Source organism: Passer montanus, unplaced genomic scaffold (genome assembly GCF_014805655.1).
Source record: "Passer montanus isolate IOZ18808 unplaced genomic scaffold, ASM1480565v1 scaffold85, whole genome shotgun sequence".
Taxonomy (NCBI): Eukaryota; Metazoa; Chordata; class Aves; order Passeriformes; family Passeridae; genus Passer; species Passer montanus.
The window spans coordinates 2,750,924-2,895,102 of record NW_024373812.1 but is presented as its reverse complement, the minus strand read 5'-3'; the positions used below and the strand labels follow the sequence as shown (position 1 = coordinate 2,895,102).

At 37.2% G+C, this 144,179-nt stretch overlaps 5 protein-coding genes across 13 annotated transcripts in view; 3 read left to right on the top strand and 2 right to left on the bottom strand.

The window, feature by feature from the left end:
* The window catches only part of TEK (TEK receptor tyrosine kinase), a 40,102-nt gene extending 17,580 nt beyond the window's left edge, over positions 1-22,522 (bottom strand). For both annotated transcript variants that reach the window (XM_039733258.1, XM_039733259.1), the window contains exons 1-5: positions 22,148-22,522; positions 10,090-10,401; positions 4,787-4,897; positions 1,446-1,598; positions 427-558 (exon numbers count right to left, since the gene is read on the bottom strand). In XM_039733258.1, the coding sequence (XP_039589192.1) occupies positions 427-558; positions 1,446-1,598; positions 4,787-4,897; positions 10,090-10,401; positions 22,148-22,199 (760 nt within the window). In that variant the 5' untranslated portion in view covers positions 22,200-22,522. The remainder of the gene's footprint in view (positions 1-426; positions 559-1,445; positions 1,599-4,786; positions 4,898-10,089; positions 10,402-22,147) is intronic.
* A 7,868-nt stretch (positions 22,523-30,390) lies between these two features.
* Positions 30,391-66,632, bottom strand: IFT74 (intraflagellar transport 74). 5 transcript variants are annotated; one of them, XM_039733239.1, is made up of 22 exons: positions 66,490-66,624; positions 66,177-66,300; positions 65,886-66,032; positions 65,297-65,432; positions 64,736-64,784; positions 63,846-63,944; positions 63,619-63,679; positions 63,170-63,229; positions 62,150-62,211; positions 51,325-51,463; positions 50,177-50,239; positions 49,430-49,573; positions 48,288-48,328; positions 47,127-47,206; positions 46,018-46,020; positions 43,979-44,032; positions 41,575-41,672; positions 40,514-40,640; positions 36,511-36,674; positions 35,791-35,916; positions 33,362-33,422; positions 30,391-31,716 (listed from the first exon to the last, which is right to left on the bottom strand). In XM_039733239.1, the coding sequence occupies exons 3-22, from the start codon at positions 66,006-66,008 to the stop codon at positions 31,601-31,603; spliced, it is 1,806 nt and encodes a 601-aa protein (XP_039589173.1). In that variant the 5' UTR covers positions 66,009-66,032; positions 66,177-66,300; positions 66,490-66,624; the 3' UTR covers positions 30,391-31,600. The 5 variants fall into 5 exon arrangements, with proteins under 5 accessions (XP_039589173.1, XP_039589172.1, XP_039589174.1 ...); XM_039733238.1 differs by lacking the exon at positions 66,490-66,624 and having other exon boundaries at positions 66,177-66,465; XM_039733240.1 differs by lacking the exons at positions 46,018-46,020; positions 66,177-66,300 and having other exon boundaries at positions 66,490-66,632.
* On the top strand, positions 54,641-61,119 carry LRRC19 (leucine rich repeat containing 19). The gene is made up of 5 exons (XM_039733243.1): positions 54,641-54,957; positions 57,402-57,494; positions 58,387-58,897; positions 59,076-59,279; positions 60,534-61,119. Exons 1-5 carry the CDS (start codon positions 54,931-54,933, stop codon positions 60,857-60,859), a joined length of 1,161 nt encoding a protein of 386 aa, XP_039589177.1. The 5' UTR covers positions 54,641-54,930; the 3' UTR covers positions 60,860-61,119.
* A 58-nt stretch (positions 66,633-66,690) lies between the features above and the next one.
* On the top strand, positions 66,691-84,722 carry PLAA (phospholipase A2 activating protein). Of its 3 annotated transcripts, XM_039733235.1 has the most exons (14): positions 66,692-66,913; positions 68,968-69,152; positions 70,097-70,197; positions 70,282-70,402; positions 70,724-70,891; positions 71,896-72,031; positions 72,528-72,697; positions 74,157-74,314; positions 75,420-75,639; positions 77,460-77,528; positions 79,129-79,200; positions 80,024-80,125; positions 80,725-80,889; positions 82,331-84,722. In XM_039733235.1, exons 1-14 carry the CDS (start codon positions 66,762-66,764, stop codon positions 82,894-82,896), a joined length of 2,385 nt encoding a protein of 794 aa, XP_039589169.1. In that variant the 5' UTR covers positions 66,692-66,761; the 3' UTR covers positions 82,897-84,722. The 3 variants fall into 3 exon arrangements, with proteins under 3 accessions (XP_039589170.1, XP_039589171.1, XP_039589169.1); XM_039733236.1 differs by lacking the exon at positions 80,024-80,125 and having other exon boundaries at positions 66,691-66,913; XM_039733237.1 differs by lacking the exons at positions 79,129-79,200; positions 80,024-80,125 and having other exon boundaries at positions 66,691-66,913.
* A 3,117-nt stretch (positions 84,723-87,839) lies between these two features.
* Positions 87,840-104,877, top strand: CAAP1 (caspase activity and apoptosis inhibitor 1). 2 transcript variants are annotated; one of them, XM_039733268.1, is made up of 6 exons: positions 87,840-88,160; positions 89,079-89,279; positions 90,735-90,819; positions 91,437-91,512; positions 99,171-99,244; positions 103,151-104,877. In XM_039733268.1, the coding sequence occupies exons 1-6, from the start codon at positions 87,855-87,857 to the stop codon at positions 103,492-103,494; spliced, it is 1,086 nt and encodes a 361-aa protein (XP_039589202.1). In that variant the 5' UTR covers positions 87,840-87,854; the 3' UTR covers positions 103,495-104,877. The 2 variants fall into 2 exon arrangements, with proteins under 2 accessions (XP_039589202.1, XP_039589203.1); XM_039733269.1 differs by lacking the exon at positions 87,840-88,160 and adding an exon at positions 88,173-88,453.
* The last annotated feature ends 39,302 nt before the right edge of the window (positions 104,878-144,179 follow it).

The window sequence follows — 144,179 nt, the reverse complement described above, 5'->3', positions numbered from 1 at the left end:
CATTTAACTTAGTCAGCAGCACTGAGCATACTCATTTCAAGGAAGTCATAAAACAGCTCAGATTGGAAGTGACCTCAAAAGATCATCTGGTCCTGCCTTTTGTGAGAAAAGGAGCCTTGGAGGTATTAGGTAGCATACTGTCCAAGTGCATATTGGTCATGAAGTGTTGGAAACATTCAACATCCCTAGCAAAATAATCTCTACTAGGAGAAGAGAGAGAGAAATTAAATACAGCTGCAACAACAGCCAGAGCAGAATTCAGGATTCATCTCACCCAACTCTGTCCTGTCTCTATCACTAGCTGTAAATGCTGCAGCTTTCAAGAGTAAAACCAGGAACTACATGTGATGTTTCCCTCAATAATACAACAATTTCTGTTACTGAGAACAAATTAATAAGCAATTGCTGAAAATGCTATTTACTTACCTTTCTCACATGTTTTTCCCATAAAACCTGGAGGACAGATGCATTCTCCAGTATCTTCATGACAAATGCCATTGTTTGTGCAGGAAGGGCAGTGGAAGCTACAGGAAGGGCCCCATTTCTCAGCTTCACATCCTTTTGTGGAAAAATATAATGACATATTTGTTGTCTTCTTATTTACTAACCCTTCAAGTTGTAATATTCTTTTTAGAGCAAACAGTAAAAGACATAGAAGTACAACCTATATGGAACCCCACACACCAGTCAACGGGACCACTGGTTGTTAGTAAGGTAGCAGTAAGTTCAAAATCCAAATTTGGGGCATTAGATTTATTTATTCACTACTCCTGGAACTATTGTGTTGATATTCATTAATGAAATAAGTGTTACCGTCATAAATATTTTCTGTACAATGTGAGATATTTGAACAGCTATCTATTTTTTCACATCAATTTTATATTTTTGTCCAAGTTAATAGAATAGAATTTTCCTTACATCTGATTGACATAGCAGCATGAGCAGAAAAGTATATAAAATGCATATAGCAAAATATCCCAACTCATTACGTCATCCAGTAGGAAGAGAACCTTAAGAGCTAACTAGAACTAAGGTAGTTTGTGAAGTTATCATATTGTATGCTAAAGATTATGAACCTTAGGATAAGAGTGGTTTGGATATAACTCACCATAGAGGACAGGGAGACCCAGTGAAGCATTACCTCCTTTATTCATTTGTGGTGTTTGAAAAAGCTGAGATGCTGACAAAAGAGCTAGCTGTCCTGGCAATAGCTAAGATGAGCTCAACTTAAATCTGATGGGGTGGTTTTTTCTCTCTCAACTGTTGGCATCAGTATCAGCTTGATGTTTTACCCAAAGGCCCTTGGGTAAAACTATCTTCTGACATAATCTGATAGCAGCAAGTGTCAAGAAAGATTTTGGTCCTTATTTGGGCACAATATGTTTCATTTCAGGTTAATTTTGACTTGTAACTATTAATCATCACCACACGTTAATGGAACTTACGTCTTACAATAAGCCTCGTGTAAGCAGAAGTAAAACGGTCTCCTCCTATATATCTGGCAGAGTAAACCCCTGCATCCTGTGGTTGCACTTGAGTATAGGAGACTTCCAGCTCTCCTGGCACTTCATGCCTGGGCACGGAATGGATGAAGGAGCCTGAGGAAGGAGCACACAGATACCACAGACAGACGTCATTCACCCTCTAAATAAAGAAATGATCTTGCATTGGTTACTGAAGGACAGTTGGGGCAAGCTAAGCAGCAGAATCTTTTTCTTTATTAATTATGAATTTTCTGACAACTCTAGATACATTGGTTTTCCATAACTGGAGAAGTGGAAGTAAAAAGCAAGAGAAATCTTGAGGAGAATTAGTAGATCTTGAGGAGAATTAATAGACAAACAGGACAAACTACTTCACATTCAGCTCTGATAAGAGCTTAGGGGTTAAAAGCGTTCCTTTTATTTCTTGGTCTTTTCTGAAGTAAGGGATAACAATCCACAAGGATTCTAGGGTGGCTGGAGCTGAAGAGCAAATGCTGACCAGGTCCAATTCAGTCTGACTAGCACAAAGATTTTCTTAGAAGATGAAAGCAGGAAGAGCTCAGCATAGCTTTATCTTTCTTCCCAGATTTAACACATTTTTGTTTCTTCCAGTTTTTTTTCTCTACAGACCATTTTTATTTTATTCTAAGTTTGTTGTGCTTGGTCATACATGTTTGCTAAATAAGGCAATAGTATTTGGTCTTCTTCCCTCCCTCTGGATCACCAAGTAATAACATTTGAACACTGGTTTCTGTCAAAGAGAAGCTACATCCATTGAACTTCAGGACCCCCAAGAGTCTTTTCACTCCCATCTGTTAGAGCAAGGCTGCTGCAGTAGGTTGATGCCAGGTCCAGCTAGATCTCACTAAAATATTTGTGCACATGTTCATCCACACTGTACAAACAAAGTCATTCACCAATATAACCTACATAGCACAGCTGTGATTTTATGACTGCTGCATGTCTGTATGACACTCACTAAAATAGCTTGGGTTGGAAGGAGCCTGAAAGATCATCCAGTTTTGAACCCCTGCCATGGGGAGGGACACCTTGCACTACATGAGGCTGCTCATCCAGCCTGGCCTTGAACATTTCCAGGGATGGAGTAACCAACATCTCCATGGACAGCCTGTTCCAGCAATTTACTACATTCACATATGAAAGTGTCGTTCTTGTACTTGATCTAAACACACCCTTTTTTTCAGATTAAAGCCATTCCCCATTGTCCTGTCACTGTCAGAAGTCCCCCTCTAGGTTTCCTTCAGCTCCCATTAGTACTGGAAGGCTGCTATAGAGGTCTCCCTCTGGACTTCTCTTCTCCTGGCTGCAAATCCCAACTTGCTCACATTAACAACCCAGACAGTCTGATCCTGTTCTGATTCACAAGCTCAAATGGCTGAAAGACTATTAGCAATGGTACTCTCATGCCTCATCTTCTATATTCTTTTACAGTCACACTGAAAATGCAACAACTTTTTTCCCTTTTTTCACTTTTCTTAAATTATTTAGAAGGTTAACAGAATCAGGCAGGACCTCTGCTGTCTCTGACTAGACATATACTATCAATTTGACTGTTGTCAAATTTCAGGCAGCCTAGAAATGTAAAACTTTGCTAAGGATCATAACCAAAGCAGCAGAAAGACTGTGACAGTGGGTCACTTTAGTCCATGACAGAACATGACAAACATTCTCCATGAAAACAGGACCAAATTAAAAGAACAAATAATTATAGGGATTTGTTTTGAAACTGTGGGGCATTGTCTAGTATCTTTTGAGTTACAAGCTGCATAACAAACTTGACAACAAAGCATTAAGAAAGCCTTATGCTTATGGTCTGTTAAGCAAGTCTCGAGTCTTATGACTTGTTTTACATCTGTCTTATGACATCTTGTTTTACAAGATGTCATGCCAATGTCTTAAAGCAACCCTGTTTAGCAGAACCATTTCACTGTCTAGACAGCCATTGTGAGATGCTGTGAGGGGGAAGCGTACTTGAAACAACTAAAAGTGAAAGACTGCAACAGCTAAAGAGAAGTCTTTTCTCTTCATTTCCAGCTGCTGTATGAGGACTTCTCAGAAATGTTTTTCAACATCAACCTCAACTGAAAAACTTGACCGACTGTCCAGAGGCAATCTGAGATTTTTTTGCTGAATTTCCAGATCGAATCACAGCTACAGGAGTACCATGATGCAAGCAGTTCTGTCCAACATCTCATCTGGTTCTTTTCTGAGAAACTGGTGATAGGAGATCACAAAATTTTCCTAGGGATCCTGTAATGACAACTGATGGCAAACTTATCTGCTGTGCCCTGCCATAGCTGAGTCTCTGAAGTGCAAAGAAACAGGTATTTGTGAAAGGCTACTTTGCCTCTTTAAAAGACATCTTTTATCTATTTAACTCTTTCAGCCTCTTGAAGTGCTCCAGGTAATCAACTGGGGTTGAGGCTGACTGCTACATGAGTTCTTTGGCAGTGTGTTGACATTCTTTACGTCATCCTGCTCTATTTACTCCCTGTTTCCTGGTGGCTCACTGTAAGCTAGACTGTCAAAGATGGAGCAGAACATTATACGTGCTTCCCACAATCATAATTTGTTGTGGTTTTATAATTTGATTATGAAGACACTGTGAGTTATAGTGCCCTCTATTTTTGGTATTTTTCTACAGAAGGTAGATAGCAACCTGTACATATTTCTAAGCATCAAGCAGGAGCAACACACAGCAGAACAGTGATTACCTGTCATTTAGGTGCCATGCTAGGTAGAAGAGTTGGTATTACAAAACTACAAAATTTACAACTCTTGTAGTTGAATGAAATAAGGACTAGATTTTGTTTAAAATTTTTTCTTTCTAATAGCAGAGTACTGGTGATTAATTTCTTAGCTTGAAGGGCATCATGGAAGGTAAATGTCCTCAAAAAGCCTTCTGAAGAATGCAAAGTATCACTTGAAAAATAGCAGAAATGCAATGAAAGATACTCTAACTGTGCTTTCACAGTGGCCCAGAAAGATAAACAACCTGAAAACAACCAGGCAAATACATAAAGGGATGTAGAAGGAAATCAAAAATTAAAACAAAAAACAAAGCAGAGATATAAACAAAGGATTGGTAACTTTGGTGGAAGAGAAACAGGTTAGATCAACATATTGAAAATCACCCCTTTAGGAAACACTAAATGTATGAGGAATGATGCCTGCTACAGCTGCATAGCATGGGCATTAGCAGCCATAACTTTAAAATACTTACTTGGCCCTCAGCTAAAATAATTACAGCATAAAGAGAAAAGACAAGAAAGATTGAATACCATTCTTGTAGATCACTGCATCTTCCTCTTTTGATGCCATTCTGATGAAGGAGATGTTCACATGCTCTCCCTTATTTGCTGTAACAGTCAAGGCCACTGGGTGGAAGGAAGCTGAAAACAGAAATATGTGATAAATAGCAGTTGCTGTCTCTGTCTGGCCTCTGGCCTGATAGCTGAGAATGGCTTGCAGCATGAGCCTCACTCAGAGTTTGACTCCTCAATTTCTTTAGAGCATAAAGTGATTCTTTACCATCAGCAGCCTCAGCCTATGTTTTGGCCAAGACAGAGGACTTGCCTATACCCCGAAACAACAGAATGGCACTAGAACCTGAGGCATGAAAAAAATAATTGGCTTCTGGCTGACTGGAAACAGTTTCTAAACTAGGAACCCCAACTGGCTGTGAAACACTTTCCAAAGTTTCTTCATCTCTTGAGACATTTTTAAAGCAGACTGGAAAAATTACTGGAAATTGTATTGTAGGGAACAAGCTGTCACTGGCAAATAAATACCTAAGGTGATTTAAGTTCTCTTCTACTTAAGCTTTATAGTGCAGAACTGCGGATAGTTCAGAAGACCACAACCATTCAGGGCTGGGAGGAGGTGAAGTAGGATGTAGTAGGTCTATGTTTGTGTTAGTTCACCAAATTCTGGAAATATAGAGAGTGTTGGGTTGCACTAAGAACCAAAAGAAAAAATCATATTCACTGGCTGTGGTACTTTTACCAAAATAGTCTCACCTGAAAATATGGCTTAGTGAAAATAAAAAAATTCTATGTGAGAGACTGGTGTAGATCAGCCAGTTTTCCAGCAGGGAAATTGAAATTCATTTTCCTGCTTAAACAGAAAGGACCCTTGTATACATTTGTTTGTAGATTTTAATTTAAACAACAAAGAAAGCAGTAGATAAAAGGATTTTCCCAACATTTCTGTCTATTTCTTATCAGTACATCAGAAGATAACAAGGGAAGGGACAGAAAAAACTCAAGAAATAGCTCTTTTTTGGAATGGCAGTTTAAATGAAACTAGTGAAATGGTAATTTTAATTACCACATTACATTGAAACAAGTTAGAAGTTAAGGATGCTTCTTTTCATTTATTTGGAAAATTCAAAGGGAAAGTTGTGACATGTTTTGAGGACAAATTCAGGTTTTCAGGCCATTTTTAGCTCTGAGGGTTTATGCCATACTATTGTTTATATGTTCTATGGAAAAAAAAAAAAACCTCTTCCAGAATTAGCCAAATTGACTTCCTAACTATCAAGCTCCTTACCTGACAGAGAATTTGATACCTTTGTACTTTCCTTTTTAGAGCACTCAGGGGAACGATGTATTGATTTAAACCAATCCCTTTGCTCTTTCTAGATTTGAAGTTTTTTAGCTTTAAGGGTTCCTCCTATGCAAGTTCCTCCATGTAAGTCCATCTATCTTTGTTTTTCCTTCTGTTGCCACCTGCCTCCCCAGCCAGGTCAGTGGGACTTTTCTGACATAAGACCCACTGAGTTTCAGCTGAAAGGAATCCTTGAAGACCCATTCATGCTCCTAGGAGCTCTGCATTTTCAGAGGTTCCATTTCACAGCAAATGTGTATTTCACAGCAAATATTTTTTTAAAGGAACATATATACAAGTTAATATAAGCTCTAGACAACTTATGTTTTAAGTTTCTAAAATTGGCCTTTATCTAGATGCCTCCTTTCTTGGTTCGTTTTTACAAAACTGTCGATAAAATATCCTTTGGTTCATACCAACAGTTGGAGAAAGAATTTGGAGCTCATGGCTGGCTAAAATTTGGTGGGAAAGAAATACACAAAGATAGGATCAGAAAGCAGAGAAAAAAATTATGAAGTAACTTTCTGTCATATTTTATATGTAACAGAGCTGCAAAAAAATGAGCAGACAGATGCTATATCAAAGTTTTTATGAGGCAGATATTCTGTCAGTACCTCCACAACACTATTTTGCAAAATCTGAGGGAGTAAAAAGGATTATATTCTTGCAATAAAAGAAAGAACACTTTGATATTTTCATTACAAAATAGAAGTTGAATTAAAAATCAAAATGTTTGTATCACATGATGCAAAATTAAAGAAAATCTGAGCAAGAATGAAGACATTTTTATCAATCCAAGACAATTTCTCTCCTAGGATATTATTTCCTTGAAATTTTTGATATTTTAATGTTTTATTTACTGTTGGAAACAAGAAAACTATTGAAAACACACAATTCCTTGTAGAATGGAATTTCCACCCCCTGCACAGTTCTAGTGGTTATGCTCTGAGACTTTGCCACAGGTTTTCATTCCTTTGTAAGTTATATACAATTGATTTCAGCAGGAGTCTTCCTGCTTCACACTAAGTTAGTTACATGCATTTTACCTAAACACTGGTATCTACACTAACATCTTAGAAAAACAGAAAATAAAGAAAAATGAACTAAGTTTTCATTAGAAACAGGCAGCAAAAATGGAAAGCAATTCCAACTTACTGTCAGCTCCCAAGTCAGAAGTTATTTATTAGTAACAAATGCATAGTGAAAAATCATTATCTATTGAAGAAAAAAAATAATTCAACAGCTTTTGCAAAAAATTAATTGTTAACTACAAATGATCCTAAGGGGTTTAGTTGCAGTCCTTTCTGCACCAAATTTAGTGAGAGAATGCTAATTGTTTTAACAAGATATTGACCTTCTTTATTCCCATCTACTTTTCCTTGCATGTTAGGCTAAACCACAAGACTTTTCTACAGGGTATTGTTGCAATGGAAAGGAATGCACACTCCCTGTTGGGCTCAGTTCCAGTATATTTTTAGATTGTGACTTGTATTACATGATTTCACATCTCAAGTGTGCCAATTCCTTATAGAGACATAATGAACTGAGCTGCAGGACAAGTGCCATATTGCTCCACTGCTAGCATTTCCATTATTGTCCCTTTGACAGCTCTATGGTTGAGTTTCTTTGGGGAAAACTCAATCACATATATGAAAATAAACATTTATTGTGTATAGAAATTGAATAAATTGTATTTGACTAGAAGGAGAATACTCTGGTGTTTTATTGTAGAGATGTGTACTTATACAGAATAAGAAGATAAAGCATAAACTGTTCCCTCACATTGCATGTATGAATATTACATATCTAACTATAATGTTTCAGTATAAAGAATTCAGGAGAATGGGCTTGTTACTTTCAGAATAGCAGATGGTAAAATAAATCAGGAAAATGAACCTGTTTCTATACTACACAGAAAAATTCTTCACTGTATGTTCATATTTGATAACAAGTATATAATCAGGGAGATGGGAGTTCCCATTAAGTCAGTAGGGCTACCAAAATGATTAATGCTTAGTGAGTGTTTCACCAGCTTGTTTCCAGGAGGATGCAAAAGAGTGGCTGGGTTTCCAGAAGTGCTGCTTCTTCCTTTGACTTTGGTGTTCCAATGGGAAACTGCACATTTCAACTCAATTTTTGCTGTTGAAAAACATATTCTGCCTTTAAAAATTATGAAGACAACAACAGTTAAGCAGAGAAGATCTGTTTTCCACACATACATGCTTTGCTAAACCCCACAATCTTTCCTTAACCTCTTTCTCCACTTTCTGTGCACTTTAATAGCTATGAGAATTTCTGATGTACCCCTCTCTCACCTATCTAATCTGATTAGGTTTAGATTATATATATATACATATATATATATATACAGATTAGATTATATGCTTTCACTGAGGAGTTGCTAGTTTGAATTTCGTTAGTCAAAACTTTTGCAGAGAAAATCTGAGAAAGGTATTCAAGCCTAGAAATTAATCCAGAAAGCCTACCAACTACTGGTATGAATGATACTTCTGTTTAGAGCAACATCTGTCACATAAGAAGACTTCAGAATTTGGTTAAATTCTCTGTTCCTAAGCCCCCCAGTTAGCAAATGGAAAGAACTGATGGATTCAGACGACATTCTTCCCCCCATGCATGTTGCTCTACCACAGTTAGGAATGTGCTCAGCTTGCTGGCAGACTGCCACAGGCAGGGTCACATTGATGTTCCATGACTATTATCTTATCTCCTCCTCACTGCACCCTCCTTTGAAACAACGGAGTTGTCAGTCTGCATCTGCAGACCTTGGTAGCCAATCCAGCCCTTCAAAAACTACATTTGGTCAGAGAAAACACAAGCCAAAGAAAAATGTATATGTCCTACTTAGCTTGCTCCAACCTACTCATGTTCAAAGAAATAATAATTGGCAGTAGCTTCATCTCTTACAAATGAAAGAATCTCCTTTTATAAATTTGTTATGTAATTTCAGGACATACCTACAAGAAAAATTGCTCTTACTAAAATCTTATAAAGGAAGATTAAAATTGTCAAGCATTCTTGCAAACCAGTTGCCATGGCACAAAACATTAGCAGTATAGTAAAATCTATTTTAAATTATCTTCAGTTTTGAAAATGTGATTTGCTGCAGAAAATTGCTCAAAATTTCTTGTGCCTTTCTGTAGTTGATGGTGATCTCTGATTTGGAAATTGTCCCAGAAGTCTAATGATGTCCAGAAACAAGAGAAATTTTGAACATATGGAAATGCAATTTAATGGACCTTAGAAATCTCACCTTCTTGTCCCACTATATCTCCGTGCATTTGCTTTTACTATTGTGCATAGCCTAAAACCAAAATAAATAGTGAAATCTGTTGTGGATTTTTGTGAACAACCTTCTCAGATTTTGGAAAACCTCTCTGGACTTCCTTTCCAGTGCTGAGGGATGCCTTTTTTTTTCCCCCACACTGACACAGACTATGCAGATCTAGTGTTGCTGATCTGTAGTTTTACTAAACCTTAGGCAAGGCAATTATTTCTGGGCTCAGGTTGCCCATAAATAATCTTTATTTAAGATAGATAGAAAAGTGATGCTTAGCTATCTACATCTCAGACCTGTCAAACTTTTAAAATGGAAGCTTGTTTGAAATCAAGCATCTGGGATGCAAGAACCCAGTGCAGGAGTTGCCACGTGTGTTATTCCATGGGGTCAGTGAGGCCACTTTAATTGCTGACATTGTGTTCCTGGCAGTAGCCAGATGCAGGCAGAATACTTACAGATGTCTGACTAACTTCCACAAGGAAATGACTAGCACTTAGTACCAACCAGTTTCTCTGCACTGTAGAAAAAAAAAAAGGCCTTTAACCAAGTCCATTTTATTGACTCAGGACTGCCTTGCCTGGCCTGGGACCATGTTTGTGCCCACTTGTGTCAACCAGGAGTAGCTGCCAGTCTGCAAGCAGTGCCATGGCAAATTCAGCTCTGACCACTACACCATACCTCCCAGTGGCATCTTCATGGTAAGTATCCTTGTCACCTCATCCTTGAGTTTCCCTTCACAGTAATATGCTCCAATAGTTTCACTGGCCTGTTCCCTCTTCCACACCACTGTTTTGGCTGCTGGTCTCTTGGAATCTTCATTAACTTCCAGTGGTTTTCGGTGCTGGTTTGCCACATCCTCCTGGTCCCAGCCTATCGTGATAGATTCACGGGAACGCCATTTGGAAGTGACACATATAAGTGATGTCTCGGTGTTGCCCACCAGAGGGAAGGAATTGATCAGTATAAGGTCCAGTGCTGCTTCTACTTTACCTAAAAAAAAAAATAAATCAAAAATCAAATTAAAAAAAAATTACTGCAGAATTTGATGTGGCCAACCAAACCACCAGGTCAGCTGTGTCACCCAGTGCTCAGGGTTTCTCTGGCTGGTGCCGTGCACAGCGTTCATGCAAAATTGGATGAACACAGACTAACAATGGCTTGAGGATTTATTTTTTATGACACAAACAGATGGAATTTGCTCTTAGAAAAGGCTGTAAGTCTTGCAAATGTATTGAATTTCTTTTAAGAGCTGTTGTAGGAGCCCAAGGAAAAACAAAGGTTGCCAAAGCAGACAGATCCATGTACAGTTAGACATGCACATAAATGGCTCAATCATGGTGCTTTTCTGGTATCAGAATTGGTAGATGATCAGGTTGTCAATTTAACAGTGTTTCCTCAATCTCCTTTACATGGATTTAGTACATATGAAGTGGTGTAAAGCAGTTATGACTTCAGTTATAGGAGATGGTAGTACTTTGAATACTCGGGGTATTTTTTTGCATCTGTTTTATGAATTTGGACTAATGATTTTATAGTCAATCACATTAATTAATTATTTGAAGTCCTAACAGACACTGGCAAGACCCAGGGCACAAAGCAAGTTATGCAAAAACAAAGAGCAAGTTGGCGGCACTAGTTAAGTGAGGTCAGGTTTAAATCACGCAGAAATTGCTCCTTTTGATCAATAGGACTGCCAGAAGCACATAGAGGTGAAAGTTTCTTGGAAAATGAGTGATACAAGCCTAATTAAAATATCCTCTAGCAGAGCGCCACAGTTTTAGCTGTTCTAATGTGCATAGTTGGAGGGAAATTCAGCCCTCCTATAATGAACAATTGGCAAATAATAGGCGTTTCCCTTTATTTTTTAAGTTCAGGGTAAGGAGAAGGGAAACACTAACATTTTTTCCAGCTGAAACAGGAAGAATAATTTATTTCTTTTATTCATCACATCTATTTTCCTGATTTGGATACAAATATATTTTGTATTTACATAGAGAGACCTAATATTTAGTGCCGGTCAGCTTCCAAATGTTGTCTGATGGGAAGGAAGGGGTATAGTCTTAGATAAGGAAGGTCAAAAGGTCGTAGTGCCGACTGCAGTCTTTGCGTGTGTCTCTGCAGTGCTCTGGGCCAAGGGAGGAGGTCCTCCTCCGCTTTCAATGCAAGCAACCACTCTGGGGACTGAAGTATCTTGACAGCACATTGACACTCACCACACCCAGCCAGTCTTCCACAGCCACCACCCTTTCATGTGCCAGCCCAGATAATTTGCAGTTACATAATGGACAAATGAAACCTTCTGCAAATGTTGAAAGGAACATTAAACATTGCATAAACATGCAGGTCAGTAAAGTCAGTTCATCCTGCTGCACATTGTAAAAGTTCATCCTTTGAACAAAGTTAAAGAGGTATGTGATAGAAATGAGGCCAAATTCATTTTATGGGACATTTGTCTCAAGGCTCTTAGTTTTATATGAGGAACATTTGTGCTTTTACTATGGATGTGATGCATCAGCCAGAGGCCAATATAGCTCAACAATTATCAGCACTGAGAGCAGCTTCAGTTTAGATCAGCAAGGATTACATGTCAGGTAAAGATAGTCTTAACATCACAAACTGCAAGATCCTGGTTTCTGCAAATTTTGTGAAACTCAGAATCAAATCTGGATTCAAGTTCTGTGACTTGACATGACTTTCTGCAATGAGGTCAGGCCCAGTGTTACAGACTAGAAGGGAAATTTTTTTTTTCTGTCTGGCACCCACAGGGCACAGATCTACACAATGGAGCTACAGCTGCCTTTCCAATACAAAGGTGTGGGCCCAAGGGCTGGTGTCCTTCAGAGGGACAGCTGGTCATCCAGGGCTCCAGTTCCATTTGCCCTAGCATTTGTCCTTTCTTTTGACTTCCACCACAGACTGAAAGGTGAAAATAACACCTCTTTTCTCCCCTGCATCTCAACCTTTTAATACTCTGAGAAAAAACAGTAGGAGAAGCCCGAATTTTGAGGACCAGCTTTCATGCTGCCTTTGATCCATATACAAAGCAACATTCTACCAAATTCAGAGTATTTGCTGCATATTTATTTCCTTGTAGTAAATTCATGCAATAAAGATGTAGAACAAGTAGACATATTGCTTTTTTAAACTTGAGAATATTCTGGGTAAATCAAAATCTAGCCACCAGTGAATGGATAGTGTTCTGATTCACTGTCTAAAGATAGGTGGCTTTTTGTCATATTAAACACTGAAGAGTAGCCCAGACACCTCAATGAGGCAGATGGAACACAGATGGAGTTTCTTCCCAGAGAAACATAAAATAATTTTCTGCCTCTAAAAGGAATTTATATCTATGTGTAAGTATGGAATTATATGTCAAACATCACTTGCATGACTTTGCAGCAAAGGTTTCATAGCTGGAATATATTGCAAGCAGAAATTAAAATATTTTAAGTTTTGCACCAATAAAAGCTATGCTTCAGATATAATTTGAAAAAGAAAAAAAGGCATTTTACAAATATAAGGCCTTGGAGGTGATAGCAATATTTTCTTTGACTCTACTGGGTGGGGATTCATACAGCATCTGTTTATGATAAAGCAATTTCAAATAAACCAACTGTTCTTGCTAGAAAGGAACTAGTCTAGTCTGGCAAAATTTAGGTAAAACATGTCCTGGATGTTAATGCAGGTTTTGAGTATGTAAGAACCAAATAAGGCAACAGAATTTAGCTCTGAGAAAAGCACAGAAAATAGAGACAGGAAGCAGCCTATATCAGCAGCAGGGACAATCCTCTCTGCTGCTTTGAAAAAGTCCTTTCACTCCTGCCCTGGCCCTCGAAGAACAGACCTTATCAGGAAGGCAATTTGCTGTTTGTGCAAATAGATTTTGAGAAGAGAAAGCACTTGCAGAAGGCTAATGCTGTAAATGGGAAATACCATGCAAAGAAGACCCATTGCCAAGTATTTATGACACATCACTCACTGTGATTGAGTGCTTTGAGTCTTTTCAGCACAGTGAAAATATTATCCTCTATAGAAGTTTAAATAACAGCACACTGACTATAGCCCAGACAGTGAAATAAATGGAGGGAAAGGCTTACAGTTCCTCTTGACACACTCCAAATTACAGGATTGTCCTCCTCCTTGCTGGGTGACACTCAGCTGTTTATTTCACAGCTTTTCTAGTACAGATTTCTGCTGCCCAGAGGGCTAATTGTATCCTGTGCTGCATCCAAAGCAATGCAGCCAGCAGGGCAAGGGAGGGGATTCTGCCCCTCTGGTCTGGTGAGAAGGGAACGCTGCCTCCAGCTCTGGGGTCCCAGCACAGGAAGGACATGGACCTGTAGAAACAGGTCTACAAGAGGCTGTGTAGATGGTGGAGTGCTGGAGCACCTCTCCTATGAGAAAAGGCTGTGAGAGTTGGGATTATTCGGCATGGGGAAGAGATGACTCCAGGGAGACCTTATAGCACCTTCCAGTTCCTAAAAGGGCTACAAGAAAGTTGGAGAGGGACTTTTGTCAAGGGCATGCAGCGATAGAATAAGGGGTAATGCCTTGAAATAACAGGAGGGTCAATTTAGATTAGATATAAAGAAGGAATTTTTCACAATGAGGGAGGTGAACTGCTAGAACAGGTTACCCAGAGAAGTTGTAGATGTCTCATCCCTGGAAGTGTTCGAGGCCAGGCTGGATCGAGCAGCCTGGTCTAAATGAAGGTGTCCCCGTCCATAAGAGTGAGAACTAGATGACCTTAAAAAGGTCCCTTCCAACTCAAATTATTTTATGATTCTATGATATTCAACTGCAGAATTTGTGCTAGACAGAGAATAAATTTGTCATGCTGTGTCTGTGTGTTCTTATTCCCTACCAAAATGCCATTCATACAGGAACAGTCATCATATTTTCTGTGCTGCATTGCACCAGCAAAACTCGGCTAGGATCAGCCGAAAGAAACAGTTCTCAGAAATTCCCTAGAACACATCCCAGACATAGTTCTACTCAAAGAGCAAGTGAGTCTGTGATAAAGATTAAAATAACATTGCTCTAGGTCATTATTGGTGCAAGATACTAGGGCTCATGAGTAAATGTGGCAATCTTGAGTTGAGCTAGTTTAATGCCATAGATGAGTACACAAAGCAACTCTTAGTTCAACAAAATCAACAAATTAACAAAAATCTTGATTTGTCCTTTCCTCTGACAGTCCATATACTTCTAGATTTCCACTGTTAACCCTTGTCTTCTCTCCAGGAAAACATGGGAAAATTCTAGGCACTTTCTATCTAGTGTGAGGCCTTTGCAAAGTTATTTGGAAAAAATGTTCAACACAATGGCTTATGCTCCTGTTCCACAACAAGCAGCCAGAGTTGTCAGCTCCATCACAGGATAACCACACCTCATTGTCCTTCACAGCACATGTAATATGGATACAGGTCATATTTGCAAGGGGTATTGAGAATTCAGACTTCTGAGGAAGGCTTTAGGTGTTAATAATGATTGGTAGCAGAAGCAAAGAAACTGTTTAGACATTACACACCTAAAGATATATTTATTTCCTTATATTTGTAGAGCTTTATTAATGATTGCTTGAAATTAATATAAGGAGGAAGTCTTCCTCCTGGTATTTGAGAGTAACAGATCACGGTGAAGATCTGTTCTAGAGGTAAGCAGAAAGGTTGATATTTTTAAAGTACTAATTATTTAAGAGAAGATGAAAGGGCAGAAAATTCCAGCAAATTCCACTCCATTTTTCACCATGTGAAGCAGAGAATAGATGTAATAGGTAATGTTTATGTAGTTCTTTTATTTTTTTTTTTTTTTTTACTGCTATTGCTTGGAACACAAATTATTCCTGCTATTAGGCATCTGGAAACAGGAATATAAAACATATAGATACTATATCCGTGGGGAAAAAGTAGAATCTGTTCTTAGTTTTGGTATTATGCTGAAAGTGAACTAGTCAGTTGCATATGACACTCACTGCAGGATTTAAAAAAAAATTAGAGACTGGTGAAAACATATGTCCCAAACTTTTAAGTCATCAGTCCTTCTTCCTGCAAGTTTCTTAAAATATAACAATGAGTACTCCCTCTGCTTGAAATAATAAGGTTTTGATTTAGAACAATCCCAACTTGCTAAATAGCCTAAACCTCAGTATTTCTCACTGTGTCCTGTTTTGTAGTTATAGCTTCAGCTGTACCCTTTCCAGTCTATTTTTGATATAAAACCATGTATCAGATTAAAAGAATTAAATTAATCTATTTAGAAATATAAATGGCAGCCACATAAGCAATTTTGCTGAGGAAGTACAGCATTTGATTAAATCTTGGGGAAGTACTGAATAAACAATTATTTTTAAAAAATCAATTAACTAGACAATGTATAAGATAATCAGACTGGAAACAATGCAAATTAAATATGAAGAAATAAATAAAATAGAGATCAAATCAACATGTCTCCTGTTCCAAAAAGCAAAAAAAATTAAGTACTCGTTACTTAATAGTAAGACAGTCAGAAACTAACCCAAAACATTAACTGTTTGGGCATATTTTTCATAGGAATGGTAGAACCAGAATCTGGCACCAAACCACAATCTGGCAATTTTGGATGGTTTTTCTTGGGCTTTCAACACTTATACTATTTTTGGTTCATCCTCAAGAAAGGAAATAATCTGGGGGGCTTTGAAACCATGTATTCATTTTATGGGCTCAGTGATCTTTATATGTCCTGGAAATGTTATCTGGAATGCAAAGATAGCAGCATCTCAGGTAATTTCTCCCAGTGAGTCAGATTCTCTTCTGACAGCTCACTCCTCCACAGGAAAACAAGGCTGAAGTTATTAGTGTCCAAAGAGAGTAAGATTCTCTACCCTAGAACTGGAACAACAGGGGTGAAAGAAAAGACAGAAATGCTCCTGGAAAACATCTGATAAATGAGCTAACAACCCGGTTTCCCAATAAAACCTTTTTTGCTGTTTATGTAAAGAATCTTTTTGTTTTGTTTTACATGATGCTACTGTGCAGCTGTGTGATGCTTCACCGTTCCAATACCAAGACCACTTGCCCTTAGAAATAGGGCACTATTTGTGGGGGGAAGGTATTGTGAAACTAATGAAAAATTACTGACAGGCTATCACTATGGTACTTAGCAGTAGTGGGAAGACCAGAGCACATGTCTGAAAAACAAAATAGTTTCAAAGCTATAAGGGCCTGCCTATCTTGGTATCTGCTCATCTGCCTTTGGGTACGTCTGGTGCAGCTGAAGGAAATACCACTGCCTTCTTGTTTTTTCTGCTTGTCTGTTGTTTCACAACCTGTCAAAACAACCTTTTAAGATGAAAAAGCCGGAAGAGAAACAGTGCTGCAGCTTTGTTGGGGTTTCCAGGGGAGAAGCCGTGCTGAAATATGTTTCTCTGTGTGTGTGTGTGTGAGTAACCAAAATACAAGAAAGAAACCAAAACATGGTTTGTCATGATTTCTCCTTAGGCCTGGTTGACTACAAGGGAGTAAAATGGGAAACAACACAGCAGCACCAATGGCTATTTGAATAACAAGCTGATAGTATACCAGGTAATGCTGAAAATGTTGAAAGAGGCTGACAAATATGGGAAAGCTCCAGTAGGACAGGCTTGTAGTCCAGGTGCATCTGGTTGGATTTGCAGCCAGCAAAATATGGGTATCATATCATCAAGAGTGTATGTGCACATGAAAATAAATACGTTCACAACAAGGCTGGCCCTTGTCAGTTGCATTATGAAGGTTGTATTTGTACTGCAAATGTGCCAAGCTGAAGTAGGTAAAATAACACAGGTAAACAATTAGTCAATAAAATAAGCACAAGATTGGCTGTCTGTGAGCACTGCTGCTGGGAGAACATATTCTAATATGCTCTTGCCTGTACAGAAGGGCATCCTCACTTTGCCACTTAATGATTTTTCTGACTAAAGTAGCTGGGAAGTGTTTCTGGTGCTAAGCACATTTTGTGACTAAGGAGGCCAATGCCCCTGACCAGTTGCTTGTCTGTGATGAACAGGAAATAACACAAGGGAAAATCATCAGCACAATCAGAAGTGCAGTTGGAATTGCATTGTCAAGGAAGGTTTGTTATACTCCAAAGGAGAAATTAACTAACCACTTAATTAGTCACACTGACAGCGCAAAAAAAAATAATAGCAGTCAAGAAAAAAAAATACCAGCCTTGAAGTAAAATTTTGCATTTCTGAAAGGAGAAATGTCATTTTTTAATGTATCTTTTAAAAATCCTTTCAGAACATAGCAAACACCTAACTAATATCTTTACATCATAAAGAGATTAATGGTTCCAAGTGATGAATTACAAGATGTATTTTGATAGCTTTTTAACTTCTTTAAGATATGACTCTTGTTTAACAGTTAGAGAACAGCTATCAAACCTGTAATGTAAATATTCACCATTTTAAATTTCTTATAGGAAATTCTCTCTTTTAGACATGGGTTATTCTTTGCTGTGTGCCTCCACTGAAAGCACAGTGGAACAGCATCCCAAATACAACCTACCCAGTACAGGATAGAGACTGTCTTTTGAGTTCTCTGCTGCAGATTCTCTAAGATTTTCATCCTTCCACTCCCAGATAGATCTTACAGAGGGACCTGGTCATAGAACTAAATCAGTTTCACACAGGTAGTGGGTGCATCCATTTTGGTTCATTGCTCCTGTGCCTACCCTTCATACCACCATGACTTCTTGGTCTTCCAAGAGAGCTGAACAGGGTTTTTTATTTGTTTAAGAGATGGGTCTAGGCCAAGCATGCTTGTGCATGTGACTGATAGAGAGTTAGTTTCCAGCCCAGGTAATTCTCATTGTGAGCACATGAAGGCCCAACTGCATCTCCCCTGCCCTAGAGACAGCTGTTCAGTGACAGTCAGTATCTATGACTTCTATTCTCCCTCTTGTACAATAAAGTCTTCCAGATAAAAATCTTGCGGGTATCAGACAATCTGTGCAAAATATTGCAGCTTTAGTTTTCCCTTAAATGAAAATTCAGCAAAAAGGTCATCTACTCGTCTCAATTATGACTAAGTATAAAAACCCATCTTAATTATGACTTAGTATAAAAACCATACAGTACATGTATGTTCAGGTATCTATATATGAAAATTGCATCTAAAACAATAGCATATGTTAACATTTATAAATGTAGTGTGACTTCATTTCACCCCTTCAGAGCTGATTCCTTTGGTCCTGATGTAATGCCTTTTCACTCCTGGCCACTCCCAGCTGTCGAAATTACTTTTGGGAACACAAGCTTCCTGAGAGCTACTCTGCATCTCAGTAGGTGTGAACCAGGAACAGGATGGAAGGCAGATGCAATGTCAGTGTCTCACAAATCAAATACACTTCAGGAACAAAATATGAATTTATTTAAAATTCCTCTAATTCACATTACTAGTTGGATAATTTAAGTGTCAGAAAGGTTGTGCGTCAGTGTAATGTCTGGTCATGTGACAAATACCTGATATTAAAACCTCACAGTTATAGTTATGAAATACTTGACATTGAAAGGTCAGAAGTGGTTTTCCTCCATTTCTTTGTGGAAGGTTCAAAACTCCAGCACTCAGCCACATGACACACTGAAGTACAGCTGCCACTTTGATCTGACAACAGCTTATTTGAAGATGCTCACAGAGGCCTAGTCCCTTTAACTGTGGGAAGAATAACATTCTTCTTCATAGGCATGGATTAGCCTATGAATCCTTAATACAGGTTTTCTTTTGGTTAAGTTAAACTTGAAAAGAGAAATAAAAATATTGAAGCAGAATTGTTAGAACTTTCCAATCCAACTAAAAATTTTGACTTGTCATTTTGAAAAGCCTACAGCATTATAAAGGTGCTTGTGTGTCTGGTAATGTATGTTAAAAGCTGTTTAACTTTCCAAAGATGAAAATGACTCACATAATACAGATAATTTAGATTTTTTTTCATAACACATACTGATCCCAAAGAAAATGCATAGAAGCCATCAGCATATATGGTAGAGAGCAATTGAGTGCTACTGAACTGGTTTGCTCCCCTGTTACCTTTTTCTAAAAAGGCTATTATAATCTTTTAAGTCTTTTACCATATATGGGTCCAACAGCTAAATCAGAAAAAAAAATCCCATATTTTTAGAAAGCCACTGGGTCTAAGATTATTGGAAGAGCAAAATTGCAGCACAGAAAATTCTGTCTTGAAGAAAGGAGACATTTGATTACGTATTTGTTTACTGATAGGAATAGTCAAAGAAATGTTCTTGAAGCTAATTACAATTGTTGCTGGTTTTCACCGATCCTTTACTGATAAATGATAAATAAAATAAAGCTCATACTTGAACATTTCTGAGAGTTAGATCAGTGTGAGAAACTGTAAGCATATTCCTAGACCATCTGAGGACACCTGAGGATACCAGAGGCATTTCTGAGGCAAAATGCAAGTTGTGACACTCATTCCTTGCCTATAGAGGAATGAGTAAATCTGGAGCTCTTCTTTGGTCAGAACTCAACAGGCTGAACCTAGCCACAAGCTTGGCATTTGAACCCATATTTCAGGATAGATGTCAGCATAATTTTGCTAGTTTAAAATGTCAGGGACATAAACAACCAAAAGAAAAAACATGTGGTGATACTCAATCTAGTTTGAAGAATCCCAGCAGGATTACATTCAACTCCTTATCAGTTTAATTGAACATTTGCTCTGGAATGTAGAGAGTGTAAAAGTGAGCATTTCTGTATACTTTGAATGCCACCTTCCAAACTGGATCATTAGCTCTAGCTGCTAATGGAGTACTGCTATTAAAAATAAAAAGACATTAAATCAAAGGCCATTTCTTCTTATGGGAACCAAGTCAGTGGTTTTCACCTTGAAAAAGGGTGGAGTGAATTTTGTGCCTACACAGCAACTCACCCAGAAAAGCCTGCAATCATCCGGGACAAGGTTAAGCCAGTTCAGTGTCTGTGCTCAGTGCAGACCCTCCCCTGCTCAGGGAATGTCATTCCTGCTTTCCTGAACTCCGCCTGCAGTATCTAGAGGAAAGCAGGCTCACATTGTCTTCCACTGCTCGCCCCAGGAAACATGATATCATTCTCAAACAAAAGCGGGAAAGCTGACAGATCTATTGAGATGGGTGTGACTACAGCACACACCTCGCTGGTCAGCCCCTGTGGAAAATTCAGTGACTGGCAGCTCATGGGTGATCGGCTCTCTGTGTCTCCATATTTTTATAGCTAATCTCTGCAAATGACTTGTTTCTCCTGTATTTGTGACTTAATGAATGTCACTGCTGTCTGTGTCAAATACATATATGACACCATGCAGAGAAACAGGAGGGACAAGGAAAAAAATTGGAATAACTGCACTTACTTTTCTTCTCCATCAATAATGCTTAGAGCACCAGATATTACCAAAAAGTGTAAAGCTGGAAGTAATCTGAGGACTAAATAGGTTAAATCCATGTGCAGCTAAACAACCAAGAAACTGAAGCCACAGAAGAGGAATTGGTAATAACAATATGTAGCCTATTACAGCAATTACTAGATAAGAATATTTCCAAAGATGATTTCAACAGATTAAAAACTTTTTTTTTGGTCTGCATTAGTCTCTAGCCTTTTATCGATGCCAAAAGCAACATCTCAAATTCGCAATTTTATTGTTAACAGCTGTTAGCATGCTGCTAATCAGGAAGATCTGTGCAAAGCAATTGTGAAGAAAGTTGCACAGAAATGAGGACTTCTGCCTTTTCTTGCTACTTTCTGGTTTTCATTGCAGAACAATTTGCAGTTCTACAGCACATTACATTTTTACTGTGAGATGGACTCAAACAACATGCATATATCTTAATACAATGGTCAAGGGTGAGTTAAGAATCTAAGGTTATCATGTGACTTCATGTCAGTTGACTTTACAGATTTTTACATAAGAAACTGACTAGAAAATCAAAATGAGGATTGTAAAAGTGATACTCAAATGTGGAGTAACTGAATCTGATGGCAGGAGGACAGTCTTCCTCAGGGCTTTGCATGTGATAGATTCAGCAAGATATCTCAAACATTCATGCTGAAATTACTGTAAACTAAATTTGAATCGCTATAATATTTCTGTACACCTTTCTACAGATATCTCTTATGATAATTTCTGACTTGCTGAACTAATAACATTTGCTGATAATACTATATAACCATATTTGGAGTGTTTTTAATTGATCTTGTATTTTCCCCCTTTTTTGTTCACTGACTTTCATCTAAATCCCACTTGTGGAATCTCGTCTAAAATCAGATACTGGAATAGCTACACACATCAAGTGTACACCTAGTTCATAAAGTCAGTAACAGAAGAACTTGACATTTAATCTGTATTTGGAACAGATTTCTTAGGAAATGACACCAACAGTTTTAAAGTTATCAGCTGTGTGAAAAAAAAATTGTACCATTAGAAAGAAAAAAAACCAAAACCCTGCTGCAGCATGTGTCAACAAATAACTTCAACAGTTAAAAGCTGCAGCAGTGGATCCTACATGTAGTTAAATCACCCCCAGTTGCCTGGCCCCAGTCCTGCCCTCACTCACTGTAAGAGCTCTGCAGAGATGTGGACTCACTGAAACAAACATGAGTACTTAAATCAGTAGAGGTAAACACTGGAGTGAAGGGTAGACAGTGAAAGAGTAGATGCATACTGTATGAAAAACAAAGAAAGGCATGACAGGTCCACTACAGCTATTAAAGACAAAGTTTACCTGAAATCATCAGGCTGAATCCATAGAGAACTAGGTGTGCTAGAGGGTCCATGCTTTCCAAAGTATATCCATCCAGTTCTTACAGTCGCTCATGGAGTATCCTTTCCCTGGGGTAGACCTTTAGCAGTTACTCTTGTCCTGCATGGCACGCTGTTTACAAGTCACAGGCAAGAAATCAGAGCACTGGCGCAGACTGGAACAGTCTCATTGCTGTCTGAGTACAGGGAGTTTAAGTTCCTTTTTCCTGTTTCCTTTGTAGATTAGGATGGGAAAGGCAGGATCTTAAAGGCATTTTTGTATCAGCAGGATTGCAGGGCAGTGCAAATCCCGTCCATCCAGCAATACATCAAAACAATTATCTGGAGCTGCTGGAGAAGCAGGGGACTGCTGTTGTTCATAGTCAGCAGAATAGGAACAATGATGGCATCCTCCAGTAGGCGGGAGAGTGCAAGTAAAACATCCTCCACCTAGGTACAGTAGGTGGAAAGTGTTATTATCTCCTTCTTCGAGACCAGGTCTGCTAACTTCTCAGGGTGCTATTGTGTTTTCCCTTATTTATTTAATACACATGTAAGCTGCTGGCTGCAATGCATTTCTGCACACAATAATGAAAATATGAAGTAAACAGTAACAAAGCAGCCAGCTGAATCCAGTATAGACCAAAGCCATCCACAATCTAGAGAACTACTCCCTTAGTTTGTGTGTTTTATTGGAAACAATTTTTCTTTACATTTGACAATTGGAAACAGACTGAAAACTTGTTGCAATAATAAATCTCACACTGAGTTATTATGACTTCAGCGGGATTAAAATGCCCGTATCACTCAGGGAGGTCTTGGAAGAAAAACAAAATCCAAAGAAAAAATACAAAGAAAAGCAGAAAAAAAAATTAAATAAATGGAAAGGCGGCACTCAAATATATAAACTGAATTGAAAATAAAGAGCAGTCTTATTTACCACTTGACCAAATATGATTAATGGCAATAAAATATTTGGAAGTTCTGTAGTCTTGCCAAGATGCCAACAGCCAGAATTACTTTTATGGAAGTACAGAAAAAGACATGTTCAGCATAATTTTGCAAAGGGGGTATGAGTTATTCTACTTTGTTTTAATTTCCTTTTAGCTTTTGCTAGTAGTGTAGATTTCACAGAGGAAGTCCTTCATACCCAAGGTCTATTGCCATGTGGAGAAAAGGGTCAAAACCACAGCAAATAGGAAGGCAGCAGCCCAGAGGTCCTTACTCACTGTGTGTGCTTCCTGGCCCTCCATAGAACTGAAAGCCAAACCAAGTAGAAATTTATACTGAAAACACCCTTTGGGTGCAAAAACACAGTATGAGGTACAAATACCACTAAAATTCCTTTTTGACACTTAAAGGAGGCAGAATGTAAGATATTTATGTGGTTTGATTTCAGACTAAAAAAAATCCATATATTTTTTATCCATTTCAGATTCTGGAGAACATCTACTCTTTTTCTACGCCTAAACATGAAGTAGCAGTGATTATCCCTTTCCAATTGCACCTTAGCTTTTACAAGTCTGAAAGCAGCAATCCCTCCAATACCAGAATACTTACTGTATTAGCAGACACTAAATATTATCATACTTCCTATCTAGTGGATAACTGTTTTGTCATTCATTTAACCTGTTTACAAGTTGGCCAACCCTCGACTATTTTTAATGTCTTTTGATTTGTTGAAGGATGGGGAGCAGGGGGGAAGGAGAGGGGAGTTAAGCAACTGCAGTCAAGACTGTGGTTCTTCAGACTGCTTTTCTAAATTTAGAGGAGTTTTTAAAGTTTTCACTTAAATCTCACTTTCCTGCTGTAAAGAGGTCCTCCTGCTGAGGAGAAATGCATCATGTCTCCATTTGAAATACACCTAAATACAAAGCACCACTCCTGATACTGATTTTGCAGTATGAAAAATGGGCCAGGTGAGCTGTTAATTCTTTTTTGAAGAACCAACTTGTGTTACTGATCATTTCATCTGCCATGATGACAAGGTAGTTATTTATCTCCAGGACAGAGTGGACAGCCTGAATATGCATCATTCCACAAATTCGGGAAGGTTGCAAAGGCCTGCTGAAGCCAGAAGAGAGGAGATACGTACAAACCCAAGTCAGAATTTGTTTAGGGTACTAGCATCAGCAGGACTGTGTATTTGATATCTGTTTCTTTACAAAATTTCATTTTTGAAGAAATAGAGAATAGCATCTATAATTCAGCTAACAATAATGTACTCCACTTAGGTCTGTTTCTATTTGGAAAGCTTTTAAGTGCCACAGTTTAAATACTCCCACTGAAGTCAAAATGAATCACATGATAAACTTCTGCTGCAGAATTTAAAGGATTTCAATATTCTGACTTACCCTCACTCAATCTTAAGTGTCTGCTAGGTCTATCTTTCATATTTTCATCCTTATATTTAATGAGAATGAAATTAATTCATGCGAATAGAATGTATTTTTTAAGGTAGGTCATACCAATTTTGTGTCCCATGAACTAAAACCTGTATGATCTGATCACCCTCTGATTGGTGATTGTCTGTCCCTACCACCAAAGAGACAGTCCTTACGTAATGGGGATACTGAGTCTCAGCCTGCACTCACTGTTAATGAATTGAAGATTTCCAAATAGCCTTTGGCAAAACCAGAAGGCCAGTAAAAGGAACTGGGCTAAAAGCAAGGATGGCACAAGGAATAAAATATGCTACTGACTTAGTCTAACTTTTATTCCATCTGGGGCTGTTGACTACCAGGCTGTCTAATGAGCATCCTTGCTACACCCTCAGGCAGGTATGTAACTGCATTTTGGCCCCTTAGGCCACATTATCATATTTTCTAAAGTTACTAGGAAAGACTCCAAAAGTTTCAAAAGAGTTCCCCTCTAAAACAGCCGTTTTTTTGGTTGTTAACTGCTGATTCAAATATATTCACATCTTAACCCCTGACACAATGGCATGCACAAATTCAAATTAGTTGCAGCAGGGAAACAAATTGTCTTCCAACATGTAAATATAACCCTAGCATTAAACATGGCTTTTCATAACTCTCTTTGCTGAAGGCTAATTTTATCATATGCCAAGTGCCCTGAACTCCTGACACCAGGCTTTCCTCCTTAGATAAGCAGCAAATTGTCTCAAGGACAACCCATTCATACATGCTGTACCACATGGAAATATGTGAAGAGGAAAAAGAAACAATACCACTATACTTCTTTAGTCAGGTAGATGTGTTAGCAGAAATCACATATCCTCTTGCAGTGTCTGGTTGTATTCTATTTTTTGGAACCAAGCCATTACTTTGGCCTTGACGTGATGTTAATATGTGTTATTAGGAGGCAGTAAAAGAACTTTAGGAATTATTACTCATCACAGTCAGCTAATATGAAACAAAGATACATAAATTATGGGCTTTAAGCTTAATTTCTCAAACAGATCATGTTCTCCTCTGCAACACAGCCTATGCCACTGAGGCCATCTGTAGCCCCCAAGCCATCTATCTGGGACCACCTGGAAGTTAGAGGTAGCAGCCAGGAGGCCAGGGAGATGACATGTGCAGCTGCTGGTGCAAGCACTCAAGATGAGCACTGCCCTACCACTGCAGTGGCAGAGGTAGATGGACGGAGGGTAAAGGTTTCTGGGGTACATGTCATGCAAACATAGGCAGAACAATATGGAGGAATAGTGCTATTGAAATGGGTGGTTCTGAGAAACTTAAAGGTGAAGTAGAAAAGGTAACAGTGTTTTTTGCTGCACCTCATTCTGAGGAGGTGCAGTTTCTTTATGCTTTTTAATGCTTCTCCTGCATAGGCACATTTAGAAGGCAATTCAGGGTTGTAAACATAGCTATGATCCACTTTTTTTTTCTCAGCATTTTTGTTTTGTTTTCTAAAAAGTTTATCTTGGAGAACATAGCCTGGAAAATGGCTGAGTACTGAGCAGTACACAGAATAGCCTTAGCCAAAGGGAGCATTTTTCCCTGTTTTCGTGATGCTGAAATGAAAGGGAATCTACTAAATGGAATTAAACACAGCACCTGATGGGAATTTCAGGCTTCTTTCAAAGGGAAAGCTCAGCTGATGAAAAACCACAGGAATACTTTAGAACTTCTGTATCAGTAAAGTCACTTTGAAGAACATTAGGCCATTTGTCTAACATCTGTGCTCTGAAAATTTCGACTTTGCAAGTCACTTGTATTCCTCTGAAAAATGCTTAATGTATGTTTTAGAATGGCCTGGCTGTTGTCACCAGAAGGACAAAAACATTTTGCTTCTCTGGTCTACTACTTTCATTGTAACTTTTTACAACACATTTTGAAGTACAAATGAGTCTGTGTATCTATGTTTAATGGCAACAATTGTATATCCAAATATCTTTAAGATACTGATATTAAATCTCCCCAAATGATGCGCAGTAATAATACTGTTACTGCTTAAAGTAAAAGAGCATGAACAAGGCAAATTTAATATTTTTTCCATCTGGAGGAATAAAGATTAATTTCATAAGCCTCTTAATGCATGTGAGCATTGAAGATCGGACTATTGTTTCCAAGGACCAGGAAATGGGTCATGGCAACTCAGGGGTAGTGCACTCAGCCATTAGGGTTACAAAAATTCATCCTTAATATCCTGTTTGCAGGACCTACTGACCTTCCACTGACTTACTATCACACTGTTAGTATGATTCAATGGTGCTTTTTAATGGTGATTTTAAACAAGTACAAATTAGTGATAAATTTGCTGTCCACCTGCCTCTTCTTCCAAATTTGGGATTGGCAATCTTGCAGAAATCTTGGAAATCTGGAAGCTTCATTTAGAATTTTGTCTCTCATGAATAACTGTTAAAGTCACTGATGCAAGTTATATTTCTACTATAGTCACTATTGTATTTTTATTCTTAATTGTAAGAAGTGCGGAGTCCCCCTTACATCACAAGTACTTATGGGCAAACTTGAGTTGTATGTTGGAGACAGAGGTCTTGCACCTTACTCATCCTTTGCTGCACAGCAGAAATCTTGAGCCTGATACAAAGATACCAGTGCTCAGTGAATCAAGTTCAGCCACTTTAAATTAATGTTACTTTCAAGGAATTAGCTATACAAGAGGAAACAAGAGTGGATAATTTTACATTTCTGGCTCTTTCTCTCTTTTTTTTTTTTTTTCTTTTTTTTTTTTTTAATGTGGAACATTGACTCCCATCTCACACATTTGGCATATTGTCCAGTTAGTCCTCCTTCCTTAAAGGAGGACCTCTGAGTGTTGAGAACAAGTCAGGGCAAAACATTTCTTCCACTGCTCCAAGATTCTGTCAATCACAACAAATGATTGATCAAAGCTGGGATTTGAATTCAGATTATCTCTGTTGCAGTGAGTGCTTAAAGGCTTCCTTCCTCTTTATTCAAAAAGAAAAAGATGACAACTATTTTGTTTGGGAGGAATGCAGCTCCCTTCTGAATCATTGACCTGCATTTTAGAGCCTTGCTCTGCACATACAAGACGTGTATCATTTGGTGCTCAGCTACTATTCACACCATGCAGGTGTTCAAGTGAGCTCCAATTTTGGGACCACTTTCAAAATCTGAACGGTTTTCACTCCAATTGCTACATCTGCCACACCCATTATCACCATGAGAGACATTTCAAAGGAGCTCACTCAAAGCAGATACTTTAAGAACAGTTACAAAGTAAGCCTTAATCCCTTTCTCCTCAAACTAAGACATTCTGATGGCTTGCACCTCTTCATAAGGCCTGCATTATGCTTTGTATTTTTGTTTTATGCTTGCAGCAGGAAAACAGAAGTGTACAGAAGGAATTTACAAACACTTCATCTTAGAAACATGTCCCTACAATTGTGAAACAGCACATACTAGCACTAAGAGCCATTAACTAAAGTTGTCAGGCAAAAAGAACTCTCAGTGTTCTGCCTGTCTGGAATTGCTCGCAGGAATATTGCACTGTTGTCTTCTAAGCTAAGAAAAATTTAAAAATAAACTTATTTTTAAAATCACCATGAAAAATAATGAAGGCAAGACGAAGCAGAAGACCAGCAAGAGAATTAACTTTTGCTTGCAGCAAAAATACAATTTGCTTGGAGATATGATGATATCCCTGTATATATGGGAATGAGGTTGGTGTACTGTCATGCCATCATGAGCTGGGAACAACAGCAGTAATTCCTGTGCTTGTCCTCAAGCACAAATAGCATGGCAGCAACAGATACTTTGATTGAAAGCTTTGAAATTGAAGTGCTTCTTTTCATACAGCGTGCCATTGAAGTGGGATGTGGAAGTGACAGTAATTGTCAAACCTGGTATCCTAATGCCTCAGTGGCATCTTACTGAAGGGGGACTAGGTAAGGGAACTTTTAACAAACTGCATATACATAATTACATGGAGCTTGTTGAGATGCACCCACATGTGTAGAGAGGTAGCTGACTTAAGGCATTGCAAGGTCATTCCTGAGTACCTTTTTTATTTTATGATGGTAAGGGAGAGGCTTCTGACTATTGAAGGCTAGAATGTGTCGTTCCTACCTTCAGGAGAGCAAGAAGAGTGATCTGTCCAATTACAGACTGGTCAGCCTCATCTCAATCTCTGAGAAAGTTGTGAAGCAACTAAGGCTGGATATGATTTCCAGACACATAAAGGATGGGAAGTTGATCATGAGCAGAGAGCACAGACATATGAAGCAGAAATTATGCTTGCCCAACCTGATAAGCAGGCTTGGGGCTCACTGTGTGGTAAGTGGCCTGAAGTCCAGTTGGAGGCCAGCCAGTAGTGGAACACCACAGCCATGGATATGAGGGCAATGTAGTTTAACCTTTTCACTTTTAACCTGGATGATGGGTCAGAGATCACCCTCAGGAAGCTTGCAGACGACACAAAGCTGGGACGAGTGGCTGATACACCAAATGGGTGTAGTGCTGTTCAGAGGGATCTAAACAGGTGAAGCTGGCAGCCAAGAATGTCATGAAGTTCCACACACTGGAATTCCACACAGATACATACACAGTCCTGCTCCAGCAGAGGAACAATCCAGGCATCCATGCACACTGAGGGCTGAGTGGCTGGAAACCTGCTTTACTGAGAAGCATATTGAGGCTTCTCCTGGTGTACACCAAGGTGACCAATAGCCAACAATGCACAGCAAAACAGGCCAGCAGTATTCTGGGACACGCTAGGAAGAGCATTGGCAGGCAAGATGAGGGAGGTGATACTTACTAAGCCCTGCTGAGAGAGGTGAGCAGAAGAGATTTTAAATATCTCCACTATGCAGATGCTGACAGTTAATTCATGTCCTCTCAGTCTGAAGTCATAGCATAAAATGAGTAAAAGATTGCCTGGGTAGAGAGAGACCTGTGTTACTGAATTAGCATCCTGATGTACACACAGGAGCTTCAGTGAAAAAACACTGTCCAGTACTTAAATCATACTAAAAAAAGTATATATATAAGGAGTTAAAAAAGGTGATTTTCACTGCACTTGAGGAACTACATAAGGGTACTCAGCTCACTACTAGGAGTGACTTAATAATCTTCCAGAGGTAGATGAAACACTTGCTGCACAGCTTACCACTCCAAATCTGTACAGCTCTTTCCAGCCATGGGTACTATGACTGCTCTCAAGGACCATAAGGGTGAATTGTTAATAGAATGAGTGATGAGATTCTTACACAGAAACACGTTATCTGAAGATCCTTCAGTAGAACAAGGAACAAAACAGCATGCTGGAGAAAGGGATTTAATGACAGGCGTCTCCTGGGAGCACAGCAAAAACCTGTAAGCTTTACCATGCTATCTTACAGAATCACTAGCAAGGAATAAACCCTTCCCCTGCCCTGAGAAAAAGCAAAGTCAAAGCAGTCTGTTTATTCAGTCTGCAGCTTTTTTTCCATTGTTCATTGCAATATGTTATTCTAGCAAAAGTGGTATTCAGGAGGTGATCTCTCTGGCTGATGGTTTGATTGGTGAGAATATTAGACTTCAACTTTATCTCTGCAAATAATGGGCTTTCTCTGGAATAGCTGAAACTCTGACAGGAAGGAAGAGACTTTAGTGGGAATTTCCCCTAGATAACAGTCCTTAGTTTATAGGAATCCCTTCCATTATCTCTAAATATTCTAAACATATAGAGCAACACCATTCAGTGTGCTGAATTAGCAAACACAGTGCTTTCTGCACAAATCTTCAACATTTTTAGCTTACACATTTTTTTTTTAATACTCAGAAAGACAATCACAGATTTGAGGAATTTTAGTGACAAAAATACAGAACTATTTTAATGGACTCAGAACATTTCCTAATAATTTCTCTACTCCAGTTTCATGAAGCGAGGTGCACAGACTACCTCTTTTCTGGAAAACTTTTCTAAGTGAGCAGAAAAACTATAAATCCAGACCCCACTGCTTTTTTGCAGTTCTTTCTGTAAGACTAGTTTACTGTTCAACTAAGATTTCTATCTATAGTCAACTGTGCTTTTTCTATTTGATCAGGACTAGATTAAAATATACCAGGTGAAAGAAATGATCAACAAGCAATTTATAAAATACATTACGTGTAGAATGTGAGACAAATATATAAATGGAAATTTTAAAAAATCTAAACATTTTCTGAAATTTCTGCATCATAAAGCACATTGTTATTTTCTATATAACAATGTTATGTTCTATGTTGAAATTCTTCCTTGTGGATTTTTGTCAGAGGTTTCATGTGACACTGCTGCTTGAAACTGGAGGGGAAAAAGCATTGCAGAAAATACAAATAAATTTCTCTGCTATTTCCTTTACTGGTGAATACTACAGCAGTAAAACGCTCCACACAAAATCAGCTAGCTATATTTCACTACATTTTATCAGTTTGCTCTTTAAAATTACATCTTAAAAAATAACAAAGATAATTCTTCATTAGGAAATGGAAATTTGCTGGCATTTGCTTTTATTTTAAGATCTTACACTATGAAGCAATTTTGACTTTAAAAGATGCTTGTCATCCTAAGATGCTTTCCTTACTTGGTATAAATTGCTATATATATAGGTATGGTATTTTGATATTACCATTCATCTTATTATGCACTTATTTGAAGATAATGCTTATGATAGCCTGTCAAGTAGTCCTGTTCTCTCTGGCAGAAGTAGGACTACAAGGCAATTAGAAATTCTGCATATAAGGCAGACTAAAATTTCACATTTGAGATGCAATTCAACAATGGGCCTCAGCAACACATTGGGCAGTATTTCCTTTTTGTTTCTAAAATTCAGATGTTTCTAAAAATTTTAAACAATGCAAAAGGAGGGATAGTATTGAAACCTGCAACTTCTAAAAACCTGGGAAAATAGTTTTAAGAATATCTGTCACCCTAGAGGTGAATAAATTATCTCAGTAGTCCAGCTTTCCACACGGCCTTTGCACATCTCTCATTGTGGTCCCTTTGGGCAGGAAGGAAATGCCTGGATTCAGTTCTTGGTGTTCTGTAAAGCTTCTATGAGGGCTTTGTTGTATTCTTTGACCAGCTTTCTCGAATTCTTCATTATTGGCTGGTAGTCACTCTCCTGACTTTTTGTTGCTATGACTGATTAAAATAATTAAGGAAACGAAATGCCAGTATAAATATGACCATAATCACAGACCACAAGGGAACCACAACACCATACATTTCCTTCTGTGAAAACTGTCAAGGGATGAAAATAGTGGAAAAAACTCAGACTGGGGATAAAAGATTTACACTTATTTACTAGCTGCCATCTCACGACAAGCACTTTAGAAAAAGGAAGTGATTACATGCCTAAGTCACTTTTGTTCATGTATCTATATCTATATTTATATCTATATATATGCAATAAGTCCCTCATGAAGGACTCTGCCTATTGTTACATTGCAAACCAAACCATTTCAAGGCATTCAGTTATGTACAGATGTACAGTCTAGCTACAGAAGTCCCAGTTCAAGAAAGCACCCCCTCTCCAGTAGCCCAACAGGATGTAAGCACTCTGTATAAGGATCTGCACTTTGATAGGCAATATTCCGTACCAAGTTGGGGGATACTTTCATATGCTGATCAATTTTCTCTCTTGGTTTGTTTTAAAGTCTTTTCTGTTGAGAAAAATTGTGCTTAGGAGTCTTGCCTTAATAAGATATTCCAGTAGAGCTTCCTTCACAGAGGAGGTGGCTCCAACTATATTACACTGTCCAAGACTTTTTTCAGGTATTTTTCTAAGAACTAGAGCACTTAGCAGATCTGAGAAATGGGATATTTGGTATTTGCAGAAAATAACATTATATGTATACATATAGCTATAGGTTTATGCATTAATTACTAAATAATTATTATCATCATCAGTATTATTTCTGTGATGGCTAGGGTGACACAGAATTGCCTGAAATATAACCCCATGCCATTTTCTGAGACATGAAGGAATGTTCATTGTTCAACACACTACACTAGATGGTGGGGTCTAGTTTTGATGTTACCTTTACCAACTACATTTGTACTGTAATGACATAATAGTGATTTTGTGTATCTTAGAGATTCCAGAGTTTTAAAATAACAATTTATTTCTTAAATAATTTTAAAGAAGTAATTTTATTGCAGTGAATTCACTGTCCCTATAATATAAAATAAAAGCACAGCCTGGTCCTATTGAGATCTCTATCATAACTAAGGAGAAAAATAGAAAAATAGTACCAGATGAGAAGAATTTTAGTTAAAACAACTTCAGTGCTTTTCCTAATTTCAAAAACTGTCTTATGAAAACCATTTGCAAATCAGCAAGTAATGACTTTGCTGACATGATCACTGGAATGCAACTTGTTAATTTGAATCCCTTAAAGAGAGAGCTACAAGACAGTTCCCCCACCCCAGCATGTTTTCAAACAATGCTACACTGGCAGATTGATATCAGATAAAGACTGGAGAGATGTGAAGATAAACTTTATATGAAACCTAGCAGCAAACCTGAGAAAGAAGGAAAAATTCCAGACTGCAAGGCAAAGCTTATGGTTTAGGACCCTGTAAAACTCTTTCAGAGAACACATGCAAGTTTTGCTATATATAATATCTATCAGCTAACCAGATATTTGCAAAGGATTGCCTTTCCCCTCCTCCCCTGTCTTTTGCAGGCCATTCCGTCCTGTGTTACTCTGCTGGAGGAAACAGACTTCTTCCTCAATTAATACAGTGTGTGAATTTGACTCTTACTTCTTAAAGAAAAGGATACACTCCTTCATCATAAAGTTATTTTGCTCATGGTGCTGCCACTTCCTCTCCAAATTTGTAAGCTGAAAACAGAAAAACACAAAAAGAGCCAAAAATGAAAATGGTAATAATTACACACATATTTTACACAAATAATTTTGTATCAGTACCTTGTACTCATCAACTGTTAAGATCGATGTTATTTCACATAAAAAACACAGAAATGAGAAACAATGGCAAAATGCTTTTAAACCTGCTCATGATTAACCTGCATATATAACTTAGCACTTCATAATCCATCTGAATAAAAGCACTGTTTGCAACTGCAGTGACAGATGAAAAAATCAGATGAGAATTCAAGACTTGTCATATAAGAAAGTTAACAGCAAGTCAGAAGTAAAAAGATGAACAATTCAGGGAGATACTAATTCTCATTATGCTTCATATCATTTAGATGGATCTCTTCTTAGAATCGGTAAGATCTAAAATCACCAAAGATACAATATTTCCTGACACTGTCTTGGACTTTGCACTACACAGAAGAAACTTCCTTACTTCCATAGTTAAGTTTCCTGTCTGATGCCAGAAGTTGTGATAAGAACAGAGCTGCAGCGAGAAGATTGTAGGAGTGTGGGTTCAGCGCTGGCACTTCTTCAATACTTTCAGCATCAACAGGAAACTAATGTGGACATTATATTGATGGCTGCTTCCTTACAATACAATTTTATATTTGTTTTTCTGATGCTACTGTTCAAGGTTCTGCATTTCAAGATATGAAGATGTTATTTTTAAAAGTAAAACTGAAAACCATTCTGAGACTAAAATTAAGTAGAAATTAGGGCAAGAAATAAGGAAAATGTTGCAGTATTTTACTTTAAAGCTTTCCTTAAGCTGGAAGAGATGAAAATAGTTTCTGTATAATTCAAGCCTTAACAGTAAAGAATCCGTTATCTAGTGTATCAGTCCACAGCAAACAAGGCAATAATTTGTTTCCAAGACTAGGTATTTCTGACTAATTAGAATTATTATTGTCCTCTTAGTAGACATTGCTGCACACAATACAGCCAGTAAAGGAGCCTGGAACTGAAATACTTACTATCTTGCACACAGAAAAGGAAAGATTCAGTGTATTTTTATAGTAACTGCTTGACGACCAGTCAACCTCTTGCAAAATTGCCCAACTCCTCCACATTTATAAACACTATTTGTACATCAAAATGCTTCATTAATATCAATTAATCAATTATTATAAGACATACACCCTCATTTTTTTACACTCAGGACATAAAAAGAAAAGAAACAAATCCTTTCCACACAAATAAAAATAGAACTGCTATAGCTTAGTGAACTGAAGAAATTCTGTACAACTACTACTTTACATATATGTTTAGCCTCATTATGCTAGTATCTTAACCCTGCTTGGGCATGCATTTCCAATTTACCCTAGAATTTGATCTTGGCAAAAAAGATTCACAGTATCTGAAGTCTTCCACACTTTGGCATGTAGCTCTGAGGATTTATATCATCACCCTAGAAAGATTATAATAATCCTATGCTACAAATGGACACATATGCCTCAGAGCTGTGCCTTCTCATCTGCTCCACAACATTCATTTCACAAGAAAGTGCAACTTAAACATGTACAATATGACCTTCAGCTTTTAACTGTATTAGAAAAAATAACAGTTCTAAAAGACAAATATCTCAATAACCTCAATCAATAAAAAACATTGAAATGCATAAAAAAATCAGTTTCCCTTTCCACTTTATTTTAAAGTTATCTATTTTTCTTCTGTGCATTCAAACGTATATACCAGTAAAGTTCTGCTGCCAAAATGACAGCAATTTATGTGTGTTTATAATGAAAGAACAGAAGCCTATCAAGAAGTTATAAACATCTTCTTTCCTGATTCACTTTTGAAATGTAAACATACATATATACCAAAATTGTTTAAATGTGAACAGATCCTAAAACTTCAGTGGCCTGCAAGGAGCAAAATAGGAAAAAGGAAAATGGAATTAATAGCACTGATTTAAAGGAAAAAAAAATCACCATAACTTTAAAAGCAAGAGGGATCTTCGCTAATTAGTAGTGACCTTCTTTGTCCCTGAAGTTTCTTTCTAGGTTTGTCCTCAAACTACTTAAGCAAAGGAAGGGCAGAAGGTAGAGAGTTCTGAGCACGATTAACACAAACATTTAAACAAAGGATTCACATAACTTTTAGCTCAGAAAGATCTCTGCTAATAATCCAAAGCTTACAAGCCATTTGTTGGCATAATATTACCTTTGGTTTAAAAACAGCAAATACAGTTACACACCTACAACACATGACTTAGAAAACTCACTGAGAAGGAGTAAACAGATTCTGTCTGTACAATGCTTCATGTATATGAGAAAACCAAAACCAAGAAATAAACAACTGAAGGGATAATATGTAACTTGATCTATACCTGAGAATGGGTCTCATTTTCTTGCAGCTCCTTCTTTAGTGCCTCATACTCTGTATTCAAAAGCTCCATTATTTTCTTAAAAGCACGACTGTGTTTTGTTAATTTCTCTTTGTCATCCTCGAGTTTCTAGTTAGGAGAAAACCCAGCACAAACTGATTAATGGATGAGTTCATTTGATGTAGGCTTCAGGCACATTACTTCAATTTATCTTTCAAGATGCTACTTTTTTTCCTTTTAGAACAAGACCACATGCATATACATGAAGAACTCATCTGCTTTTCTCTAGCACTGCATGCTCTATCCTAAAAATAATAATCAATGATTATGACCAAGTTGTATGCTTAGACGGTACTGTATGAGTGCTAGTGGGAATGCTGCTATTAAGAATTTGTAGGAAATTCTCTTTTACTTGTGTTCCATGTTAGATTGCTAAATTCAAAGCTATGGGTAGTCATAAACTGCATAAGAGTTTAGATGAATTGCTAAAATAGAATGGGGAAATTCAGTGGAAGGAGGCAGGCTATCAAAAGATACCCAGCTGAATATCTGCTATATGTACCCAGTTAACAAGTCACACATATAAGCAAAATAGTATTTGGATGAATTTGCACTGATGTGCAATCCTGTTTTTCAGCTGTCAGAAGGACTGTCAGTCACAAAACTGGATTCCCCTCCACCAGCTGTTCAAAAGCACACACTTTGTTTCATCCCTTTGATTACCTTTTTCTTTTCTTCTCCTGATGCTTTCAGAGCTGGCAAATTATTGTAGATCTCCAACTCTGCTTTTGTCTGTTCAATTTTGTCTTTAAGAGAAGCCAGTTCACCAACCATCTTGCCCTCCAACAGTTCCATCTTCTGTAGGTCCAGCTGCAGTTTTTGACTCTCTAGGTCACCAGAAACACAATCTCTAATTAACAGTACTTTTTGTTTCAAAATACATAGCCCATTTCATAAAGATTCATGCTATATTTAACCAATATAAATATTTGCTATATTTAACCAATAATTCTGATTTTTTATATTTATGGCAGATATTAATGTAAAGGAAATAAAAAAATTGCTATTCACAACCATGCTACAAGTCATACACTACAATTACTGTATTATAATCCATAAGTGAAGAGTAATGAAAATGTGACCATCTGTATCACAGTGTTTCTGTTTATAATGTTTATAGTACCACACATTAATTATAGCACTACAATCTTAAAGCAGTGGTGATAACTTACAAAAAGTTTATTGCAATGCAATAGAAATGCAGACAAAACACAGACAAATAAAAAAGGTGTTTTTATGAGATTTTAGCATCATGTTATTTTTATTTGTGTTGTTTGAATATGGATAAGGCTTAGTTTTAGGACAACAAATACTGAAACTTGCTCTAAACATTTGCTTTGTACAGGAAAACACTTTCATATATTCTTCAAAAAAGAAATGCCACAGATTACAACATCAACATATGCTACAATATACAGCATTTACTTCTGAGATGCCATTAAAAGCATAACAGTTATGTAATTGAAGCAATTAGAACTGTGGGTGGATTATGACATAAAGAGGACTGCAGAGACTGAAAGTATCCAGACATGTGGGAGAGAAGAAACACTACAGATACACGAAGTAGTAAAAATACTTTGACTCAGTCTTGGGGTAAGTTACTTACCAGGAATCAAGAATGACTAGATGTTGGCTAGACTTAGGTTGGATGGTTTTGTGACCTAACCTGTGATTGTATGTCATTCATGTTCCTGAACACTGAATACATGACTATATCATCTTATGTTTCAGATCTGTGTCTAACTCAGAAGAACAATACAGATAATGCAGTTTTCTTCCTACTTTCCAAAGCATCAGGCAACATGGCCTATTAAGAGGGATGAGACTGTACTTTTCTTGTCATAGGTTTGCATCTTGAGATTTGTGTCGATCTGCTGAAAAAAGGAGAGAAAATCTCCTCCCCAACTTAACCAAGCCACTGTAAATCTTTAAGGCAGAAGAAAATGGATGTGTCCATGTGATAGAAGGAGAGCACCTTTCCAAAAACTGTGGGTATAGTTCTGTCAGTGGACTTATATGGGAAAATCTCACCTGATCAAAACACTCTCAGAACAAGATTTTGCTACTCATCTCTCTGCTTGTATATTTATGCCATATACTTATATTTTAGAGTGAAGCATTCACTTTTATCAGCATTTCTGGCATATTACAGGGCACTCACATGATTTCTTCAGGGACTTCAAAATGAAAAAAAAAAAAAAAGACAAACCAAGGTTTTTGTCCCATTTGCAATTATCCTGAGGAAAGCTTATCCATAAGTTAAGATTGAAAGTGTCCTCTATGTGCAAGGAGCATTTATATAAATATGAAAAGATTTCCATGCAAATTTAAAAAAGGATTTTAAATTAAAATATTTTTGATTGCTTCACATGTAAGTAACTCACAGTCTGCCTTCCACTGCAAAGAGCTTAAGAGACACATTCATTGTGTCTACAATATTTTAAAACTGCTCAATCTTTCACAATGAAGTTTCTGGCATTTGTCAATGACAGATTGTAAATCACAAGTGAACAGATCACTGCTTTACTTTGCTTGTTCCTACAGCACAGTGTTCTAAAGACAAATGCTTAAGAACATCAATAAATGAGAGTCTTAGATCAGAAACAGTAAAAAATGAAATTATAAAATAAACTCAGATTGGAGAGAAATAACAGAAAACATCTACACATGTTCATGAGAATTTACCTAGGTCTCATCACAGCATTTTCACTTTTTATGTAGTTGTTCTAATATCTGTACTTTTTTATTTTAAAATTAAACATAGTTGACCAGTCTGAATTTATTTTACATGTAAAGAATAGTACCAACCTAAATGTCAAAAAAGCAAAAAAATTTATTGAACTGCTCTAATACAAATACGATGAAACTGCAACGGATATTCCTATCCATTCACACTTTCTGGAGAAAAGGAAAGAAACTGGAAGGGGAAAATTTTATCCTTATCCAGCAGCAGACTCAATGAAAAAAAATCAAAACTGAAAAAAACCTCAAAATTCCTCTAGAAGAGACAGGAAGAGGATGCAGCCCAGTTCCTTCTGATATGCCATGAAGTTGCAGCATCTAGTATGCAGTGTGTACATAGTGGCAAATTCTCAGAACAAACTGCAGTGACCCAGGGAAATATTTTTGGGAAACTATGCCCTCAGCAGTTTTGTTTACCCTTCATGATTTCCTTTTCTTTTTTATTTTTTTAAGGGTTCTGCTGGAGGACTTTTTATATCTTTGTTACGACAAGAAAATATGGAAATCCAGATTTTAATAATAACAAAAGAATCTTGAAGATGACTGTAGTATAATTCAAAGATTAGAAGGAACTTCAGCTGTGCAAACTGAGCACTCACTGTATTTCTGAAAGAATCTTGTTTGTTATACTGTCTGTGAATGCCAGCTGTCACACATTTACTTAGTAATAACTTAAATTGTCTGCTGAAAATTATGCACTGTAACTTCCTCCTTTTTCCTCAGAGAGAAAGAAATTTTTCTTTCAATAATGCCTCTATAGCACTACATGCATCCAAAACATCATTATACTGGAAAATAGTCAGAAATGATGCTCATATGGAAGAACAAAAAGTCATATTTGAACTTTTAATATAAGGCCCAGAAATTTAAACTACACTACAATTGCAAAATGAGTATTTGCAGATGAGCAAACACTACTGTTAAATTACACAACAGAAAATCAATTTCTCTAAGATTTTGTGCCAAACAACTTCTTATTTGTTCATAACTACTTTTAAGTCACAATACTGGTTTCTATTTTGAAAATTACTATGAAGTACAACATGAAACAGCCTTCTAAGAAAATTATTTATCCTTCTTAATTTCTGCCCCTTCCTTTCAGCCAAACAAACAAGGAAAGGTTTGCTGAACCAATAATGATATTGGAAAAGACACAGAATTTTGAGGACAATTCTACCATGAACAGTGCAAATAACGAACTAAAGTGATACTTCTTATGGGAATGAAGGGAAACTACTGCCTGCTTTTTGAAATTACAGAGAACATCCTTAAGATGCTAATAAGTATTTGAGTATTTAGAAAAGAAAGTCAAAATGAGTATTCACTCTGCAGAACTGAAGCCTCAGGATTTGAGAGCTATTCACTGTTGTCAGTTAATTGCCTGTGGTACATATCCATTTGGAAAAGCACAAACCATAAGTAAGTGACACTAAGAACTACATTTACAAATAACACATGGTTAGATAACTGTGGAAGAGTCTGATTCAGTTTATTAAACACTTTACCAAGATCATGAAAGATCTTATTTTGAGGTAAGTATCAGTAAAATCCAATTCCAGATCAATTCAACCCCTGTATTGAAATACACTTGTTAAACATATATCTGTGCAAGGAAGACTATAATTTAGGGATAATAGTAAAATAAACATAAATAAGCATACATACCTATTATAAATACATCATATAGAATATCTAATAGATTATAGATATTATGAAATAAATAAAACAAATAGAAATAAATTGATGAAAATAAATAACTTGTTACCCAGAAGCATTTCAATTTGTGAACTTATTACTGTATTTTAATATTTGGAGATCACTTGGTATCTAATATTTGGAAATCTTCTACATGATATCAGTGTAACAATTCATGTAGTCTTTATTATTTTAAGGAATTAATAAGAAAATCCAATGCTGATCTCACCTGTAATCAGATTCTTAGCAGTGCTCTGTGATTTCTGCATTTCATTTGATTTGAAAGTGAGGTCTTCCTGCATAATCTTCAGGTCTTGATTGGTAACAGATGAAATTTGTTTCATATGATTCAGATTCTGCGTGTTACCAACAACAATTATAAGAACATGCTGTATTTTTGAAACAACAAGTGGCAACTGGACAAGTAAGAAACTCTCCTGTCCTATGACACTGTCTGCTATTTGAGTGTTTTAAATGTGAATGACTTGCATTCTGCCAACTTCTGATAAAAGATGTATTGACAGGCCAGCACAGATGAAATAAATGTGCAGCAAATACAAACTGTGCTGCCATATAGGTCTGTTGTAAAATAAGTGACAGTGCCTAAAATATACTTAATGGCATGCTATATTGAAAGAGATAATTAAAATAATAATAGAATCAAAATATTACTCAGATGAAAGTTTTCTATAACATAAAAATCCATGGGACCCAAAAACATTAAAAAGAATACAAGTCTTGAAAGTGAAAAAAATGGCAGACTGGAAATGGGAACAGTTTCTGAACTGCTACATTACTAATTTATAATATCTACATTAAATATTATGCATCAGGGTAGTTCAGACATACTTTTAGTAGATCAGAGGGACAACTGAAATATTTTTAGTTCAGCAACACTAGTGACAAAATACCCATGAACTGAGATTTGCAAACTGTGGATAAACAAAATATTGCAGTAGTTTTATTTGCAGTATTTGGAAATGTTTTTCATTATTAATGTTAGTTATAGCAGAGATGAAGAGTTACAGAAATTGTGAAAATATTCCTTTGTTCTGGTTACAATATCACATACTGTTCAAAACTCTTCCCCCAGAAAAAGGGAGAAATTAAACTAATCTTTTTTTTTAACTACAGCTGTACATGGTTTAATGTTTAATCATTTTAAGAGAAAATTATGTAGATAAGTATAAATACATAAAATCCACCATCCCTCTTTATCCAGCCATTCTCCTGTTCTGTGTGTCTATAGTCCTAGCGTGCCAAAGGAGGATGGAAATGTTACATGCTTACCCTGCTCGAGTGCTCCAGGAGTGCAACAATGTTGGCTTCTATTTGGGCCTTTCGTTCCAATTCCTGATTCTTCACCTCTTCAAAAGTCGCCAGAAAATCTAGATATTAACAAACATGAAAAAGAAGGCTCTTACTTTTATGGTTGCAATGTTGTTTCCAGTCAAAAGCTGGTATTAAATTCGAAGCAGTACAGTTTCAGATAGGTTACTTTAATTGCTTATTTAAAAGCCAGGTAGTAGAGGCCTTGAAACTTGTCAGCTTACTGACCTTTTTTCATTTGAATGTTGTATATTTCACAGCTTCATAAAAACTCTTGAATGCAAGAGAGTGCAAGAGCTCATCAAATTAACTCACTTGCTCCAGGACAAAACCAGCTGTATGTACCAGTAATTCAGATGTTTGTCTATATTCTTCACACAGCGCTCCTAATAGATATTCTACAGTTCTCCTGGACAATCTGTTTCAATGCTTGGTATGTTTTATTGTTACAAAGTTTTTACTAATATCCAACCTAAAATCTTTCTGCACCTAGCGGTATGTTACTCCTTTTCTATCCTCCACATATATGTAGAAATTAATTATTCCATTATTATTTGAAACAGCTTTTTTACCCATTTGACAACTGTAATAAATTTTCTAAAATAAAATATAAATTCTTTTTATATCTCCTTGCAGGCCATGGTTTCTGCATACCCCCATCAGTTTTCTTCAGGACTGACAGCCCCCTTCTTTATGAGCAGAACTCCCATCTGAAGAATTTGATACACAGGGAAAAAGATTACTTCAGATCTCCAAAAAAATTACACTCCAATGTACACCTGCTTTTGTGGTATTTTCCTTGTTAGTTTGATACTGCTCAGCCATGTTCACTTTGTCTTTCAGTCTCTGAGCCATACCACAGAGCTGTACCTAATGAACCCCTCCCTACTCTGCATTTTCGCTGTGGATTACTTTATCCAAGTGTAAGAACTTACACTTAGTCCTTCCCAAACTTTTTTGTAATTAATTTCTAATAAAACAGATATATACTAAGTTCTAACCACACTCTTTAACATGATTTCAGCTTTTCTGATGGACCAGTTTTTGTAATTGTTCTGTCAGATGGTCTCTCCCATCATCCAACTGATTTAAAAAATACTGACTAACCTGAACATGTGACACACTGCAAAGCACCACACAGTACATCCTTTCATATTGGCACAGAATCTTCCAAAAATTAATGATTTTTTAACTTAATGCACAATATAGGTTAATAATGGACAATATTTGCCTAGCTTGCTTCTGAAAAGACCACAAGGCAGCAGAAATTGTGTTGAAGTTAAAGTACACATAATCTGCTACACCTTCCTTTTTCTGCAGTATTTTTCTGACACAAAAAAAGGAAAAAAAGTTGTTTGTACTTGACAAATCAATATTAGTGTTATTCATACACCTATTCCTGTTACATTTACATATTGTTAGCTTGCACAGTTTTCCCAAATTGCTTGTGGAAACTGTTACTAGTCTGACTGGTCTGTATTGCCCTGTCCCCTCTTCCTCTGCATAGGCATCATATTTCCTCTTTCCTCATCCCTAAGACTCCTGGCATGTTCCCCCAATCTCCCAGGTCTCAAGTCCCCCAAATCACTAACTGGTCTCTAATTTTACAGCAATAACCTATAATGAAGCATGACCAAAACACAAAATGTCAAGCCCTGCAGACCTCATCTGTATTAATATGGAAAATCCAGATCAAGTGAGCTTTTGTCTCTGCTTCTCAGAAAACTTGGCAATTTGAAAGCACAGAAACTTGCTGTGTTTTTTATTAATCTTCTTTTATTATCATCTGAGACCTTTCTCTCAGTATCATGATAGCCATAAGTTATATAGAACATTTTTAGAGAACACTTAAAAAAAGGTATTATATCCTTTGACCTCCATGGAGTATTTACTGACCGTTATCCCTTTTGCTGAATAACAGACCAACTTTTTTGTAACCTGTCTCCTACAGTATACAAGGATTAGCAACATTTGTCTTGAGTAAATAGATATGAGAAGCCCTAATTTTATAGAATTACATTATATCTACAGTCTTTCATGTTGAAGTTCTGCTTTTAATCACTGAATTCTTTAATTACAACTTTGCTTTCATAAAATAAAGTTGTGTTCCTAAGACATTTAATGGTTGATGAAAAGCCTTGAAAGACACTCTGAATATTTGAATATTTGTGACTGTCCTGTAAGATATCAATTATCTTGTCCACAGAACAAGACTGCAGAACTTTATGCAAAGATCAGCACATCAGTTCTTTGCAGCTAAAAATTAACTTTTTAACAGTAAACCAAAACCTGTAATTTAGTGAAATTAGGCTTAATTTTATATATATATATAAAATTTTAGGCTAAATAATATTAGACAACTTACTGTCCATGCTCTCTTCCCGCTTCTTCAACTCCTTGTATCTCCAATTTTCTTCCCCTACAAGAGATGTAACATTGATTTAACTTTAATCAATGTAACATTGATTTATTGTGTCAGGCCTGGATTCCTTCAGGAAGGCAAAATGTCTATTTCAAAAATAAAATTTCTACATGCCTAGGAACTACAGAATCTATCCTATTTCATTTAATGTAGTCAGTTCAACTAACTATATCATATATATCTTTATATTAAAAAAGAAGATAGCATAATAAATCAGCTTCAATGCGATTTTGACAACCTTTCAGGGTTACAACTTCTGATGGATAGGAGTGAGATAAATATTCAGACTGGACAAAGGAAGTTCACAAGGTTTTTCTGAAGTCAAGTGAATTTCAATAATAGAGAACAAATGCTTCTTTGCATTTGGGCACCATGATTAGTTAAAACTTTCTGCAGCCTGTTTAATATATGAGCCACTTCAACTGCACTTTCACCTATTAGAATGGACTTTCATAAGGATATGCAGCCTGCAAGTGATAATCTCAAGGAAATAAACAGGAGAACTGTACAAGCAATAGTCTAGGAAAATAAAATGCACAGAAAACTTTCTACAATTAAGTTAGAAACAACATTTCCACACACCTTCAATATACTGGTATTGAAGTAAGGAATAACATTCATATTCACCCTATTTTTCAATTCAACTACTGATTATATAATTAACTCATAATTTGTATGTATTAGTAAAGTGGGACACCTGATATATCTGTCACAAGAAGATGAAACAATTCATTTCCTACAAATAATATGAAGTTTCAAACATCTACATTTTAAATTGAGTCTGTTTTATTTTTAACATAATTTTTTAATTTTAAAGGATATAAAGTAAAAGAATCAAATAGGTACAGATAAAACTGAGCAAGCAAATTTCTCTAGAACTTTTTATTTGTGCACCCCCATGCTTTCCTTTTTATCTGCTATATAGAAACAGTAATAACACCTGAGGGACCGTAAGGGACTTCAATTCTGTTTCAGCTTCCTTGCGGCTGTGGCTTTGCTCCTTGCCCCTTTCATTTTGCAAGGCAATTTAATAGTTAATGACTCCAATAGTTAATGACTTAGCCTGCTCTGCTCTTAACATTTCCAGTAATGGTGAGCCATGAAACAGAATTACATGATCTGTCAAGTATTTATAGAAAAAAATATTTGAAGACCACAACTTTGAGATATCTTTTCAGTAAGTTTTCTTTCAAATACACCACTAATACACAACTATTTTAACCTCATCTTCAATGTAAGAAGGGTTAAGTCTGTTGCATTATAAGTTAATGCTGACTTTGACTAATCATTAAAGTTTACTGCTAGTATATAGGCCACGTAATAAGTGGATGAATTATTTACTTATTTAGATTTTTTCAGGCAAAATCTAAAAATAGTTATTTCAACATTGTATGTTTAGTCTTTTTGCTGCTCAGAAATATTGCTGTCACTGAAATATGTATCCTAAAATATTAAATAATCCTTTGTTAAAATGTCTATTTTTTACTGGCTATTTCACCTGATATTTACATAAAAACCTTTAGAGCGGAATTTTGGGAATGTTATGTATGAAGTTTAAATACTGATCCAGAAGTAAAGTCACTAGGGAGGGACAGAGCATAGGAATTTCAACGACACACCAAGATACTGATTTAGAGCAGAAGTATGAATGGCCCTCTGTGAATTTCTCTCCATTCACTAGAGAAGACAGAATTGGGAGTTTACGTTTGTGTGTCTTAAAGCTACTCTTTATGAATATCTTTAGTCCCTCTGTGTTACACAAAGAGGTATAATTCCCTCTGCATTATACCACAAAATAACTTGATTCTGAATATTCTGACTGGTTCTGATATGCTGACAAAGCCCACGTGCTTTCTCCTACATATGCTTCAAACTCTTCTTCAATAGAGTTTTTTTAATAAACGGTGAAAGACACAGTCCAGCAATGAATGACTGTGTGTGTGTACTGAACTATAAAATGTGAAAAGCAGCTCACTTCTTACCTTCTGTATTTCTCCAAAGTTAAAAAATGGTTGCAAGCCAAAAAAAAAAGAAAAATTAAAGAACAATAAAGTTTGCAATTATATAATCTGGAAACACAAAGCTAATAATGCAGTCTTAATAAATTATTTTTTAAAAAATTAAGTGTCTGTAGAAATATGAAATATTTTGCCATGCAAAAGATGATAGACAGATGTCTGAAACATTTGTTTAGAGGCAGATTTCTACGTATTTATTCACCTGGGATAAACTTACAGCTAGATTTTACATTGATTGCACAAAAAAAGGCATAAAGTAAGAGGGACAACAATTCCTTAATCCTACAGAGGTTAAATAATTTGTTATAAAGACTTTCAGAATGCAGGCATATATTTATGTAATTCGTATCTGAACAAGATTTTTTATAATCAAAAGCAAGTTTTCCATTGAATGGATCTTCCTTTTATGTAGAACCTGTTACAACTTTTAAGGGCCCATGTTCAAAGCAAAGTTACTTCCTCCAGAAGAGGAATTAACCACAGAACCATAACTTCCAGTGTTAGGACAAATTCCAAACTAACCTAGCCTAAGCACTAGCAGCATGTGTTTGCTGGAGGACAGTATAAGCTAAGGCCATTATTGGGCAGCTTACAAACACTTCTTGCCAAAATCAACCCAAGAAGTTTCAAAGCCAGATAAAAATAATACTGAACTCAGTCTACTATACATATTGCTATTAAATATCCTCAATTCCACATTTGCTGACAGTATAACAGATCATGTAAAAGGTAAAATTAATGAAAGCATTTCTAAATATGAGTTTGTTCTGAAGTGCTTCTAATAAGACAAACTTCTATTTCCCAAACAATATTAAAAATAAAATTGGACAAAAAACCAGACAGCTGTCCTATTATTTTATATGAACTTGTTGAATGTATCACTAAAGGTGGCTACTCCCCATTTGTTATGTCCAAAAAGAAAAGGCTGTACCTGTGGCACAGAACTTCTCATGCTGATGAGTACTTGACTTACTGCATAAGCCTCAAAGTTTTAAGCAACTCCTAAGTACAATAGTTTGTTATAGAACAAGCAGAAGCAGCTCTGCAGTCTGCCACAACTCTAATCATATTACCTCGATAGTTCTCCAGATCTGTATCAAGTCGTTGAATGACCTTTTTAAAATAATCTATTTTTTCTTTTACTTCTGCCAACCTAACAAATAGATAAAGAAAGTCAAGGTTAAAACTGTGTTGTAAAATACTTACTTGATTTTAGACAAAATGGAAAAGTCAAGAATAAAAATAGAAAATAAAAATTTATCAAAACCAAAAGAATATCAGGATGATTCTTGTTATTATGAAAGGTATATGTAAATCATCTATCACTTAGTCCTGTGTTTATTAAATAGAAGTTCTGTAGCTCCTTTTTATTAAAAACCAATTTTTGTTGAGTCATCAGTAATTCTTAACTTACTCAACTAGTCCCTCTGCTGGTTGCTATTCAGCTTCAAAGAAATACAACATAATTGTTAAACTGCAATAACTGTATTCCTTTAACATATTTCTACACAAAATCTCAAATATAATTCTTTGTTATTGTTATTTATTAAAAAAATCTGTTAAGCAACTTATTATCCAATGCATTAAAAAGTAACCAATAATTATAGTTGGGAATATTGCTTAAAAGAATTTAATACTGTTTCTAAGAGATTTTATCAATTATCTCAGTTTGTTTTCAAGAAAGAGAAATCAAAAGGCTCAAAATCAGAAAATATTGTACTGTTTTATTTCCCCCTCAATACATTACTATTTATTATAAGATTTACTTGACTTTCTGGCCAGTCTTTGGAAAGGCCCAGTACCTAAGAATCAAGAAGCAATGCCCTTCTAATCTTTAGAATGGAACTTCCGTAACTCTTACGTTTTAAGAACACATAAACAAACTTAATGATGGTTCAATTTCATAGCTGTCTCACAGGAGCATCTCTTACAAATCAATGTCTTCTTCAGCCTTAAACAAATTTAAGTCAGTGCTATTATGAATTTATATTCTCAAGGTGTGTTCTTAAGGGATGGAAGCATCTTATTATGCAGATTTAAATGTTTTATCACTATACAACTTGCTTACCTGAAACAGAAGAACATATTCCATTCTCTATGGAAGATTAAGACTAGTACAGGTTTGAAGATGTGATGTTCTAAAAGTCTATAGAAATAGACTTTGTGAAGGAACATAACCATGTGTCTTTAAGGTGTGCATATAATTTATACAACAGTATTATGGGGTTACTCACTGTCTTTCCATGCTTGCAATTTTTTGACTATCATCTTTAACCTAAAAAGAAGTTCAACAACTTTAACATATGAAATTAAATCTACAAGTTAAAAAAGGAAAATTATTTAAAAAATCTGATTTCAAAATACAGGGAATAGAAACTTAGCATTTGAAATCACAAATTTGGTACATAGTCTAACAAAAAGTGATGATTTAAGCATTATGTCTTCCATATGTCTTCTAAATCATACTTTAAATAATGAAATCCACTTACCATTGGTCATTCAGACCAATAATCTATAAGGTATAAATGGCTAGTTACAGTACAGGCTATTGTAAACTGATCCAACTACTCCTAGACTAGTATACCTGTTCAGCACCTCACAAGGATACTCTCTGCAGTTAGGTTACAAGAGCTGCTCAACTGGATCAGTTTTCCCAGCCAACATGTCTCATTAACAGGAGCAAGTGGACCACCTGAAAACCTCACCATATCAATTTTGTTTTCTTAAAATAACAGATTGGTTGGGGTTAGAAAGGACTTTAAAGATCACTTATTTCCAACTCACCCTTCCCCCTACTCCCCAGCCCTGCCATGGGCAGGGATGCCATCCACTTGATCAAGTTGCTCAGGGTTCCCATCCAACTTGGCCTTGAACACTTCCAGGGATGGGGCATCCACATGTTCCAGTGCCTCACCACCCTCACAGTAAAGAATTTCTTTGTAACATCAATCCTCTGTCTTTTAGTTTAAAACAGTATCCCCCATCCTATAATTTTCTGCCTGTGTGAAAAGTCACTCTCCCACTTTTTTATAAACCCTCTTTAGGTACTAGACTTTGCTTTGGGTCCCTTCAGAGCTTTCTCTTCTCCAGGATGAACAGCTCCAACTCTCTCATCTTGTCTTCATAGAAGAGGAGCTCCAGACCAGGGATCATCTTCACAGCCCTCCTCTGAACCCACTACAATAGATCTCCAGCTTTTGGCTGAACCTGAAATACCCCAACTTTCCAATTCATTAACTCTTTTTAATGTCAGATTATTTGCACTGCCTAGAGCACAAATAAAGGCAAAATTAAAACCTAAGTATTTTCAAGTATTATAACCCCTAATAATACCGACTTGGAGAATCTTTTATGTAACAACATTTTCTATTCTTGCCTGCTTTAGTAATCTGTCTCTTTCGTCTTGTGGAGACTCCATGTTCTTATCCTCAGCAATCATCCGATCTCGACGTTCCTTGAGCTCATGGAGCTTTTCATACAACTGCACAGCTTCCTGTTTCACCCCAGAGTGTGCTATTTCCTGTTGGGAAAAGCAAACGCCTACTAGATATTTTCAGATGGGAAGAGAGCATTGTGGCAATCATGCTTTAGTTAAGCAACACTTACTTATACATTTCAAGTGAAGCTTATTTCTTACAAAAAGCACAGAGACAGCAAAAAGCACTTTATAAAAAGTAAAATGTATAATCCATATTGTTATATTGCATTTTCTGGAATAGAATATCCTAGTCAGTTACTTCTTGATTTACAATTCTTCCTTGGGCCAATTTTCTGAGGAGTTTCTAGGGGATTTCAAACCATGTACAACATTCAAAGGGACTGAAACATATCTAGCAGTATTTGAAAATTATACTTTCTGACTATATGCTTCAGCTCATAGATCCTTTTATTCATGAAAGATCCAATATGAAAAAAATTCCCTCAATAAGACATTTTCACCCAAAACTTATTAGAAATGATTAGTGCGAACAGAGATGCAGATTTGCCTTCCCATACTAGAGCATGCTCCTACAGTATCTGAAAATTTAAGGAAAAGAAATTATAGGTATTTTTTCAACTGTATTATTCTTTACACTAGTGTTCAGGGAAGGTTAGTATAGAGACTACTTGTTATCATACATACAGCTCTTAGACTCTCTTCCTTTACATTTAGTGCATCCAATTCTTGCTGTTGAACAACCAATTCCTAAAGAGGAAGCAAAATGCAAAATTCAGATAAAAATTACTACTTATCTATTTTTTTGCTCTAAAACTTAGTATGTATCAAGTGCTGTAAACTGTCCCATTGCTGCTCTTAAAAATTTGAAAGACAAGACTCTGTCCAGCTCCTTCACATAACTCAGAGGTAGTAAACACTTGCTTGCAGCATCCAGCTTTTCCATTACTCTTACCATTGTTACTTGCAATAACTACTGGGCTATTTGCAATAACTAAGTGGGCTACTATCAAAAAATTGTTTGCCCTTTTTCTACTTTTTTTTTTAAAATAAAATTTAAATTTTTAAACCAGTAGAACTTATTATCTGTACTTCAGGAGTTTAGAGTCAAATTTTAAAACCTGAACCATGACAGTTTTTTCACAGTCCAGAAAGAGACAGGTAAGCCCTGACTACTGATTCAGCTCATTCTAAGACAGATAGAAACATGGAACTCATCTCTGTACAGACTATACAGAGGACCTTTTAAGACAGTATGCTTGAACTAGATCGTCCCAGAGAGCCTAGAAATGTTACTCCTGTTGTTAAGATAAGTATTAATGAAGTAACAAACATTTTATACAGCCCAGTTAATTTTTTCTGATACATTCAGATATACAATAACAACAACAATAATAATAGTAATAATAATAATAATAATATTAATATTAATAATAGAAAAGTCTAGTTAGATTTACTGTTGCACAAAAGAATAAAAATTTCTACTCAAGTGAACTACAAAAATTGCTGGGGTTAGTTTTCCTTTTTGCTTGTTTTTTTACACATGATGAAACATCTAAGTATTGCAGTGGCTTTTAAAAACTTCATGTCAAGCCCTAACTTCAAACAGAAAATTGTGAACATTATTTCTTCATAAAGTATGAAATATAAGAAGGCGAAGTATTTGGTCTTAGTCAACTGCTCCATTTTCAGGTACTTCTACAATTGATTAAGATACCAGCAAGCTTTTTTATTGTATTACTCGGTTGTCAAGTTCTTCAGTACTTAAATTTTATCTAAACCCCAAGAAGCCAGTTTAAGAAATATTTTAGGTAAGCATAATGGAACAAGCCAACCTGGGAGAGTTTCTCATTGGCTGCTTTTATCTCCAGATATTTAGCTTGATTTTCCTGTGACATATCTTTCATTATGTCATCTGCCACAACTTTTTCACGCTCAATATCTTCTTCTACAGCTTGAATTAACTTTTCTGTGCTGTAAAAATATAATAGTTTTTGTAAATTTTACAGGCAAATATATATCGTAAGCACTCATTTCAAACTCCAGCCTCTATTCCTTCAGCCTCACTGAAGTGCTCAGTGTAACACAAAATGCCTAGATGCTATAAAAGAGCATTACCAACTTGCATCTAATGTTGGAGCCAAATTAGCGATACAAACATTCACAAAATGTAGAGAAGATGAAGAATTCTCTGCCTTTATAATACCCACATGGTATTTTCCAACACTCCCACACTGTCTATCTGCATTGGTCTCAACACTGGCAAAAGTAAGGTACTACCTCTCCATCAGTGAATTTCTGGAGTAACAAAAAGCAGTTTGAAGTAAGGAAGCAGATAAGCAATTTGTAAATGCACATAAAGAAAATATAATACAGATATTAGCACTTGACAGCATCAGATGACGATGATGAACAGATTACTCTTCACAAAGAATTGTTGATTACTTTAGAATGGAGACTGGTTTCAGAGATCTGAGCAATGTAGTTTTTTAACTATGCAGTAACTAAGCAATTACGTATTTTTTACATTCTTGATTCAGGACTTTATTCTTCTTAGAAAATCGATTGCAAATACAAAAACTTTACCATTCCAGCTACAGTGAGTTACAAGCAACTATATTAGCAGATTTAAAGAACACATAAAGAATTGTTCTCACTGTTTTATGATAAGTCTAGTAATTTCTATGAAATTCTGGAAAGCTAGAATGTCTAATTGAGAACATACTTATAGGAAATTAAAACAGAGACCCTGAAGAGTATACCTTAATTCACTTCATTGTTCATGAAAGATTGCTAAAATGTTTTGCTTGTTTCTGAGTGAATTCTGTTAAAAATGACAAAATCAGCCGAATACCTTCCTTCAGGATTTTTTTCTTCTGCTTTTCATTAACTTTTCCTGAATTGCAAGAAGACGAGTTGTAAATTGTGTGAGTCATACTATTGGATCAAAGACTGCAGACAAGAATGCCCTTAAGTTTAAGAGATGATGCCAAACAGTGGAACTGCACAACAATAATTTCAGGGTAAGGAAATAATGAAAATATTGTAGAAGCAGAGTAGAGTTGACATTGGAATAGACTTTTGAAGGTTGTCTGGTCCAACCTGTGCACTACTCAAAACCTTGTCACCTAGAGCAGGATGTCAGTGTCTTTTTCAGGTTTTCAGTATCTTGAAGGATGGATGCCCCACAATGTGTTTTGGCAATGTTTTGATGTTTGTTCACTCTAACTAACAGAAGAGTTTTTCGTCATATTTAAAGGGACTTTCCTGTTCTCTAATATGTGGTCATTGTCCTGGGAGCAGCTCCATTTTCTCAACCCCTGCCCATCACGTATTTACTTCGATAAAATATTCACTAAGCCTTCTCTTCTAGACATTAAACACCAGTTCTCTCAGCCTTCCCCACAGTATTAATCACTTACAAGGAATTCTCAAAAGAGTTTCAAAAATGTAACCACTTCCAACTAGCTTCAAAGAAAGATCCATAATCTCCAGGAAATTGAGGATATTATGTAGCAATTCTGTCAGGTTAGCAGGCAATGCCACAAAAATGCTTTAGACCTGATGATGATGAAACAAATAAAAAACATGACGTCCCACTTAGTATGGCAAATTGGGAGTGCACTGGGACTGCCTAAGAATCACTGGGTAGTTGTAACATGACATTAATTCTAATACCATCTTGAGACTAAAACTAAATTTATTCAGACCCAGTCCAAATATGAGGCCCTCACTGCATGAGCAACAGTTTATAAATGGTTAATTATGTTACATGTGGTAATGGAAAGGAGCTATTTTTTAAGCTACATGAGTAGTTTGATCCAAGACCTTTTGGAAGGCATGGAGCTAGGAGATGGCAGGGAGCTTTCATGTTGCTTGTTATTGAGTGCGCCTCATGCCTCAATGTGGACCTAGGAAAGCTGTTGCAAGGGCTCAGCAGTGATAGCTTTTCTCAAATCAAGCCCAGCTGTGGATATGGAAGAAAGAAAATCAAGAAAGTGCAGTAAGAAGTTCAACAAAATGCTAAGGGTGCTGATTTTCAGAAGAAATCTTCACTCTAGATGTAATTCTCCTGGAGACATTACAGAATGGCTTAGAGGGAGTTTGTATTTAAATACACACACAGCGCCTTTCCTGGAGATCACTGGAACCTTCAAAAGAGTGAGAATACAGTTTGCTACATGTATAGCAATACCACTCTTGAGGGCAGTGGTGTCTCCAAACTCTATGGGATTTCTCTCATCTTTGCCTGAGATTTAAAGTGTGCAATGCAGGACAAGGAAAGAAACCTACTTTTCCAGCCCCCTCTATTTAAAGTGTGTGGACACATTACAGAGTAGCCTCTTCACATGAAGCAATTCACCTTTTCATCTCCTACATGATATAGTCTTGTGGCTAGATACTTCAAGATGATCCAGCATGTCCTTGAGAGTAGAAATGTCTGACTTATAGTGATGCATCTTCTGTGGCAGAAACCTTGTGAGAGGAGGCTACAACTTAGTGATTTTTCAAGAGGCAATGAAAAATCAGCAATGGCTGTCACAGAAACACAATTCATTACCAGAAGTAATTTGAACACTATGCATGAAGCTGAATCAGGGATGAGGCTTGGAAAAATTGTTGAATGTTTTGAGATATTATGCAAAACAAAAGTGCCAATAACAACATAGACATAGTGAAGTAAAACAACTTATAAAGACACATATTGGAGACGAATGGAAATGGAAAGGAGATGAACCATTCTGTAGCTTGGTGATACATATTGGACAGAATGAGCACTAATGCAAGTAAAAATTTATAGGACACAGCACTTGTATATCAATATAATCACTTTTTTTCAGCCTGTACATAGACATTCACTACAGAGCAAGTATGATTTGTTTTTATAACTTCTTCCTGAAATACAGCCCCAATTACAGACATGCTTACAGTGCACATAATTCTCTGTAAATAATGAGCTTTATCTGTGACGCTGCAGCTCCTCTGACAATGATATTTCCAAAACACAAGCATTAAGACAGAATTAAGTAGCAAAAGGAAGCTTTACTTCGGTATGCAAATATCCTGACATTCTCTTCATTTGATGAATGATCAAAAGATTTGCATTTTCTGTCTCCAGCATTTCTTTAATTGATTATAACTCAACTTGCTTGTAAATCACCTGTGGCATTTAAACTCACTGCTTCCTCTATGATCTGGAACTTGACACTTCAGCATACTGCAGTCAGGCTTTCCTATTGGCTGCTGATCCAATTAAATCCAAGATGATCATAAGAAGTTGCTCAACTTAGTCAATCTTTTGCTAAGGATTTTCTAGGTTTATTATTTTTTTTTTTACACTGGCTGGTTATTCATCAGGTACAAAGGTTGAAGAAAAACAAAGTGCTGTTTCACCATATTATTTCTTGCCAGCGCACTGAAAAATCTACGTATGTGTACATATGATACCTCTCAGAAGCAACCGAAAGGTAAGACACTTGGCAAGTCCATTTCAAAATGCAGGCAAAGATTCATTACTGTAACTTTTTGTTAGACTGGAAGCAAACACATCTCAAGGTACATTAAAATTTCAGGAATTAGTATGAACCTTGGACATGCTGAGTTGTTAAGTAAATTCTACTCCATTAAAAAGCTGGGGAACAGACTGAAAACCAGACCAATTCTATAAACACATTTACCTCCCCAGAAAAATAATTACATTATTTTAAAATTATATAGTTTTCAAAGTTCTCAGATGGAAATTTTTAAGAAAGCTCTTCTAATTACAAGGAAATATCAAAGTACTACCAATGTATTGCCAGTGTATTGCCAGGCTAAGTCTCTTTTCAAAGCAGTTAGTTTAAGTAGCAGCTTGTAAAATCTAGTCCTAGTAAAATGCTAAACTGCAATTAAAATTACATATTCTTTCCTGTTCTTTTACTGATTATACAGGTTCACACACACAAAATGCAGGCAGTCACATTTGTAAGAAAGCCCTACCTTTTCAGCAGAAACTTAAGTAAGAGCTAGGAGTTATGCTTTGGACATAGACATATGTACAACTTAGATTTTTCAACTTGCTCGTTATTAACTTACAGATTAACATTAAAAACAATACTTAATACTATTAATAGAATACTTCCCATTCTGTTTAAGACAGCTTTTGTCTTGTAATCTGAAAACTACAATAATACTGTCAATCTGAATTATTAAATTGCCAGGTTAAGACCTGCTTTGTTTCTGAACTTCTAGGAAGCAGTATCTTTAAGCAAGACCAAGATGTTAAAATGATCATTTTGGGAGTTCTCAAAGTGCATCATGTCTTCCTCTAACAATAAACAAACTAGCTAAAAACCATGCAGGCCACCAGTACCACCACTGACAATTGCAAAACTTAATATGGAACTATTTCCACAGGGGCTGCTGCTGCTAGCACCCCTTGTCCCTGCCATGGATAATGGCTAAGAGGCAAAAGGTTTACGAACTCCCTCTGTATTCAGTATAAGTTTCTGACAGAAGTAGAAATACACAATGGAACAGAGAATTTTAAGTGGCATTTATCTTCCTTGTCTTTCCAAGAACTTATGAAATTTCCAGGCTGATTCAATTTAGGTGAATGAGGTCAATCCTCTGAATATGCAAATATATAGAAGTTATCAAATAGACTTAATCAGTTTGTTCTATGACCTCATTTATTTCATTATGATAAGCAAAGGCCTTCCAGCACTCATTTTAAGGACTGGTGGAGGTTTTGCAAGTCTGACAGGCTGCCTATACTTAGCATTGTTAGTGCAATTAAACTTCTTCATGTAATTTCCCTCACTCTTTTCTGTTAAATTCAGTGAATGTTCTGTACTTTAACAAGTAAAAAGCTTGTTTAAAGCTCACTTTAAACAAGTATCTCACATTTTACCTTTTGAGTTTCTATTACTTTGCAAGATAGAAATCTGGCAAGGAGATACAAAGATTAACTTGAACTGTATCTTTTTAAACTGGAAAAATTAAAGGTTCATTACCTTTTACATAACATTTTCATTCAAGTATAATGAATAACATAAACAAGGACTAACTTAACATCTCGCAGATATAATATAACATTTCTGCTCAAAATTAATAAATACTACAAATAGTGTCTGATTCAAAGGCAATGACTGAGAGACCCTGACTTGGAGAGATGTTAATGTCACAGTAAATACCATTTGTAGGACCTTTCCTAACTTTCAAAAAATAAGGCTTGAATCAGTACAAGAGTTCCATCACTAGAGACTGAACCATATTTACTTAGTTCCAAAGATCAGAGTAACAACTATACCTTCATAACTGAAATGTGTAGGTTTATGTCATGTTATAGGTTATATTATGGACCAGAGATTAAAAGATATATCTTCTAAGTAAATATTCACAAAAATGCTTAGTAACTTGCATAAGTACATAGAAGAACTCCGACTGGACAAACCAAGAATTGTCTAGTAGAGCACTCTGCCTCTGTCAGAGCAACAAGAGAAATTGTATGGGGAGAGTATGCAAACATCAATACTTTCTGCAGTTTACTCAAATCATAGTCTTCCAGTATCCATAATTGCTTTAACAAGTATAATAGTGAGTACAGCCCTGCCTATTTGTTTTATACATTTATGATACTTTTCTCTATCAGCTTGTCTAATTAATCCCTTTTCTATTTGCTGATACAGTCTGCACACTGGATTTTAGGTTTGGCTCAATTAAGTGAAAGCTGAATTCATTAATTCTGATAACCCGTTTTTCAAATTAATTTTACATTACAAAGTATTTGTGTAGAACAAAAAGTATTTGTGTAGAACAAAATTTACTAAACTATCATTGAAATAACTGTATCTATTAATTTGTTAAACTACCACTACAGAAAACACTGGTAATTCTGGTCCTGATATGCAAAAGTGTTGTTCTTTACTAGGCTCCAAACATGAAACTCCATTGGCTTGTGATCTGGGCTGGAACACTGTTTTTGAATCCAGTCACTGCTGACTGCAACATTACATCCCAAACTGTAAGTTTTACATTGATCTGAACTACCCTTATTTTTAAAAGATACACTTGAAGCAGAAGGCCTTTTAAAAACTGTTTCATAAACATAAAAGTCCTGAAGAAAGAAGTATAAAAATGCAAGTAAGAAGTGGTTTTCTGTGTAATGGACAATTAGCTCATGATAGTAATTTTAAGTGGGTGAATAACACCAAAACATATTTGAGATGATTTTGTATCTCAAGTTCTTCCAAACAACAGGAATGCCTCTTTACATATTTAAATAAATATACTCTTCTCAGAAAAAAAAAATAATATTTCAAGGTACTAAGCGCAAAGACTCAAATCAGAAAAGTTTAGCTATGCTAAACTTTAACACAGAAAACCAAAATTAAGTGCTATAGCATACAGATATATAACAAATGTTTAGTTGAAGGTCTGCTCTAAAGACATTATTTTAAATTAAGAATAAACATAGATTTTTTAAAAGAATACCTTTCAGAAAGTATATTTTAATTAATTTGCAGTTTTGAATAAATTTCCTCTATGACACCTTCTTTCCAGATTATGCTCTTTTTTTACCCAACAATAATACATTCCAAATATTAATTCCAAAATGGCATGACAAACTGGTTCCATTTTGGATGACCATCACATAAAGACCCATGCATCTAGGCACAGAGCTAGGCATTAAGTCCTCTGGAACCTGGATTCATTCCCCTCTCTCACCAGACCAGGAGTTAATTAAGAAAGATGTAAATAAAACTTAATGAAGAGCAATATGACTTTTCTTTTAAAATGACAGCATTGAAAAACAGAAGATTGTTCTCTCTTGCCTTTAAGAGTCCTCACTGAAACACCATATTTAGTAGACTTCTCTACGGTATTTAATTGTTGTCATTCTCTTTTTTCAACAGGTTGCTTGTGAGGAGTCTACAAAGAACCTCTTTAATATCTCCCTCAACCTTTTTCAAAACATTACTAAATTAAGCCTCAAAAACAATAAAATCACTTTAGAAGATCATGACAAAGAGATTCTTGGACGTTTTATTAGCCTCACTGAACTTAATCTGAATGAAAACAACATTACTGTACTGAACAATAACAGCTTCTACAATCTGAAAAATCTCATCACTCTGGATATTAGCAACAATTGTATTAGCAGAGTTCATAAAGCAGCATTTGCAGGATTAAATCAACTCTCAGTGCTGAATCTATCCTATAACATGATTGCTCAACTGGATTCAGATACATTTTCTTCTCTAGAAAGCCTAACAGTTTTAAATCTACAGTATAATTTGCTGAAATATTTTCATATAAAATCATCTTTTAAACTGGTTAAAATTGTTTTAGCTGGAAACCCATGGATCTGCTCCTGTGATCTCCTTGACTTACAGATATGGCTAACTGACTCCAATGTGACATTGGGTAAGTTTTGGTAAGAGCATCAAATAACTTTACTGTGCATTTTTTTTTCTGACGTGGATAAAATCAACCATCAATTTACCCATATTATGCAGTAATACAATAGCTATCCGTGAGGGTTTTTTTAGCGTGCCAAAAAATTACCAGCATCTCATAGCCTTTTCACTGCTCACATTCACAGAAAATGAAAGCAACACTACATGTACATTCCCAAAAAAGGAAAAAATCTCCATCAAGATGGCAGCTATCCAACCAGCTGACTGCAAAATTGAAAATACTCCTTTAGAAAACACTGTAACTTCCACTCCTGCTGTTAATCTTAGAAGTAGTGCCTTAACAGCTCTGACTCCATACAACATCACTGGAAACAATGGAACTCGTGCAGGTAATACACAGATATTTCATTTTACTGCTTATGAGCTGTTTCATTTGCTGTTCAATGACTTTGTACTGTTTTGCATCCCTAGTACACTCTGACTCTTCCATAAAGGCCAGGGCTACAGAGCAGGCATATTTCTATGTCCTAGTAGACAGTAATAGACATTGCAGGGAACGTTAAGGTCTATAGAGTAGGTGTTCAAAACAGATAAACCCCAGAACTCTCAAATGATACTGAAAAATTATGATGAAATTTCAAAGCCCTAAAATTCAGATAATTGCCTAGATCTCTGCCCAAGAGAACAAGGGAAGCAACTTTCAAAAAAAATTTGCTTTTTCCAAACTAACTGCTTTCTAGATGTAGTTGCCTTCCTAAAACATGATAGCATGAACTTAAGAGATTTTACTCCCATCCTAACTGTGTTCAGTATAAAGGATGTGAATGTGCCTCTTGCACATTCCCTGAAAATTTCAGTGGTAGTCTCCTCACCTTTCAATGTTAATCTTACATGTCAGTTAACTCTTCCATTCTGAAATGCTTTACTTCTTTGTTCTGGCTAAAGCAAGAAAATTATCAACAGTTATATACACAAATTGTAAGCTACCACTGTGACACATTTCTTTAGCTGTACCATCTTATAATTTATTTTAGGGTAGTGGCCAGCACACAAAAGCAGCTTCTAGAAAAAGACCACTGGCAACTACAGTTTACTGAAATTTTTATTATTAAAGAAGCACAACTGAAAGGACACGCCAAACAAAAGGCATGATATTTTAGTGTTCAGATCGTACCATCATATAAAATGTAAAGCAGGGAAAATAGAATTTGAAGCCAATTACTGATTATTTTTTTCCAAAGGCTAATCTTGGAATTTAACTTTTGGAAAAAAATATTTATATGTAATTATTATTTGTATCTTTTAAACGCCCCTCAGAGCTTTGTCTTTGAAATAGACTTTGAAACAATTATTTTTTATAAAAATGCAAGGTAGGAAATAGGACATTTATGCACATCGCATTTTTCTATGTATGTACATCACATATTTCTGCTAGGAAATATGCCATGCACATACATTATTAGTCTCTGTGATGTTACTGACTCCCAAACAACACAGCAACAACAAAGCTCTGGAGACACTCAGTCATTCCCCTATCAATGTTTATTTTGTGAGTTTTCAATTTCACTATGAAAGAAATCATACTTGAGTTCTTGCTACTATTCCTCATGAAGATTCTTTTTTTTTTTTCCTTTTTTTTAAAGAGTTACCACTTGTTGGCAAAAGTTGGACCTTCCTAGCAGGTGTCCTAGGGTTTGTCCTAGGCACTACACTCCTGATTTTTACTGCTGTAAAATGTCCAGCATGGTATCACTACTTGATCAGCTACCGTCACCGTCGACTGGAAGAAAATGACTCAGAGATGTTTGAACAGGAGTTCTCAGCTGACCTGAGTCCTTCTCCTTCAATATCGGGCACAAGCAGTGAAGAACCCATTGTAGTATTTGAGAAAGTTCATGCATGTGGAGATGAAGAAGATGGATTTATTGAGGATAAATACATAGATATTTATGTAAATGAGGAGCGTTAATGTCTTAAACAACAGATGTTGAACTGACATTTCAAAAACGTAGTACACTTGTACTTCAACGTTATGCTTTATTACATACAGTACAAAATGAAGTCATGCAGTCTATCTCCTTTAATCTTGCCAAATCCTTAACAAGATTTTGCTGCATCAATCATGCAGAGAAAAAATAGGGTCATATGTGTGCATTATTGGCACAACAAATACTTCAAAACTTGCAAAAAAGATTCTTAATCCACTTTTTATAAAAATGTATTTGGTTACTTATTTTGGGGGGCTTACTGTATATTCTTCAACATGAACAAAGTAGCAGGTGAAGTTGGCATAATCATTAATGCTTTCATTGTGAAGAAGTCTAGAAGAGAAAAATAATTCCTCTAAATTGCTGAAGCACACCACAGCCAGACTTGGGGGCTGGCTCCAAACCAACGCTGTAGCATCTCTGACGGCTATAGGGAAAACTAACACAGTCAGAGAATGGAGCATTTGGGTATTTTTTAACCCAAATTAGCAGAGCAAGAAAGACCAACTGTTGTATTCCCAAAAATGTGTATGTACAGTGCAATGACAGATTATCCTTACTGCATTGCTACCAAACCAAATATTTTCTCTTCATATTTTCTGAACACTTAAAAGATTAATTCAGGGCGGAAGAGACACACTTGTGAGCTGTTGAAAACCGCAGTATTAATACAATGTGACATTATTAACTGGTAAATTCGTTGCTTTGGAGTTCTTATTGATACATGAAATCTCATTGCTGAGATTGCTTTCACTGGCAACAAGCGAGATCATATAGCTCTCTCCTCCAGATTTCCTGTGTCTAAATCAACTACCTCAAAAACTCACCCTCTCAGCCTATCCCTACACAAGCTGTTCTCATGGCTTACAAATTCTTATTTCAAGCATCTCACCATCCTCATCTTTCCCTCTGCACAAACCTATGTTACTAGCCAGGCAAAGGTCTAGTTCCCACTCCTGCTTGCGTTTTTCACTCTACTACTCTGCAACAAAACTCCCAAAACTCCCAGACAGCAGACTGCAAAAAGACAGGAGTCTCTACTGCCACCTAACCCTTCCTGGATGGCAGGGTAATTATGTTCAGAAGAATAACCGGAGTTTAACGTTAGGAACTCTTAACTACAACCTGGTATATCATCTTGAAATTGTTCAGGTATCACTTGCGATATGCATTGCACTCCTAGGGTAACAGGTAGCACCTCAATTTTCCCAAGCTAAGTTATGAGAAGTTGAGTTATTCAAAAATGAAAAACATAGACTTAATGTACTTACGCTTGTCTTTCTGTGAAAATTTTATCTATATTCTGAGTGTCTCGGTCATTCTGAACCTTTAACTTAAAAAAAAAATAAATACCATCAAGTTTGTAATAAATCATGGAATCATATAGGTTGAAAAACACCTCCAGAATCATCAAGTCCAACCCTTAACCAGCACTGACAAGTCCACCATTAAACCACAACAACATGTACACATCTTTTAAGTACTTCCAGATAAATTGACTCACTTACTATTTCTGTGGGATCTATTCCTGAAACACTTACTAATATACTGTTTAAAAATACACAGATGGGATGAAAAGCATCTCTTTATGATGCGTGTCTTTATGACAGAGACACTGTATCTTTATTATTCAATCAAATGCAAGCAAAAAAAAAAACCTGTTTTGACCAAGAAATATTCAGGTCATCTTTCAAGTTACCAAAACAACCTTTACTGAAACTGGTTTATATTGTTTATGGACAAATTGATCACAAGAAATAAAATACACATAACGCCATTCATGCCTTAACACTTAGAGGCTGTATTAGAAAATAAGTAAGGAAAGTAAAGGTGAACAAAAATCTTTGATTTTGTGGTGGCTATGTCAGAAACCTATTTACTATTTTTTACACTGGAGACACTTAAAAAGGCTGAGGACAAAAGAGAACCTAATGTCCAGAAGACCAGGCAGCTTCACAAGGCAGCGCAGTCTGCTTAAATTTGCCTTCCTAAGACTAGTGTTGTGTGCTGCCAAAAAATAAAAAAAAGATAATTTAACACTCATAATTTGGGTTGGGATAACACCCTTTTCAAATGTAAATCACAGAAAACTATCATGGGGCTGTTAATACAAGACTTCAGGCAATTGACTTAATGCTAACATGTTGCCAACATTATGAATAATTTAACTGGAAAAAAATGGCTAAGCTTTAAGTCAGTGCTATGCTTTTTTAGATATGTCTCACATCAAAGCACCAAGAAAGTTATGCATCATTTCACTGTTAAACGATAGCAAATATCTTAATTCTTACCATGTTGTAATCACGGATCACTTCTGCCATATCTGTACTGGTGTTAAGTATATCCACAACCTGAAACAAGACAGAATTTCAACCTGTTACTGCTCTCCTTTTCTTAAAAAAAAAAAAAAAATCAGACAAAGGGTTCATGAAAACACAGCAAATTTTGGTTATTGCAATTGGAAAAAGCATGATTTAGGAATCTGAATAGATTACATGTCATTTTTAGAAATAATCATTATATGTAGCTGTTCTAAGCACTAAAATATTACACAGCACCAATTTCTTAAATCCATATGCAAATGCTTCTCATAATATATAGTACACTTTTTGTTTTCATCTGTTTCCATCTCTTTCCTTTTCAATAACTGAATAAAGGCAGTATTAAGCAGTATATTTTCACAAAGAAATGTCAGAAAAATTACTCAGAATAAATCAAAAGCACTACAAAATCAGCATACCATGTTGTAGTCTGCTAGTTGACCTTGAAAATCTTTGATTTCACCAGCTAAAGCCTCTGCCCTAAATATGAAACAAAAAGTCAAACTTCAAAGGGTAAGATTTGTATATGTAAAAATAAAATAATGAAAATAATAACTATTCACTGATTCCTTGAAGCCTGCCCAATATTTGAAAATAGTCTTGTGACTCAGAAAGTTAGTACTGCATTAGCTGCATTACATCTCACCGTTTTTCATAGGACAAATAGATAGATTTCTCTTGCTTGTACATTTCTACTTCTTCCTGCAGCTTATTAATTTCTGTTGTAAGTTCATTTGTTTTACTCCTGAAAAAAATAAAGAAAAAAGAATCATTAACATTTGTATGTCCAACTAAAGCACATCTAGAACTGTAAATATGTTTTATGATAGGAGATTTGCAATTAGTATCTCTCACACTGCACTTTGTTTCAACTCAGCATTTCTAAGAAGAGGTAAGTATAGAAAAAAGCAAAATGGTTGTATCAGATAAAGTCCTAAGTGGTTGCTGGAAAACCATGGTATGAAATGAAATGTTTTAATTAGCTTTTTGTCTCTGCTGGTAAAACAGATGTGGAAAGAAAAAAAACCAGTGTAATTTCACAGAATGTGGGTATCATCGATACTTAAAATTACATCTTTTAGGACTAATTATTCAAAAGTGTAATATGAGCAACTGATAAAATCCTGCATGCAGTAGTTTGCACAAGGTCTTGCCTTTGTCCTTGCTAGCTGAATGTATAATGCAAGGAAACCATCTGAAATGTACAACAAAAATGTTTGGTTTGCAGTGCTACTTGTTACAAATGCAGCTATCAGATGTAATAAACATTGGAGGTGGAAGCTCAGAATCACTGACCCTCCCCTTACTAATGCCATGAGAGAACATTTAACTTAGCAAGCCTAACAACAAAAACTCAAGTGAACCTACTTCCTTTGCTCCTACAGAGTATCTATACGCAAAATAACCTTCACTTCTACAGCAGCACTCCGACAAAAGTTCATTATGAGTGAACGCCACTTATTGCATGCTATTGTCAAGCTTCAACTCTGTGTCTGAAAGGGAACAGACCATTAAAAGTATGTTGTTAAGACATACCTCAGCACCCCAAGGTAGTATGTTTTATCCATTATTTGCCTCTGAGGACCTGATAAAAGAAAACTATATGACATTTCGTTTAAAAACCCCTAATTTAGATGAACTGTAAATTAGGAAAACAATCTGCAAAATTTACATTAAAAAATGTACAACTAATATTTTTTGGTGTCCCAATATGGTTATTATGTAATTTTAAAAAAGAAGACATTTTTGGACTGCTGTGAAGATAAACATTACTAATACAAACATACAAAAAGTTGCTGCACCATAGAGTATTTTAAGCATTCTGCAGTGATGGAAGAAGACATAATAACCTTATCCTATTATTTTGAATTATTTTTAAAGACCGCTCAGTTATAGAAAAATGCTTATCTTCTTTGGCTACCAAGACTAATGACAGAAAGAGGGATGCTTTAATTTTCTCTTTCTTTTTGCTCCTATTTTTAATCACAGCTCTTCACTCTGCAATTTACACAGTGATGAAAAGTTTTCCTTTAAAAACCTAAATATTCTTTCAAAATGTTTGCAGACATCTTGAGGGCTATTTTCAGTATAAAGTACCTTTCATTGCAGTTTTTATTCCACTTAATCCCTGTTGAGTCACTGGACGGTCTGCAACCTTAATCTGAGATGATAAGACTCCTCCAGGAGTTAAAGAACCACCACGAGAACCAGGTCTTGCTGTACTAGGAGGCATCTATAAAAAAAAATCCAAATAAAAAATCTACCAAGTGTGTATTATTACTTTATTATCCTTAAGCAATTGACAAAGCAGTTAAAAACTTATTAGTCTCTACATTCTTTCTGTAGGAATCTTATAGCATTTGCATCTCTTCAGGGAAGCAAAGCTTCAAACTATTACCTCCTGTAGAAGGTAAGGGGTTGCTTTTGAGCAGCTGTTCAATGTTCCATCTATCTGCAACATTAATACTATTTAGGCCTCCCAGGGCGAACTCTGGATGCAAGATGTCCCTCATCCCCTCCAGACAAGGTCAGCAAAACTTTATACAAAACTGAAATCTTAAATTCTTCTTCAAAAAAGAACTTCTCCTCATTCCGGTCTTGGTACTAAAAAAAAAAAAAAAAAAAAAAAAAAAAAAATCTAACTCCATAAAAATTAATGATATATTTTTAATATTTTCTAACATACCGCTGTTCCTATTCTGCCTGCTGACGGAGTCCTCGATGAAGAGGCAGGCCTGGATGAAGAGGTCAGTCCTGCTCCTGCTCTTGAAGCAGACCGAGCTGTGGGAGGTCTGTTACCGCTGGCCATATTCGTTTCCTTCTTACCTACTCTCTGGTAACAAAGGAAAGATCCTTTGATTTGCACAAGATCCTTAAAACTATGGGATACCGACTCTTTAAAGCATAAATCTTATTACAATGTTATGGGGGGGTTGGTTTTGGTTTTTTTTTAGTAATCTCCAAAGTACTTGCTTACTGGATGGTACGAGGGCTCGGGAAGGACCACTTAATTAATGTCCACGAGTAAGCTGAGGCAGCAGTCTCTTTTCAGTGTTTTGTGAGCTCTCAGCTTATTCTTGTGGCATTTGTCGCTTCAGCACCTGAATGCAAATCTTTAATGAAACAAACTGGAAGCGAGCAACTGGTGCAAATACTCATTCCGCTTATCTACAGAGGGTCCGTAATCCACCGCCCATCACTACAGCAACCCCGAGCTGCGCTATCCCTGATGAACCCCGGCGACTTTCGCCACCCCCGAAGGCGCCCTCCCGGCCGGGCCCGTCCCTCACCGCGCCGCGGCCGCCACCAGCCCGCGCGCCGCGCCGCCGTAGCGCAGCAACCGCCGCGCCGCTATCGCGATGCCACAAGTCGCGCTCCGGCCTGCCGCTGCCCCCGAAGACTACGACTCCCAGAGGGCCTGGCGAAGCCCCGGCGCCACAAGCGCGGTGCTTGCCGGGATAAGAAGCCTGGCGTCGGCCCGGCGGCGCGCCCTGTGACGACGCTTCCGGCGCGGCTTCCGGCGGCGGCGCGGCCCGTGCTGTGTCAGGCCGGCGCTGCCGCCATGGCGGGTGAGGGCAGCACCTTCCGGCTGCGCTGCTCCCTGCTGGGGCACGGCCAGGACGTGCGCGGCCTCACCCGGGGCCTCTTCCCGGAAGGCAGCTTCGTGTCCGTCTCGCGGGACAGAACCGCGCGGCTCTGGGCCCCTGACTCTGGGTGAGTGCTGGGCCGCGGCGGAGAGCGAGCGTGGAGGTGGCGCCACAGGGGCTCCGCCCGTGCCCCGCCGCGTTCGTCTGTGCAGCGGAGTTCTCAGGGGCTGCCGGCAGAATCGGCCGGGCCGGGGGAGGTGGCGGGCGGCGGGAGCCCGTTCGCAGGAGGCGCTGGTGGTTGGCATTGTCGCTTGCGGAGAATCACGTCAGGGGTTTAGAAGGGACCTTCAAGATCAGCAATCCCAGTCCCTCAGTCGCGGGCAGGGACGCCTTTCACCTGAGCAGTTGGCTCAGAGCCCTGTCCATCCTGGCCTTGAGCACTTCCGAGGGTGGGGTATCCACAACTTCTCTGTGGGCGCCGTGCAGGCCCCTTTGGGTACTGGAAGGTTGCTGTGAGGTTTCCATGCAAATTTCTCTTTTCCAGGCTGAGCAAGCCTAGCTTCTGCATGCCTTTGGGCACGGTAACGATGCCTATATTTTCTAGGCATCTTTTTTTCTAGGTGGTATTAATAATGTTGTTTCCACCTCATGGTATTCCGTGCCCAAGTAATCCTGCTAAGTAAGTGCTGCTATTTTTACAGTGAGGCAGTGTGTTTTGAATGTTCAAAAAAACCCCATCCTTTCTCACCCTTGCTAAGCAAGCTTCTTTAAACATAAAATGGAATATGAACAAAAAAAAAGCTGTACAGAAAATTAAATACACAAAGACGTAGAAAAAGAAAAAAAATACCCCAAGATTAATTTTTCTGATGTTCATGTTGCACAGGGCTGTCTCCTACTGAATTTGTGTAGTTGAATTCACAAAGTGAATTTTTCAGTGTGTTACCTTGACCAGAGGCAGACCAGATACTCTGCTAAGCAGTGTGTGTGGGAGATGTGGGCTGTTGCTGGAAGCTACAGCATGTACGTCCTCCCCAGCTGTACTTCTGTGTTGTGATCTGTATTCTGAAGTTACTGGGCATGCATATTCTTCCCATTGGCTTCATGTGAAATAGAAATAATTGGCAAATTTGCAGAGTGCTTACATGTGCCTTCGTGTTGAGCTCTGGAGCTCTGGACTGAGGTGAAGAAAAACTAATCTTATTAAGTCTCTCATCACAAGAGAAAGAACATGCTAAATTGCACAGGAATTTGCAGGAGGAAAGGAATTCTAATTCTAACCCACAGTTTTTGAGAACTTTGTGAGTTACTTGTATCAACTTAAAATGTTGATATTGATTATCCTTCTCTGCTTTGAAGGCTCAGGGGCTGGAGTAGTCAGGGTTCAGTGGGTGAGCGCACACACTGCTGTGTGCTGCTTCGGTTCAGCTTTTCCAAGAAGAGATGTTGCCTTCTCTGATTTGTTCTATGTTCCTTAAGGGGAGATGTTTTAAAATTTAGAAGAGTGTCGTGATTCCCTTACACATTTCAAGCTTGCCAGGCTTTAGGGTTGGAAGCATAGCAGTATGACATCGTATGGTAGCTTGTGCTTCTGAGGGCGGGGAACAAACACAGGACAGCAAAACTAGCACACAGCACCACAACCTGTGTACTTATTCTATGGGAATAAGTATATTTTTTCAGTTAGTGCTGTAACTACTGAGATTGGCTCAGGGTGAAGAAATGAGGGTGCTGGTTGAGTCTGTTTGACTTTTATTTCTCTATAGTGCTCCTGATGAAGAGCCAGTGAATACACTTAACTGGCAGCAAACTATATTTGTGTGCTCTTACTTTAGCATGTACTTGGATATACATTTGACTTTTCAGACAAAGATGCCATAAAGACAAACTGTAACTATTTCTCATCAAATTTGGCATAGTGTTTGCCAATGAGCAAGAAAAAACAAAAGTCCTTCCAGGCCTACCACTGCATTGAAAAATAAGGGGAAAGCAGTATTGTGTACAGGGAGGAATTCTGGCTTGTCATTTTTGTCTTAAATTGGCTCTTTCTAGGCCATCCATAGTAGTTATTCAGTGCAAGGCAAGCATTGTTATTAATTAAGGAACTGTCATTTACTCAAATAAAGTACTGTTTCTGTCATGATTCTAAACTGATAATCATCTATGTTTAACTCTTAACAGGGGTTTTACTGAGATGCACTGTATGAGTGGCCACTCAAATTTTGTATCTTGCGTGTGCATCATACCTCCAAGTGACCTCTATCCTCGTGGGCTGATTGCAACTGGTGGCAATGATCACAATATTTGCATTTTCACCGTTGACAACCCAGCTCCTCTTTACGTCCTTAAGGGTCATAAAAACACAGGTATGTAGTAATGGTACTTCGGAGTTTTTTACATGAAAGTTAACATGATTTATTAGAGAGGCAATTAAATAAAATTTATAAAACTCAATTTTGATTTATTTGGTATATAATGTAGCAACTGTTTAATTATGTCCTCTGCAAATAGGATTTTATAATCTTAATTCATGCAGCAACCATTCATTGCAAGGACCTCCAAGTTTATCGTGATGAATGTTTAAACTTTCACTGTCTTTCTGAATTCCTGGGAATTCACAGAATGATCACCCTTTTGTCAAGAACTGTACTTTTGAGAAGCAGTTAGTTCTTCATGTATCAATTTTTTTGCCAAAGCTGATACAAGTGGAAAAAAATGAGCTTCCTAAATAAACTTCCTCTGCCCATTTTGTTACTTAGATGGGTTTTTAATATTAATTGGTGCTTTAAATACAGAGATTTACACTGTGTTACTGGAGCATTGCAGATTACCTTTCTACTAAATCTTTGAATCTCACCACAGTTTCTTGGTGGTAGTATTTTGCCCTCCCAAGAAAGTGAGCGAAGTATTTTTCATATGAAATAACTTTCTGAAGACATAAATTATTACCTATAGACAAAACTTTTCTTTCTCTTAAAACTGCACATTTGCATTAACTGTGTGCCTTAACTAGTTATCTCACCTGTTTGTCATCATATTCTAGTCCAAGAGAAGAGATCTGTGACTAAGAGAAATTTAAAAATATGAGTGGCAAAAATATTTCAATTTTTTAAACCTAAAATTAAGAGAATTTTAAGTAGCTTCTTTCTGGGTTGCAATGCAACTATGGTTCACTTACTTCTTCTCTAGACTCCTCAACACTAAATATGCTACTAATACCAAATAAATCCTCTTAAATGAATCTCTTGAAATTGCTGGCATAAGATTTGTGGCAGGGTACTTGTCAGTTCTGACTTAATGTTCATTCCAGTTTGCAGCCTTTCCTCTGGGAAATTTGGCACATTATTAAGTGGATCATGGGATACAACAGCAAAAGTCTGGCTGAATGACAGATGTATGATGACATTACAGGTATGAAGTTCCTCTACGTGAATATGAAATAAGTACTTTGAATTTGGTTCTGACAAGTCTTAACAATGTCGAGTTTTTTTGCAGGGTCACACAGCTGCAATATGGGCAGTGAAGATACTTCCTGAACAGGGATTAATGTTGACTGGTTCAGCTGACAAAACTATAAAACTGTGGAAGGCAGGCAGATGTGAAAGAACATTCACCGGTAAATGTTGCTGCAGTTGATAATTTCATTGTGTGGTGTGTTCTTGTCAGAAGAGAGCAAACATTAAAATCTTACAAAAGCATGGGTAAACTGAACAATATTTAGACAGAATTTTTAAAGTCTTGAAGTAGTTATATGCCCAGAAGCCATGTGGCTTCTAAAAAAATAAGATATTTTTCAGAGAATTTGGAGCAATTAATTTTTTTTTTAACTGTACCCACAAAGATTTGTTGCCTGGATTTAAATATGAGCTATACAGAAGTGGTATACTGGCTAATGGAGACAATAACTGCATTAAACATTTCTCTTGCTTTTGTAAAGGACATGAAGATTGTGTGAGAGGTTTAGCTATTCTCAGTGAAATGGAGTTCCTTTCCTGTGCTAATGACGCTAGTGTTCGAAGATGGCAGATCACTGGCGAGTGTCTGCAGGTGTATTATGGACATACAAATTATATATACAGCATTTCTGTCTTCCCTCATTGTAAAGGTAAGATTCCTTCCCAACTGTTACACAACATTCTTCAAAATGAAATGGGAGGGTGTGTATTCTGATGTTCTGTGCCGCTGCTACAACTAAAGAACACCAGTAGCCTTTAATTTTTTTCTTACACCTAGTGTAAACAGGTGGAAAAAAATAGTGAAATTGACTCCAAGTTGCACTACTGTCAAAATTGCTCTGGCAGTCTGTGGAATAAAAGGTCATGGGTTAAGGCTAATTGAAGGCTTAAGTAAAACTTAGATGAGCATTGTCTTAGCTGCCAGCTGTATTTCAGTGCTGTTGCAGAGTAGTAAAATAGTAATGTGTGGCATGCCAGTTTGAGATAATGTTAATTTAGATACTTCCACAATGTGCATTATATGTAGTTTAGGTTAAGAATTTTATGTTATGAGGCTTGATTACATATGTTTTCAGAGTTAGAGATTTAGAGGTTCAGAACTAACTGTTAAGCCAGTTGCAGAAAAAATTCCAGGTCAGTGACCTTTGTGTGGTGTATGGGACACTTGCAAATTTGTTCAACAGGTCAAGTGCATGTATATGGGTTAATGCATATATTATAGACCTCCTATGCCTTAAAATTCCTCATTGAGGAGTTTGTAGACTTTTGAAAATGCTTTATGTGTGTTTCCTGATAAAGCAGGCTTACCTTCAAAACTCAGTTTGAAACAAATGTAAACTTATGCAACTGTAGTGCAAGATGAAACTATGATGACTATAAATTGCTCAAGCCCTTTAAAGGATGAAGGGATCTTTTTTGTCTTGGGCACAGTTTTGTTCACTGCCTAGGTGGTTAATCTGCAGTTTATTCCCTTTGGATTTTTTGAGAAGACAAGTTTTCTTTTTTCTCTCTACTTGTAATTGAGAGGAGTACTAAATTGCAGAAAGATTGTTTTACTGTTGTGATTTTTAGATACCCAGTTTCAGAATGGCATCCATTATCACAGTATGCTAAAAATATACTTCTGAAGTTTTTTGTATCTTTTTATTTTCAGATTTTGTAACAACTGGAGAGGATAGATCTCTTAGAATCTGGAAACAAGGGGAATGTGCTCAAACAATCAGACTCCCAGCTCAGTCTGTATGGTGCTGCTGTGTCTTAGACAATGGTGACATCGTAGTTGGTGCAAGGTATCCCAAGTTTTACTTTCAGTATATTTGTAGATCCAAGTGTAACAATCCTTGGAGAAATTGCCAGCATAATTTTGGGTGTCAGTTTCATTTATATTTAACAGTAAAGCCATCAGAGTGTATGTGTGTTAAACATGCACTGCACTTCATACAAAAAGTACTTTTTTATGTCATTCATAGAGGTAGAGTGAGTTCTTTGGAAATGTGGTAAATCATGAATAGACTTGAGAATAAATTTAGTAAGCATGGTATAAAAAACCCTTTTGATAGACATACTGTATCTTGATTTTAAAATTATTTGGAAGACAGGGTTACCTGCTTGATTCCTTCTCTGCATAGTTTTAGTATGAGAGTGAATTCCTTTTATAAAAATAATTGGGAGGTGTAGTTGGAAATAGTGATGATTTCTTGTGACATAGAGGGCACCATTAGAATTTATGCAGTCATTGTGATATTTAAAATAGCATTTCTATTTGAATGTTTTCTCCTGGTTCAGTGATGGAATTATAAGGGTGTTTACAGAGTCCTTGGAACGTACAGCAAGTGCTGAGGAGATTCAGGCTTTTGAAAATGAGCTTGCCCAAGCATCCATTGACCCTAAAACTGGTGATTTAGGAGATATCAATGCTGATGACCTTCCTGGAAGAGAACACCTTAAGGATCCTGGTAAGTTGCTGTACTTCTGTCATGTTAGAGGTGCCTGCAAATCTTGGTTGGAGATACTGAAGCTTCTGATGGTTTCCATACTTAAAGCTTTAATGCCTTTTGATGGGGTTGCTGAAGGAAATGGCTTAATTTTGCTCTGGTATCCTTTCACAGATTCTTTTGGAAACAGGACTCAAGGTTTTTTGGTTTTGGGGTTTTTTTATCCTCCTATGAGATAATTTAGAAAAAGGTGGAATTGATGCTACAGTATGTTTGAGATGTTTTCTGTCTGTTCTGCCAGCTGTACCAAGAGTATGTGAAACAGGTGATTTTTAAAAGGAGTACTGAATGTGCAGGTTTTTTCTTAATAAAAGTAGAAATGCAAATTTTCTGCTTTAGCTTTTAAAGATGGTCCTGATGGGCTCAGTTCACACTTCGTAGGTACTTGAGAATTCAGTAGAAGCAGCAGTAAACATTATTCTTAAACAGACAAATACTTTTTCCCAAGGTGAAGTAGCCAGTGACTTCAGCCCTTGACTATGATCAGGAAGTGGCATAGATCTTAGATCCATATGAAACTTTGCATCTTGTCAGACTATGGGAGAATATCACTTTTCTTAATTGGCAGCTCACTGAGAAGCTGATAAACTTCTGAAGTACTTAAGTATTGGTTTTGCCTCTTAGTCTGCTGGCAGATACTGTTACCATAACTGTAAAACGCTCAATTAAGATTGCTGACATGCTTGTTGTGAGATATAGTATTTTGTCTGGTTTTTGCTGGGATAGAGTTGATTTTCTCCATAGTAGCTATTATGGGGCTGTGTTTTGGATTTGTGCTTGAAAACAGAGCTGATAACACAGGGCTGTTTTTGTTACTGCTGTGCAGGGATAACACAGAGCCAAGGCCTTTGCTGCTCCACACCCATCCCACCAGTGAGGAGGCTGGGGTGTGCAGGGAGCTGGGAGGGGACACAGCTGGGACAGCTGACCCTAACTTGACCCAAGGTTTATCCCATACCGTTCAGCATATACACTAGGGGAAAGGAGAAGGAAGCGAGGCAGGGGATGTTTGGAATGTTGGCATTTGTCTTTCCAAGGAGCTGTTTAGCCTGATGGAGCCTTGCTCCTCTGGAGACAGCTGAACACCTGCCTGCGCATGAGAAGTGATGTACGAATTCCTTGTTTTGCTTTGCTTGTGCATGTGGTTTTTGATTTACCTTTTTAATTGTATCTCAATCACCAATTTTTTCACTTCTGTTCATCTGATTCTTTCCTGCACCCCAGCCATGAGGCCAGTGGGTGTGTCTCTGTGGTGCCTAGTTGCCAGCTGGGGTTAAACCATGTATCTGTTTAATTCCTGTGCTGTTGGTTTCAAGCGTTGTTGAAGTATTTTTAAATTTTTAATGCTGAGCACCATTTGAATATTTTTCTCTCCTAAAATAAATAATATCCTTGAAATTGTTTGAACTCCTGCCTACAGGAACAAGAGATGGACAGACACGGCTTATTAAAGATAATGGGAAAGTAGAAGCATATCAGTGGAGTGTTAGTGAAGGAAGATGGATAAAGATCGGTGATGTTGTTGGTTCTTCTGGAGCCACACAACAAACATCTGGAAAAGTTTTATTTGAAGGAAAGGTATATGCAAACTTTAATTTGTTTCATTCTTTCCTAAGTAACTGGTCTTTGTTTAGATAAAATATAAGTTAGAAAACAGGTATTTGAAAAATATCTGTATTAGAAAACAGGAACTTTTTTGTTACCTTTGATCTCAGAGGCAGAAGTGTAAGTAAGTACAGTTTACTTTATTACTTACAAACACATTTTGTAAAATGAGCAAGCCAATGGACACAAATTATTTTGGAGAAAGGTAAACCATTAGTAGAGAAATTGTCAAGTTCTACGTAGTTCTCTGTATGTATTGTTAATACTTGGAGAAGCTAGTTTTAGTATCCTTCCCAAAGGAAATGAACTTTATAATTTATAATGCAAGGCTTACCTAAAATATTAGGTACCAGACTTTCTGTACCATTTCTCTATAGTAGCTGTTGAACCTAAAGACAGGTAAGCTGACCTAAAGACGTGTAAGCTGGAAAATTATTCCTTTACTGAAATATACACAGAGAAACTTGTCAGGGTTCACCACAGAAGTGCCTCCAAAGTACTGATTTTCACTCTGTCACAGATTTTAAAGAAACATTAGGAAATTGTTCGTTAGCATTAGAAGTGTGCTTTTAAGACTCAAATTTCTTAATGTATCTGATTGCGCTATAGCTTTGGAGGGAGCCAGAGGTGTCCATGAGAATGACCCGATGCATCTTTATTTTGTAACATATCTGTACATAGAGATAATTGTTTTACTAATGATACATTGTTTTACTCTGCTCTTCTTGAGCTGAGAATTCTGGAAAATGCAGGTTTAAGTGTGTCATGCTTTTGGCTGAGACAGAGTTAGTATTCTTCTTAGCAGCTGATACAATGCTGTGTGTTTTGGATATAGTATAGTAACAGTGTTACAACACACTGATGTTTTGGCTGTTGCTAAGTAATGTTTAATGTTTACCCTAAATCAGCAAATGTTTACTTGCAGTCTCAGGTGAGTTTTGCTGATATGTTCTGTAAGTAGCCGTGTTTTAAGTTTTTAGGCTTAGATCTGGGCCACTGTTAGACTGCATTTGATACATCATTATGTAGAAAGTGCTGGAAGACTTCTGATGTGTTTTTATTTTTATTCTACTTAAAGGAATATGACTATGTTTTCACCATTGATGTAAATGAAAATGGGCCTTCCTACAAACTGCCATATAACATCACTGATGATCCTTGGCTGACTGCATACAACTTCCTGCAAAAGAATGATCTAAATCCTATGTTTCTGGATCAGGTGGCCAAGTTTATTATGGACAACACTAAGGGGCAAACACTGTTGAGTACAAGTAATCAGTTTTCAGATCCATTTACAGGTAAATATTTTAAACTTAAGTGATGACATTAGATATTCCTCCGAGTTTTGTGTCTTCAGCACACTTGCTGAGGATGCACTCTGATCTTCCACACCATCATTAGTGAAGATGCGGAGGAGGACTGGATGCAGTACTGACTCCTGGGGCACACCACCAGTGGCTGGCTTCCAGTAAATGTTGTTGCACTGATCACCATCCTCTGGGCATGGTTGTTCCATTAGGCTTCAATCCATTTCACTTTCATAGAATCATAGAATCATTCAGATTGGAAAAGACCTCTAAGAATATTGAATTCAGCCATTAACTGACCACTTTCATGTTCACCCCTAAATCCACATAATTCTTTGGATGCTTCAGACACTTCCCTGGGCAGGCTATTCCAATGCCTGACCCCCCTTCCAGTATAGAACTTTTTCCAAATATCTAATCTAGACGTCTCCTGGTGCAGCTTGAGACCACTTCTTTGCATCCTATTACTGGGAGCAGAGACTGACCCACACCTTGATACCTTTCAAGTACTTGTAGAGAGCAGTAAAATCCACCTGCACCACTTAAACACCCCCAGTTCCTTCAGCTGCTTCTCATAAGACCTGTGCTCCAGACTCTTTGCCAGCTCCATTGCCCTTTTCTGGACTTACCTGCATTACTTCAATGTGTTTGTTGTCATAAGGGGCCCAGAACTGATCACAGGATTTGAGGTGTGCCCTCACTAGGGCCAAGTACAGAGGGACAGTCACTGCTCTGGTCCTGCTGGGATAAAAGCCAAGATACTATTGTCCTTCTTGGCCACATAGGCACACTCCTGGGTCACGGTCAGGCAGATGATGATCAGCACTTTCCCAGGTCCTTTTCTGCTGGGTAATATTTTCATATCCTTAAATGATTGAGGGCAAAAGCACAGATAGTTCTGAAAGAATACCCCAAAAAACAAAAAATATTCAGCAAAATTCTAATCAAGCCAGTTGTATTTTTCAGTCTAGTCCTTTTTTTCCAGTTAAAAAAAGATCCAGTTTTAGTACAAGAAGTGCCAGATGCTGTTAAGGCAATTAATAACTTTAAAAAAATTTAGCCAGAGAATTAATCAAAATGGAGTGAAATACATAAATGACCTTTTTCAGGCAGGAAATTGAACTAGAACAAGTTGATTACTGATAAACTAAACCATGTTAACCAATTACATCCTGGTTATCACATTTACAAAACAAAATAATTCAATTAATTTCACAAAGATTAATTTAAGAAGAAAATAGCATTAAAATAATTGAGCTAAATATTTTTCTTGCAAGGGACTGGAAATTGGAACACAGGCTTGTTGGTTTATATGTAACTCTGAAAGCTGCAGTTGTCACAGAAGTAATTAGGTTGGAAAAGACCTCTGAGATTGACTGTAACCTATGAATGAACACCACTATGTCAACTGAAGCATGGTACTAAGTGCCACACATTCAGTCTTCCTTTAAATACCTCCACCACCTCCCTGGTCAGCTCATTCCAGTATGTAATCACCCTTTCTGTGAAGAAATTCTTCTTAATGTCTGACCTAAACCTCCCCTGGTGCAGTTTAAGTTTGTGCCCTCTCCTGTCACTGGTTGCCTGGGAGAAGAGGCCAATCCCCAGATGGCTACAGCCTCCTTTCAGGGAGTTGTAGAGTGAGGTAAGGTGTCTCTTGAGCCTTCTCCAGGCTAAACAACCCCAGGTCACTCAGCAGCTCCTCACAGGATAGGCACTCCAGACCTTTCACCAGCTTTGTTGCCCTTCTCTGGATTTTAATAACATCAAGGTGTGTTTAATAGTCATGGCTTTTCTCACTCTTTGACTAGGTGCTGGGCGTTATGTTCCAGGCTCTTCATCTGGATCCAGTACAATACCTGGGGCAGACCCATTTACAGGTAATGTAAAATTCATATCTGTCTGGCTAGCACTTAAGATAATGCATTTCAGTTGTGTTCTGTTGCATTCCATGTTTAGCCTCAGGCAGCTGTTTCTTGCAGTTCTCTGTTTGGGGCAGTAGTGTGGAACAGCCTGGTAAGATGGGCTCTGCCACTGCAAAGCTTACTGAGATCTGTTCAGTAGTGGTAAGCCCTCTGCTGTTGGGTCTGCCTCATGTCACTGTCCACTACAGCAGAAGACTAAGGACCTAAACATTTTGTTTTGCCAGACTTCATACGCACAAATGACACGAGATTAGGTATATTCATAGAGGTAGTTTTCTATTTTCATTTTACTTGGTTTTTTTTTACATGATCTTTATTGGTACCATCCACCCATATTTTAGATTCTGATCCTCACTGGTATGTAAAAGCTGTTGTAAAATCCTCCTCACTAATTTAGTAATCTTGTTTGCAAAAACATTCTGAGTTCCATTCCCAGTCTGCCCTGCATTGGCAGACTTCCCCCATCCCTGATTAGGAGCTCTTGCTCCTCAAAGAGGTTCCTGTAATCACTTAATGCCAAAATCACATCTGCAAAACCAGCCATGCAGTGAGTTGCGGACCCACTTGATGAATCCATTTATCCATCCTATTCAAGCATTTCTGCTTTGTTCAGAGTAACAAAGAAATGCCCTCCACTCTTCATCCTTGTTCTCAGAGCTCTCTAATCTTAAGATCCTCCAAGACCTCCTTGGCAAAACCATTGATTGCCATGTGGAAGAGTATCAGGGTAACAGTCTGAAGGCCAGGCAAGGCTTGGCAGTGTCTCTGTGGCATCCTGAATCCTTGCCCCAGCGGACATGTACCTCCCAAGTTACTAGGCCGTATGCATAGGTGGGTGCCTCCCTACGCTGCAGGAGGTTACTCTGCTTCCCGTCACTGCTGCTTGCCTTTCCTGTTTTTGCAGACACGAGGTGCAGTCTCAGCTGGCTCTTAACACATCACTGCTGGATGTTTGTCCACACCAGTGCCAGGGCGCTCACTGCCTGCTCTGCAGTTGCAGATCTACAGCTAGAGCAGAAGCCTTTGTGCTGTTACCAAAACTTACAGCCTTCATCTGCCCCATCTTGACAGTCTTTCTGTGTCCAGCTGTTTCTCCTCCATGGCTTTTGCGGCTCTGTGGTCTCTGCAGATGGAGGCCTCACTGAGACCTCAGTGCAACTGAGTGCAGCTTCCACAGGAGAGACCACTCATGGCTCAGGCACAAAGAGAGTCGAGGCCAGGGCAGTGTGCACTGCACTGCTGCTGGAACTTGTCATGCATAAAGTATCTGCTGTGCTGAAGCCCTCTTCACCTGCCAGAGATTGCATGGTGTCCCACAGTAGGATGTTAGAGTGTCTTCCAGCTGTGGGCTCACTTAGCTTGCGAATGCTGTCATCACCAACATCCTCTCACAGGCATAGATTTAATCCTTAAAGAAGTATTGAACACTACTTTGTAATTCCTTTAGTGCAGAAAAATCCCTTTTAATAGTCTTGGTTGAAAAGTAGTTACTAAATACAGGTATATGTTATCTCTTTATTGGTGGTAGTGTTTAAAAACGTGACATCTTTGTTAGGTGCTGGTCGCTATGTTCCTGGTTCAGCATCAAATGCAGTACCTCCAGTGGGCGGGGTTGATCCATTTACGGGTAAGATACAATGTCTGCCAGTGAAAAGCATTCCTGATTGTTAGATTTGTTTTTTAACTCTGACACAAATTCTGCATTGATGCAAATTCAGATTTTATTAGAAATAACAGATTGAAGCTGCTTATACTCTGAAATTAATCATAAAAATAGGGATAACAGAGCCTTCTTTTGTATGCAGGAATCATGCACACAAGCTTTAAAATGTGTAATAATAATCTGAGAGGATTGTTGGTCTCCTAGTAGTTACGTTGTTTATCAGAGAAACTGATATATAGTTAATGGGCATTATACAATATTAGCTATTAAATTACCTGTGAGTTTAAGAAATCGGTATGGGTGATGACGAAAGCTTTTTATTGCTCCTTAAAAAAAGGTGCTTCAGGCTACTACTGCATGTGCCATAACTTGGTCATGTCTGCATATCTTCTAATATGTAAACACTTCTATTATGAAAATAATGAGAATACAAGATTTCAGGGGCAAGAGGGATATTTTTCCTAAAAAGATCTTTACCATTTTCATGTGTTAACTACAATAGCCATTGCTATAAGTGACTGTGTATTTAGTTCACATAATTAAGAAATGATTGTTAATGATTTCTACTTGTAAACTTTTACATGAGGGGGGAACAGTTTGTGAAGGTATTGCTTTCAGTTTTAACCCTTGAATGTAAAAAATAATGTAAGGAATGACAGCTATTTGCATAGACGTTCCGGGTTTTTTCGAGAGATACTTTTCTGAATAATGTCCAGCAGTATAAGGACATTATTCTATATCAGACACCTTGGTACACTGTTGAATTCTCTGTAATGCCCTTCTATAGGAATGGGTGCCTACCAGTCAGCTGCAGCTAAAGTTGAAAATATTTATTTTCCGAAGAAGGATGCTGTAACCTTTGACCAGGCCAATCCTACGCAGATACTGGGTCAGTGTTTTAATATCAAGGATTTTTTTTTAATGTTTTTGATGTAACTTGGCTAACTGAATTTTTTTAAAAAACATTTTGTTAATGCTAAATCCATTACATTAATCTAGTACTTGGATTTATAATCACACTGAAGATTGAATATAGCATATGTCATAAGCAAAACATGATCACATGGTCGAAGTAAAACTAAAAAATTTGTGATGACACTAAGAATATACAGTGCCTTTATTGTTTTTGCTGCCTAATAAAAGAGCAAAAATAAATTATATTTTAATTATGAAAGCTGTACTGTTCTTATGACTCTTTTCTGCATTTATATCTTTATGTACGCATTTTCTAAATTTTTTCTACAAATTCTGAATCTTTGTGTTGCGTTGTTAAAGTGGAATTAATAGTAGCAATCATTGTGATAATTGAAGTCTTGAAATGAGAACTTACCAAATTGGAAAACATGTTTAAAAATATGACCCCACAAAAATCACTCAATTGCAATAGTTGTTACTTGTTTATAAAGTGGTTTTGTAGCATTGCAGTTGAGATCTCTATTTCTGAAATTCTGTTTTGAGAAAGTTGTGCTTCTTCATTTGGTATTACAGGCAAATTAAAGGAACTTAATGGCAGTGCAGCTGAAGAACATAAGCTTACCGAAGATGACTTGATAATCCTAGAAAAGTTACTGTCTGCTACGTGCAACACCTCTACAGAAACACCTACGGCACAGCAACTTCAGACTTTATGGAGAGCAATTAACTGGCCAGAAGGTAAACTCTTAAAATTGTTTTATGAGTCATCTCATCAGTACTTCACCATCAATGAAAAGTCTTGGCATGCTGTATGTTACACTGAGTCTGTCCCAAAGACTTGATAGCCCAAGTAGAAAAGAGACGATGAATAAAAGGTGCTGACAGCAGCGATCAGCTTCAGGGGCAAATTTCGTAATTGGTTGTCAAGTTTTGTTGGCACAATAATAAACATAAAGAGGAAACTTGATGTAAAAATCAGTTATGATTATTTCATTAGCAGGGCCGTCCTCAAAAAGGTGTGAGACTTGTCAGGAAATAGAGTAAGGAAGTGCCAGCTTGGCATCCTAAGTTGTTACCAAATGAGAGATGAAATTATGCAGATAAATTATGGGGAAAAAAATCAAAAGTAGCTCCTGTTTAATACGGTAGAGAAGTTACTGATGCTATACTGTATGATCAAAACTGCCATAGTGAAATTAGATGCTGAAAGAATGTAAATGGAGGTGATATAATTACATTTAATAATATTGTCAGCACTGATGGATTGGAAGAGTTAGTTTGGTTGTTACAGCACATTCTGGAAGAAACTATTGTTTGCATATACAAATATCCAGGAATGGTTAAAATTACCTGCTTTTTTAAAATTGCAGTTAAAGATTTACTAACAGGAAAAACATTTCAATACTAAAAATTCATGCTCATTTTATAATATCACTTAAACTATGTTTTGCATAACGAAGAGCTGGTTATGGCCAATGTCATAACTTCCAGACTCTTTGTATTGTACCAAGCATTAATTCAGAAGATTCTGCATATCTGCAGGAAAAACCTCTGTAAGTAGTTGGGCAGGTTCAGCTCTGATTTGGTTCTAAGCATTGGATACCAGTAGTAGATATAAGGAGACACATGTGTTCAGAATTTGGGAAAGGAGGGTCATTACAAGCTTTCAGTTTAGTTTCCTTACAATGATTTCCAGCTCTTCAGTTGAGAACATATTTTTTATTTTCTTTTCCTGTAAGCGGTTTTGTAGCTATACTGTACTGTAAGTTATGGAATGAAGACAAAAGGAGATGCTGTCTGTCTGTGTAGGGGTGTTCAGTCAATGAACTTTCAGCTTTCAGAGACTTTTTTGGATTAGTTACCATATCTTGTGCTTACCTTCAGTGTTACCAATTAGAGATTTTAGAAAAGATTTTAATATTTTCTACAAAGCGATATGTTAATCCAAAATTAAGGATTATGGATTTTTTTAATGATAATTGAAGTGTTACTAGAATGGATTTGTCAATATTTGTCTTTATGAATGTGAAACAATTTATGCTTTACTTATGCTTGAAACTGTTACTGTCTGTTCCCAAACCTGCAGGAATAAGGAGGTCTGCATCTGAAAGAAACTTACTGATAAATTTGTACATAATGCAGTATTAATACTAAAATTTTGTTTTGTTTTGTTTCTTAGATATTGTCTTTCCAGCTCTAGACATTCTTAGATTGTCTGTCAGGCATCCCACTGTGAATGAGAACTTCTGCAGTGAAAAGGAGCACGTACAATTTATCATCCTTCTCCTTAAATTTCTGAATCCTAAAGGCAAACAAGCAAACCAGCTGTTGGCACTTAGAGCTCTTTGCAATTGTTTTGTCAGCCATGCAGGTCAGAAGCTCATGATGGAACAGAGGGATGAAATAATGACACAAGCAATAGAAACAAAATCAGGCAATAATAAGAACATCCACATTGCACTGGCCACACTGACATTGAACTATGCTGTATGTTTACATAAAGTCAACAACGTTGAGGGCAAAGCTCAATGTTTATCAGTAATCAGCACAGTTATGGAAGTTGTTCAAGATCTTGAAGCCATTTTTAGACTGCTTGTGGCCCTTGGGACGCTAATCAGTGATGATACAAATGCTGTGCAATTAGCTAAGTCTCTGGGAGTTGATTCTCAAATAAAAAAGTATGCCTCTGTATCAGAACCAGCTAAAGTAAAAGAATGCTGTAGGTTTGTTCTTAATCTGTTATAATATTTTTTCTTAGCACTTGGAAGACAGTGTATGCAGAAAAAAATATGCTTTTGTTCATATTTTATGACAGACTATACTTGGGAAAATACTGTGGATTAATTACACTTGACTTGTTGCAAGATGCAGAGCAAATAAAACTTTTTTAACTGTTTGTCATTGGACTGCTTTTCTGAAGTGATCAGTGCGCAGAAACTTCGCAAGGAGTCCTGATATTGCTCAGATAAAAATAGGTCACCAAGAAGTCAAACCATATCAGTACTTACAGGTCATCCAGACAGAAAGGTAGGAAATGGCTCTTATTTAGTGACTGTCAACTCTGACACTCACCCCAGTCACATTCTGTGTTCTAGCATGATTCATCTGTTTCTTGACTGTGGGGTTTTTTTCAGCGGATGAGGGGCCCTGAGATCTCCTTAAGTTCAGCAGTGCATTTCACAAGCTTATTAGTTAACCTTAGTTAATATTAACCCTTGTCAAATAGCCTGGTAAGGAAAATTTTCATCAGCTTTCTCCACTTCCTTTTGAAACTTAACTTTTATGGCTCTTACGTCTTTTAACCCTAGCGTAGATGACTTTTTGAGGGGTACAACATCTACCTGCCATATGGAAGTTGTGCTTCACTCATAAATTCTTATCTTGCAGCTTGTAAAATGGCATGAACTTCTAGGGAAGCCTTTAACTTGACTTTTTAATTTTTAAGGACAAGAATACTCCACTAGTTAATAGCAGGTATCTTACTCCATGTTGTAAAATCTAGATGATTAAAATAGGTCATCTTGAAGAGTGGGAGAGCTGTCTACATCCAGAGAAGAGATTGAGCAGCAGAAGCTCGAAGAAGCTTCCTAAAGGTGGTGTGGTTGGTGTATCCTGCCTGTCAGTGTTTGAGGCATTTGGACAATGTCCTTGACAAGCGGCTCTAATTTTTGTCCAAAAGTGGTCAGGTCCCTTTACAACTGAAATACTCTGTTGTAAACTGCACAAATTTGAAGTCAAGTTTTATGAAGCAGCTTTAACTTCATAACTGTGGTGACTGTGGAAAATAATACTTTGCAGCTTATTCCAGCAGTTCACCTGGAAAGGGAAATGTTATTTTTCTACTACTGCAAGTGTTACTGGGTTTAGAATTAAGATGAACTAAAGAGGGTCAATGTTTAAGTTGCATTTTTCATTAGACTAATAGAATGGAAAACAGGAAAAAAAAGGGTCAAACTTCTAGCACATGAGCGCCACACCCCATGATAACTGCCTATGTTAGATATGAAGAATTTTGTGACCAAGAGCTTTTAACTTTTCTTTTGATCCAGCTACCTGAACTGAGTTACTACACTGCTTCCAGCAAACTTTGTCTCTCATATCTTTAATTACACACTTGTACAGTTACACTTCAGATGGATTTCCAGATAAATACCCTCACACTCCTGATCGTGGTCTGAGTCACATACTTTCTGATTTGATCTATTGGAAGTTCATATATGAGGCAGTCCAACAAATTATTTGTGATTTACAGTGCTTGGTAGATGAACCCCTTCCCGGGAAAGCATCTAAGAAACTACCTTTAGGAAACATGTCTGTGAAATAATGTGCCTGTCTGTTGAATTTTTGTTGCCTACTATACAATTGTTCTTGAAGCTTCAGCTTTCTAATGTTCTGCTCTTCACTGTGTTTGTACCTGTGCTATTTTAAGAAATTATACTTGTCTTAATATTTTTGTTTTATTATTGTGGGATTGCTCTGTTACAGATTCTCTCTTTACGTGAAAACTGTTATGAATTTCCCAGACCAAAAATTGATGTTTATATTAATAAACATACTGTGGCAACTCCCAAGAAATGGTATATTAAAAGATATTACAAAATTCATTCAAACTTGCAGAGCAATGAGGCACAGCAAAAAAATCCTTCTGGGGACTGCAGTACTAAGTGTTAGGCGAGATAAACAGAGCGGGCCAGGATTGTTTGGAGAGAAGATACTTGCTGCTACAGGGTGTTGTGATACCAACCCTTCCATGATCTAGTATCATCTGAGGAAAGGGGGAGTGGGGAATTGCTTTTGCTTTTAAATGGCACTGTTTAGAACTCCGTTATAGTTCATGTCAGCATCCACATGCATAAACACATAAATGCATGTAAGGGTACTGAACAATCTGCTGCTGGGATCACCAATGAGAAGAATGCCTTAGGAGTGTCAGCAGGATAAAATTCCTGTTGCAGTGAAAGAATGTTAGAGTGGAAAATGTGCCAGACATTAAGTTCACAGGGTACAATCAAAAAATTGTGAGAAAAGTTTTGAGACCAGAGGCCATTGAAAATAAGTATGTGCCTGGCACACAACTGGGAGCTGGCTTACTATCTACAGTAGTACATTTTGAATAAATTGATCTGTGTGCTAAGGGTTCCCGATTTCATTTATCAGGGGAATAATTGAAGTATATTTGAGAGATTTCAAGATCCCCTTGAAGAGAAGCTGTGTCTTCTGCTAAGAGTTCAAAGTCTCTCAGTAGATGATGCAATCCTTTTGGCATCTTTTTCTGAGATAGGAAGATTTTAGGAAGAATAGCCAGCAGCACAGAGTAGCATCTCACATTAAAGCATTGCTGTTAGGCATGGCTCAGGTTTTATGAAGTGGAAAAACTTGGGATCTACTTAGGCTAAAACTCAGGACAAGTATAAAACACCTTCCTAAGGAACTAAATAAGGAGTCAAAGTGGTCTTAGGTCAGCACCAACTGGTATACTTTCCAAGACTACAGTAACACAAACCGGTCTAATTATCACAAGGTTTCTTTAATGTCTTATTATGATGCACCTTGCTCATATCAGGACCTAATTAAGCAGTGTTAATTACTCAGGCATGTTCAGGCTGCAGCCAGAAATAGACTAACTTCAGTCTGCAAACCTATTTAATTAAAAAGTACTGTACACTGAGCTGTAGATTTATGAATAAATGGATGCAGTGACTTTTTTATAATGTAATATGCTATAATAATCTACAGGAGGAGTCTTACCATAGATCACTACTACAGAGGCAACTCCAAATGCTTTAGGAAATGTTAGCCTGCTGGTTTCAATTGTGTGAAGTATTTTGCTTAAAAATACTTAGTTAAGCTTCTTTGCTGAATGTCATCCATTACTATATACAGTGATCACTTGCCTCTTTTTGTCTCTTTCTCCTTAAACTATCTGCAATTCCAAAATCTAGGAAAAGTAGATGTTTCCCATCTTTTCAAAAGGTATACTAAATAGACTGAAATTAAATGTTTGGCAGCAAGATCCTCTATGCAGCTTTTGAGAGCCTGAAGAGTATCTGGGTGTTTTCAGATGTCCTATTCCAGTGGATTTTTGATGCTTATTCACTGTAGAGACTGAGGTTCCAAATTTGGCAGGAAATTTTGTTTCTAGACTTTCCAGTCGCAAAAATAAATTTGCAGTGTTCACGACACCACTGTTGGTGCGTACAAAACACATTAAAAATAGTTTAAAGTATGGACTACCCCTTTTTGACAGCAGAATTTGAAGCCTGTGAGCACATAAATTTGAATATTTATCTTTTTATAAACAGCCCAGTTAGCTTCTGTATTCTGCATCCATTTAAACCACAGTTTGCATGTCTAAGCATACACTGCTAAACTTTTTATTTTCCTTATAGTTGCCCAAGGGATCCCATTTTCATCCCAAACATAGACCCCTCCTCAGTGTTTCCGTATTACGTTATCTCTGTCACCTTCAGAGTATGCTCAAGCTGTTATTCGCTGATGATAACTATGAACATCTATTCCCACAATCCAGGTAATCATACCAGACTAATCAGGATTAACTCTGATACTATCTGCCTCTGCAGGGACTCATGCTTGCTGAAAAAAGAACTGATGGTACTTAGTAAATTCTAACCCTTTTGAAAACAGTGTCAGCCCATGAAATATGTATTATCTGCCCACAGCAGTTTTGATTCCACTAGTTTTGTAGAGCTTGCATTCAGCAGACCTCTGCTTAAATGGGCCAGTACCCCTCATTTGAAGATCCAAGGCAATATGGACAAACTGGATACCAACATGTTTGAATCTGGGAAAGAAAGCAGACAAAGATATTCCATTGTGTTAAATAAAGAAGAAAAATATTACATATCTTTGCACAGTAAAGGAGCTTTTAAATACAAATGCTCTCTGCATAATTATGGACATTTGTTTACCCTAGTCTTTAATTTTGACTAACCTTTTTAGGATAATAGACTGAGTTCCCTCTGTAACTAATCTTGTTGGTGGCAGAAAGCTGGTCAGTGTCTTAGTGAATTGCACAAAGCAGCCATCTGCCTTAAACAGGCTTGTCTGCTGCAATTCCTAATTGTTTACATCCCATGAAAAAATTTCTCCAGTACTCATTAAGTATCATGGAAAAAGCTATTGTTCCAAAGTTATTGGGAATGCCAAATAGCTGCCAAGGGAGAAGTTTGCAGGTCCTTGCAGCATTGAAACGGGTTCAAAGTTAGGGAAAATATCAAAATTAAACAGTAGTTACAGAGGATAGGACTGTGGAATCATCATAGAATCATCAATATTGGAAAAGAATTTTAAGTAATCATCAAGTCCATCATCCACCCAGCATTATCACTGTAACCATTGAACCATTAAACCATACCACCAGCATCAGATCCCAACATGTCTTGGACACCTCCAGGGATGGTGGCTCCACCCTCAGGGACACGTATTCCAGTGCCTAACCACTCTGAGTGATTTTTTTTTTTTTTTCCCAAATATGTAACCTGAATCTCCCATGTCTCAGATTAAGGCCATTTCCACTTGTCCTCTCACTGCAGGCACGGCAGGACAGACTGACCCCCACCTCACTACCCCCTCCTTCCAGGGAGTTTTACAGAGCAATGCGGTCAGCCCTGACCATCCTTTTCTGCAGACTGAACAATCCTAGCTCCATATAAGATGTGTTTTCTCGGCCGTAGATCACCGATATGTGCGTGAACAGGCGGCGTGCCCAGGAGCGGCCGCAGTTTTCCCGCGGCCTCGCCGCGCCCCGGCCGCTCCCGAACATTCACAGCCATCCCGCCGGGGCGCGCCGCCGCCAGGGGGCGCTGCCCGCCAGCGCCGCCGGAAGCGGCGCGCGTGTGGCGGCGCGCGGGGCGGCCATGCCGGGCAGGAAGTCTTCCAAGGAGAAGAAGCGGCGCCGCTCGCGTTCCTGCTGCCCGGAGGGAGCCCCGGGGCCGGACGGCAGCGACAGGAAGCGGCGCAGCACCGAGTCCAGCCACGGTGCCCTGGAGGTAGCGCGGGCGGAGTCGCGGCGTCTGGCCGGTGCCGTGCCGCCTCTGCCTCCCCGGGCGCGTCCCGGTGCCGCGTCCTGGCGGCAGGGGCCGGCTGCGGTCCCGGCTGCGGTCGGTGTGCGGCTCCGGGGAGCGCGGGGAGGGCGGCGAGAAGCTGGGCAGCGCAGGCATCAGCGGGGGCCGGCCGAGCCCTGGCGCGCATCCCGAGAACCCCGGTCTGTGCTTTCCCGGTGTAGGAGGAGTGGCGTACAAGCTCGGGTGGCCCCAGTCGTGGTTCTCGTACTTGTGGCGTTGTGAGTCTTGTCGAGAATGTGTTGGTGTGCAAAAAAGGGTTGTGACATGCACGCCTAGGTGAATTCTGAGGCTGACAAAATATATTTCTGGCTGGTGGTTTGGTTTTGGTTTTTTTTTGTTTGTTTGGGTTTTGTTTTTGTTTATTCGTTTTAATTAGTTTTTTCTATTCTAGAGGTCCTCTGCTGATGTATGGAGGATGTATTTTCTAATACGAAACCCATTTTAGTTCTGTGAAGACTCTGCCACACTGGGGATTGTATGCAAATTTCTGTTTTAGCAGGCTAGCTGTAAATGATGACCTTTATGATTTAATTGCCCAGCTAATCAGATGGATTTCTTCTGCATTAAAGCATGCTTTCATGTGTAAACACCAGCTAAGTATTCGCAGATAATATTTAGGAGTACTTTTCACTTCCTGGAGCATGAAAAAATTTTCCTAGTGCAAAAATATTTTCAGCAATAAAATATGTAACTTCTGTAATGCAGTTACCTTGCAATGTGAAACACTGGAACTTGAGAAGTCCACATTAAGATGTACCTTGCATTTATGAAGGGAAAATTAGGTGAAGCTATAATTTTCTGTCTTCTGTAATTCACTAGAAAATGTGCCTTCCTTGATTTTAGGAAACAAAATGCAATGTACTCTCTGGAGAAAAAGTGGAAGAAGCTGAACAACCCAGTGATATAGAAGAAGGAGGATTAGATCTCACTGTGTCACTCAAACCTGTCAGTTTCTACATTGGGGATAAAAAGGAAATGCTTCAACAGTGTTTCTGTGTCATAGGGGAGAAGAAACTACAGAAGATGCTGCCTGATACTTTAAAGGTACTGAAATACACTTACCATTTATATACTTACTCTTGAAGGCTTGTGTAACAAAGAATACTTATCTCTTAAGGCTAGTGCATTTAATTTCAAAAGCTGCCTGTATATTTCTCAGCTAAAGCAGTTTCTCCAAAGTCAAGTACCTTTCTTAAGTAGTCTCCCATCAGTCATGTGTCTGGAAGATTTGCTGCTGTTATTCTAGGTTACTCCTTTTGCTATTGCTCAGCCTTTTCTAAACTTCAGCTTTAGCTTTAGACTGTCCCTCTGTAGTGGTTAGTTAAATGCAAAAGGATTTTTGTGGTTACAAGGAGTAATTACAGTAGTGTTGTTCGCTAATTAATGTGCTGAATTGTAAAGAAGATACTGATATCTACTTGTGGCAACTGATTTTCTTGCATGGTATTAAAACAATGTCTGAGATAAGAAAATAAAGCCCATTCTTTATAAACAGCTTCTGAAGCTGTAACTCCTATGGACTAAAACTGGAGTTTTACTGGCTTAGAGTATATGCTTTTTGAGTCTTGTGAACAATAGGACTTAATAAAATAAATTAGGCCACCAGCCTGTGCATAAGAAGAGGCTGTAAGTGAAATGTGTAATGTTTGTTAGTAATTGTAAATTTTTTGTCTCAAATTTTTATCTTAATGAGTTGTATTATTAATAAAAGTGAGACAGGACTTCTTCATTTTAAACACATGGGAAATTGCACACAGACTCGTCCATTTCTCATCTCTGGCAGAAGAAAAAGAGGCTGAGAAGCAGGAAGGAAAGACATTATTGAGTTTGTAGGGAAATTGCCTCATAGTGTAGAAACTTACAATATGACTGTTATGAGTGGTACAACCTGTTTAGCAGGTCCTAATTTTGGTACTTGTATATGGTATCATAGCTCATTTGAAAATGTGAAATTCCCAAATGTCACTGATAAAATCTATGGCAATGTATGTACTGAGCATGAGAAATGAATCACAGTTTACATACTTTCTTTATTTCCTGTGTTGTGATATGCTTCTCTCGGTGTGTTGTCAATAGCATTATTTTCTCCAGTTTGTGGACTTGGAGTCAACAGTTGCCTCTGATCTTTGCAAGCTTAATTACATAACCCAGCTTCCCTCTAGTGATGGAAAACTAGGAATAACCAGATCTGCAATTGTTTGCTGTTCCATGCTTCACACATACGGTCTGGTGTTTCTGGCGCTGTGTTGCAGCTGCAGTACAGACTGCAAGCCATTGGTCAGCTAACTGATAGAGTGTGTATTGCTTAATTTTTCTGATGAAATGCTATTACTTGTCATAACTGAAACACCTGGTTTTCTACAGCAGTTGCATCAATGCAGATCAGAATATGGGAGAGGCTTTAATCCAAGTTATCGCTTTATTACCATTAGACATCTTTAGTTACTTTCTTCACAGAAATTTTTAGTAGCTTTTGGTTTGTCTTATCTGTCTTCTTAGAACTGTTCCATGGACGAAATCAAAAGACTTTGCATGGAGCAGTTGGAGCTGTTATCTGAAAAAAAACTGTTGAAGATACTTGAAGGTATGAATGAAACTTTAAGACTGCACTGTACACCAGGGAATAGTCTGCCTCAACTGGATTTGCACTCTTTTTAGCTACTTAAATATATATATATATATACTAGTAAGTATAAATTAGTGTGTACATAATCACTCAGTTCCACCAAGACACACAGTTAAGTTATCTTTTACTTTGGTTAAAGATATGACATTCCAGCTTTTCACAGCTTTATTAAACTTGCACTTGATATTTATTCTTGATATTAAATAAATTCTTAAGGAATAAGAATTTATTTGTAAACATATTGCTGTCTTGTCAATGAAGAAAAACTCTTCGAGTCTGAGTGCTCCAGACTACCTTGCTTTTAATTCTGTATTTTTAGCACCCATAGTATTGTACTAATCAGAATACCCAATCAGATTTTTTGTAATCCAGTATAAATGTATGTGTAGCTAACAGAAGATTCACAAATAAGAGTTTTGGTTTTCACTAAGTCTAATTTTAGAACTTCTGCTTTAAGTGGGAAAAATCCTCTTCTGCTTATTGCAATAGAGTTTATAATTAAGAGTAAACCTAAGTATGTAGTATTAATTATATCACTTTCCTAAATTTTCATGTCTGAAACTGTGTATATCTAGGCAAGATTGGAGCTGATTCTGATACTGACGAGGAGGCAGATGGAGGAGACAAGACTGGAGGTGATTCAGTCAGTCAGTGAGTAAAAGACAAAACACTTAAACTTAATTTAAGGAAACTGAACAATTCAGAGATTTTTCATGAGAAATGATCAAATATATAATTGAAAGACCCAGTTGCTAATTAGTTGAATGACAATGAACTGTGACTACTAGCAGGCCCTAAACTTACAGGCATTGTCACTTTGTGACATTAAGTGTGTCTTGAGCACATAACTGGGTTCATAGTGGCATACCACCCATCAGCTGAGTTGTGGTAATTAAACTTTCATACTTGTGTCCTGCAACAGAAGTGGTGTGATTTAGTTTAACTGTCTTTGTGTGAGCTAAAGCAGTAAACCCCTCCCACTTAATTCAGTGAATTGTTTAAGTGTACTTTCAGTTCAGCTGAGATTTATCCCTTCTCTTTCAGCTTTTCATTTTGGTCTTTCATTCCTGCTTCAGTTGAAGCAGCACTGACACCTGTTCAATGCACTCTGATAAGGAGTGCTGCAGAATGCAGTTTCAAGAACAGAGGCTTCTGGTTTCTTGCTCTTATCTTGGCATCTGGCATTTTTGTAAAAGACTGCATTTCTTAACCTTTTTTTTAAATGCTTCTTTGTTTTTTAAAGACCATTTCTTTGTCAGGAGTTCACTCATTTGATAGTTTCTATGGAAGTAGTGAAGGGAATAAGAAAGTTACTAGTTATCATGCACAATGTGTCAAATTTAGTGAGGCTAACTTGTTTCTAGAAGACTAATAAGCTTTTATGTTTTCAATACTGACCTGATTACAGTTGGTCCATAGATTCACACTTAATAAACCTCTGAGACAGTACAAGACAATACAGTGGAGATGGGCAGATTAAAGTATCCTCCTAGCTACTGGTTTGGTTAGTTTATCTAAACCTCCTAAATAAGAACAAATTGATGGGAAAGGTAGTAACACTAATTAAACTTTCACATTCTGGTCAGCATTTTTCTTTAGCAGAGATTCAAAACAAGCTATGAAGTTATCACACAATTTTCTTCGATGACTTCTCATCATACAGATATACTAGAAAATTGAGTGAATACAAAGTTATGTTTCATTCTTTTCCTTGTGATACAGTTTTAATACCCTTTGACACTGTTTCTTCTGAGGTTCCATTTGGAGCCCATTGTTTATGTATCCCGCTGTGCTATTTCTTGCCTATGTGAATGGGGTCATCATTAGTCTGCTTTAAAAACTAGCTTTCTTATTTTGGACATTGCCCTCTGCTGGCTGTTTAGAAAAGCAGGTAGAAAAATTTAAAAACTACAAAATATGCTAAATATTGGGTCTCTTTATGTAGTGTAGTGGTCTCTTTATGTGGAGTAGTCTCTGTTAAGTGATTGATAATTTGTCAGTGAACTTCTAAATAGAATGAGGAGACAGACTTGCTGGCTTTAATGGGTAAAGCCATTAAAAATAGCCAAGTTTTTTGATTCCCTGAGAAATTGTGTTGTTTGGGGTCTTTGTTTAAGGCCTAATTCACAAGCTCTTTACTATTGCAAAATACATTACTTTATCTCCAAGATGTATGGCAGGAGTAGTGCTGCTGGATTTCAGTAAGGTTGTTCTGTGTCTGCAAGATGTTTCAAAGCTACTGTTGAGACATGTATTTATGATACTTGATACAGTAGATTGTGTAAATTCTTTCTTATGTGGAAATCATTTGAGCTGGTAAAAATCTAAAAAGAGGAAATTAATGAATAAAAGTACAAAATAAGAAAAATCAGAATTTACAATTTTTTAGCTAGTGGATATCTGAAGACACTTAACCTATTTTCCCATGCCAGTTAGGAGGATTTCAGTAACTGACAGTAAATCATGAAGAAATTTTGTTCAAAAAAGGTAATAGAAACTGAGAGGTGTTGTTCATAGTTGTAGAGCAAATTACTTCCTGTGAAAAACAGTGGTTGAGGTGCCCCTTGTTCTTGTATCTGTATCCTGATAGTTTAGGGTTTCAGACTGCTCCAAACTGGGCAGGCAAGTTTTAGGAATTGGGGCTTTTCTTCTCCCTTTTAAAAATAGCATTCTGCCTCAGTGGGTACTATCTGAGAACCTTGGCTCCACAGTTTGGCTGTGTGCTAGCATTAGCAAAAAGAAAAGAGAACAGAAAAGCTGTTTGGATGATAGAAAACTAAAGGGATAGGAGAAGATGAGGAGAGTTAAGGTTTTATGTTAATCTTGAAGTCCAGTGCTCAGTAAGTAGACCAATATGATACTTTTACAACTGTAAACAGTCACAAGCACTTTTTACTAAGTAGTCTAATCTTTGGGCCTTGGGTCAGCTTCTTTATAACCTGTAAGTAATTATAAATGCAAGTTTTCAAAACTTCAGAAAACTGTGTTTCAGCAACAAGTCAGCCACCAGAGAGGCTTAAGGTGCAAATGTGAAAAAATAGTGAAAACTGCCTTGCCAAGAAAAGCAAGCATTGCTTGTAATTATTAGTTATAATTCTAATCTGGATTTAAGTAGGTAAATTTGTTTGCCCTGGGAATAGAAAAGACTTTTCATTAAAAAAGGCAGTTTCTCTATTTATATAATTGCTATTAGTTCTTCCTAGGTTATCTTAATTGCTTGCGGCTTTTGTATCAATTACTTCTTTTCCTGCATTCTATTATAACTTATTTGTTTTAAATGTGACTTGTAGTAATTTTTTCATGGAAATGTAAATGTGGAAAGGGGAAAAGTGAGTAACAAGCTGTACTCTAATCATAGTGTTTTAACTGATTGGAAACATCCCTTTGTGTCTCTTATTATTGTCCTTTGCAAAAATAAATTCAACAAACATAACCTTTAGCTATCTGCATATATCAGCTGAAATCCAGAAAGCTTGAATCAATACATCTACAGAAATTTCAAATGAAATAAGCAAATTACTCTCTAAAGTCTCTAAAGCGCTGTTTCCTGTCTCTACCAGCTAAAAGTAGCAGGGATTTGGGGAAGTTTCTCCAGCTACAGGAAGTTTGCAAAATTCAGATCTCTATGTGGAGCTTTTAGATAGTATTGCATCTAATTGTAAATGGACTCTTCCTTTTTTGGTTTTTGCACATATCCTCATTCTGTTACCGGAAGTGGAAGTCCTGAGGCTTTCCTTAAATTTCAACTATGTAAAAGCTTCACATGCTTACATTAGCATGTAAAACAATTGTTATTTTATTTTATTGCGAGCTTGTTCTGTGTGAAGCATTAGAGATCCTGCAACAAATATACAGAAGAACTAAAGAAGCAGGGACTGTATTTACCAGTAACTCAAAAATGCTGTTGCAATAGATAAATTTTGTTATTTGTGAACTCTCTATAGGCTTTTGAATATGCAGTTCTCAGATTTTTATTGCTGTTTCTGTGTTACTGTCTGCAATGGAATACTGTTAAACCAAGAGAATTACTACATACAAAGTTTCCAACTAAACATCAGATGTTTAATTGACAGGAGCCAGATAATGTCTTGTAAAAACCAAGTAGCTATTTTTCATCTTATTCAAAAAGTGCTAGCATGCTTTTGAGCTATTTCTTTTCTTTTACCTGAATTGACTCTTCAAATATCCTCTAGCAGAACAAGTGAAAGTAAGTTACATGCTGTAGAAATAAAAGATTATTAAAAGAACAAGCATTCTAATGTCACTATAATGATCAATGTTCATATGGGTCTGAGTAAATGATCTTTTGCCTTCAAAATCACATTGGGCTTATTTTTTTCACTGAGTGAAAATTTGCAGTTTAATATTTGCTGTTTCAAGAATTTATAGGCATTTTACTGCTTTGCAGTCAAAAGTGCAGTTTTTGCTTATTTTATTTTGGAAAAGTTAGCAGTTTAAAGTTTAGTCTTGTTATAACATGTTATGCTCCTGGCTGCTGGGCTGTTCACAAGCATGCAATTACCATCTGATATTTACCCCTGTAAGACAATTCGGTTATTTTCAGCATTTGGAATCACTGTAACAACCAGCTACATGAGTCACTGAACAGGTACATCAGCATTTGGCTAATTTGCTTCACTGCCTTCTCTTCTTGTGGTGTCCTTAAACATCACCTGTAACAGGACTGATGGACTTTGCATAGCTCATTAAACTATTTGACTAACACCTGTCTTTTGAGATACCTTTCTTGAGAAGCATTACTTTGTAAGAACTTTTTTCCCTTTTGTTTTTTTTAACTTGCTACTTAATGCTTCTTAATTATTTTGGTTCTCATTTGTCATTGAAAACTTGGAACAAAAATTTGCAGGAATCTTTCACGGACTTGGGACTTCAGGAAATGTTTTTTAGGCCTGGAACTAAGTGCAAAGTCAAATTTTAATTCAGGAAGGTATATAATGTCAAAAATAACATAGGTCCCTGTCTCAAGTCTCACTGGAGATTTAGGTGAATGATACTTTTCCTTCTGGTCTCCAACGCCATTGACCACTGAAACCTGGTATCTCTGCCACGAGTATTGGAGAGCTACTGTCTCAGTCCTTAGCCATCTGCTCCTCTGCCAGTACTTATTTTCCTAACCTTTGCTGTGTTTTTACCCCACTTTGCATAATCTACTGGAGTTGCGTACCAAATCACCTTCAAACCCGGATGCTTTGAGAGCTGTACAAATTCCTGTAGCAAACTGTGTACAGAAACCATTTGTGTGAGCCCCGTTAGGAATAATACTAGTGTGGTGCATGCCAACGTGAAATGCATGCTCTACTAAAATGACGTAAATTTAAATTTACGACATTTGTTGTCAGCAAATTGTACCTGTAGTTAGCTTTTTTCTGCTGCAAAGATCATACTGTGAAAATGTTCTGTTTAAAATAATAAATTAGAAATTCTGAGTTTATTGCTTGGAAGATTAACTTTGAACTTAACTGTCATCTTGAGGGAGAAATATAAAGGCTGGCAAAAGGGAGACACTCTAAATTACTATTGTCACTTACCAGCATAGCATGAAAAAAAGAGAGTATTAAATATGTATAAGGTCCCTTAATTTTAGAATAACGTATCTTCTGCTCCCATTGTTTGAAGACCACCCTTTCTTAAATGTATACCACAGTACAGATAATTAAGATAATGTTTTTCACTAGCAAACAGATAGGCTAACAAGTTCAAAGCCAAACTGAACAATGAACTTAAAATGCATTTGTTGGGCCAGTAGATGGTGCAAAATGCCTATGAAGCAAAGTCATGAAGGCTGACCAGCAATGCAGTCCAATCCACTCAATTCTGAGAAATTAAAACGTGCTGTAAAAGTACTTCTGTGTCCTAAAAATTCTTTTGCTGACAGTAGGTAGTCTCTAAAGAAATATGGGTTTGCTGTAGTTATTGTTAAAGTCAAGGCATTAGGAAGAAACTTTACAAGTTTCAATGTGTGATTTTTTTTAAAGTTGGTAATTTCTATTTATGCAACTGTTAAAATGGTTTTGGATAATTTCATGGCCAGTTTTTGAACTATTGTGGTCACTTTGTTTTCTCTCAAAGAGATGATTACAATTCCTCATCAGACATCAAGGTGATATCAGAGTTGTGAAATCTACTGTCTGAATACTATTGGTGCAAGATCAGGCTTTTTCAAGTGGCACTTTGCTGTCCAGTGCAGACATGACTACTGAGTTCAAAATGGTGAAGTATGTGTGTGAAAGAGGATGGGACAGGGGCAGCCAAAGCTTCTTCTGCTCTTAGTGATGATCAGGGTATATCCTAACCTAATTTTGGTCAAGAGTTAAGTAACTAAATGCAACAAATTGTTAGGAGTTGCTTTAAAAAAAAAAAAAAAAAGTGTGGCTCCATCCACATCTGCTGACCAATAGCTGGTCTGAAATCTATGTCTCTCCCTGGCTGTTGGCACAGAAGCCCACAAAGTTTGTATCCTTGTTGCTGTTGCTGCTCAGACCTCCTTGTGCATGCAGGTGCCTCTGATGGCAGGCATAGGCCTGTGATTGTCCCCAGTAGCTGATGCTGTTCATCTCTGGGGTATCTAATGCTCTGTTATCGTCCCTCAATTTGCCTATTTGCAGAACTTAGTCTATTTTTTTGAATTTCGCCTCTGATTTTACAGTCTGTTTGATACCTTGCATCCTGCTTGTTGTCTAGACTAGTTCAGATTTGCTGGTGTATTACAAGCATCTATTTACAGCTGCATGACAGTGAAAATCCTGGAGAAGGTGTACATTTTTCATTCTACGTGATATGTGGCAGCACATTCCTGTAGGCCCTTCTGACTTCTGGTCTCTTTTGCAGTTGCTGGCACACATGTGTGGGCATGTTTAGATTATTCTCATCTTATTTGGAAAAGGTGTTAGTGTAGCCATGTGGCTCAATAAATTGGCAGAACAGACTGGTGTTCACATCCAGGGCTTTGTTAGGCAAGCGTAGTGACCTGTTTATTGTCCTTAATGAGTTATTGCATGATACTTTACACATTTATGTTCCAATGGCTAAAAAAAGTGGGAGAAAAATGGAGAGTCTGTTGATGTAGCCTTTGCCACTTCAGAAAAGGAAGTAGAAGTGAAAATACCTGCCTCTCATCTCAGACCACAGTTTCTAGAAATATTATGGTGTTCCTCCTCCTGATAAAACCATTGGGCACATAGAAAAACCCAACTTATAGAGGATGAGGAAAATAGATACGTGTTCACTTTCAGGAAAGCCCTAAAGGCCCTTACTGAGAAACAATTTGGGCACATAGAAAAAACCCAACTTATAGAGGATGAGGAAAATAGATATGTGTTCACTTTCAGGAAAGCCCTAAAGACCCTTAGTGAGAAACAAGTTGTTAGTCATTATATTTACATGTGTGACACCAGAATACTGCTGCCTTTCTATAGTGTTAAGTTCCCGTGGACAGGAGAGCTGCATTGACTCTGTATTAATACAGGTGAAGCCAATGACACATTAACATTCAGTTTAGAAATTTGGCACTTCTGTGGTCAAAATGCTCACTGGATGAGACAACTGAACTCTTCCTGTGATTCTGGATCATTCCACCTGTACCCTTCCTGTATGTTTTACCTTATTTCCACAGTTTGTGTAACTAGTGTGTGTGAAGTACATGAAGGACAGTAGCCTTTCACTGAAGTGTCTCTTCCTCACACTTGTGTAAAGAGTTGAAACCTTACACATCAAGGGTAGAAGTCTTTAAGTAGTAGAAATAGATAAATGTGAGTACTGAATACACTGTAATAGCTGAGTTGTAAACAGTTTCATTTTAAAAGATATCCCTTTGTGAAACAAGATTCTGGTTTAGGAGAGGTTGGTGATGATCTGATGATAATTTTATGAAAATAATTGTTTCCTTTCAATATAAGACAGTAAATAGTATTTGAGCAGAGTAGAAATTATGGTTTTCCCAAACTACTTAATTATGTGTCAATTTATTTTGAGTTTTACAGAAAAGCCCCTAATATGAGAAGCTTTTCCTTTATAACTGCTCATCTGTGGTTCCTCAGTCATAGCCATTGAGGATTGTTACTCTGAAAGGCAAGGATGCAGTGGAAGTAATTGCTTTATCCTTGTATATCACAAGGCAAAACAAAAAAAGTTTATTTTCAAGTGCTCACATTAGCTCTCTTTTCCTTCTGCCCTTATTCCTACTGTAGCTGGCTTGTTGGCCTACCACCTGATAATTGTTTTAGTTTCTAAAAAATATTCTGTTACATTTTGAATTATGGTGATTAAAATGTGTTCTTAATTGTTTCCAGACAGGACAACAGTATAGACTCAACTTCTTCTCTGAGAGAAGACAGCAAGCTGGAAGGTCAGGAGTCAAAACAAGGTATGTAGTAGAGAAAGCTGAAATTTTGTGTTCTCGATGTTGGCCAGTGACTAATTTCTGTTGTTGGCCAGTGACAGCTCTGTTGTGAACAGAGAATGAACATACATTGAGAAAGAGTATTTTGTTTTGTGTACTTTCTCTTCTTAAATGCAAAAACACAGCTTGTGAGACATTCAAGTACTACAGTGATTGGTAGGATAGAAAATGCAAAGGCTTGTAAGTTATTGGTGCACATTTGCACTTTCTACACAAGAAAACAGTATTTTTAGTCTGCAGTAGTATTTGTTTTATTCCAATCATTAAATCAGCATATATAACAATTGCCAGTATTAGTTTGTACATGGAGCACTAGAACTATAGGTGTTTCTGTCTCAGTTAATTTTCATTTTGACTGGCTCTAAGCAGAAAGATCAGAAATAGCTTTTCCAGTCAAAGAATGTTGCAAATTCTTCTAAGCTACATTTCTTTTCTGCAAAGATGTAACTTTATTTGCTTCTTGCAACTGGTATTTCACAATTCAGAATGTTGTCTAAAAGATGTCTCTTGGAATGACTTTTGAAACATTTCTTTTCTGAATTAGCTAGTGAGAAATGTTAAATAGGAAAGGAAAGAGTCATACATAAGCACCAAAACTCTTAGATGTGAATTGCTATGATTCTGAATAATCCTTTAAATGTTGCTTGTTGTACTGTTGGAGGAATCTTAGAACTGACAGATATCCTGCAGATTTCTTCTGCTTCTGTGTTATCAAAAGGAATTGATGGTTGCAAGTGATATAATTGTTGTTTTCTTTATGACTTAATCAACCAGAGCATCATGATTGCTTTAGGTTGTAACAGTGGCTTCACTCAAGATGTTAGCTTTTAAGAACTTTTGGGAATATTGTATAGATTAGAAAATGTGACTCCAGTCATTCTCCTTCTGCAGCCTGAGAAACTGTGGGATGAAGAAGAGAGAATGAGAGAATAAGTAAAAATGGATACAATTAAAATTTAAAAATGGAATTAAATGTGGTAAAATGAATTTTGCAACTGTAGATGAAGGTAAAAGTAAAAGTTACCAAAATTAAAAAGATAATGAGAAATGCCAGCCATGATCCTTATTACTGTAAAAACACAGATGCAAAAGAGGGAAATAAAGCCTGTTACCTCATTAAACATCTGTGGGCCAAAAAGCCTGAATGAACACTGAATTCCACAGTTTTGGAGGCTCCGATTTCTAAATAGAACCCAAGGTTGTTCTCATCCTTGGGTTCTATTTACTAAGTCTGGGACAGACATGAATGACTTAATATTTTGTTCCTTTTTAATGTGATCAGTTGATTCAAAAAGGAGTCCTATGGTGGCCTGACCCCAGCCAGCAGTAGGCACATACCAACCCTTCAATAGCTTGTCCCTCAGTGGGATAAAGGTGACAGTCAGCAAAACAAAATGAGGACAACTTATGAGCCAATATAAAGACTCTTTAATAAGTGAAGCAAGAGCTGTACATTGAAACAAAGCAAAAATAAGAGACTTAGTTACAAGCTCCTACTAGCAGCCAGATATTTAGCCACTTTCTGGAAAGCAGAAACTCAGCATGCATGACAGTTACTTGGGAAGGCAGATGCCAGTGTTGTATGGTGGAATATATCCCTTAGGTCAGTTTGGCTCAGCTGTCCTGGCTCTGCATCCCTCCCAGCCTCCCAATTTACTCTCTGTGGGGTTAGAGTGAGAAACAGAGAAAGGCCTGAGGCTGTTCAAGCACTCTACAGCAGTAGCCAAACCGATGTGTTATCAACATGCTTCAGAAACAAATCCAGAATCAGCATCATGCACTCTGCTGTGAAGAAAATTAACTCCATCCCAGCCAGACTCAGTAGAGCTCAGTTTAACTTTGGCAGTAAAATAGGATGATCAGGCTCATATGTTAAGTTTCAGGCTTTGAACCGTGATCCACTAATGCAGCTGATTTTTTGATCCATAGGAATGCTGCTTGGTTGACCAGCATCTTAGGTAAACATTGACTGATACTGTGAAGAAAGAAAAATTACTGTTTCTTTATCATGTTGTTTCCCATTCTGATCTTTTGCAAACATTGTGGCTTGCAAGGTAAAGTTAAAAAGATACTGTTCAAAGATGACTAAATGGTATAGGAAATAGGGGAAACTGCATATGAAACAAAATACTAATCCTGAAGTTACTGTCACAGTAGAAACTGGGCGATCCTGGCCCTCAGTGAGCTATCCTGGACAACCGGTTCCCCGCTGGGCTTCAGCCCCCCGGCAACCATAAAAGAAGACCCTTGTATGTTCATCTCATGAGTCATTTTCGTACACTTTGCTGTGAGGAGAATTTTTTGTAGCCTTGTTTATTTTTTAGGCTTTCAGATTTTATTATTTCAAAATTGTGATTTATCTTGCTTAGAAAAAAGCTGAAAAGTGATCTGTAAACTTCTTTTATATGTCTTAACATATAAATGTATTTTTTGTGAGCTGAATTTGCTTTTCTGTTAGCTTTGTTTGGAATTTTTGAGGTGCTACATACCTTAGCTGTGTATGTGAGTGCCTTCTCAGGGTGAGTGTGCATAATTCTTAAATCTGAACTTAAATACTGTGACAATCACAGCCTGATACAGAGTGATTGCAAATTAATAACTGCATTGTGTTTAATACACAAAAATTTTCAATACTGAATTAACAAAACCCTAATGTTTTAAAATATTACTATTGTTTATAAAACAATTTTGAGCTGTTTTGATTCTTCCTTTCCTCCCTCCTTTTGTTTTTTTAAGTAGAGAAATTGCATTTATAGCTTTCGAAGTAGTCAGTATTGATTTTTTTTTTTTCCATACTCTCAGGATGGGAGTAATGTTGTAAACCCTGAGAAAAATAGATCTTCCTAAGGTTTTTGGGCATTTTTCATGTATTATTACCAAGTGCATACAAGTACCATAAAGCATTAAAACTGTTTTAAAAAAAAGAATAACATTTTTTCTAAAGCCTTGTTTTTCTGTGCAAGTGGTAAAAATAGCATTACCAAAAGTAATAAAAAATAATATAATTATAAAGTCTGTGTAATCACTAACTTTATCATCATCTGACTACACATTATTCATTTTAAGTTGGAACCAATCCTGCTCTTAATTTCCATATTTACAAAAGCTGTTGAAAGAGTATGAACTTCTGAGGCCAGTGTGTCAAAAGCAAGTCTTGCTGTAGCCAAATTGAGAGAACAGTTAGTTAGGTTCTGTTAGAGCTTTGCTTTTATTTTATTAAATAAATTATGTTTTTAATTTTAGTTTTGTTAATTTTAAATTATATTCTAATTATGTTTTTAAAAATACATTCCATCTTTCAGCCACAATTAATAACCAAAGTATTAAATTCCTCCATGTTTTTATATGGAGTTAAATACATCTGGAAGACTAATCATATATTCTGAGTAGTTGCACTATAAGTAGAGTTTCTATTAATTTTTAGTCTTGTGTCTCACTAAAGTCCCACTCCTCTTAAAATACATAACATAGTTAAGTGTAGTTTTTGAAGTTGCATTCTGAAAATTCAGTTTATTTAAGAGATAAGTGAAAATCAGTTTTGCACTGCAAAAGCTTTCTTTAATACAAAATTTTATGACAATTTAATTAGGAAAATAAGTAATATAATTTCACAGGAGGGAATAATTTTTCCTGGTACTAATGCTTTGCTATACTGCATGTTCTTTTAGAATGGCATAAAGATGCATTAAAACTCATATAAATTAGCTTTAAAAGTTGGAGGAGACAAAGAAGAGGAGTTGGTTATAAATAGATTTTTTCCTAGATTTTTTTCATTCTTTTAAATTAACACTTTAAGCAGAAGTGATTTTGTAAGTTGAGGTAAAAACAGTTCTGTTGGGCAACTCTGTGATAGTTATGTTTTTGTTACAGGTAAGGGAGAAGATAGTGATGTCCTCAGCATAAACGCAGATGCATATGATAGTGACATAGAAGGGCCATGCAACGAAGAGGATGGTCCAGATGTGCAAGAGAGCACTGTAAGAAGTGGAGCTGGCCAGATAGATGACCTTCAGAAGGACATTGAGAAGAGTGTGAATGAGATTCTGGGGTTGGCAGAGTCCAGCCCAAAGGAGCCTAAAACAGCAACCTTAGCTGTTCCTCCATCAGAAGATGTTCAGCCATCAGCACAACAGCTGGAGCTTCTGGAACTAGAGATGAGAGCCAGAGCTATTAAGGCTCTGATGAAAGCTGGTGATGGAAAGAAACATCCCTGAGACTGTTCAGATTTCATTTTCACTATTTGTTTTGAAGAAGGTGATGTCTGTTCTCTTCAGTGCTACAGTGTGTTTGGGTTGGGTGTGACATTCCTCCTTTGGACTGTGTTGTATATCCTGATCTGTGGTTCAGTGGTTTTGTTGCCTTTAGTGTGCTGCTTCCATGACATGCACAAACAGTGGTTGATGAGGTGTCTTCCCTGAGATGAGGTGCCCTTGTGCTTGGGTCACCTCCTCAGGGAGTCACACCACATACAGAGCTGTGCCAGGTACCTGGTGCCTTCCAGAAAGGTTGTTGTAGAAACTTAGAATCATTGAATGGTTAGGGTAGGAAGAGATTTGAGACTGCTTAATTCTTCTTGGGGCCCATCTCATCATAATGTAGGTATTCTCAGTAGAGTATGATGCTTTGTGTAAAAGCATACTTAATTTTTTAAAATTTGAATTCCTAAAGGAAAGGATTTTTACCTTTCAAATAAACAGTTGAACATGTTGTTTTCAGAGGTAAGTGCCTGAAAGAGACAGGGCAGTTTATTACACTGGCATGTAGTCTTGTCAGTTTTCTCCACTGTTCTGTATTATAACTGGAGAAAACAAAGTTTCTTCCTAACTTTTGTTTTGAATATTTGGCCTAATATTTAGCAAATCAAACAGTTCAGATGATCTTGAGCTTTTGTCATTCAATTGATGTAGTCATTTCATATCCCCTGAATGTAGGAAAATCCACCTAATTTCAGTATGTTTTTTTAGAAACGGCATTGAATTTATTTATAAAGATTTAAAACATAAATTCTGTTTTTATCCATTTCAAGGTATTTGTTTATAAATAAAATTAATTCCAGAATGAATTGTCATGCTATAATATCTTACAACAATAAAATGATTTTAATTTTTTTACAACTAGTGCTGGCTGCTAATCAAAGCATATTAAAATATTTGTGTTTGTTTACACATGCAGGCATCATTTTTTTTTCTGTGAAGGTATGAAGTTTACAATTGTACTCTTCCTTAAGTAAAATAATGTATTATGTATTTTTATTCATGAATTTTCCTTGGTTGTTACTTAAAAAGCTGGTTACATTCTTTGCAACAGTAGCAGATGTAATTTCCCCTACTATTGTGTAATATTACTGCAAACCTTTGTCTATTCAGATATTATGTCTTGAATTCTTTTAAGGTTTATAATTTTCTTTTTTTTCTTCTATTTTATCTTCCTTCTCTTTTTTCCCTTTCTTTTTTCCTGTTTCCTTTTAAATCCTTTTCTTTAGCAAGCTTCTTGTATATTTCTTAAGTCTGCTTGATTTCCTCTACAACCAACATTATTGTAAAATGTTAGTGTAGTGTAAATTTGATAATAAACTAAAACCTTCATTAAATACAGCTGATAGAAATACAGTGTGCTTCTACTAAGTGATGTCAGTGACCTGGGTAAAGTACACCTGACTCTAGTGCTATCCACATCATCAACATTTTTTCTATTATTTTGTAGCAAATGGAGGCTGTAAGTGAAAATATATACACATAATTCAAAAAGTAACTACTGTCTCAAAGTCTGAGGGTGTTGTCTCTGGTCAATTTCATTGAGTCGTTTGGTGAACTTGTGTTCTATTTGAGTCTGGAGAAACTAAGTAATCAGAGAAGGACAGTGGCAAAACTTAGATGTGCTGTCTTTACAAAGTCATAGGCTGGTGGAGTTGTGTTAGATTTCAAAGATACACTTTGAAAAAGATAGATACACTTTCAAAGATACACAAAGATACAGTGCTGCTGTACTTAGGTCATTGAGGCACTGAGCACCTCACCTTCCCTGCTGTGGAAGTGCAAATCTTGCTTGCAAGGGCATTTCTTGCATCACCAGAAGAAGCCACATGTATGAAGTTTATTCAGTGATGTTGCAAAACAACACATTTCAGTTGTTTGGCAGCACAAAAATACTGGTGAAAGTAATGATAAACTAGAATGCAATTGCCTTGTACTGACTACTTTCTGGAATATATAGTATTTATTATTTTTCTACTGGTTTCCCAGGTCACCCTTAAAAGTTTGTTTTATACATGTTGAACTGTTTAAGCTTATTATTTCAAGCTCTGTAGCAAGAAGTTGCAAGTGCTAACTTTAACATGTAGTCTGACAGAGATGAAACAGGTTTACTATGCATATGACAGAAGATTAGTAATTGCAGCCTAATTAAATTTGGAATTAAAACATAAGAAGTATTCCAAGAAAATTCAATTAAGCTGTTTACAAAAAATAAAAAAAATAATGTGAGATACTTAATGTGATTGGTTGCACAAGTGCTAATTCATTTTTGGGATTTGGTATTGTTGCTGCTTAGGTTAAAAACAGATCAGCTAAATTACATGTGTTCTTGCATTGATTTGTATCACTGAAGAGATTTAAAAAAACAGTGTATTTAAAATATTTATTATACAGCTGTTTTGTTTTTCACTTTTAAATATGTCTGTGATCTTTCCTTGAAAAATAAATTTATTATTTTATTTGGAAGAAGAGGCAATTTGTATGTAAAATATATTGAATTATTTATGAAACGTTAAAATAGTGTTACTGGCTTTTGATCAACCATTTTGTCAGGGAACAGATCTTAAACACTGGTTGTTGGTCAGCATGAAAAAGATCTTTTGAAGAGGAGGAGGGTTGATTGTATGTGTACTAGATGAGTAAAAAGGTATGACCATACAGAGTCAAAAGTATTTATCTCTGTTTGGAGGCTTTGCTGTTATGGTGATTTCATAGAGAATTAGAAATAGAATTAAGGATGCCAGTTTTGAGAGACAAATCACAAATATTTCCACAGAAAGTAATTAGTTCCCCTTGTAACACACCTTTCAATACAGTATTCGCTCTCAAAAGTATTTTGCCTAAGAGACTTTATTTTAAGCTATGTTATAAAGCATGTTCTTTGCAGTTTGAAATTAGTGTAATTGTTAATTGTAGTAAATGAAATTTTGATCACTGATAATACAGGTTGTATTTGGAAAACCAGAGAGTCAGATAATCTGTATAGATGACAGAAGATGCTGCTGTTCTAACTGGGTACTATTGAGATGCCAGATGAAACGCGAGCTGTTCAGCACTGCATTGTGAGTCTTGCCAAAGGAGTCAGCTGGGTAGCACTTTACTGTGGCCTTGTCTGCAGTTTCAAAAACAGCAGCCACCTTGGGGAAACCTTGCAGTGGGACAAAATGTCTTTTCACCAGCTGATCCTGTACAGAGCCAGAGTTTTCAAGTTTGTAAATGGTTGCTTGGTTGTCATTATTATTTTTTAAATCACATTTACAAAAGCATTTACTGTCACTAAAGTTGCTTTATTTTTTTTTTTCCTGTGGCTAAAGCATTCTCTAAAAACATCAACTGAAGAAAGGCTTTATGCACATGAGTGCATAGTAAGTTATTATGTGGCATTTTGTGTGCCTATCTTAAAATTATAAACACTGATTCAGCTTTATGAGATCACTGACACTGGTAAATATGCCCTTTTAACAGAAGATAATTGAAAATTAATTGTGAAATAAGGCCTTTAGTCAGGAAGGGAGATTAGGTGGTTAATTACTCCAGTAACATAAGAACAGCATAATTTTAGGAGCATAGGCAGCAAATTAAAAACTGATTATAAAGTCCTGCAATTTAGTCCCAGTAGTATAAACCTTCATGTTTATTGCTAAGTCAATCTGAAACATATGTAGAGAAGAAAAAAGTTTGTTCTCTTTATTTGTGGTCAAATATGGATGTTAAAATACTTGATTTTGTGGGGGTGGAGCTGAAATCCCATGTTTCTTGGCCCTTTTTTAACATTAATATTGAAATGTGTAAACAGAATACATAAAAAGAGGAGAAAAATTACTGCTTGTAGGAAGGGCTAGCCACATACCATTCAATCAACATGATTCTGTAGTCAGGTAAGGAAAGATCGCAAAAATTTAAAACTAAATATTACATATTTATTGCGTTATACAGCCCAATAATAACATGAAAAGAAACCTCAACCCAAATATAAACAGAGAATGGAACATGTTAATTTGTTCATTCATTGCACCATCATTTTTTTAAACAGTGCATAAAGGTAACTTTTTGTGCCTGGGATCCTTGATTATTGTCAATCTCAAAATTGATTTTTTAAATTTTTTTTTTTTTGTATCTAATAGTTCTGCAAAGCCATGGATTGTCTAATCTAAAGCCTTGCCCTTCATCTTGTGTTTCCAGACTCATCCTTGTTTCACTCATCATTGACTTTTGTGCCTGGGATCCTTGATTATTGTCAATCTCAAAATTGATTTTTTAATTTTTTTTTTCATATCTAATAGTTCTGCAAAGCCATGGATTGTCTAATCTAAAGCCTTGCCCATCATCTTGTGTTTCCAGACTCACCCTTGTTTCACTCATCATGTGTTTCCAGTCAATCCTACTTTACTTAAGAAGTCTCAGCTTCACTTCACTGGAATATTGTGTACAGTTCTGCATGACTGTATTGAAGGCCTGTCCACTGGGAGTGGAGCAGATGCAGATAAAGTCTTCTAAGGTTGCCAGAGGAGCACAGGACAAGAGACACAACTAGAAAAGTTTGTTTAGTCTATGCATGTTGACACTAGCCTTAAAGGCAGGCAGAAACAGAGTACTGGGAAAGACATTTAAGCTGAATGTGAATGCTGGTGAGGAAGTATGCATACATTTTGGTGTGGTTGCTTATTCCCAGGCTGTCTCCTGTTCGCCTCCCTGCTGTTGTGCAGCTAGTGTTAATGTGGGTATGTACAGATCCACATCAGGAAACTTACTCACGCAGGGAATCCTGATCATCTCCTTCTCACTTGGGGCACCATTCTGGTTGAATTTGCTGTTTGTTGGCACAACAGAATGAGTAGTGAAAATCCAACTGCTGGATTATATTACATAAGTGATAACCCACGTTCTTCCAGTTCTTAAAAAATGCTTTACTGATGTATAGTTATGTTATTGTAATTTAGATGTCCTCTGTTCTCCCCATAGTTCTCTTTTCCCCCAGTGTATTGTGACCATCAGACAGCCAGGGTTGCCTAGAATAGTAAAAACAAAGAAGGCGTGCACAAGTGTCCCTTACTTGGGGCAGCTGGGAATGGAAAAGCTTGTTGCTTAGCGGATGCAGCATGGCAACACCTGATCTCCAATCAAGTTACAGGAAAGCAGCCTCCACTGATAAATGGCAGAGAAGATCTGACTGACAGAATTTGGGAGAGGCCAGGGCTGGCTGATGAAAACCCCCCAGGGTGGGGGAGGTCTCTGGGGTTGATATGATCCCGAGGTGTTAGAAAGTCTCTTTTTCCCAGCTCAGCGACTGAAGAAGTTGAGATTCCTCAGCTCTGGTTTTCAAGGTTGTTTATTTTATCTAATATTCTTTCTCTGACCCACTCGGGTCTATCCAGCAGGTCGGTTTGTGGCACACTGCACTGCCCTTGGGGTGGTGTCAACATTTTATACTAAGAACTACATGTACTTTATTTACAATAATTTTCCAATTCCTATCACCTATATTAGACAGTCTGTCTCTACTCTAAACCAATCCAAAAGTGACAGCATCACAGCAGAAGATGGAGGACAAGAAGGAAGCGGAGGAAGGACAAGACATGCTGAAGTCCCTCCATCTTACCTCCTGAACTCCCATTCTAAAACCCCAAATTTCTACTTTTCACCCTGTGACAAATTAATTATCATTCTACTCAAACTCTCGTGGCCTGTAAGTCCTCACACAAAGCTGGTAATTTTTCCCATGGATTAAAATTGAATGCACAGGTGTCTTTGACTCCATGCCAAGGTCTCTGAGCCCCCTGCCAGGGTCTTGAGCCATCCAGGGCAGCCAGAGAAATGTCCTGGGTTCCAAAGCCAGAGGTATAAAAGACTGAGCATCCATCTTGAAGACAAAGTGGCCACTTTGCACAAGAGGCAGTTCCCAATGCTGCAAATTTTTCTTTAAGTAGTCCTTTGTTATATTTTTGTAAAGGTTTAATAAAACCTTTTAAATTTGCAAAGTGAGCAGTTGTTTCTCACAGGAGGCATTAGAAATAAGGTCCATTACTTAATTCTGTGTTTTTGAAAGCATGTAGATCTTCACTCAAAAATGTCAGCTGAACTGCTCCAAATATAAACTATGTAAGCTATTAAATTTTTATTAAATCTACATTCTTGATTATTGTCTGGTGCAGATTTTCTGTGTGTGCAGTTTTGGGTTTTTCATTTGAGTCACTGTTTAGTTGGAAGTTTTTTGTTGAAGTCTGTGTAATTATTACTACAAGTAGTCTGGTGAAAGTTAGTGCCTCATAATTGCATGTGAATTAAACTTATGGAGTACATCCACACTAGGGGGCTGTGTTGCTTTAACAATTTCTATTTCAAAGAGTAATGTACTAAGAGCAGAGTCCAAACTGTATAAACAACTTGTAAGCAGTACTTTTCCCTATATAATAAAGTGAACAGGAGAAGAATAGTAAAGAGGAATGACTCGCAATTTGGACAAATATAGTGTAGGAGCAAAGAAAATTTATTTTCTGTGTACTTTGAAGTACACAAGAAGTTGGAAACTTGAAGGGTAAAGTGATGCTCTCATTGTCATAAGATGAGTAGAAAGGCTGAGACTTCAGTTTTAGCATGGGACCTCAGAGCTAGGATGCAATAACCCTGTTTGCTGGAACTGGGAACGTATAGGTTGCTCTTCATCAAGATTTAGAAACCTGTAGTACTTTTTTCTTGATAAAGGGGGATTTTCTATACTTAACATATCCCAGTTACACTGTGTATCCCAGTGCTTCTGCTTTAGTCCCCTATTTCTTTGACTGCACGCGTTCAGGTATCACTACAGGGTGATTAGCTTTGCTATAAGCATGGCACTCCTTAAACTATCATTTTAGGAAGATATTTGCTCTATATCTCAAAAAAACCTGAGATGCATTGTTTGATATCTTCTCCAGCTTGCTTTCCAGGCCTCATCAGGGTATCGACATAGAAGTATACTGGAGCTCAAGTGGATGCAGTATTGGAAAATTAACTGAAGTCACTTCCTGCCACTGTAAAGACAGGTAATATCTTTTCTATCCTCAATTTCTACTAAACCTTTTAAACACTTAGTGGATCTAAACAATTCTATTAATATATTCCCTTCTTTAAAATGTAAAAAAGAGGGTATTTTAAAGAAAGAGGGTTTTTATGGAATATATATTTTTACTAAAATTCTGAAGAGCTATTGGTACTGTTCCAAGGAAGTTAAAATAGGCAGCATTTACTATACTAGGACCTTCTTCAGGCAACATAAATTTCCTTTAAATTACTGAGTCTTATCTTTTTACATTGTTTGTATACCTCTGAAGAGCTACAACTCCTATTAGAAAGAGTTAGATATCAAGAACAGGTAGACTTTAGACCATTCAAATATGTCTCTTCCTACCAAATCTTAGCATCAGATTATATAATAGTGGAGTTTCCTCACTTTTTTTCACTAAAAATCTGTATATTGTTTTCAAAAAAGAATATGTGCAGGAGAGCACATTAAGAAAATTTCTGTGTTTTCATTGTTGATGGAGAGTGCCTCCATACATGTCTTATCACAGTAATATTTGTCATAAGTAAATTACTCTCCTTTGTGGTGATATAAACTGGTACAGGGATCAATAGATGATGGTTTTACTACATTTCTGGCTGGTGAATCTTGTGTCCTTAGTATGAATAATGAGGCTCTGCAGGGTATGGTCCAGCCTGATGAATCCTGTTCCTTCTACTTTTTTAATTTGTGTTGTTTTAATAAAAAAATGTGTCTAAGAACTGAGAATGAGGTTAACTAAGATTTTTATTGTCTTATGAAAATAATTGTGTGTCAAAAATGTGAATGCCTGAAACACTTTTCAGTGGACTGTTTAAAAAAAGATATTACTTCACTGCCACTAAAATTTGTATTGGGAAGCCAAACAAACAAAAAAAAGAGGTGAGAACAGGGAGCCCTTGGGCCCCTAATTATACCTCCACTCACTGCAGAAGAAAAGTGGTGTTGCCAGTATTTTTCATTAAATTTCAACTGTCCAAAAGGAATTAATTTACCCAAAGTGAGGGCCAGTGATGGATGACAGTCCCTGAAATTGTTGGGATATAATGCACTGCAAAATGGAATCAGGGTCAAGAATCAGTAGGCAGTGTTTGACACAGCTGATGTGTAACTGTACTTGGAATTGCAATTCAGACTGTCCTTTTAATCTAAAACATTTTGGTTTTGGGTGCAGTAACTTTAATTTATTGTTACTTCAGCAATGGTACTTACTAAGCAGATCTCCAAATGCTAATTTGTCCTTGGACCAGAAAGTTTCATATTTATATTATTTATTTTGCCATTTATATTATTAATAAGAAAGGCTTCCCATGTTAATTGTAATATTAAGCAAAAACCAGAGAATCCTCTCATGAGGAACAAAAATTCTGTTTTCTGCTCTCATGATGTCTTAATGAACATATAGGAAACAATCAGCAGGAGGAAGGGTGGTACTGAACTGAATATGATTGGTTTTATATATCTGTGATTATATTGTGAAATGGCGGATACATTTATTACTAATGTTCTAAATGACAGATGTGCACATATAGTGCACAATGAAAATTAGTAATTTTCATTTCTTACTCCTTTGTAAACAGATGGGAAAAAATATTTGCTCTTTGCAGCTCCCTATATTTTTCTTGGTAAAATGTTGCAATTAACACTTTGTCTTACTATTAATTTCTTATTTTTGTCCTCTCTCTACTAATATCTTTATCTACTGAATAAGATTAATAATCCCCATACTTTGGCTGCAGAAATTTAATAAAAAGTTTTAATTAAAACAAGAGAAGCACAATAAACTTAAAGGGTTCAGCCTTCACACTGCAGATTCTAGTAATTCTTTTCTGGTTTGTTGTGTGTTTTTAAAAATTGAGAAGAAGAGAAGGCTAGAAGAGAACTTTAGGTTTTTGTATTTAATTGAACTAACAGTATGTGCTGATAAGTAATAAATAACTGTGACACAGTGACTAAATAAATTGGTTTCCTCAAGCAGTGATTCATTCACTGTCTGTCATTGCCATCATGTTAAGAGATGGATTCTTTTTGTCAGCCTAAAGGAGAAATGTTCAATAGTGTAACAACCTCCTTTTAATTCCAGCCACAGCAGCCTTTAAAATGCATTGAATTAATATTAATAAAAATGGAGCAATTAAACAAAACTTGAGGTCCTCATTGACTTACAAATAACATTTGCAGAATCAGTTATGAAGAAAGCATATTGCAGTGATTCAGTGCACTTTTTTGAAAGAAACATTGCTGATGATAAGCAAGGTTCTTGTACTTTTGCAGAAAAAAGATTGTTGGTATTGAATCTGGACATCAGGACATCGAAAGGAATTCTGGACAGCAGGAGGAATTTCTTCTCAGAAAGAGTTGTTAAACATTGGAATGGGCAGCCCAGGGGAGGTGGTGAAGTCACAATCCCTGGAGATGACCACAAATTGATTGGGCCATGATGTCTGACTGACAAGGTGGTGATCAGTCAAAAGTTGGTCTCAGAGGTCTTTTCCAAGCAGAAGCTTTTTTGACCTTTCCATCACGTAGTCCTACAGCAGTGTGATGATAGAGTAGCCTTGGAGAGATGCTGCCAAAGGGAAATTTTGGGCTGTTATAACTTGCACTTATAATTCAGATTGCATTTGTCAGTTGTTGTCAAATTATGCTTATACACTGCAATTTAAAAAATTTTATTCCTTTCAGGTTTTTGATGTTGAACGGTTATTTAGCTGATCCTAAACCCATTTCATCAAAGATAATTGGGGTGGTTGGAAGTATATGCTTATAAAGGAGATGGCAGTTCAGAACTTGTTCTTATGGTGGGCTCCTTGTTGCATGGCCCTTTCTTAGAAACCTTACCCTGAGCATCTGCATGGCAAAGCACATGACTTCAAATGTAATAGAGTTTTTAAATAAAATAATCTTGCTACTTGGCTGCTTAGGTGTTACAAAAGGCAGTATCAAATCCCAGAAGGCATCTTCAAACTTTTTTGCACAAGAAACTGTGCCTACTCTAATTTTTTTAATCTGTTCTACATTTTCCTTTGTCAAAGCACTTCACTCACCAGACCAACACCCCTAATTAAAGCAACAGCAAACATTGGCTGTAATACAAAGCAAAAGGTTTGCTAGCTCTTTTCTATGTCCTTTAAAGAAGACTGGATTTGATAACACTGAAAACTCTTCATGATATATTCTTAATGTCACTATGGTGTTAGAAAAAGTTCTGACTATAGCTTCTGCTTTTAGCTCAGTACCAGACCTGCAAACAATATTGAAATTACTCATTACTTATGACATTTCTCTCAAACGACTGTGTTTTATGCCTACAAGTATTCTTGGTGCATTTTCAGCTAATTATGCTCTTTTCTGTTGTGTTTGTACTTGGAAATAAATATTAACCATGTACAGGCTGTTATTTGTCTCTGACATTTATCTAACCTTCTGATTTGTCTTTCCGTCCAGTTGTTATGAAACTGTAAGGCTCTACACAGCATTGGTTCAAGTCCAGAACACAGTAAATGAGTGCTCTGCCTGTACATCAGCATGTTGTTATGCCTTGACAGCAAATCCTAATGGTACTGCTCAGTAACAATACGAGAGGCACCTTCTCAACACAGAAAGATGGTTCCTGCTCCACGTAACCTTTCTTCTCCATGTGTGCTGCAAATTTATGGACATAATGCCAGATTTTCTGGTCATGTGAATTTTTGAAAACTCTACAGAATTGTTACAACAAAGCCAGTTACTTCAAGAACTGAGTTAGTGCAAGTACCTATTTTTTCAATCTTCTGTGTCATGCCAGCTTATAGCTGTCACCTGTGCAATTGCATACTTTTGTTTCCTTTGGACTTAAGTTTCTTTCATAAGCTCTCTTCCTAGACTTTATTTGTGCTTCCTCTTACCCAATGGATGATATATGTATTTTCTAATTTTTTTGGTTTGAAAAAAACCTCTGACCCATGTTGATTATTAAAAAAAAAGATTATTCTGTGCTCAAGGTTCTCAGAATAAAAGGCTAAAATACCAGCTGTAACTGATCTTACTTACATTCTGTTGAGACCAGAGGATTTTCACAAATCCTCACTTAATTATGTTAATTTTATAAAAGTCCATGCTTTTCCTTTCTGTAGCTTTTCTTCTGTCTTCTGTCTCTATCATTGGATCCTGTTGTAACTTCTGGCAGACTGAAGAGCCCACTCTTACCAGGTTTGTTTTTCCTAAGTTGTGCTTAAGAACAGTGATAAATACATCCACAAACCTGTTTCTAATATAGTAAAAAGATTGAGATCCTTAAAATCTTCCTCTGCACTGCACCTTTTCCAGTTACTCAATTCATCCTTAATCAGGTCTTTCAGGACTCCTTTCCAACATTCTGATGCCCTCCTTGACTTGAGAACATTGAATCAGTATAAGATACTTAAGGCCAGCAGGGATCTCAGGAAGTCTCTGCTCCAACCCTCTCCAACCCCTTCCACCCCCTCCACCTGGTTCAGCCACAGAGTCAGGACATTATCCCATGGGGGCTGGAAACCCTCCAAGGAGGGAGACAGCACTACCTCCCAAACCACATAGCCCTGCTGTGGCTTCTCCTATGGAGAAAATTTTTTCCCTTATCTCCAGGTTCTCTGTTCTTGCTCAGCTTTGTGCCCAGCAGGACAGAGGACATTATCCTCAGGTCTGTCCCGAGCCCCAATGGCATTGCTGCTGGGGCTCTGCCTGACTGGAACACAGCTGAACTTCTGCCCCAAGTGCATGGGGAGCTGGTGGACCCTTTCTTCTGCATATCCTGATCTCTGTGATGGACATGAGAACTAGAAACATTATTCTATTAGCATTAGCACACATGCCAGCTAGAAAGTACATCTCTGTTCCCCACTCCCTGATAATTTCTTGTTAGTTTTCTCCACTCAGCCATGTCCTCCTACAGTAGTGTCCCACCTCATGAATTGCAACTGTCCTGGATGTGGGATCCACAGCATTTTTGGTCAAATATTTGGTTTTATTTTTGTATGCCCATGGTGGAAACTCCTCACTCTTCCTGATTTCAAGCTGTATATTTAGAATGAATGAGAATTTGAATGAGCTGCATGGTGCAGCAGGGCAATCCTAAGATCTCCTTTGCTAAGCTGGTCAGCTAAGGCATTGAAATTTGAAGCCCACTGCACAAAGTTACTCAAACAGCATGCTGGCTATTGGAGTGAATATTCTTTTTTATCTGCTGTTCTACGTTAGGCTTGAGGTTCCCACCTTATTCTTTATTTTCTCAATAAAATGGGCATCAGGTATCCTTTTTACTGTATCTTCATGATGTCTTGCTCTGCTCTCAGTCTACTGTTGGTAGTGACAGAACTGCCTCTTTCATACCTATGAGAGAAAACTAACACTCTCACAGGGGTAAACTGATAATCTATAAAACTTATTGTTTTGGCATATTAACTTTGGTCTTTCAGAATTGCCTCTGAGACTAGAGGTGTTGTGTAGTTACAGTAAATACAAGTGGGGTTTTCATAGTAAAAGAAGTCATACACCTCCTCAAGGCAGTTGCCTCTTTCAGTCGTGCTCAAACTAGTTATTATCTTTTTACTTTCCTTGCACCTGTTTCTCATGTCTTCTCGCTCCTGTCTCTCTGGTTTTAGGTTATGGCTCAATCTCCCCATGAAGGTTTTTGCTAGCAATGTTTTGATCTCTTGGACCATCCCATACGCCTTCCCAGATAACTAGAAATTTTTCTTATATCTTTAAAATACAGCCAGTTCTTGAAGTAATCCTGAGGTTTACATGGAGGAAAATATTAGAAATAGCATCCTTACCTGGCAGACATTCTTCCCTTTCATATCTTTTTTTCTCTTCCTTCTCTGTTTGAGAAGAACAGTCTAGTTTTAATGAGCCCTATCTCTCCTACAGCTACTGAGAAAAGAAAGGATTTTTGTTGTTCATAGCCAACAACTCTTTTATTGGCAGCAACTAGAGGTTGTTAACATACTATATGGTCTATGAAAAAAAGGTATAGATAAAAGTTAATTATATATGGATGAAAGAAAGAAAGAAGGAGGATATATTGTTTTTACAGATAATTGGTTTGATGTGTGACCTAAGTTATAAATTCCAAAGGAGCTGGTAATAAGATTTCTTGGTGTCTTTAATATAATATTGTCCTTAATACAGAACTGAAAAATTACAATATGCATTTACCTTTAGAAAAAATATACTTTCATAAATTTGTAGGGCTCTTAGAGTATAGTAGAATTTTTCTCAAAATTTGGTATAGAAAGTTTTTCTGCTGTACATATTTTACTTTATAGTGTTCAAAACATGCTTTGGTACCCAGATGGTACAAAGTTTCAAGCAGAAAGAAAGCTGATCATGACATGCCTAAGTAGTGAAAAACATTAAAAAGTATTAAAGAGTCTATATTTCTACTAGTCAAGAATCAAAAACTGAGGGAGAGTGTTTACAGTAGCCTGGTACTCTTTTTTTTTTAAGAACTGCATGCTTCTCATTAGAGTCTTTGTTGCATGTCCCCTTCTGTAGCATCCCCTCTTCTTCCATATAAGGCAAATTATTTCCAAATGACTGGCCCATCATTCTCCATACTGTATGTATTACTTGCATTTATAGATTATTATATAAAAATAAAAAAATCTTGAACAATGTTGTGCTTGTGTATACAGTATGATGCTCTGACTCAATATTTCCTTTACATTTATTGTATTTTTGTTACTGAAAATATTTATTTTGCTGACACTGCTAATGAATTCACTGCTGTTATGTTTAGATATAAATTTCAGGGGCCATCTGCAAAGAATCATGAACAGATTTCTAAATACTTTATTAGACTGCCTGAATTTGTATGCTAGTCATACTGCAAAATTAAATTGAGGGGTAATTTCTTTTGTCAAATTTTAGGCATGCTATTATTTCAGGTCTCCAAATTTTTTTGTGGCTCAGAAATGCAGCAGAAGTGTTGGTTTGTGAAGGTTTTAAGAGCTACAGAAGCCTTTTTCTACATGGCTAAAGAGGAATAAAAACACACTACTACTGGTTCCCATGTGTTCATATATGCTCAGCATATATGTTCATATGTACATTAACAAGAAGCCTTTCCTTTTACCAGCAGATGGAAGTAAAACATGTTGCCCTTGGGAAAGCAGTAACTGGAAAACAATATCGGACACTGGATGAATGAGTTCTCTGCACAAAAATTATTGAAAGAAAAATCAGAAGCAACTTATGGCCAGTATTGATGAATTTAGTGGCTACCAATGTTTTCCTCAAATAAATGTTTTCATTCCATGAAAAACCACTGCCATAGTTTATGAAAGCTGAGTGGACTCATTTTGTGAAGATGCCTGACCTAAACACTCTTTAGGAAATAGGATTCTCTTCTGAATCCCTGCCTTTTGCCAAGAGAGAAGAAGATTGTCAGGGAGAATCATAAATTCCACAACAAATTTTTTATTTCAGTAGCTGCTTAATATGAGTCTCTCTATAGCTGTAGTAGTGGGGTTGGAGGGAATAATAGACAAGACATTGCAAGAGATTTTGTGGGCACTTTAATTTCTTCATCTGTAAATGGACAAATTTTAAGTAAGGGCAGGAATAAAGTTGGCTTATGTACTTTGATGGTATGATATGAGCAAAGCAGGATTTATTTCTTTAGTAATAAACCAATTATATGTCACACCAATTAATTTATAATTTTTTAAGAGCTAATGAAACATTAAAACATGAGCAGAACACCTCACCTGTGAAGACAGGCTGAGGAAGTTGACACTGTTCAGCCTGGAGAAGAGGAGGGGTTGCCTGGAGACCTCATAGCAACCTTCCAGTATCCTCAGGTGGCCTACAAGGAAGCCAGAGAGGGAATCTTCATCAGGAGCTGTTGAAGTAGGTAGGGGGAAACAATAGTTTCAAACTGGGACTAGGTTTGAATTAGATAGATTTATTAGATATTATTAATTCCTTAAGAATTAAGGAGATTCTTTACTGAACACTTGTATCACTGTAACTGAGGGACAGCAGGGACAACAATGCCCCAGCTTCTGGTACTCCTTAAACTGACATTTCCTTTGAAACAAAAGATTGTGACATGGTGCCTTAACATCTGCAAAGCTCTGAAATTTTACAAGGACAAGTGCCATATTCCATACCTGGGATGGGGCATCTCTGGTTGTGTGTGTGGACTGGGGAATGAGAAGATGAAGAGCAGCTCCATGGAAAGGGATGTGGTCAACTGCAAGTTAAACAGGAGCCAGCAGCACCCTGGCAGCCAGAAGAGCCCCGTGTCCTGGGGTGCACAAGGCACAGCATCACAGCCGGGCAGGGGAGGGGATTGTCCTGCTCTGCTCTGCGCTGGAGCAGCCTCACCTCGAGTGCTGGGGGCAGCTTTGGGTGCCACAATACAAAAAAGACATTGAGCTGTTAGAAAGTGTTAGAAAGTGTCAAAGGAAGGCCACAAGGATGGTGACAGGTTTGGAGGGGAAGCCGCAGGAGGAGTGGCTGAGGTCACTTTGTCTGTTCAGCTTGGAGGAGACTGAGGGGAGAACTCACTGCAGTTACAACTTCCTTGTGAGGGGAAGATGCTGATTTCTTCTTTGTGGTGACAGTGACAGGAACAAAAGGGATGGCCTGTAGTTGTGTCAGGGGAGGCTCAGGTTGGATATTAGGAAAAAGTTGTCCCCCAGAAGAAGATTGGCACTGGAAGAGGCTCCCCAGGGAAGTGGTCACAGCACCAAGGCTGACAGAGATTGAGAAGCATTTAGACAATGCCCTCAGACACATACTGTGGCTCTTGGGGATGTCCTGTGCAGGAACAGGAACTGGACTTGATGATCCTGATGGGTCCCATCCAACTCAGCATATTCTATGATTCTGTGATTCTAAAACACATATGCATCATGGAACTGTACATTCATATGTTTTTCCCAATGAGAGTTTTCACCAGAGGAATTGTTAGTCCATTTCCTACATGTACTATTTATGTAACATATCAAGTTGCCAAATTATGGATAAAGTTCCAGAAGTAATTTCTTGCTAGATTGACCTGAGTGATAAAAGTCACAAAGTCACTTTTGTCACTACCCAGAAGTCATTGAGGCCTTTGGAAAATTACACTCCTGGATGTGCATTAACCAGCTTAAGTCTTTGTAAAATTCACACAGCAGTCTGAAGAGATCTCTTGAAGGAGCTGACTGAGCTTTCTCATCAAACAAAAATGGATACTATACAGCCTACAGTCACTCCAGGCCACAGCAGTGGAATGCAGTACTTGGAAAATTCACAATGTGTAGCTGGAAAATGGGTGCATAATTTGATTAAGAACTCATTCAGGCCTTGCAACACTGTGCCTGAGGGGCTTTTCTGTAAGATGGAAGGATGAACTGAAAAACTTTGCAGGCTCTGTTTGTAGTGATGTTCTTTTCACTTTAACAATCAAAACAAAGTTGTATTTTTAGCAGAGCTATTACAGGAATTAGCGTATAAACAAATGCAGGAGAAAGACAAGAAACTGTTCAAGCTGTTTTGCTTCTGATATAATTTTCTCAAATGAGTTGACTTTTCTCTAGGTGAAGACAAATTATTGCATACGAATGTGAATAAGAATTGACAAACTCTTCTGTGCCTGTTACAGTCATCTGAGAAATGTCCAGCTTCCTCTTCCCAAGTTTTTTTATACCAAGAGGAAAAATTGTTGAGAGTGGGATCTGAAACCCAGAGATTTCAAATGTCTCCCTCTGACCAATAAGCCTGATGTCATTCCACCCAGGATTACATTAACTGTTATGGTTTCTTAGGTCTTTGTGGTGGCACATTTGCACCTCAGGAATGCCTCCAACCTTCAGTACACCACTTGGTAGAAACACATAAAAGGAGCATTGTTGTAAATTTTATCAATCTGTCTTTCTAATCTCCTAAAAGAGATTTGACCTCATTCTGGCTTAACTGGTGTTTACAGGTTCTTTACATTTAGTATAATTTGCAGCTTTCACAAATGTAATTTTTATTCACTCTAAAATGCTATCCAAGAAAAGCTTTTAATAGAACCAAAACTGACTGGGTTCCTTTTCCATGAGTATCTGGGTACCTTTGAACATTTACACCACTGTCTTTCACTCCTAGTCTGTTATTCAGATTCTGTAAAATATTGTCCCAACAAATTTGAGTGTGAGTTTTGAGGTAAGTTTCCTTAAAAATGCTGAAACTTGAAAACATGAAAGTACTGTATCAACATCCAAACACAGTTCATCTAGTCCCATGTTCCCTTTATTTCCCAATCTTAGAAGTCAAATAACAGGAAAAAGCTGTTCCATTTGGTCGTATTTTATCTTTAAATCTTCAATCTGGTGCAACAACCAAGCAGATATAGGAATGAACCTCTGTGCCAGCTCAAACAGTTGCTTTCTGAACGCTGAGTAAAACCAGTGCTCCTCCTCTGAAGGACTGCTAACAGAAGGAAATAAAGCATTCTAAAAATGCCCTAGTTCAGTTCAGCACGTATTTTGCCTACAGAAACCTCTATGCTGTGAACTGACACTGCATTTAACCATTAGTTTTTGAAGTTTTTGAACTTCCTTCATATTTTTGTCCTCCATTTCCTGCCCCCTCCCACCCCCCACCATTTGTCAGATTTGAGTGTATGAAATGGTGATTAGCAAGACACTTTTTTATCAGGGAACAGCAGTTAGCTTTTCTGTGCAGGAAATTTGAGAAAGGAGTGAAACTGAAGTCGAGAATGATGAATATCAAGATTTCAAAAATCTTGAAAATTACTTTCTGTATCATTAAAAAATATAGATGCTTAAATATGAAGTAATTTTTTTTTTTTTGTTTTCTGCATTTTTAACCTTGGGCTGGTGTCTTTAATCCCTTTTTCACAGAGGGACTAAAAAAGTGGACAAAAAGCTTACTTTGGAAATACAAACTCAAATAAAGACTTCCCTGTCCCACATGGCTGCCGTAGCAGAGGCTTTATCAACAAAATGTTCTGTGATATTTGTGATAAAATCACACATTTTTCTTCAAGCTTGGTATTTTTCTTCAGGCTTGGCAGTTAGCTCCTTTAGTATTCAGACTTGTATATCAATGTCAATAGGTTGTTACTGAAAATTTTCCAGGTAGAAAAAATCAGTGAAGATTCATGAGAGAGGTATTTAAGCCTGTGATTTGCCCACCTGATTCTTGCCACTATTTGGAAGACTATGTATGCCTATATTTTTTTTCAAAGTATTCTTAGTTTCTGCGTTCTGAAAGTGCATTTTAAAGAGTGGAGAGCATTTCTGCTTTCCTCAGTTCAAATTTCAAGCCACCTTTACTCAAAATTTTGTCACCTTGCCCTAGCTCTTGCTTTTCTTTTGTTGCAGATATGCTTTACACTGTGAGCTTAAATCAACCTTTAATAGTTATGTCTCCGTCTCCTATGTTTGTTTTTCTTTATTTGCTAGTTTTTCTTATTGAGATTCTAGTGTCTCTGAACTGCTCTGAACTGTTCATCCTTGGCCTTTGTATTGGCTGCCCCTTCTCCTTCTTACATATATTTTTTTATTTATTTTTATTTTCCAGAAAAGTTGATGGCTGTTGTGTGTAAATTGTGCAGCCTTCCCCTCTCTGCCTTCTGTACACTCTGCCCCATCAGCATCTACATAAAGTTATCCTGCTTTACTTAGAGTCACCATCCACTTGGCCAGCTCCTTGTCTCTCTGAACTCCTAGTCACACTCTCCAAAATCATTCCTGTAAACACAGGAGTGGTGAGCTTGTTTTGTGCAGCAACCTTTTTGGGGGACTTGACAGCCCTAGTGTCATCCTGAAGACTGCAAGAAGAACTGATGGGGCAGGGGTGGGGAGGCATTAGCTATTTTACTTTTTTAGTTGTTTGTTGTGCATGTACCTTCATCTGTCTGTCACAGCTGTTGGAGGTTGAGCAGGATCACAAGAGGTTATGCTACAACAGCCAAAGGAGAAAGCAACATCTAGAGATGACCACACCTGCAGTGCCTGGTCCTGGGCTCCCCCGCCCCGAGCAGCATGGACACACTGGAACAAGTCGAGGGAAACACCATAAAGATTATCAGAGCACAGATAAGATGACAGGCTGAGAGAGCTGGGACTGTTCAGCCTCAAGAAAAGAAGGCTGGAGTTGACCTTATCAAGATGTATGAATATCTCATGGGAGGGTAAAGAAGATGTAGGCAGACAGTGTGCCTAGTGACAGGACAAGATGGAATGGGCACAAACTGAAAGACGGGAATATTAATTTACACTTAAGAAAACCCTTTTTTCCCGTGTGGGATTTTGAAAAATTAGACAGGTTTCTCAGAGTGGTTGTCAAGTCTCCATCCCTGAAGTTGTCCGAAATGCAGCTGCACACTGTCTTCAGTAAACTACTCTAGCTTGGCAAGGGAACTAGGCTAGTTCTTCAGAGGCATCTCTAGTCTCAGTCTTTCTATCATCCAGTAACTTTTCTAAGGATCATCACAGTGGGATTTATCATGCTTTCAATTCAGCAAAATTTTCAGGGGAATTTTCTTGCTTGCAAGAAAAAGGGATTTCTCTGTTACTCTGATCTGCTTTTCAGCTATGTTGTAAGTGATTCCTGACTATTTTTCCAAGGTATCCCAAAACCCTGTACCAAAAGTAAGACATGTTTTTAGAAGAAGGGTCCACCAAGCAGAAATGTGTGGGGCTTTTCTGCATTTTTTGAAAGCAGCTAAGGTGCCTGGTTGGTTGGTGATCTTGTTTTTGTTCAGTCTCACTATTGATAATACTCCATGTGACAATAACTTCACCAAGAGATATTCAATGAACTTAAAAAAAGTTTTGAATATAAAGGTTATATTATCAAATGGTGGTTTGAAAGAACTAAATAGGATTATGAGGATTATCCTTCTTTAACAATGCCCTAAATTTTTACCTTATCTCTTTCTCATTGCTTTCTCTCTCAAGACATTATGGTTTATTGTGTCTCCACTAGGTACCTTGCATATGATTTACACACTCAATGACTCTGCTTTCAGAGCAAGGTAATGATATAATATCCCCATTTATATTCAGAGCAGTCAACACTTTGTAGCTCTCTGAATAATAAAACCACCTGCATTTAATATACATGGAAAAATGGGAAGGCAAATAGCAGATATAGCACAATCACATAAGTGTAATCAGATAAAATATCACAATATTAGAGCAGATCAGCATCTGGTAATGACTTGAATTTTAAAAGGCTGACAAACAGCATGGTCTAAAGCAATCAGGCATACCTCATTCAGAGCTACTTATCCCAGATTTGATTGCTCTTCTCATATGTTTCTGGCAGATTAAACATTCAGACTTTCTTATTTTAACTCTTCCTGTGCTGTGCCTCTTTTAGTGGAAGACTACTAGGTCTTACGTCTGTTTTTCCAGAGTGAGAAAGCAACAACAATTTAAAAGAGTGGAGGAAGGAGTCTTGCTGCCCTGGCTGGTTGCAGTAAATATAGCCAAACCCTTCTGCAATGTGCATGCAGTCACACATCAATCTGTGTCCTCTGCTTCTGCAGCTGCTGCCAGGGCTTTGGAATCCATTATATATAGTGGAGAACTACTAGAAACAGAAAAGAGATTTTTTTTGTGTCTGGCAATCTCTGGATGAGTGGCTTGCGGAAGGCTTTGTTTGCGCATTCCACTGCACTCAATGGCACCCTGATGTCCTTTAAGACATCCTGCAGATACACTAACACAAACAATACTGATCAAGCAATGTCAGAGTAAAGTTGTTGCTTTATACAGCTGGGCTATTGCCTGTCCTCTAATTAGTTCTGTGCATTTGTCAATTGCAAGTCCTAGCTGTTAATGCAGGTGCTGCAGCTGTGCTCAAAAGCCACGTCAAGAGCACATCCTCTCCCTCTCCATTTTCTTCTTTCTCACCTATCCCTATTCCTCACCCTCTTCCTCTCTTTCACAGCTTGCTTTAATGCAAGTATCAATGATGAGGAGCTGCCTGAATTTCTCCTTTCTGATTTTGCATTCCAGGTGATACTACTTCCAGGAATCACATCACTTGCCTCACCGCTTGGGTATGGGGAGCTCATTCACTTCCGATTAATGAGCTTGTGATTTGACTTTGCATGATACAAATTGAATGACTGTGTCCCCCAGAGTATATTGGGAGCCACATGCTTGCCCCTGAACAAAATGCCATACAAACCTTCACCCTGCCCTCCCTTTTTCTTTCACATCACAGGACTCTGTGATCACTGTGAGAGCAGAAAACATTTTTCTATGGTTAAAATCATGCAACAATAGAGTATCTGAAGAAGAAAGGGAATATTCCACAGATATGTTTTTTCCCCACTTGACCACACCTGAGGTTATATAATATCTTGGATATTTCACATGTAACTATGAGAGAGATTCTAGAATCAGAGATCAGCATTCTTTATAAATGTACAATCTGAAAACAAATGGTGCTGTTCCCCATGTACGTGGTAAATAGTAAGCTCTGCCTACTCCAGAATAAAATATAGAGATGTGTACACTGAAGAGTGACATATAGGAGGTGTTATCCTATTAATGACAAGGCACTTTTTATATTAACACCATTTAAGTGGTCATTTTTGCTCACTGTTCTCCAATAGCATTGAGCCTTCTTTCCATGAGAAGCAGTCTGAACACCATTTTGTCTCCCAAGAACTGGCATATGAAAAATAAGAACACATGATCCTCACCAGTTACTGCAGAACTAGAAAAGGACTGTTTCCTGCTTCCTGGATTAAGGGTATAAAAATGAAGATTTTAGAATCTCATTTACAGCTCAGACCCAACATAGCTCTTCCTGTAAAATTCTTCCCCTATGATTCCCTCACCTTTCTGAATGCAGCATTTTGTTACCTGCTGCCTCCTGAAGAGTGAACAGATGGGGAGTGGGGATGAGGCTCTACCATCTTCCTTGGCTGCTGGTGCACACTTACAGCATCAGATACAGAGGAAGGGATAAGAGAACTGAAACAGTGATCAGAAAGTTTAAAAACTGTTACTCATAAAACTAGGTTTATCTTATACAAACTCATTTCAACTATGGGCAAAAAAATGTAAAAATGCATAGATTACAAAAGTGCCACTGCAAACCAGTAGCAGAGCAAAGAAAAGAAGTTAAAATGTATGTATTGCTTTCTCTCATATACTTAAACTTTGTGAAATGCAAATGTAGAACTTTTAAAAAATTGTATTTTTAAATAACACAGATTTCTTAAGTTTGGAGAAGGACACTCAATGTAGTCCCTCCAGCAAATTCGCTGTCAGGACTGTATATTCTTATACTGCTTACTTACTGCAGCAGATCAATGACCAAATATATTAGGCATCCATTGTGTACAAGAAAAATAGATGAGGAATGACTTGTCATTTGTTCTTTCTTTGTATTAGTAAGATGTGTGGCACAGAGACGAGATATAGTCTGTGTTCTTTTCTCCCTTCCATCTCTTAATGCTTCTGATTCAAGTTTCATTGTACTCATATCTTTGCCATGTTCCTTTGCTTTGTAGTAATAAGGACTGTAATAAGGACTTTGTCTTCCACAGGTCAGTGCTGTTGACTGCATTACACCTGGCCTAGACTGCAGGTGAATCCGTTTTGGGGTACCCAAAATAAAGTTACTGCTGCTACTGGCCACAGCTTTTTCTTTGGTACAATAATATGTTACTGCTTCTTAAAAATTTATTAAACATTCAGAACACTAAGTGTCTTTAGCCAGGGCCTACCAAAATCAAGAGTAAGAAGCCCAGGCTGTAATGAAATAAGACACAAATCTTTCCCCTTTTCACTGGAAAAAAGTTGTAAGTAGTGGGGCATTCTGAATTCAGAACATTCACTCAGTTTTTTGGTTTAAAGGATGGAAAGGAAGTTGAATGGAGTTGAACTCTAGCCACATTTTTTCTATTTCTAAGGCATATATGGGTAATTTCTCCCCTTACAAGAATTTTTTGCCCTGTTCTCAGCAGTGGTGATGAGTACCTTAAGTACTGTGTCCAGTTCTGGGTCCCTCAATTTAGGAAGGACATTGAGATGCTCGAATACATCCAGAGGAGGGGGACAAGGCTGGTGAAGGGTCTGGAACAAAAGCCCTGTGAAGCTTAGGGATTTGGGATTGCTTAGCCTGGAGAAGAGAAGGCTCAGGGGAGACCTTATCATTCTCTAGAGCTGCCTGAAAGCAGGTTGGACGTTGTAGCCAGATGGGGATTGGCCTCTTTTCTCAGGCAACCATTGACAAGACGAGAGGATACAGTCTTAAAATGCTTAAGGACAAGCTTAAGCTAGGCTTTAGAAAAAAAATTATTTATAGAAAGAGTCATTTGGCATAGGAGTAGGCTGCCCAGGGAGGTGGTGGAGTCACCATCCCCAGAGGTGTTTAAGAAAAGACTGGATGTGACCCTCAGTGCCATAGTCTGTCTGAGAAGTTGGTGTTAACCATAGGTTGGACTTGATGATCCCCAAGGTCTTTTCCAATCTAGTGAATTCTGTGGTTCTGTGACTTTCTCTTTTGCTTATCCTTTATCGGATAAGCAAACATTGAAAACATGAAAACATTAATTATGTGTTTGGTTTGACACACAACTTGGGGCTAGCTTTAGGTCTGGATTTAAGCTTGATGTAGGGGTCCAGCAGGACCACTCATGGAAGAAAGTCTCCAGTAGTGAAGGAATCTAGGCACAGGTTTCCAAAAACATGGAACATGAGAGACCTTCTTGCACCATCTGATACAAGCTTCATCCTCAACCCAGTGTTGGATATTCACTGTCATGACAGAGTCAGACAAAAATCCTGCTGGAATTCCACATAGAGTATGTATGATTAAACTCTTGTCAGCAGGAGTCAACATGTAACTTACACTCAATTGCAGTTCATCTGTATAAGAAGCTCTATCACACTTTCTTTTCTATGCTAAGGCATAAAAATCAGTAATCATCAGAAAGATGCTGTCAGCTTTTGAAATGTAAGTTATCTGCACTGTCTGATTGGGCTTCAGCAAGCCCCTGAATATTCTGCTGTCCAGCAACTGTAAATTATGAGCTCTGTTGTCGCCTCAAATCAAACTGTCTCCTTGGATTCGTGCTAATCTAAGATCACAGATAGAATGGTCAATTCTGCTTTTTTAGGAATTCCTTTCTTCCTTCATAGCATTCCTGTGAAGACGTATACTTTGCATGGAATGTAGTATTTATACAGATGCATTTCTTCCCTCTGTTTTCTGCTAAACATAATGTTGAACTCTAGGCTTATTTTAGCAGATGTGCAAAGAATCTAGTATTTTATATGCAACTTGGGAGGATTTGGGTGCGAGATCTTGCAAAGGTTTCATTGAATATCTGAGTCTAAATGCTTAAGTCAGAGAATTTCTAGGTCTGGGATATTGTTTTCTTTTAAGAACAACTTGAACAAACACAATTCCTCCCCTCTTGACATTTTCCACCCGTATCTTGCTTTTCTATCTATATCTCAGTTGATTCTTTTTTTTCCCTTTTTTTTTCTTCTTCTTCTTCAGCTTGTGATCTAGAGTCATATGTACATGAATACATGCAAAATGAGTGTGGTTTGGTGTGCTAAAGAGTGAAATTTTTCTTCACCCCTTGGATAACTAATTTATTCCAGTCTCAGAGAAGAGCGAGATACAGTAACATGGCAAAGAATAGAGACAAAAGAATTGTATCCCATAAGATGGTTGTCATTTATTTTGAAGAGCATAGCAGTGGTGAGAATTACCAGCTTTTGCACATGCATGCAATCTCCCCACTTCTTTCCCCCCACACTCTTTCCCTCTCCCTCACTCGTATTCACTGTCAGGGAGACATTTCCTGACTTCTTGCTTGAAAGGCTCCCATCTTGCTTCATCTCTTGAGAGGGAGGAGGATTTTTAAAAATTTGTGTAGATAAGATTCATTCAGCCCATAAGACATTGCAGCCCATTAATGAAATATCAAAATGGGAAATTTGACATCTAAATGTTAAAAGAGCTATCCCTACACATCCAAAAACCCACATCTGGTGTCGTCCCAAAAGCTAAAATGGAGTAGGACCCTCCAGGCTTACAGGTTTCCATACAGAAAGTGGAAAATTATGCAGTAAATCACCACTAACATTTGTTATGCTTCCTCATACACACTGACACACAGTAAACCCATCCTTTTGCAGTCTGAGGGGAATATAGAGTCACCATCGCTCATGCATGTCAATGTTAACATTAGTAAGTGTTACCCAGATGTGCTAGGGAGAAAAAAATACTCCCTTGCTTCCATGCCATTTTAGAGCTATCACAGATATTTTGCCACAAAAGTGTGATTGAACTGTTGGCAGCTATTCTACACCCAGGCTGAGAGCTGCTGTTACTGAAAGCAAGTTACCACTCTGCTGAGTTCAGATACCTAACTTTCATCAGCATTTGAGGTCGAAAAGCAGTCAGTAGCATGTACCAATTGTATATTAACTTTTATCTCTGACTGGTAATCTCTCTACAGGAATCCTCATGAAAACTATTTTTCAATTGATAGTAAACATCTGGAATGTCAAAGGAATTCAGACGTTTTTGAAATATAGAAGTAATCTCTCGTGACTTGTATTTAGTGAAGTAGTATTGGCAAGTAGTTAAGTAGGCTAAATAATGAGAAAGACACAATTAACATATTTTCAAATGCATCAATGTTATGGTTTGTCATGTCTTTCTTCCTGCTTCAAATTAGCAATGACAGATACTGAGACCCTATTAATTTCTTAATAGGCTGATAGGCACAGCCAAGCATGGAGCAAAGAATAATATAAATTAGCACTTGGGTTTATAAATCTGCAAACCCTGGGGATGATAAAGTGTAGAGTAAGAGGCAGAAAGAGGAAACACATAGGTTGAAGTCAAAGTCTTCCATCTGAATTTCTGTTCTTCTAGTGAAATCAGAATCAAATTCTAAAATAATTCCTTAATTTTTCTTGCAAAAAGAATGCTGAGCCAAGTGCAAACCCCATGTTTCAGAACTATAAACCTAATTTTTAAAAAATTTCTGTTGTGAATTAAACATCAGGAAATGTTAAAATTTAGAAGCTCCTGAGAATATTTGTATCTCTAATTCAAGATGTGTATTGTGATGTCGCAGTAGGAAAGTATGTGCAAGTACGGAAAAAAACCCCACATTCACATAATTTATAGAAATAGTGAAGTTATTTATTTTGACTTTCATATTGCTGGTGTGTATCTACCTTCTTCAAGCTGTTCATTTCTACACTTAATAAGAATGTTTAGAGGGGTGTAGAAACTTTAGTTAATCTTGGAGACCTGCAGTAACAGTTGAAGAAAATAAAGTTTAAAGTTTAATAATTTCTGAATAGAAAAATAATTCTAAAAAGGGGTATAAATAAAAATAAATAAATAAATAAATAAATAAATAAATAAAATATATATACTTATATTTGTCCCCGAAATTTCCATGATAAATTGAGATTAAACACATATGCAAATAATTAGCTTTAATGAACATGTTCAAAGCAGCATCTATTTTTAACTAGATGCAAAAAGCTTGTATTTATTTCATCTGGAGATCTCAGGGAGAGTCTGAAGTTAAAGCTAATTTTAGCTTTTACTCCAAGTGGTTTAAGCAAACATGAGTGACATGATGCATCTTTCAAATAATCCAGTTATTTAAGAAGGAAGCTTAAGTGCTCACTTTTTATTACTTCTGTTCTGGTTTTTATTGTAAAAATGGTGGACAAGTTTCATTCTTCTGAAAACCGATTCAACCCCAAAGTTTGTTTTCAACACATTATGGTTGAAGGGACACAATGGGCACTTCTGTAATTTTCTTTTGTTTTTAGTTTCAATTTTCAATACTACTGAATTTAAAATAAGGTATGATAAACAGAAGGTGTATTTGAAAAGAAATTTTTTGATTTATCTTCTTTTTTTGAATCTAGAAGACACTTCTAGTAGTTACAAAACACATCAGTGTGGTTCATCCTTAGGGAATTGCCCCTGCTCAAACAACCAGTGTAACTCCTTTTTTTCTGCTGTAAGGCCTGTTTTTGTTGTTTGTAATTTTTTACAGCATGCCTCACAAAGGTCACCAGGACAACTATGAAAAATGTGAAATACAGACACTGAATAAGCAATAACCTTACCATCACCATGAATTAGCTGGATTACAAGGTAATTCTGCTGGTTTCTGGTGTGAGTAACTCTGTAAAAGCCTTCTCCCTTCTTTCACTTCTTTCAGTACTTCCTATCATGCCTTGCCATGCAAAAAGCATGTGGTGCTGAATGAACATCCTATGTATTCAACCACATACTTATTTTAACTTTTCATTTATTTTTGTTTCTTTTCCCTTTGGCAATGTAACAGCCAAATAAGCTGGAGGCTGCATTCTCATTCCTTATATTGCCAAGTGACTAATTCCAAGGAGATTGTTGCTAAAACAAAGTGCCATGGAAGAATATGTGCCCTAAGAATAAACTCCATAATGGATTTGTGATATAGCCTTAGGAAGCAGCACAAACCATTTGTGCTTCTCCTCTTTTCTCACCCCTCTGAGAGACTTGGGCTCATGGTGATTTCTCTCAAGAGCCATGCCCTGTAATTCAGCAAGGTGCAGTCTCCTTATTTTGCACAATTTTTCTGATTTAAAGTTGTTTCTAATTAAGGTGAGGGTCAGCATTCCCATATGTCAGTGCTTTATTTCAGCTGTGGTGAAACAGGATTGTGCTGGTGATGTCTGCCGTAAAGCTTCTTGGGAGCTCAATCATGAAACACAGTCGCTCTCATTCTGCTCTGTCCATTATTTGTATCCTCACTTTCCAGGTGACAGAAACATTTTTTAAAAGTATAAGCCATGGGAACTGTCTGAGAGGACAACTGTGAAAGACTTCAGCAAATTATAGGTGGATTTATTAATAGGAAAGGAAAGGAAAGGAAAGGAAAGGAAAGGAAAGGAAAGGAAAGGAAAGGAAAGGAAAGGAAAGGAAAGGAAAGGAAAGGAAAGGAAAGGACCTCCAAAGAATGCAAAAATCAGATCAATTTCAAGAAATCTTTATTGTCTTGTCTAGTGAATGTCTATTTTTAACCTCCCCCTCAGTAATGGCAGCTTTTCTAGCAAACTGAAACAGATGAGAAAGGGAAGATGCGGTGGGCCTAACTGAATGATAATAAAAAATGATGTCTTGAATATTACAAATTAAGAAGCACTTTCTTTAAACAATTGCTTCTGAAACCCTCTAAGGTAATGGTGTATTACTGAAAGAGTATTTGGAGGACACAGGTTGTGAGGGAGCAAACTGAAAAGATCAGATACCCTCACCAAAGAGTAGGTCAGATTTGAACATTAAAGTTGCACTCTGCTTGCAGTAGTGACTTAGATGAGGTATATAACCTGAGGTGTATTTTCTACTGGGCATAATGAGATATTAATTTTCATTTACAATTTCTCTGCATAAGTAAATACAAGGTGCATTAAACTGTTAAATGCAGAAGAGTCCCAGCTGATTTGTTGAAAAATAGAAGTGCTGTAAGAATATATATATTGATTTATCCATCTTTCAATGTAACTATACTTCTGCCTACTTACTTGCTTTCCTACCTATGTGCATATATACAAAATATTCCTCTTAACATAGATGATATTGGCATATTAAGTAATAAAATTATATTAATGGGCCTTGCCCATGTTTTTTTTTGCAACAGTATGCAAATGTTAGAAGGTTTTTTAATTGAGGAGTGATAGAATGACTGAAGTATTAGGAACTGCTGTCCTGCTCTAGAGTAATCCCATTGCAGGAATGGGAAGGCAATCAGAAAAGTCTCTTACATTTGTTTCTGAAATATATTTTACTAAAGCCAGAAAATCATAACACTCCATTTAATGTAGGTACCTAACTGCAATATGTGGTATATATGTTTATACTTAAACTGAATATTACTAGAGAAGGCAGACAGGGAGCAGTGTGCTGTTATAAATAAAGACAGTAGGTGGTAAGCAGGTTTAGTAATGAATTCATTTTTCCATGGAAAAAAGAGACTTTAAAGAAGTTGTGTTTAGAAGTAAAGATAAGCTTAACCTACAGAGATCATACCAAAAGTAGAAAGCTTCTTTAGGATTCAGGGTGCAGAATTTGTGGAGTTGAACTTTTCTCAACTAAGACACAGAGATAATTTAATTTGCTTAAAATATACAGTCAATAATATTTTTGTTCTGGTTTTATTTTTGTACTTTTTCTTAAAAAGTATTAGTCGAACTCTTTGAGCCACACATTGATTCCATAAATGTGCAAATTTGCGAATTGGTCCCTTTCTTTATAACAAATAGTCTGGAGGAGATCTTTTCCAATGCCACAAGTTGGTATGTTAGTTATGTTTTCCATAGGAAAAAAGCTATTTGACATTTTTAATACAACAAGCAGAAGCTCTGTGATCATGCAAGTTTGTTCTATGTTTTGGTGCATAGCATTCTTAGTTATAAATAGTTACACTCTACTGAATACTAGTGAAGCTGTTCTGATTTATGCATATGTAAGAATATGGCATGTACTTGCCTTTGTACTTGAGGAGGAAAGGAATATCTTTTTCTTGTTAAAGAAATGTCAGGGGTTGTTCAGCTCACACCAGAAGTGAATGAAACCTGACCTTATCTTTAATTAATGAATTCTGCCTTAATGCGTTTATTATATGTGGGTCTCATTCACCTAAGCTCTCATCTCCTAAACTAATACACCAGGAAGAACAAGTAGCCATGACATTCTTCTTTGCAGGCAGGTGTGAACCAATATACCTGAATCTTATAGGGTTGTATTATAAATTTTATTTCATTCTTTTTAAAAGGTAGCCAAATATAACATTTGGGAAAAAGAAAAACAGATACTAACAAAATTATTACCCTCAATTGCATAGAAAGAGTTAGTTTCTGAAGCAACAGATAATGATTTAAAATTATGTTCATATTTATTGTTAGACCCACTCAAATACTAGCAACTGTTTATCTTTAAACAGAAAATATTTTGTTGAAATCTCTTGGATAGTGTGGAAACAAGCTGTGTTATTTCTCTTATGTTTTGACATATTTTATCCCCGTGTGCTTCAGGTGTTACAGTGTTATACTTTAAATTCACTTAATCTAGAGTTCTTTTCACTGGACTGCAGATTTTTTTTCTTATTTTTTTTTTAAGTTGGTTTCATTTTGAAGTGGAGGTGTGAAAGAAATAATTTCCTGTTCTAGATGAAATCAGGTTGTTTGAAGTCTGATTCATCTACCACTGCACTTAGTGGCATACACTGTCCTTGAGTCCTGCAAAAAGGTGAACCCTGAAGAGACCAATCCTTTCATCTATCGGATGCCTCAAACTAGTGCTAAATGGAATTTCTCTTCAATATGGTCAGAGTTAAAGATGAGTATTTTCTCAATGTAATAGTGATGTATGAAGAACTGTTGTGGTGATTCACAAGATACATGGATCTTTTCCTGCTTCCCTGCATCACAGATGATATCCTCTGAGCTGTACTGTAACATGAGAGTTAGAGCTGACAGACATGTGTAACAGATAAAAAAAATGTTTCAGATGTAACCACAACAGGGATATAGGAGTAAAAATCTTACACAACTGTTGAACTGCCAAGTCAGACAGCAATGGGAGAAGCATAAAACATTGCCTTAAGCCTTCTTTCCTGAGGTGGTATAAATGGGCCCAGTGTTTGCAAGTTGACTCTATGCTGCTATAAATCAGTGAAGAACTGAAGTAACACATAGAGATGAACTTTGTTTTGAGGCTCAGCCTGTATTAAAGCTAGCAGCCAATTGTCACTTAGTTATAAAACATATAATATCTTGCCATCTTAGTGAACATCTATTCATTGTGTTAGGTGTTATGATGACTTAGAAAAAAAAGTGAAAATTCTTTGGTGAAGGACTTGCAAGCCAGGCAAAGATAAGACAGCAACAGAAAGGACCTAGTATATAAATTCTCACTGGATTATAAAATAGGGTTAAGCAGAACTTAAAAGTATTATACTCTCAAGCAGCTATACCCAGAAGCAGTCCTCCCAATAAGTCCTTTTTCCTCTTGGGCCAGATTTTGTAAACTACTTTTGGTACCTCTCATGTTTTTACATTCTGAGTACATCACAGTTTTTGACACACTGTGTCAAAGACCAATGTCTTTGACATTTGACATGAAAAGACCAATCCAGCTATGGCTTGAAAGCAATAGGCTCCTTATGGTCCCACAACTGGACCTACTAAATGTGCAAATATATGCCTGGTTGTTATCAGTGCACATGTGTAAATCCCTTTGAGATTGCAATCTGCTCAGATGAACCCAAAGAATCCTGGGTCTTTATGGGATATATCATAATGCATAAACTGGGGCAGAATATCACATGTACAGAAGAGATCTTACATGTGGAGTGATCACTTTTGGGCACTCTGCCTAGCATACAGAAACCTGGAAATGTTCATCCCTCACACCACAGTGGCAACATAGAAATGAACCAAGAGTCAAAAATTATATTCTGCTGCCAATGCTGTTGAAGTTTGGAGAATTACCTCGTCAGGAAAAACTGATAAACAAGATCTTAACAGAGAGTTGAGCAGAGAAGTGCCTTTCCTTTCTTTCTGAATGGAACATGGCACATTTAGTGCAAAATTTCCTGCTCCACGGGGATGTGATGCCCCTGAAATGGTTGAAATTCAGTGTACATTGGAAGATTAGAATGCAGGGCCTGATGATCTGGGAGTAAAGGTGTGCAGATGGAGGATGCAGAGTCTCCTCTTTCATGATTGAAATATTTGAGTGCTCACATATGTGTAGCATGCGTGCATGAGAATTTTGAATCTTGGAGCCCTACATGCAGTTCTTCTGAGGCTATGAAGTATTTCTAAATACTCCAAGTAATTTACTTACATTCAAATGGAGTACAGGGAATTGCAGTCAAAAGTGTTCCTGTGTCAGAGCCAGAAATTTTAACTTCCCTTATCTTTAAGGTACTGCCTGAGCCACACTTTTATTATGTAGGAAACAATAACAAAACAAGACCAGGCAGCATAAGATAGTACAGAATGTAGGTAGCTTACTACCCACCATTAATGTCTTTCTGAATCACCTTTTCTGAAATTTGTTAATTTATTTTGTCTTGACCTTATAAATGTTTTAAGAGTAGTGTGCAGAGTGCATATTGTGCTTGTCACCGTCTCCTTGATCCACTTTGAATTAGGGGTAGAGGAATTAGAGGTAGAAGCTATTTGTAAAAGATGGTGTTTAGCCAAATTTCCAGGTTTTCTCTTCTAATATTACAGAAACCTAAAACCTTTTGGTTGCAAAAGAGGGATCTGAATGCAATGAGAAGATTCTCACTGATAACCATGGGAATGCACATCGTGTGGAAGATTGATGTCTGCCCAGTTGGCTTATCTAGTCAGTTTCAAACCTGAAGGTGGAAGTGTGCTTCCTGTAAGAGGGCCTGGAATTTGCAGTTTCCCTTGTTCTTTCTCTGTAGTTACTTTCAAAGCCAAGTAATTGGATCAAACACCAATTTGAAAACCATGCTACTTCATTATCCTGACATGGTGTTCTTGGCAGGGTTCTCTTTATTACCTTAAACATGATATTTTCAGAATCTAATGATATTGGAGCATAATGAGTGCAAACGTCTCTGAAAAATGTAAGTGCAGGTTTGTCTGCAAGGGTTGTGCAAATAGATTACAAATTAGATGTACAACATTTGCATGGAAGCCTGACTGCTCAATATGAGCTGATACTTTCAACATTTTTGTGGCAAGTAGTTGGTGGAAAAATCAGGATTGTAAGCCTTGCATGAAGACAGCTCTAATTGGACCAAATGCAATATTTACAGCTTTCTCTGTTATTACTTGTTTTACAGTACCAGTTGTCAACCTGCTCAGAGTGACCTTCTGTTGAAGGCTGGCACCGAGAAAACCTGTCTCATTAACCAGAGACAAAAAGGTCACTCTCTTAAAGGTGATATCTATTCTGCTTAGCTGCAGCTAAATGACTGTGAAAATGGGAAATTCCAGAATCAAATATAATCTTAAAATACCTGAACTTAACAGAGGAATTCAGGTCTCACTGAAATGTTCACAGGTCCATATTTAATAGGGTTAAGATTCAATGCATGTGGCCATGGTATTTTTTGTAGAGACTTGCAGCTGCTTAGTTTGGGAGATCCAAGATTCTTGGCTAGCAGGACTGGAAAAGTCCTTTGTTCTGTCTTAATTATGTTGGCCCCAAGTTTAATTTTAACAGCAATCAGCAGAAAGCATTCTCTAAACCAATCTTGACCATTTTTTCTCTATTTTCTGCCCGAAAATCTAGTTAGGTGTTCTGGAGCCAGCTCAGATAAACTGAAAATAAGGTACAATATTTTCATTTAGTTAATATGTAGAGAAATGTTGGGAAAAGAGCCTGTATTCAACTTGTTACTCAGTAACTGGACTGCAGCTGGATAAATTTTTCCACAAATAAGGATGAAGAATGTAGTTTTCCGGTTTTCAGATTGCACCCCAAGTTAAATACTTGTGGGGAGGCTCCCATTTAATTAGGGAGCCTAATTAATTAGGGAGCTTTTAATTTACTGAGTTAATACTTGCTCATGACTTCATGGCTTAACTTTCAGGCATCTGCTTGAATCATAACTTTCCCTTTTTCAAGTAGGCCAGGGTTGTGCCAGGTGTGCTTTAGTACAACACCAAGGAAACTTGGCTTATGTGTGCCATTTGGAAAATGCTGCTGGAAACCCATCCGTGGAAACAAGCTTTGTGGTGGTGATGCCATGAGTTCCAACATGATCTCTTATACTACAGTTCATCACTTGACTCTTGAAGTAATACTTCTACTGCCAAAATAAGCTCTTACAAAAGTTATGCCAAAGGTCTTGCTATAATTTCCAAGTGGAGAATCCCACTTGGAAAATTATGTGGACCTCTGGCAGTACTAAGGTGGATGTTCAAAGGTGGGTCTGCCTGTAGGCAGCTAACAGTACGTGCAAAGTTATCTCCCCAGCCAGACACAACAGCACAACTGCTTCCAGAGAGTGTTGACTACACTTTGCTTTAAAAGACGTACATGAATTCAGTAAAAAATGCTTGAGAAGCATGTTGAAAATGCCAAGCAGAAAGAGGGAGAAAAGCAACAGAGAGAACTAGAAGACCAAGTTCTTGAAGAGCACATCTGCATTAAAGAAAAACAAGACTTATGATTCATTAAATCTCCTTGTTGTAGTTATACTGGAAAATGTTGAGCAGAGAAGGGAAAGACTTAATTTGCTACGTTACCAAGAGGGATGCTGGTATTGACACTTCTCTGCCACAGCTAGTGAATTAAATTCTAACTTTTACTAGCATGAAAGAGTGGTTAATCTATTAGTTCTAATGACAGAATGAGAGAGACTCAACTTTAAAAAAATGATCCAAGTTAATCAACCAAATATATCCCAGGCATTTGTACCTCTCTTCTGCTGTCCCTGAACTTGCACTAGTCTAAACCTAAGACTTTAAAATCTTTCAAATATATGAAGTTTTATCAAAGTGTCTGCTTTCAGCACTCCAAATTTTAGTTACATGCTAAAACACTAACTTGAAGATGTTGTTCAAATCTTTTTCTACCTACCTGGGTGCTGTGCCTAGGTCTGGGAGTGGAATATCTCCCAGCTCCATACTCTGCATTGTAATCCTGTGTTTTGGTTTCCCATGTTGTAAATCAAGCAAGTTTCAAGGAGATTCTGCAGAAATCATAATCACATGTAACATTTTCATTGCATGGGGTAAGTCATGAGTTAAGTGATTATTTTCCAGAACACTGCAGCTATATGATTTGTCGTTATTTTCCCATGTAGCGGAGTTTTAAGCAGCCAAGAAATCCATCCATACAAGTGTGTGACAAAGTACCAGCTTTCATTCCAAAGGCCATGCAAAGAGTATGATTATTTAGTAGAATGGCTTCACTCTTTAATGGACAGTAATCCATGTCAGGGAAACTATCACATATAATTTGGTGCAATTGAACTTTGTCTTTAACCTTTTACTATGATTTATGTGATTAGGTCACCAGAAGAAGTGGTTTCTAAAAGCATGATTAAACACTTTAAGGAAACAATTTATATTTTCAAGCACCTTGTGCAACTTCATTTTTCAAGTGTTTGTCCTTCCTCATCAGCCTGGCTGCATTGAAATATAGAAAAAATTACCTTTGAAATGCTATTTTATTTCTTTAATATTAAAACAGGTGAGAACAACTAAAGCTGCAAATGAATTGCTATTATTCTGATACAGTTTCTTTAGTTTTTATTCCATACAGTTGCAACATCTGTATAACAGATCTCTACTGATTCAAAACATAGCGTAATAAACAAAATTTTGTGTTGATCTGCTGCAACTTACCTTTTTAAAATTAATATATAAAATTATAATCAGTACATATTGCTTGGAGAAATAGACAATAAGATGCAATTCAAAAAGAAAAATGTTTTCAATAAGTTCAAATTTGTTGCTTAATACCTTTAACTCTGTGATGAGCTTTTATTTCTGAAGAGGGTGCTTTGCTGTCCATACATATCCTACCCTGTTTGGCTCCAGGCATCAACAGATGATGAGAATCACATTCTATTCAATGGTAAGCAAGTTATGACACACTAAAGTTCATCAGATTATGGATGCGCAATAAAAATTTAAAATGTATGCAAACTAGGCTCCTAAGCTCAATAATGTAAGGCTTTGTATCTCTTCACTGCCTTTGGAAGGAATCAAAGAAGAGAAGTAGGATGCTTGTCAGCAGAAGTTATTACCATAAACGCTCAAATTGAGCACCTGGCCCTTCCAAAACTTCCCCAGGTTGCCAGGTCATGAAAAGGCATCATAGTCACCAAATATGGATGTGAACAGGGAATATACAAATTCCCCAAGGTCACTGAAACTTGTTTCCATCTGCAGTTTCCATCAACTAATTTGAATTAGTTCCATGCAACTGGATCTGGTTGCAGCTGTGTTGTAAACGTTCAGGTTTAAATATCAAAGCAGAGCTAATTTTCCTCTAAATTTTCATAGTCTGTCTCTGCTGAGCTTCAGAGAGTTTAGCTATAAATTTGCAAACATTAACTCTATAAAGGGGCTTCACAACTTGAGTCCAATCCCTGAGACCTCAGCTCTAACCAAACATATCATGCTTGCTTATCTGTACTGCTTTATATTACTCTTATCTAGGTATGCTCTCCTCTTACAGTACCTCTGTACATGCAGCAAACACTACATAAGCTTTCCCCTACTGCTAATGCTGGGGAAGAAATATTGGTCTGGTGGAGGAAAACTGGGGAAGGTCAGCATAGCGCCTGTTCAGTAGAGCAAAATTCATATAATTATTGTCCCTTAACTTTCTTTATCTCTGAGATGTCATCAAGAATCTTTCTTTTATGCCTGTGCATGTGTCCAAAAATAAAGAATAGGCCCAATATCACAACCTGATGTTGAATTCTTCACATTACCAACAAGCCTTCAAACAAGAAACTTCAGTACAGAGTAAGGAATAAATAGACTATGACTGCTACTTAGTAGACAGCCTCACTCTGTGAATGTTAGGCAAAAGAGGAGAAAAAATTATGGCATAAAAGTTAGAAAGAGAAGAAAAAGGATCACCAGTCCTTAGATCCTCTGTTGGTCCTGATGCATGAATTGTCCAGATCTGGAGACCACAAAGACAACAAGACAGAGAGAGAGAGAGAGAAGAGAAAGGAAAATGAGAGCAAGGGGGACAATTCACTTCCTTTCACAGACAGCCTGGTGCACACCTTTCATGTAAACTGGACCTTTTGTGCCATATTGTTTGCAGCCAGCCCTTCTGAGTCCTCCAGGAAGGAATCAGCGTGGGAGGAATTGATGCAAGTACACTGAACACTATTCTCAAAGTATTAAAGGAAGTCAGCTGGGAACCAGTGCTGCCCCACCTCCATGGGACCCTTTCTTCTAGTTACACCTTTCCTGTCCCAAAAATAAGTATGTTCAGGACAAATCCTGCTTATGCCTGGTCCTTCATAAGGCCATGACATTGTATGTGCCTGATGATGAATGATTGCATGTCAGAGAAAAATTAAACAGCAATAATGCAATATTTTTACTACTTAGATCAAATTTAATGGGGAACAAATTACATTTTTCCAGATATATTTAATTAGTTGCTACCCTAGAGAAGAAAAAAAAATGCATTTTTGTGAGGTTTTACAGGTATCACAGTTATTAGATACTCAATGGAAGCAAACGTGTATAACAAAATCAGCGTAGTATTATTATTTAATTTGAAGGGTATTTTCAGCACAGGGCAAGAAACAAATGCAGAGACCACTGCTGTTCAAAGTTATCCAAAAAGGGTTGTTTGGTTTTCTTTTGGTTTTGTTTTGTTTTGTTCTGTTTTGTGTTTGTTTGGTTTTTCCTCCCACAACAGCGTGTGACTCAGTCTTAAAATGCCTGAATTTCTCCTATGCAATGCTTCCCACCCCTTGCTGTCAGCTATTTACAGAACACCAAAACAAGATACATCACTTTTCAGTTATTCATACATTTTTACAATGCCCCAGAGTGTCAGTTTAGTACCAGCTTCTTCCCTTGTACCTGAGCCCTCAAATTTTGGAACATCTGTGCCAAGAGGAAATGGCTGAGGTCTGCTCCTATAGTGGGTCTTGCTGAATCTTGTGTTTTCAAAGAGGGAAATAAAATACAGGAGGAAGGACAAAGAAAGCTCTTGAAAAGAGAATTACTTTTTAGCTATAAAAAATGGAGACAATAATGAAGAGAGATCTAGTGAAAAAAATTATCACCATTAAAAACTAATTAAACATTTGCATTTCAGAGGTAAGTTTCTGTGCAAAAATTTGGGAGACAACAGCTTAATGGTGAAGATTATTGACTGTAAATTGCTGCATATTTCTAAGTAAGTTATAGGAAATGTATTTAGGATTTAGTCAGCTTTGCATAGCTGCATTATTATTTTTTTAAAGTGAGTAATTTATAACTGTTCTCAGAGATATTTTATCAGCCACTTATCTCCTCTAGCTGGACTTGTGATATGGAGGGATATAATGAATTTCTGTTTAATATTATAAGAACTAATCGGCTGACAACAGGAGGAGAATAATGTCTGCCTTCATGGTTAAATATTTTATATTTGACAACAAAACTGCAATTGAAAATAAAAGTAATTTAATCTTTATCCCTTATCTGAACACTGAAAAATGTTGGTGACACAGTGAACTATGATATATTTGCTGCATATTGTAATTTTAGTTGTTTGTAACTAAAGAGAACCATTTATTTTAGTGGGAAAAGTTTCTTGATGTCTGCTCACTTCTCCCACTCACATATCCTCTGGTACTGTGAAGACTTTTATTCATCAGTGGGCTATATTCTTTACAGCTTTGGTCCACTATTACAACTTTTAGACAAGTTTAAGTGTAATTTTATGGATTTTACATGCCAAAGGACATCTCTGTGTTTGAGATCACTATTTTCACTACAGCAGCAATAGAACAATTGTGAAAATACTACTTCTATGTTGTTGGAATGAATTAATTCTCATATTTTCCTGCAACATAATCAGTCTTTTTCATATCTCATCAACCCTGTAAAGAACGTTAGAAGAAGATAAGAAAAACACAAATGTAATTCACATTTCTTACTAATTTTTCATAAATGTTGTGTATTCTTCTGAATGAGAAAATATTTATAAGAATTATATTAGACTGAGCAACAAGTAAACCTTCATACTGACACCATTATTTATTTGACTTCTAGTGAGGCTAATTTCAACTTTTGAATAAGACAAATGGCTTATTGCAGAGCCTCATTGAAGGCATGGATCCCAAAGATGGAGACAGAGGTGTTTCTGCCTGAATCAGTGCAAGAATTAATATTGTGAGGTGCTATTTTTGACAAGCTGATTTGTCATGACTTCTTCAGAACTTCCTTGAACAATTTCTTGAACTGTTTGAAACTGTAATTTAAACCCAGGGGGAGATGAAATGTTTCCTAAAAATGCAGTGACAAGCAAGCATTCATGGAGGGGCTTGAAAATCCCGTCTTGTTTTCTCATTTTACCTGTTGACAGTAATAGTTCACTTAAAGCATTTAGCAGATCTTTTGTCATCATATGAGAATAACTACCTCAATCTCTACTAGGAGAAAGGAGATTATTTCTGTATCCATAGATCTTTTCAGCTCAAAGTATCCAAACTACAGCTTTGCTCTTTCAATCCTGCTCAGTCTGTGAAGTAGTTGATATTTTCTGTCTGGATTTTTCCAGTGCTTGCCATGCATTTTCCCACAGCTTCTTCCTGGAGAAACCGACGTGTGATGGTCTGGACAACAGATCTGAGGGGTGGGTTGGGCCCTGGCTCATGGGGCCCCTGATGGGGGTGGTGCACAGCTCCTTTCCAGGCTGGCAACCTCTCAAAAGGGGGTGCCCCAGGGATCAGAGCTGGGCCCAAAGCGGATCCTAAGTGATCTGGACAATGGGATCAAGTATACCATGATGATACCTGTGGTGACCAGAAAGAGTGGGAAATGAGTTCTTGGGAAGGGAAAGCCACCCTGCAGGAAGGCCTGGATAGGCTGGAAGAGTGGCTGGCAAGAACTTTATGAAGTTCAGCAAATACAAGTGCAAGGTCTTGCACCAGGGAAAACATAATCTAGGAGGGCAGCACAGGCTGGGATCTTCACAGAAGGGGGACAGCTCTGTGGAAAGGGACCCCGGGGTCCTGGTACACATCAAACTCACACTGGGTATACAGAGTGTGCTGTGGAAAAACAGAGCCAATGCTGGGCTGCATCAAAAAGTGCATCACCTACAGGGACAAAGGCACCACTGTCCCACTCTGCTGAGTGCTTGTCAGGCCACTCCTGGAATACGGTGTTTGGCTCTAGTCCATAAATGAAGGGGCTGGAGAGGGTCCAGAGAAGGGCCATAAAGACAGTCCAGGGGTTGGGAAGCCTGCTGACTGAGGAAAGGTTGAGCCATTGGGGTTTGTTCAGCCTTGAGAAAAGAAGGCTGAGTGGAAACCTTATCACTGTGTTCCAGTGGCTAAAAAGGAAATAGAAAAGACAGAATGGGACAAGAGGTACAAATTACTCCTGGAGACATTCCAATTGGACACAAGTGGAAAATTTTTGACGATGAGAACAATCAGCCATGGTAACAATCTCATCCCCAGGAAGTGATGGATTACATGTTGCACACTTTTATGACCGAGATACACAGTGCATTGGCCCATCTTGCACAGATCTTGTTTTGCCAGGAAAGGTTGGATCAGATAATCCTTGAGGTCTCTTCCAACCTAGTATTCTATGATTGTGTGAATTCAGGCCAAACTCCACTGAGTTATATCAGAGAGTTTAAACATGTTAATTATACAGGCTTAGACTCTCTAGTTTGGGGTTTCTGGTTTGGCTTTTTTTCCAGCAGACTGTAGTACAACAAATATTTTTATTAGTAGTTCTTAACATCCATAGTGTGTTCTTCTGTGATTTTATTATACAGCAGAATGCAACAAGATTTGATTTTATACCTAGAATAAAAAAGATCTAGACTTGTCATAGCTACTATATAGTGTAAAATAAAATCATTGAAAATATCTACT

Excerpts from the sequence above, each read along its gene's own strand:
- IFT74 (XM_039733239.1), bottom strand. The coding sequence starts at position 66,008 with ATGGCCAGCGGTAACAGACCTCCCACAGCTCGGTCTGCTTCAAGAGCA. Across the intron at positions 62,212-63,169 it reads TGATCCGTGATTACAACATG|TTAAAGGTTCAGAATGACCG; the intron begins GTAAGAATTAAG and ends TTTTTTTTTAAG. Across the intron at positions 48,329-49,429 it reads GAGACAGATTACTAAAGCAG|GTTAAAGATGATAGTCAAAA; the intron begins GCAAGAATAGAA and ends ACTTCTTTTTAG.
- CAAP1 (XM_039733268.1), top strand. The coding sequence starts at position 87,855 with ATGTGCGTGAACAGGCGGCGTGCCCAGGAGCGGCCGCAGTTTTCCCGC. Across the intron at positions 88,161-89,078 it reads CCAGCCACGGTGCCCTGGAG|GAAACAAAATGCAATGTACT; the intron begins GTAGCGCGGGCG and ends CCTTGATTTTAG. Across the intron at positions 91,513-99,170 it reads GGAGGTGATTCAGTCAGTCA|ACAGGACAACAGTATAGACT; the intron begins GTGAGTAAAAGA and ends AATTGTTTCCAG.
- PLAA (XM_039733235.1), top strand. The coding sequence starts at position 66,762 with ATGGCGGGTGAGGGCAGCACCTTCCGGCTGCGCTGCTCCCTGCTGGGG. Across the intron at positions 70,198-70,281 it reads GATGTATGATGACATTACAG|GGTCACACAGCTGCAATATG; the intron begins GTATGAAGTTCC and ends GTTTTTTTGCAG. Across the intron at positions 72,698-74,156 it reads AGAACACCTTAAGGATCCTG|GAACAAGAGATGGACAGACA; the intron begins GTAAGTTGCTGT and ends TCCTGCCTACAG.
- LRRC19 (XM_039733243.1), top strand. The coding sequence starts at position 54,931 with ATGATACCTCTCAGAAGCAACCGAAAG. Across the intron at positions 57,495-58,386 it reads GCAACATTACATCCCAAACT|GTTGCTTGTGAGGAGTCTAC; the intron begins GTAAGTTTTACA and ends TTTTTTCAACAG. Across the intron at positions 59,280-60,533 it reads AAACAATGGAACTCGTGCAG|AGTTACCACTTGTTGGCAAA; the intron begins GTAATACACAGA and ends TTTTTTTTAAAG.